Below are 144179 nucleotides of genomic sequence, written 5' to 3'. Positions count from 1 at the left end.
TGCTGAATCTGATTTCATCCCTGTGTATGTGCCTTCTTCTTACTTCACCGTTAATATTTGTTGGGGGCTTCTATATCTTTGGGGATTATTTCTCTGGAGGCAAGCGAGGTCTTTCTTTCTCTTTAGGGGTAGCTAGTTCCTCAGGCTGGCTCGAGACATCTAGGAATTTTTTAGGCACGTTCACCGGCTACCTCTAGTTGTGTTGGATAGGTTCAGATTTGCGATCAGTCCAGTTACCATCTCCCTAGAGCTTGTCCTAAGTTTATTCACTTGCTGGTCTATTCGTGATCCTCAGCCACTATGGATCATAACACCATACCTACTGTAAAGCATGGTGGTGGAAACATCATGCTTTGGGGCTGTTTCTCTGCAAAGGGGCCAGGACGACTGATCCGGGTACATGAAAGAATGAATGGGGCCATGTATCGTGAGATTTTGAGTGCAAACCTCCTTCCATCAGCAAGGGCATTGAAGATGAAATGTGGCTGGGTCTTTCAACATGACAATGATCCAAAGCACACCGCCAGGGCAACGAAGGAGTGGCTTCGTAAGAAGCATTTCAAGGTCCTGGAGTGGCCTAGCCAGTCTCCAGATCTCAACCCAATAGAAAACCTTTGGAGGGAGTTGAAAGTCCGTGTTGCCAAGCGAAAAGCCAAAAACATCACTGCTCTAGAGGAGATCTGCATGGAGGAATGGGCCAACATACCAACAACAGTGTGTGGCAACCTTGTGAAGACTTACAGAAAACGTTTGACCTCGGTCATTGCCAACAAAGGATATATTACAAAGTATTGAGATGAAATTTTGTTTCTGACCAAATACTTATTTTCCACCATAATATGCAAATAAAATGATAAAAAAACAGACAATGTGATTTTCTGGATTTTTTTGTCTCAGTTTGTCTCCCATAGTTGAGGTCTACCTATGATGTAAATTACAGACGCCTCTCATCTTTTTAAGTGGTGGAACTTGCACTATTGCTGACTGACTAAATACTTTTTCGCCCCACTGTATATACACTCACCGGCCACTTTATTAGGTACACCTGTCCAACTTCTTGTTAACACTTAATTTCTAATCAGCCAATCACATGGCGGCAACTCAGTGCATTTAGGCATGTAGACATGGTCAAGACAATCTCCTGCAGTTCAAACCGAGCATCAGTATGGGGAAGAAAGGTGATTTGAGTGCCTTTGAACGTGGCATGGTTGTTGGTGCCAGAAGGGCTGGTCTGAGTATTTCAGAAACTGCTGATCTACTGGGATTTTCACGCACAACCATCTCTAGGGTTTACAGAGAATGGTCCGAAAAAGAAAAAAAATCCAGTGAGCGGCAGTTCTGTGGGCGGAAATGCCTTGTTGATACCAGAGGTCAGAGGAGAATGGGCAGACTGGTTCAAGCTGATAGAAAGGCAACAGTGACTCAAATCGCCACCCGTTACAACCAAGGTAGGCCTAAGAGCATCTCTGAACGCACAGTGCGTCGAACTTTGAGGCAGATGGGCTACAGCAGCAGAAGACCACACCGGGTACCACTCCTTTCAGCTAAGAACAGGAAACTGAGGCTACAATTTGTACAAGCTCATCGAAATTGGACAGTAGAAGATTGGAAAAACGTTGCTTGGTCTGATGAGTCTCGATTTCTGCTGCGACATTCGGATGGTAGGGTCAGAATTTGGCGTAAACAACATGAAAGCATGGATCCATCCTGCCTTGTATGGAGCATCTTTGGGATGTGCAGCCGACAAATCTGCGGCAACTGTGTGATGCCATCATGTCAATATGGACCAAAATCTCTGAGGAATGCTTCCAGCACCTTGTTGAATCTATGCCACGAAGAATTGAGGCAGTTCTGAAGGCAAAAGGGGGTCCAACCCGTTACTAGCATGGTGTACCTAATAAAGTGGCCGGTGAGTGTACAGTACAGACCAAAAGTTTGGACACACCTTTGGACACACCTTCTCATTTAAAGATTTTTCTGTATTTTCATGACTATGAAAATTGTAAATTTAAAACTATGAATTAACACATGTGGAATTATATACTTAACAAAAAAGTATGAAACAACTGAAAATATGTCTTATATTCTAGGTCAGTCATGGCGAACCTATGACATGCGTGTCAGTGCTGACACGCGTAGTCATTTTCAGTGACACGCCGACCGCCGGCCGCGGCCCCATAGAAATTGCATCTTTACATTGCATGGCATCTGATCCGATTTTTTATCGGATCGGATGCCATGCAGGAGGTCTGTGGGTCCAAACAACAGAGCTCCGGCACAGAGCGTCTAGGCCTGGGACTTCCGGTAGACCCAGCGCAGCTCCCGGAAGTCCCAGGCCTCCGCGCGGGTCGGATGCCATGCAGGAGGTCTGTGGGCCCAAACAACAGAGCTCCGGTGCAGAGCGTCTAGGCCTGGGACTTCCGGTAGGCCCGGCGCAGCTCCCGGAAGTCCCAGGCCTCTGCATCGGAGCTGTGTTGTTTGGGCGGCATTGCGCTGCTCCCTGCTTCACCGGCCGGAAAGATCGGACCTACCGGTCCCATGCCTAGAGTCCGCTCTGCGCCCTAGCTCTGTTATTTGGGTGGCATTGCGCTGCTCCCTGCTGCGCCGGCCAGAAGTCCCAGGCTGCACTTCTGAGGCCTGAGGAGATCCCTGTCTGGAGGCCCTGTGATTGCTGTCTGCAGGCCCTGTGATTGCTGTCTGCAGGCCCTGTGACTACTACAGCAACCGTCATCCAGTGAACTGTGGGGTGTCATTGGCCATTACTGAGATAAGTGAGGGGGAGGCTGGAAGAGGCCTGTGCTATGGGTGCCGTTTCCCGCCATTAGGAACGCCATCTTGCAGCATAGTACAGACTCCATTTCACCACCATTACTGTTTGTGGTGCATCCTTATTAACCCCTATTTCTGCTAATTGCCTGCAGGGCTAACTATAAATCTTCTCTCATGGAGAAGTCACAAAATAAAAAACCAAAGTTAAGTAAAGGGAGTGGTAGTAGTAGCAGTAGCCGACCCTTTCAAGAGACATGGACTGAGATGTATGGCATTATAGAAAAAAATGGCAGATCATTTTGCGTTCTATGTAGTGAAACGGTAGTAAGCAGAACGTGGAATGTAAATAGACATTTTGAAACTAATCATTCCCAGCTCTTGAAAAAAAGTGAGGATGAAAGGAAGGAATACATTTCCAGGCAGCTACACCTTCATAAGAGCCAATCTAATTCCATCCTTAAATTTGTAAAAAGCTCTACAAATTTAACATCTGCAAGTCTGAGCATTGCTCACTCCATAGCTCAGCATGGAAAAGCACTCAGTGAGGGAGAATTTATTAAAGATAGTCTCTTAAGATGTGCACCAGTTCTATTTCATGATATGCAGAATAAAGATGCAATTATTAAGAGAATATCTGAGTTACCACCGCAACAGCTGGAGTGCCACAGGTTCGCCATCACAAGAATTCCCCCTCCCCCTCACTTATCTTAGTTCACGGCACCCCACACAAGTTAAATAATAGCAAGACCAACAAAAGAAACCAACTGACAGATGAACAAAGAAGTCACTAAGCAGGTAAGTTAAATAATTATAATTATACATATTTGTTATTTAAACTATACATGTCGCAAAATTATGGTTTTTTTATCAAGGTGACACACCACCCAAGTTATGTTCGTTTTTTTGGCGAATTTTGACACACCGAGCTCAAAAGGTTGCCCATGACTGTTCTAGGTTCTTCAAAGTAGCCACCTTTTGCTTTGATGACTGCTTTGCACACTCTTGGTATTCTCTTGATGAGCTTCAAGAGGTAGTCACCGGAAATGGTTTTCACTTCACAGGTGTGCCCTGTCAGGTTTAATAAGTGGGATTTCTTGCCTTATAAATGGGGTTGGGACCATCAGTTGTGTTGAGCAGAAGTCTGGTGGATACACAGCTGATAGTCCTACTGAATAGACTGTTAGAATTTGTATTATGGCAGGAAAAAAGCAGCTAAGTAAAGAAAAATGAGTGGCCATCATTACTTTAAGAAATGAAGGTCAGTCAGTCCAAAAAATTGGGAAAACTTTGAGAGTGTCCCCAAGTGCAGTTGCAAAAACCATCAAGAGCTACAAAGAAACTGGCTCACATGAGGACCTCCCCAGGAAAGGAAGACCAAGAGTCACTTCTGCTTCTGAGGATAAGTTTATCCGAGTCACCAGCCTCAGAAATCCCAGGTTAACAGCAGCTCAGATTAGAGACCAGGTCAATGCCACACAGAGTTCTAGCAGCAGACACATCTCTGAAACAACTGTTAAGAGGAGACTTTATGCAGCAGGCCTTCATGGTAAAATAGCTGCTAGGAAACCACTTCTAAGGACAGGCAACAAGCAGAAGAGACTTGTTTGGGCTAATGAACACAAGGAATGGACATTAGACTAGTGGAAATCTGTGCTTTGGTCTGATGACTCCAAATTTGAGATCTTTGGTTCCAAACACCGTGTCTTTGTACGACGCAGAAAAGGTGAACGGATTGACTCTACATGTCTGGTCTCCCACCGTAAAGCATGGAGGAGGAGGTGAGATGGTGTGGGGGTGCTTTGCTGGTGACACTGTTGGGGATTTATTCAAAATTGAAGGCACACTGAACCAGCATGGCTACCACAGCATCTTGCAGCGGCATGCTATTCCATCCGGTTTGCATTTAGTTGGACCATCATTTATTTTACAACAGGACAATGACTCCAAACACACCTCCAGGCTGTGTAAGGGCTATTTGACCAAGAAGTAGCGTGATAGGGTGCTACGCCAGATGACCTGGCCTCCACAGTCACCAGACCTGAACCCAATCGAGATGGTTTGGGGTGAGCTGGACCGCAGAGTGAAGGTAAAAGGGCCAACAAGTGCTAAGCATCTCTGGGAACTCCTTCAAGATTGTTGGAAGACTATTTCCGGTGACTACCTCTTGAAGCTCATCAAGAGAATGCGAAGAGTGTGCAAAGCATTCATCAAAGCAAAAGGTGGCTACTTTAAAGAACCTAGAATATAAGACATATTTTCAGTTGTTTCACACTTTTTTGCTAAGTATATAATTCCACATTTCTTAATTCATAGTTTTGATGCCTTCAGTGTGAATGTTCAATTACCATAGTCATGAAAATACAGAAAAATCTTCAAATGAGAAGGTGTGTCCAAACTTTTGGTCTGTACTGTATATATATATATATATATATATATATATATATATATATGTATATATATATATATATCATTTATATACTACAGCAGTTATGGAGTGGAGCCAGTAGATAGTGGCGTTGTCTGAGTGCATGCAGAGTTCGCAGAGCTGGGCTACATTGCAATGTGCAGGATCTGTGAGGCAGCAGTGTGGACAGCGACAGGTGGTGAAATCTTTGCCTGCATTGTAAGCAGAGCTGCTAGGACACATATACAGCCCCGACTGTACACTGGCATTGTCATGTGTGGCCATTATACAGTATTGAGCATCATGTGGGGTCATTATACAGTATGGAGCACTGTGTGGCCATTATACAGTATTGAGCATCATGTGGGGCCATTATACAGTATTGAGCATCATGTGGGGCCATTATACAGTATGCAGCACTGTGTGGCCATTATACAGTATGGAGCACTTGCAGCGCCCCAGAGTCCTGGTCATTGCAGTACTGTGGCTCCGCCACTAAGGGGAGCCATGGTGCGTTCGATGGCACTGAAGGAGTTCCTCCAATCAGGTATCACAGACACCAATATGTTTCACAGCTGGGCCTCCGGGGGGAGCTAAGGGTGCTATTCATTAGGCCACTCCCCACCATAGTGGGTAAACTGGGGGTCAGGCAGGAAGTTAGTAGAGAAAGCTGACTGGATCGAACGAAGCAACACCTAGTGAGAGAGGGTGTTGTGGAGGAAGAGACAGTAGGGTCTCTGCCAGGGGTGGGATCCTGGCAGAGGCTTGGCATTGAAAGAACGTAACGGGACCGTGCCTGCTCAGAATAGCGGCGGTGCCCTAAGAAAGGATTAGAAGCGAGATAGATTGTGCTGAGTGAGAAACGAAATCAAGCAGAAGGAGAATACCAGCAGGGGTTTTGTTGAAAGAGGCAGCACCTTGCTGAGGCGCATTACCGGTGGCCGGAACGCCGAGGGAGTGGAATAATATACAGCTTTAAGCCATACTCCAAACAGCGGCAGGACAGTCAGTCTCAGGCGGGCTGTCTACCACATATCACCTATGAAGTCTTGGGGGGCAATTGCGGGAGAGGGGCGTCTCTAGGGTCCCGGAAGAACTCCAGGCCTACCTGACAAACGGGTGCCGTTCTTACTGTAACATCAGGAAGGGACGGAAGATTAGCAGAAGATCAGTTAATCGAGTTGTGAGGGAACTTAAGAAACAGACACAACAGTTGTGGGGTACTTTCCGTAAGCACAGCAGGGAAGGACTACAACACAAAGCGCTAAGAAGGAAGGCACTGATTTCCACCTGTGAGGAGAACTCTGGAGGTGCCATTGGACCGGCCGGACTTGCGCAGCCTGGTGGACCGGATTCCGGACTGAGGACCGAGAGATCTCCAGTAAAGAGGTAAAGAGACTGCAACCTGGTGTCCTCGTTATTTACCGCGACCTGCACCCCACAACTGCACCGCTACACCACCGTTAACAGCACCTATTTGCAACGGACGTCCCCCACTGACAGACAGGGCCACGGACCGGGTCTAGCCACCGTGACAACCCCAGGACTGAGATCCCAGAGGCCCGGCTCCGGGTACCCCTCGGCCCTGCGGCGGTGTGGGGGCGCTCCGCACACTGTGTGGCCATTATAGGGTATGGAGCATCATGTGGGGCCATTATACAGTATTGAGCATTATGTGGGGCCATTATACAGTATGGAGCACTGTGTGGCCATTATACAGTATGGAGCATCATGTGGGCTATTATACAGTATGGAGCGCTGTGTGGCCATTATACAGTATTGAGCATCATGTGTGACCATTATACGGTTTGGAGCACTGTGTGGCCATTATACAGTATGGAGCACTGTGTGGCCATTATACAGTATTGAGCATGTGTGGCCATTATACAGTATGGAGCACTGGGTGGCCATTATACAGTATTGAGCATCATCTGTGGCCATTATACGGTATGGGCACTGTGTGGCCATTATACAGTATTGAGCATCAAGTGTGGCCATTATACAGGGTAGGCCATTTATATGGATACATCTAAATAAAATGGGAATGGTTGGTGATATCGACTTCCTGTTTGTGGCACATTAGTATATGGGAGGGGGAAAACCTTTCAAGAAGGGTGGTGACCATGGTGGCCATTTTGAAGTCGGCCATTTTGGATTCAACTTTATTTTTTTCAATGGGAAGAGGGGCATGTGACACATCAAACTTATTGATAATTTCCCAAGAAAAACAATGGTGTGCTTGGTTTTAACGTAACTTTATTCTTTCATGAGTTATTTACAAGTTTATCACCACTTATAAAATGTGTTCAAAGTGCTGCCCATTGTGTTGGATTGTCAATGCAACCCTCTTCTCCCACTCTTGACACACTGATTGTAACACCGCATAACACCGCAGAAGAAATGCTAGCACAGGCTTCCATTATCCATTGTTTCAGATGCTGCACATCTCGTATTTTCACAGCATAGACAATTGCCTTCAGATGACCCCAAAGATAAAAGTCTAAGGGGGTCAGATCAGGAGACCTTGGTGGCCATTCAACTTGCCCATGACAACCAATCCACTTTCTTGGAAACTGTTCATGTAGGAATGCTCGGACCTGACACCAATAATGTTGCGGCGCACCATCTTAGGTGTCAGGTCCGAGCATTCCTCCATGAACAGTTTCATGGAAAGTGGATTGGTCATCGTGGGCCCATCATACTGTGTATAGAGGAGCTACAGACCCATCATACTGTGCATAGAGGAGCTGTGGGCCCATTATACTGTGTATAGAGGAGCTATTGACCCATCATACTATGTGTATAGAGGCGCTATTGACCCATCATACTATGTGTATAGAGGAGCTATTGACCCATCATACTGTGTGTAGAGGAACTGTGTGCCCATTATACTGTGTGTAGAGGAACTGTGGGCCCATCATACTGTGTATAGAGGGGCTGTGGGCCCATCATTCTGTGTATAGAGCTATTGACCCATCTTACTGTATATAGCGTACACTGTGGCCTTGATGCTGTGGTGGCCGAGGACGACCATCATTAAGTAGGGGAGGAGTTGAGCCTTGGGAGTGTGTGACCAGAAGTTGCTGGAGAGAACGTCTTTGCTTGTAGCTGAGGAAGAGGACCCACAGCCTGGTAAGGATTGGACTCGTGAAATTGGACATATTCTTTGGGTGTAGCAAAGGTGGCTGTCCTGTGCTAGTTTGAGGAGACACGAAGATACAGAGAAAGGGATTTACAGTTTCCAGGAGCACCTCCAGGACCCAGAAGCAAGGAGAAGACCACGTTTCACGGAGCTGGCAGAGAGCTGTGCGCACCACCGTACTAGACTGTTGGGGGCCCCCGGGACTGGATCTGAGTCACCAACATCACCGTGAGTTTGTTCCTGTTTTGTGCACGTCAGGGCCTAGTGTAGGCTTCAATAGACAGAAGAAACCAGCCACCAGAGCTAGACCCAATTCCAAGAATAAAGTGGCACGGACATACGTATTTATCAAAATATTACTTTATTTTATTTGTAATGGTAACAACATATCATATGTGCACATGTTTGGAAAACTAAAAAATATAATACATAAAATCACCAGTATATGTAAAAACCTAAATAGATATAAGATACGCCATAAAAGGAAGGGTTAATATCAGGAATCCTTTTAAAAACCAATAAAAAGTAAAAGAATATGTGCCACAAGTGCCGAAAACATATATATATAAGGTATAAAAAATGTATCTATATATAGTAGAGGTGTATGGGGTAAAAATCTATGAAGTAAAAATATATATATGGCCCACAATATTAGCAATTATTCTAATCATACATCATAGAAAGTGCAAGGTGCAATGTGCAATAAGGTGGCAAAAAAAGGGCCCAAAGTGCCAAATCTACAACAAGCTGTATATGAACACAAGGTAATAGTGGGAGGAAAATAACTAGGAATTCCTGTACCTTTACCGGCGATACCAAATCCAAACAATGCGCACGGCAGCTGTGTGGCCTGCTTAGTAAAGGCCAGGGAGGCTATACGTAGAGTAGCATCATTCTTTGTTTATTGTTTGCATTTGCTTGTGTGACGTATATTGAGTCTGTCATAGTTGGAGCACCGTGCTATTTGACGGCCCAGCTAAAGAATACAACTCTTGTATATTATCTTTTGCCATTGCATACCCCTGTTTGCACCTTCCTCATCCACTTCATTCCTTGCCTTCCAATAAAATTACCCTTTGTTGTTTGCACCTCATCTTGTGTACAGTAGTCTCCCTGCACTGTGGTGGTTCCCCGGCCATCGCTTCAGGCCCATCATATTGTGTATAAGGGAGCTGTGGTCCCATCATACTGTGTATAGAGGAGCTGTGGTCCCATCATACTGTGTATAGAGGAGCAGTGGGCCCCTCATACTGTGTATAGAGGAGCCATGGGCCCATTATACTGTGTATAGAGGAGCGTTGGGGACACCATACAGTGTATAATGGAGCTGTGGGCCCATCATACTGTATACAGGGGAAAGGTACATGAGGGGGCATTATTAAATGTTAATGAGCACTTAAAAAGCATTATTGTTAAAGGTGCAGTCAGGGTATTATGACTGTCAAACATACTACTTTCTAGGGGGCGAATCGTGGGCACTGTTTTCTAGGTCACTTGCACATGGCATTAATATTTTTTTGAAGGCACTTTTATCATCTAGACACAAAACAAGCATTTTACTTTGTAAAGGACACAGTGGTGGGCATATTATGTTGGGCTCTAAGAGAAGCACTGTTTTTATACTACTCAGTAGGTGCAGTAATAGGGACACATACTGCAGCAGTGGCTCAGTAATGGGGTATTAGCAGGATGAGGAGTTTGTGTAGGTTGGGAATAGTCCCATTGGGGACGGGGCTGGTAATATGAGAAGTTAAATATGTCTGTGTTGTAAACTCTGCAGAAGATAACTGGTTAGAAAAAGTTGTCTTGACTGTCTGGGCCAGATGGAAAAAACGGGAAAAGTCCAACGGCTCAATCAGAAATAATTTTTTAAACCCCTGTTGCTATATTTACCAGTTTTTTAAAAAAGAGGTTGTACGAGCACATTTTTATCAAATAACGCAAGCGCATGTGCCACAGCACAAGGATTTCCCTGGTAGCTGCCAAGTTATCACTCTGAATGCGCCTCAAGAGCAGAAGCCTAAAATAAATCCATTTTTATTTGTGTAGTTTTATTCAATAGAAGCCTGTAGAATTAAATCATCGCATTATGCTGCCAAATTTGCCTGTAGAGAAAAGATGATTCCATGTATTGTGTGTCCTACAATAAGTATTTTACATCTGATCATATTTTATAGGTGTGTGCTGTGGGAACTTGTTTAGACACATATTATTTTTTAAGCATTTTATAGGCATTGGGTAATTTATAGAAGCTCGCGAGAGAAAAATGGAAACAACTTCTACAGTAAATCTGGGTATAGATTTGCTCTGATAAGCAATGCTGGGTCTGAACATGTCGTCTTAAATTTCAATTGTGGTAAAACCCGATCCTGCAGTGAGTAGGGGTATCAGGGTGTTCCTTGAATAATCGGGGCATCATTGCATCTTTTCCTACAGGCTATTGACATAGCAGCTCACACATATTAAAATCCCTGCTACTCAGGGTTAGTTTTGTATAGCACAGAAAATGGTTTCTAGTGCTTAACTATTGACAAATTGCAAAAAAATAGCCAAAATTATTTCCCCCCCCCAAAAAAAAAAAATAGTCTATGGATCTTCATAATTTCGACACTGAGTACTTTGGCAGCATGCAATACCGTGAGCTATAATTTCTCTTCTGATATAATAGTACACTGTTGGTTAAACCACACTATGAATACTTGCAAATGATATGGGGGTGATCCGAGTTTCAGCTTTTTGGGTTCTATATTTAGCCATTGGTAAATGCACCAGGCGAGATGAATGATGTTGTAACACAAGATTATATACTGCACTGGATGTACGAGGCAGACACAGCTATGTAGCCTTGTATATTATCATGCATTAAGAATGTGGTTGTGTTAGAAGAAAGAAAAAGAACTTCTAAGTAAAGCAGGCTTGATAAAGAAAACAGAACAACCCCCCTCCCCCCATAAACATTAGACTAACGCTGGATATTGACATTTTTTCAGCCAGCCGTGGAGAGATGTTGATCGCCCATGTCTGATTTCAGACTGCTGATCTCATTCTCCCGGCGATAAGCCACCGGCCGATGTGTCCTTTGGTGGATTTCTCACTAGGAACAAAGGGTGCTCTGCTGAACAAGGGCTCCTGTGTATGCGAGAGTTGGCTGAGATAGCTGCTGGGTGAATAATACGTATGGCCAGAATAAAGGTAGCCATATACATTAGATGTCTACTGGCCGATCGCTTGGTGGCAGCCATCTGTCCAATACACAAGCACTCATTCAGCCGAGCGATCTTGTGTTCTGTATGAGATAGTCATCGCCAGACAACTCTGGCATCAGCTTATGTCTCGAAAATCAAAGCAATCGGCAGTCTTAAATCAGAAATGCCCAATCGAGATCAGCCCCGACATTTAACTGCTTGGTATCCAATACACATTAGACTATTTGCGGAATACGTCGATATCAGAGGATTCAGCCGACAGTTATCTAATGTGTATTGGGCACTTAGTGTTACAGTGTTGGTCTTTATGTATTCTGTGGTAGATCCACTCACTCGGCTGCACATAGAAGTCGTCACGGGAACAAGCGTCTTTAAGCATGCACTTTGCTTATTGGATACAGCATAAACCAAGGTTTAAGCACAAAATAAACATGGCCCTCTGGGCAAAACAAAATAAAATGGTAGCACCAAGTGCAGTCCTTGCATTAGTGAGGGTCAGCCCACTCAGGGTTAGCAATGTCTTTTAACAGGCACAAACACTTTCCTGGAGTCTTCCTCTCCAGGCACTCAACAACCCAGACTGCTCCTGGAGTTCAAACAAAAAAGGTAGCACCATGTGGCACCATAGCATGCAAATATGAAATATGAAAATTGAGTTGCATTACTGCACTAGAAATATGAAAAATTGAGAAAGATTAGCGCATAAATTGGCAAATTCATGTGTACCTGGAAGCCACGTTAAGGCGTTTCTCGTTTCCAGGACCTAGCAATGCCATTCCTCTGTTAGAATAAAGTCTTCATCTGTATGGGAACCTAATATGAGTCCTCTCTTAGACTGAAATCTCTCTGTGGAGGGGAAGTGGTCCTGTTGTGATTAAAAACACCTTTGGTAAAAGGTGGAGTGCTCAGTCAGAAGGCTAATGAATGCAAATTTCAAAAAACTGACCGTCACAATTTATGAGCTAAGCTTTCTCAATTTTTCATATTTCTAGTGCAAGTAATGCAATTAAAATTTCATATTTCATATTTGCATGCTATGGCGCTACAGAGTGCTGCCTTTTTTGTTTGAGTGTATATGAGTTGGTGACTCTAGGTTCAACACCCGTTCACACTTAGTTTATGTTTGGATGTGACAGTCGGTTTTTTTAAATTTGCTCCTGGAGTTCAGCTATTTAAGCCCAGACCATGTGACTCCTCACCCATGTCACTGATCACATGACTGTGACCGTCTCTGCAGGTGGAGATAAGGTGTTCATCCTCCCACCTGCTCTATGAATGTCCACATAAAACCAGCCAATTTATGCAACTGTAGTTTAAGCCTCACAACACTTTCGTGTGCTGGTGGAAAATACCCTGGCTTTGTCACTGACGCCACTAGGCATAGTGAAACATATCTCCCCTCCAGCACTTTACTAGGGACTTTGTCACAATTGCTATTTGTTCTTAGTTTTTCATTACCCACCTTTCCAGAGCCAGAACTTTAATATTTTTCCGTTAGAGTTTAGCAAATAAACGTTCATGCTGCCCTGGTCCGGCATCCAGCTCAATACTCCGTGGCAGCCAGACGAGGGCATTGTTCGCTTCTGAGGCCTGTCTTTGGCCCGTCATCCTGGGGGCAGATGCCGCTGAGGATTAGACATGCTTTCTTCATTCTGGGAGTTTGTATGATTAGAGTGATACTACATTTAGATTGTTGTTTTTTTTAATGTTTTACTACTTTTTCACTATAAAAAGTCTTTGCAAAAAAACATTTTTTTGTAGAGAGCAATATTTTTTTTCTGTATAAGGTTTGGTTTTTGTTGGAAGAGCTATAGTTTTCATTAGTACCATTTTGGAGTATGTTGAATTTTTTCAGGGAAGTTAAAAAAAAGATCCCGGAGTTGTCCTGAGTAGAGTTGAGCGACTTTCATTTTTTTAAGATCGAGTCGGGTTTTGTGAAACCCGATTTTGTCCAGAGTCGAGTCGAGTGCAGTCGGCCGATTATCGCTAAAAGTCGGGGATCGACCGAAACACGAAACCCAATGCAAGTCAATGGGGAAGCATAGTCGGCAGTGAGTGGAGGCCAGGAAAACACCTACAGTGCCCATTTTAATGCCAAAAACATCCATTCTTGTTTCTGAAGCTTGTCAATCTTAATTAACTTTATAATAATAGTTGGGCATAGGGAATTGGGGGTCATTTGGCAAAAGTTGTGGGGGGAGTAGGGCCGGCTCAAGTTTTTCGTGGGCCCAGGAAATGCGGACTACGTCACGGCGGTGTTGCAGGGAAAGGTAAGTATTTCAACGTTGCAAGTGCTGTGATCCTGAGCAAGCAGGGGGGGCACACTCGTTCGCATTGGCACTGGCACAGGGCCCCTCAAAGTACAGCGATGTGTGTTTGCATGGCGGGGGCGCCTCCCACCAGCAGCGACACTTTTGCGTACTCTGAGGGGCCCTGTGCCAGTGACGTCGCCAACGAGTATGCCCCCCCACCTGATGAAGGAACCTGCACTTTCATCTGCACCTTCCTCTCTGTCCCTGTGTAAGGTGGTATAACATGTGGGAAGGGGAACCTTACTTTCAGCAGGGTCAGATTCTGGCTGTGTAGAGTATAAGGGGAATGTAGTGGTCTAGGTCAATGTACCAGCAGACTCATCTAGCAGTGGCTGGGCAATGGGCAGGATGAGGAGGAAACAGATATAGGGCCAAAGAATAAAGTAGGCTAAATGCAGTTCAAAATTGGTAACAGGACTAAACAGGCGGCATTGCTTTGTTCAGTGGAGTAGCAAACCCAAGAGCAGCAGACACTGTTTCAAGGGCCTAACCACACTAGTAGGCCAAATGCAGTTTAATATCTGATAGTATAGGGCGAAAGCCAGAATGTGGAAGCTCAGCTTTGTTCAGTTGAGGACAACACCAGGCAGGGGCAGACAGACACCTTTAGTAGGCCGGAACAGCCAATTTTTTTAAAAAACAGCAGTTAGTAAGAGGCAGAAGGTAGAAGCTCAGCTTTATTCAGTTGAGGACAACACCAGGCAGGGGCAGACAGACACCTTTAGTAGGCCGGAACAGCCAATGGCATTTTTAAAAATGGTAATTTGGAACAGAAGGTAGAAGCTCAGCTTTATTCAGTTGAGGACAACACCAGGCAGGGGCAGACAGACACCTTTAGTAGGCCGGAACAGCCAATTGCATTTTTAAAAATGGTAATTTGGAACTGAAGGTTGAAGCTCAGCTTTATTCAGTTGAGGACAACACCAGGCAGGGGCAGACAGACACCTTTAGTAGGCCGGAACAGCCAATTTTATAAAAAAAAAGCAGTTAATAAGAGGCAGAAGGTAGAAGCTCAGCTTTATTCAGTTGCAGCTTCTTGGCAATAATATAAAGAAGACGCGACAGGACAACACTCGGTGGATGCCATATCTGTGTTTTCAATGGAAAAAAACCTTTCAGTTAACTACTTGCAGGAGCAAGTTTTTGTAGCTGGTGGACAATTTTTTTAAAAAAAAGCAGTTAATAAGAGGCAGAAGGTAGAAGCTCAGCTTTATTCAGTTGCAGCTTCTTGGCAATAATATAAAGAAGACGCGACAGGACAACACTCGGTGGATGCCATATCTGTGTTTTCAATGGAAAAAAACCTTTCAGTTAACTACTTGCAGGAGAAAGTTTTTGTAGCTGGTGGACAATTTTTTTTAAAAAAAGCAGTTAATAAGAGGCAGAAGGTAGAAGCTCAGCTTTATTCAGTTGCAGCTTCTTGGCAATAATATAAAGAAGACGCGACAGGACAACACTCGGTGGATGCCATATCTGTGTTTTCAATGGAAAAAAACCTTTCAGTTAACTACTTGCAGGAGAAAGTTTTTGTAGCTGGTGGCCAATTTTTGTACTGTACCAGTTTTTTGTTGTATGTGTTTTTGTTTTTAATGTTAAAATGTCTGCATTTGATATCTCTCCAGTATTTTCTTTTTTATAAGCAAAATACTGCAGTTTTACATCGGTTACATGGATACACAGGCAGCTTGGTGGTGAGTGGAGGAGTATTTAAAGTAGGGACCGCAGACAGGCTATCAAAGGCCTAAAATAACAAACAATAGGCTCATGGCAGTTTTACAGCGGTTACATGGATACACGGGCAGGCAGCTGGTGGTCAGTGGAGGAGTATTTAAAGTAGGGACCGCAGACAGGCTATCAAAGGCCTAAAATAACAAACAATAGGCTCATGGCAGCTTTACAGCGGTTACATGGATACACAGGCAGCTTGGTGGTGAGTGGAGGAGTATTTAAAGTAGGGACCGCAGACAGGCTATCAAAGGCCTAAAATAACAAACAATAGGCTCATGGCAGCTTTACAGCGGTTACATGGATACACGGGCAGGCAGCTGGTGATGAGTGGAGGAGTATTTAAAGTAGGGACCGCAGACAGGCTATCAAAGGCCTAAAATAACAAACAATAGGCTCATGGCAGCTTTACAGCGGTTACATGGATACACAGGCAGCTTGGTGGTCAGTGGAGGAGTATTTAAAGTAGGGACCGCAGACAGGCTATCAAAGGCCTAAAATAACAAACAATAGGCTCATGGCAGCTTTACAGCGGTTACATGGATACACAGGCAGCTTGGTGGTCAGTGGAGGAGTATTTAAAGTAGGGACCGCAGACAGGCTATCAAAGGCCTAAAATAACAAACAATAGGCTCATGGCAGTTTTACAGCGGTTACATGGATACACGGGCAGGCAGCTTGGTGGTCAGTGGAGGAGTATTTAAAGTAGGGACCGCAGACAGGCTATCAAAGGCCTAAAATAACAAACAATAGGCTCATGGCAGCTTTACAGCGGTTACATGGATACACAGGCAGCTTGGTGGTCAGTGGAGGAGTATTTAAAGTAGGGACCGCAGACAGGCTATCAAAGGCCTAAAATAGCAAACAATAGGCTCATGGCAGCTTTACAGCGGTTACATGGATACACAGGCAGCTTGGTGGTGAGTGGAGGAGTATTTAAAGTAGGGACCGCAGACAGGCTATCAAAGGCCTAAAATAACAAACAATAGGCTTATGGCAGTTTTACAGCGGTTACATGGATACACGGGCAGGCAGCTTGGTGGTCAGTGGAGGAGTATTTAAAGTAGGGACCGCAGACAGGCTATCAAAGGCCTAAAATAACAAACAATAGGCTCATGGCAGCTTTACAGCGGTTACATGGATACACGGGCAGGCAGCTGGTGATGAGTGGAGGAGTATTTAAAGTAGGGACCGCAGACAGGCTATCAAAGGCCTAAAATAACAAACAATAGGCTCATGGCAGCTTTACAGCGGTTACATGGATACACAGGCAGCTTGGTGGTGAGTGGAGGAGTATTTAAAGTAGGGACCGCAGACAGGCTATCAAAGGCCTAAAATAACAAACAATAGGCTCATGGCAGTTTTACAGCGGTTACATGGATACACGGGCAGGCAGCTTGGTGGTCAGTGGAGGAGTATTTAAAGTAGGGACCGCAGACAGGCTATCAAAGGCCTAAAATAACAAACAATAGGCTCATGGCAGTTTTACAGCGGTTACATGGATACACGGGCAGGCAGCTTGGTGGTCAGTGGAGGAGTATTTAAAGTAGGGACCGCAGACAGGCTATCAAAGGCCTAAAATAACAAACAATAGGCTCATGGCAGCTTTACAGCAGTTACATGGATACACAGGCAGCTTGGTGGTGAGTGGAGGAGTATTTAAAGTAGGGACCGCAGACAGGCTATCAAAGGCCTAAAATAACAAACAATAGGCTCATGGCAGCTTTACAGCGGTTACATGGATACACGGGCAGGCAGCTGGTGATGAGTGGAGGAGTATTTAAAGTAGGGACCGCAGACAGGCTATCAAAGGCCTAAAATAACAAACAATAGGCTCATGGCAGCTTTACAGCGGTTACATGGATACACAGGCAGCTTGGTGGTGAGTGGAGGAGTAGTGCAAGGAGTGTCTGTCCCAGTACTCCCAAAATATAAATAGATGTTAATGTCTCGCAAAACAACCAAAACAAAAAAAAAGGTGGCATACTTAGGTACAGGGGTGGGCTCATCTACTGAGTTTCTGACATAGTAATTTGGCAGTAACTATTTAATGGTGCCAATATAGGACACAGACACAGACTACTTTAAGTTGCATCATAGATGTCTACAAATTTGTATTGTCAGTGCCAGACATTGAATGATGTCAGCGAATAGACTAAAGATTGGTGGAGCTGTGCGACATAATTTTGCACGTGGTAGAGCACATTTTGAGCTGGGGTAGGGGGGAACTCTCTTGAGGCCGGCGGGACCGCCCCAGGGCCCCTCATGTTACAACGGTGTGTCTGACGTTGGGTGCGCACCACCACCGCCAGAGACACTACATTGTACTATGAGGGACCCAGTAGCAATGCCGTCAACCAAAAGCGAGCACACCCACCTCTTCAGACAAACAGCAGTCTCACGGGTGCTTGCGCCAAGTCGCGACACCACGGCCCCGTGTGGGGAGTTTTGCCATTTAGGGAGGTGTAAACATGTCGTATGCTGTACAATCAGCTGCAGCAAATTAGACATTAGAAAAGTAATTCACAGGCAAGAGCTTTTCATAGGAAAGCTAGGTGTCGGCCGGGCAAGGTGGGGCAAAAGATTTCGAAATCCAGTTGTGGTTCATTTTAATGAATGTTAGATCGTCAACATTTTGGGTAGCCAGACGAGTCCTTTTTTCGGTTAATATTGAACCTGCAGCACTGAATACTCTTTCTGATAGGACACTTGCTGCCGGGCAAGCAAGCTCCTGCAATGCATATTCTGCCAATTCTGGCCAGGTGTCTAATTTGGAGGCCCAGTAATCAAATGGGAATGACGGTTGAGGGAGAACATCGATAAGGGATGAAAAATAGTTAGTAACCATACTGGACAAATGTTGTCTCCTGTCACTTTCAATTGATGCAGCAGTACCTGTCCTGTCTGCGGTCATAGCAAAATCACTCCACAACCTGGTCAGAAAACCCCTCTGTCCAACGCCACTTCTGATGTGTGCACCCCTAACACTCCTAGTCTGCTGCCCCCTGGAGCTCGTGTGAGAACGATCACGTGCGCTGTGTGCTGGGAATGCCTGAAGCAAACGGTCAACAAGAGTTGATTGTTTGGTTGCTAATATTAGTTCCAAGTTCTCATGTGGCATAATATTTTGCAATTTGCCTTTATAGCGTGGATCAAGGAGGCAGGCCAACCAGTAATCGTCATCGTTCATCATTTTCGTAATGCGTGTGTCCCTTTTTAGGATACGTAAGGCATAATCCGCCATGTGGGCCAAAGTTCCAGTTGTCAAATCTCCGGTTGTGATTGGTTGAGGGGCAGTTGCAGGCAAATCTACGTCACTTGTGTCCCTCAAAAAACCAGAACCCGGCCGTGACACGCAACCAATTTCCTGTGCCCCCGGGAAAGGTTCGGCATTAAAAATATACTCATCCCCATCATCCTCCTCGTCCTCCACCTCCTCTTCGCCCGCTACCTCGTCCTGTACACTGCCCTGACCAGACAATAAATAAATAACACAACCTCAGGGGCATCATATCAATGCCACACATGTCACTCAACAAGGATATGACAGGAGCCACACAAGGAAACCCGCTCAGTAAGAACTATTGTAACTCCGGAGGAATAAAGAGCAAACAGGTATAGAAAACGAAAACACTTTATTATTAAATAAATGAATAAACATACAAAATGCAAAGAAGTGAATAAAAAGTAGCAGGGGAAGGCCCAGAAGGGAACCACAGGACTCCAAAAACAAAATGACCAGACGTTTAGACACACAGCACAGGTGCAATTCACAGCCTGGCATAAAGTGCATAGTGCATAGTGCATAGTATAATGGTAATACCGTGTCTAAGTAGCATAGCCACCTGTTACCCCATACGTAACCGCATAGTGCTACAAAAAGTATAATGACGGGTAACCCCTGAAGGTGGGATGCTTACCGGGCATAAAGTTAACAGGAGTCCAGGGCCGGGTGTGCGTCTCCCGACGCGCGTTTCGCGGGTAACAGGCCCCGCTTTCTCAAGGGAATATCGTAATGGCAAAAAACCAGAACCCGGCCGTGACACGCAACCAATTTCCTGTGCCCCGGGGAAAGGTTCGGCATTAAAAATATACTCATCCCCATCATCCTCCTCATCCTCCACCTCCTCTTCGCCCGCTACCTCGTCCTGTACACTGCCCTGACCAGACAATGGCTGACTGTCATCAAGGCTTTCCTCTTCCTCTGGTGCAGACGCCTGCTCCTTTATGTGCGTCAAACTTTGCATCAGCAGACGCATTAGGGGGATGCTCATGCTTATTACGGCGTTGTCTGCACTAACCAGCCGTGTGCATTCCTCAAAACACTGAAGGACTTGACACATGTCTTGTATCTTAGACCACTGCACACCTGACAACTCCATGTCTGCCATCCTACTGCCTGCCCGTGTATCCTCCCACAAATAAATAACAGCACGCCTCTGTTCGCACAGTCTCTGAAGCATGTGCAGTGTTGAGTTCCACCTTGTTGCAATGTCTATGATTAGGCGATGCTGGGGAAGGTTCAAAGACCGCTGATAGGTCTGCATACGGCTGGCGTGTACAGGCGAACGTCGGATATGTGAGCAAAGTGCACGCACTTTGAGGAGCAGGTCGGAGAACCCAGGATAAGTTTTCAATAAGCACTGCACCACCAGGTTTAAGGTGTGAGCCAGGCAAGGAATGTGTTTCAGTTGGGAAAGGGAGATGGCAGCCATGAAATTCCTTCCGTTATCACTCACTACCTTGCCTGCCTCAAGATCTACTGTGCCCAGCCACGACTGCGTTTCTTGTTGCAAGAACTCGGATAGAACTTCCGCGGTGTGTCTGTTGTCGCCCAAACACTTCATAGCCAATACAGCCTGCTGACGCTTGGCAGTAGCTGGCCCATAATGGGACAACTGGTGTGCAACAGTGTCATCTGCCGATGGAGTGGTTGGCAGACTGCGTTCTGTGGAAGAGCTGTAGCTTCTGCAGGAGGACGAGGAGGAGGAGGAGGAGGGGGTGCGAACGCCTACAGCCAACTGTTTCCTAGACCGTGGGCTAGGCACAACTGTCCCTAAATTGATGTCGCCTGTGGACCCTGCATCCACCACATTCACCCAGTGTGCCGTGATGGACACATAACGTCCCTGGCCATGCCTACTGGTCCATGCATCTGTAGTCAGGTGCACCTTTGTACTCACAGATTGCCTGAGTGCATGGACGATGCGCTGTTTAACATGCTGGTGCAGGGTTGGGATGGCTTTTCTGGAAAAAAAAGTGTCGACTGGGTAGCTCGTATCGTGGTTCAGCGTACTCCATCAGGGCTTTGAAAGCTTCGCTTTCAACTAACCGGTAGGGCATCATCTCTAACGAGATTAGTCTAGCTATGTGGGCGTTAAAACCCTGTGTACGCGGATGCGAGGATAAGTACTTCCTTTTTCTAACCAGAGTCTCATGTAGGGTGAGCTGGACTGGAGAGCTGGAGATCGTGGAACTTTCGGGTGTGCCGGTGTACATGGCAGACTGAGAGACGGTTGGAGACGGTATTGTTTCCGCCGGTGCCCTAGATGCAATATTTCCTCCTACAAAACTGGTGGTTCCCTGACCCTGACTGCTTTAGGCTGGCAAAGAAACCTGCACAGATACTGCCGGTGGTGCGGAAAATGGTGGCCTTACAGTGACGGAAGGGATGTTGCGTTGCTGACTAGCTTCATTGGCCGAGGGTGCTACAACCTTAAGGGACGTTTGGTAGTTAGTCCAGGCTTGAAAATGCATGGTGGTTAAGTGTCTATGCATGCAACTAGTATTTAGACTTTTCAGATTCTGACCTCTGCTTAAGCTAGTTGAACATTTTTGACAGATGACTTTGCGCTGATTAGTTGGATGTTGTTTAAAAAAATGCCAGACTGCACTCTTCCTAGACTCGGATCCCTTTTCAGGGATTGCAGACTGAGCTTTAACCGGATGGCCACGCTGTCCTCCAACAGGTTTTGGCTTTGACACGCGTTTTGGGCCAGATACGGGCCCGGCAGATGGAACCTGTTGCGATGTTGATGCCTGCTGCGGCCCCTCCTCCACCTCCGCTTCTGAACTACTGCCGCCTGCACCCTGTTCCCCCAATGGCTGCCAATCGGGGTCAATAACTGGGTCATCTATTACCTCCTCTTCGAGCTCGTGTGCAACTTCGTCTGTGTCACTGTGTCGGTCGGTGGTATAGCGTTCGTGGCGGGGCAACATAGTCTCATCAGGGTCTGATTGTGGATCTGTACCCTGAGAGGGCAATGTGGTGGTCTGAGTCAAAGGAGCAGCATAGTACTCTGGCTGTGGCTGTGCATCAGTGCACTCCATGTCAGAATCTACTTGTAATGGGCATGGCCTGTTAAATGTTTCACTTTCTAAGCCAGGGACGGTATGTGTAAAGAGCTCCATGGAGTGACCCGTTGTGTCGCCTGCTGCATCCTTCTCTCTTGTTGTAGTTTTTGCTGAGGAGGACAAGGAAGCGACTTGTCCCTGACCGTGAACATCCACAAGCGACGCGCTGCTTTTACATTTACCAGTTTCGGAAGAGGAGGCAAAAGAGCTAGAGGCTGAGTCTGCAATGTAAGCCAAAACTTGCTGTTGCTGCTCCGCCTTTAAAAGCGGTTTTCCTACTCCCAGAAAAGAGAGCGTTCGAGGCCTTGTGTAGCCTGACGACGAAACTGGCTCCACAGCTCCAGACTTAGGTGGAATATTTTTATCCCCACGACCACCTGATGCTCCACTACCACTACCATCATTACCAGCTGACAATGAACGCCCACGACGACCTCTTGCACCAGACTTCCTCATTGTTTTAAAATCTTAACCAAAGTAACTTTATTTGTTGCTGTCAAACAACTTACACGGTGAGCTATAACTTCAGTATGATTTCAATATCCCTTAACAGGTTGGTGAGACCACAAGGAAAATCAGGCACAATGTTACACACTCTGTTTTCTGTGGCACAAAATCACAGAGATGACACACACGCAGGACTGTCACTCAAGCACTAATGTCAATATTAATCTCCCACCTAATTTATTTATTTTTTTTTCTCAGGGAGACTTTAGAAACCAAATAATATTTAAAAAAAAACAAAAAAAAAAAGGCTTTCTATGGCCCACAATTAGAGAGAGAGAGGTGGCACACCCAGGAGTCAAGACTGGCGCACAAGCTGAAAGGGCAATATTACTCTCCCACTGTTTTTTTAAGTTTTTTTTCTTTTATTTTCAGGGAGACTTTAGAAACCAAATAATATTAAAAAAACCAAAAAAATAAATAGGCTTTCTATGGCCCACTGAATGAGAGAGAGAGGTGGCACACCCAGGAGTCAAGACTGGCACACAAGCTGAAAGGGCAATATTACTCTCCCACTGTTTTTTTATGTATTTTTTGTTTTTTAAGGGAGACTTTAGAAACCAAATAATATTAAAAAAACCAAAAAAATAAATAGCCTTTCTATGGCCCACTGAATGAGAGAGAGGTGGCACACCCAGGAGTCAAGACTGGCGCACAAGCTGAAAGGGCAATATTACTCTCCCACTGTTTTTTTAAGTTTTTTTTCTTTTATTTTCAGGGAGACTTTAGAAACCAAATATTATTAAAAAAACCAAAAAAATAAATAGCCTTTCTATGGCCCACTGAATGAGAGAGAGGTGGCACACCCAGGAGTCAAGACTGGCACACAAGCTGAAAGGGCAATATTACTCTCCCACTGTTTTTTTATGTTTTTTTTTTTTCAGGGAGACTTTAGAAACCAAATAATAAGAAAAAAAATAAATAAATAAATAGGCTTTCTATAGCCCACTGAATGAGAGATAGCACACACAGCAGTGGCACACAAGCCCTGACTGAGGCCAATATTTTTCTCCCACTGATTGATGTAGTGTTTTTGTGTTGAGGTAGATTTTAGAACACAAATCAAGGAAAAAAAAAAAATGCTTTCTATGGCCCACTGAATGAGAGAGAGAGGTGGCACACCCAGGAGTCAAGACTGGCACACAAGCTGAAAGGGCAATATTACTCTCCCACTGTTTTTTTATGTATTTTTTGTTTTTTAAGGGAGACTTTAGAAACCCAATAATATTTTTTTAAAAAAATAAATAGGCTTTCTATGGCCCACTGAATGAGAGGGAGAGAGGTGGCACACCCAGGAGTCAAGACTGGCACACAAGCTGAAAGGGCAATATTACTCTCCCACTGTTTTTTTATGTTTTTTTTTTTTTCAGGGAGACTTTAGAAACCAAATAATATTAAAAAAACCAAAAAAATAAATAGGCTTTCTATGGCCCACTGAATGAGAGAGAGAGGTGGCACACCCAGGAGTCAAGACTGGCACACAAGCTGAAAGGGCAATATTACTCTCCCACTGTTTTTTTATGTTTTTTTTGTTTTTTAAGGGAGACTTTAGAAACCAAATAATATTAAAAAAACCAAAAAAATAAATAGCCTTTCTATGGCCCACTGAATGAGAGAGAGAGGTGGCACACCCAGGAGTCAAGACTGGCACACAAGCTGAAAGGGCAATATTACTCTCCCACTGTTTTTTTTATGTATTTTTTGTTTTTTAAGGGAGACTTTAGAAACCCAATAATATTTTTTTAAAAAAAATAAATAGGCTTTCTATGGCCCACTGAATGAGAGAGGTGGCACACCCAGGAGTCAAGACTGGCACACAAGCTGAAAGGGCAATATTACTCTCCCACTGTTTTTTTATGTTTTTTTTTTTTTCAGGGAGACTTTAGAAACCAAATAATATTAAAAAAACCAAAAAAATAAATAGGCTTTCTATGGCCCACTGAATGAGAGAGAGAGGTGGCACACCCAGGAGTCAAGACTGGCACACAAGCTGAAAGGGCAATATTACTCTCCCACTGTTTTTTTATGTATTTTTTGTTTTTTAAGGGAGACTTTAGAAACCAAATAATATTAAAAAAACCAAAAAAATAAATAGCCTTTCTATGGCCCACTGAATGAGAGAGAGAGGTGGCACACCCAGGAGTCAAGACTGGCACACAAGCTGAAAGGGCAATATTACTCTCCCACTGTTTTTTTATGTATTTTTTGTTTTTTAAGGGAGACTTTAGAAACCCAATAATATTTAAAAAAAAAAATAAATAGGCTTTCTATGGCCCACTGAATGAGAGAGGTGGCACACCCAGGAGTCAAGACTGGCACACAAGCTGAAAGGGCAATATTACTCTCCCACTGTTTTTTTATGTTTTTTTTTTTTTCAGGGAGACTTTAGAAACCAAATAATATTAAAAAAACCAAAAAAATAAATAGGCTTTCTATGGCCCACTGAATGAGAGAGAGAGGTGGCACACCCAGGAGTCAAGACTGGCACACAAGCTGAAAGGGCAATATTACTCTCCCACTGTTTTTTTATGTATTTTTTGTTTTTTAAGGGAGACTTTAGAAACCAAATAATATTAAAAAAACCAAAAAAATAAATAGCCTTTCTATGGCCCACTGAATGAGAGAGAGAGGTGGCACACCCAGGAGTCAAGACTGGCACACAAGCTGAAAGGGCAATATTACTCTCCCACTGTTTTTTTATGTTTTTTTTTTTTCAGGGAGACTTTAGAAACCAAATAATATTAAAAAAACCAAAAAAATAAATAGGCTTTCTATGGCCCACTGAATGAGAGAGAGAGGTGGCACACCCAGGAGTCAAGACTGGCACACAAGCTGAAAGGGCAATATTACTCTCCCACTGTTTTTTTATGTATTTTTTGTTTTTTAAGGGAGACTTTAGAAACCAAATAATATTAAAAAAACCAAAAAAATAAATAGCCTTTCTATGGCCCACTGAATGAGAGAGAGAGGTGGCACACCCAGGAGTCAAGACTGGCACACAAGCTGAAAGGGCAATATTACTCTCCCACTGTTTTTTTATGTATTTTTTGTTTTTTTAAGGGAGACTTTAGAAACCCAATAATATTTAAAAAAAAAAATAAATAGGCTTTCTATGGCCCACTGAATGAGAGAGGTGGCACACCCAGGAGTCAAGACTGGCACACAAGCTGAAAGGGCAATATTACTCTCCCACTGTTTTTTTATGTATTTTTTGTTTTTTAAGGGAGACTTTAGAAACCAAATAATATTAAAAAAACCAAAAAAATAAATAGCCTTTCTATGGCCCACTGAATGAGAGAGAGAGGTGGCACACCCAGGAGTCAAGACTGGCACACAAGCTGAAAGGGCAATATTACTCTCCCACTGTTTTTTTATGTTTTTTTTTTTTCAGGGAGACTTTAGAAACCAAATAATATTAAAAAAACCAAAAAAATAAATAGGCTTTCTATGGCCCACTGAATGAGAGAGAGAGGTGGCACACCCAGGAGTCAAGACTGGCACACAAGCTGAAAGGGCAATATTACTCTCCCACTGTTTTTTTATGTTTTTTTTGTTTTTTAAGGGAGACTTTAGAAACCAAATAATATTAAAAAAACCAAAAAAATAAATAGCCTTTCTATGGCCCACTGAATGAGAGAGAGAGGTGGCACACCCAGGAGTCAAGACTGGCACACAAGCTGAAAGGGCAATATTACTCTCCCACTGTTTTTTTATGTATTTTTTGTTTTTTAAGGGAGACTTTAGAAACCCAATAATATTTAAAAAAAAAAATAAATAGGCTTTCTATGGCCCACTGAATGAGAGAGGTGGCACACCCAGGAGTCAAGACTGGCACACAAGCTGAAAGGGCAATATTACTCTCCCACTGTTTTTTTATGTTTTTTTTTTTTTTCAGGGAGACTTTAGAAACCAAATAATATTAAAAAAACCAAAAAAATAAATAGGCTTTCTATGGCCCACTGAATGAGAGAGAGAGGTGGCACACCCAGGAGTCAAGACTGGCACACAAGCTGAAAGGGCAATATTACTCTCCCACTGTTTTTTTTTTTTTTTTTTTTCAGGGAGACTTTAGAAACCAAATAATAAGAAAAAAAAATAAATAAATAAATAGGCTTTCTATAGCCCACTGAATGAGAGATAGCACACACAGCAGTGGCACACAAGCCCTGACTGAGGCCAATATTTTTCTCCCACTGATTGATGTAGTGTTTTTGTGTTGAGGTAGATTTTAGAACACAAATCAAGGAAAAAAAAAAATGCTTTCTATGGCCCACTGAATGAGAGAGAGAGGTGGCACACCCAGGAGTCAAGACTGGCACACAAGCTGAAAGGGCAATATTACTCTCCCACTGTTTTTTTATGTATTTTTTGTTTTTTAAGGGAGACTTTAGAAACCAAATAATATTAAAAAAAAAAAAAAAAAGGCTTTCTATGGCCCACAATTAGAGAGAGAGAGGTGGCACACCCAGGAGTCAAGACTGGCGCACAAGCTGAAAGGGCAATATTACTCTCCCACTGTTTTTTTAAGTTTTTTTTCTTTTATTTTCAGGGAGACTTTAGAAACCAAATATTATTAAAAAAACCAAAAAAATAAATAGCCTTTCTATGGCCCACTGAATGAGAGAGAGGTGGCACACCCAGGAGTCAAGACTGGCACACAAGCTGAAAGGGCAATATTACTCTCCCACTGTTTTTTTATGTTTTTTTTTTTTCAGGGAGACTTTAGAAACCAAATAATAAGAAAAAAAATAAATAAATAAATAGGCTTTCTATAGCCCACTGAATGAGAGATAGCACACACAGCAGTGGCACACAAGCCCTGACTGAGGCCAATATTTTTCTCCCACTGATTGATGTAGTGTTTTTGTGTTGAGGTAGATTTTAGAACACAAATCAAGGAAAAAAAAAAAATGCTTTCTATGGCCCACTGAATGAGAGAGAGAGGTGGCACACCCAGGAGTCAAGACTGGCACACAAGCTGAAAGGGCAATATTACTCTCCCACTGTTTTTTTATGTATTTTTTGTTTTTTAAGGGAGACTTTAGAAACCCAATAATATTTTTTTAAAAAAATAAATAGGCTTTCTATGGCCCACTGAATGAGAGGGAGAGAGGTGGCACACCCAGGAGTCAAGACTGGCACACAAGCTGAAAGGGCAATATTACTCTCCCACTGTTTTTTTATGTTTTTTTTTTTTTCAGGGAGACTTTAGAAACCAAATAATATTAAAAAAACCAAAAAAATAAATAGGCTTTCTATGGCCCACTGAATGAGAGAGAGAGGTGGCACACCCAGGAGTCAAGACTGGCACACAAGCTGAAAGGGCAATATTACTCTCCCACTGTTTTTTTATGTTTTTTTTGTTTTTTAAGGGAGACTTTAGAAACCAAATAATATTAAAAAAACCAAAAAAATAAATAGCCTTTCTATGGCCCACTGAATGAGAGAGAGAGGTGGCACACCCAGGAGTCAAGACTGGCACACAAGCTGAAAGGGCAATATTACTCTCCCACTGTTTTTTTTATGTATTTTTTGTTTTTTAAGGGAGACTTTAGAAACCCAATAATATTTTTTTAAAAAAAATAAATAGGCTTTCTATGGCCCACTGAATGAGAGAGGTGGCACACCCAGGAGTCAAGACTGGCACACAAGCTGAAAGGGCAATATTACTCTCCCACTGTTTTTTTATGTTTTTTTTTTTTTCAGGGAGACTTTAGAAACCAAATAATATTAAAAAAACCAAAAAAATAAATAGGCTTTCTATGGCCCACTGAATGAGAGAGAGAGGTGGCACACCCAGGAGTCAAGACTGGCACACAAGCTGAAAGGGCAATATTACTCTCCCACTGTTTTTTTATGTATTTTTTGTTTTTTAAGGGAGACTTTAGAAACCAAATAATATTAAAAAAACCAAAAAAATAAATAGCCTTTCTATGGCCCACTGAATGAGAGAGAGAGGTGGCACACCCAGGAGTCAAGACTGGCACACAAGCTGAAAGGGCAATATTACTCTCCCACTGTTTTTTTATGTATTTTTTGTTTTTTAAGGGAGACTTTAGAAACCCAATAATATTTAAAAAAAAAAATAAATAGGCTTTCTATGGCCCACTGAATGAGAGAGGTGGCACACCCAGGAGTCAAGACTGGCACACAAGCTGAAAGGGCAATATTACTCTCCCACTGTTTTTTTATGTTTTTTTTTTTTTCAGGGAGACTTTAGAAACCAAATAATATTAAAAAAACCAAAAAAATAAATAGGCTTTCTATGGCCCACTGAATGAGAGAGAGAGGTGGCACACCCAGGAGTCAAGACTGGCACACAAGCTGAAAGGGCAATATTACTCTCCCACTGTTTTTTTATGTATTTTTTGTTTTTTAAGGGAGACTTTAGAAACCAAATAATATTAAAAAAACCAAAAAAATAAATAGCCTTTCTATGGCCCACTGAATGAGAGAGAGAGGTGGCACACCCAGGAGTCAAGACTGGCACACAAGCTGAAAGGGCAATATTACTCTCCCACTGTTTTTTTATGTTTTTTTTTTTTCAGGGAGACTTTAGAAACCAAATAATATTAAAAAAACCAAAAAAATAAATAGGCTTTCTATGGCCCACTGAATGAGAGAGAGAGGTGGCACACCCAGGAGTCAAGACTGGCACACAAGCTGAAAGGGCAATATTACTCTCCCACTGTTTTTTTATGTATTTTTTGTTTTTTAAGGGAGACTTTAGAAACCAAATAATATTAAAAAAACCAAAAAAATAAATAGCCTTTCTATGGCCCACTGAATGAGAGAGAGAGGTGGCACACCCAGGAGTCAAGACTGGCACACAAGCTGAAAGGGCAATATTACTCTCCCACTGTTTTTTTATGTATTTTTTGTTTTTTTAAGGGAGACTTTAGAAACCCAATAATATTTAAAAAAAAAAATAAATAGGCTTTCTATGGCCCACTGAATGAGAGAGGTGGCACACCCAGGAGTCAAGACTGGCACACAAGCTGAAAGGGCAATATTACTCTCCCACTGTTTTTTTATGTATTTTTTGTTTTTTAAGGGAGACTTTAGAAACCAAATAATATTAAAAAAACCAAAAAAATAAATAGCCTTTCTATGGCCCACTGAATGAGAGAGAGAGGTGGCACACCCAGGAGTCAAGACTGGCACACAAGCTGAAAGGGCAATATTACTCTCCCACTGTTTTTTTATGTTTTTTTTTTTTCAGGGAGACTTTAGAAACCAAATAATATTAAAAAAACCAAAAAAATAAATAGGCTTTCTATGGCCCACTGAATGAGAGAGAGAGGTGGCACACCCAGGAGTCAAGACTGGCACACAAGCTGAAAGGGCAATATTACTCTCCCACTGTTTTTTTATGTTTTTTTTGTTTTTTAAGGGAGACTTTAGAAACCAAATAATATTAAAAAAACCAAAAAAATAAATAGCCTTTCTATGGCCCACTGAATGAGAGAGAGAGGTGGCACACCCAGGAGTCAAGACTGGCACACAAGCTGAAAGGGCAATATTACTCTCCCACTGTTTTTTTATGTATTTTTTGTTTTTTAAGGGAGACTTTAGAAACCCAATAATATTTAAAAAAAAAAATAAATAGGCTTTCTATGGCCCACTGAATGAGAGAGGTGGCACACCCAGGAGTCAAGACTGGCACACAAGCTGAAAGGGCAATATTACTCTCCCACTGTTTTTTTATGTTTTTTTTTTTTTTCAGGGAGACTTTAGAAACCAAATAATATTAAAAAAACCAAAAAAATAAATAGGCTTTCTATGGCCCACTGAATGAGAGAGAGAGGTGGCACACCCAGGAGTCAAGACTGGCACACAAGCTGAAAGGGCAATATTACTCTCCCACTGTTTTTTTTTTTTTTTTTTTTCAGGGAGACTTTAGAAACCAAATAATAAGAAAAAAAAATAAATAAATAAATAGGCTTTCTATAGCCCACTGAATGAGAGATAGCACACACAGCAGTGGCACACAAGCCCTGACTGAGGCCAATATTTTTCTCCCACTGATTGATGTAGTGTTTTTGTGTTGAGGTAGATTTTAGAACACAAATCAAGGAAAAAAAAAAATGCTTTCTATGGCCCACTGAATGAGAGAGAGAGGTGGCACACCCAGGAGTCAAGACTGGCACACAAGCTGAAAGGGCAATATTACTCTCCCACTGTTTTTTTATGTATTTTTTGTTTTTTAAGGGAGACTTTAGAAACCCAATAATATTTAAAAAAATAAATAAATAGACTTTCTATGGCCCACTGAATGAGAGGGAGAGAGGTGGCACACCCAGGAGTCAAGACTGGCACACAAGCTGAAAGGGCAATATTACTCTCCCACTGTTTTTTTATGTTTTTTTTTTTTTCAGGGAGACTTTAGAAACCAAATAATATTAAAAAAAACAAAAAAATAAATAGGCTTTCTATGGCCCACTGAATGAGAGAGAGAGGTGGCACACCCAGGAGTCAAGACTGGCACACAAGCTGAAAGGGCAATATTACTCTCCCACTGTTTTTTTATGTATTTTTTGTTTTTTAAGGGAGACTTTAGAAACCAAATAATATTAAAAAAAAAAAAAAAAAGGCTTTCTATGGCCCACAATTAGAGAGAGAGAGGTGGCACACCCAGGAGTCAAGACTGGCGCACAAGCTGAAAGGGCAATATTACTCTCCCACTGTTTTTTTAAGTTTTTTTTCTTTTATTTTCAGGGAGACTTTAGAAACCAAATAATATTAAAAAAACCAAAAAAATAAATAGCCTTTCTATGGCCCACTGAATGAGAGAGAGGTGGCACACCCAGGAGTCAAGACTGGCACACAAGCTGAAAGGGCAATATTACTCTCCCACTGTTTTTTTATTTTTTTATTTTTTTCAGGGAGACTTTAGAAACCAAATAATAAGAAAAAAAAATAAATAAATAAATAGGCTTTCTATAGCCCACTGAATGAGAGATAGCACACACAGCAGTGGCACACAAGCCCTGACTGAGGCCAATATTTTTCTACCACTGATTGATGTAGTGTTTTTGTGTTGAGGTAGAATTTAGAACACAAATCACGGAAAAAATAAATAGGCTTTCTATGGCCCACTCAGTGAGAGATGGCACACACAGGGATGGCACTGTAGCAGAAATGCCAATCTTAATCTCCCACAAAAAACAAACAAAAAAAAAAAAAACAGGGACTGTCCTACAATTACTATCTCCCTGCAGTAATCTAAGCCAGGTATGGCAGGCAGCAATAGGAGTGGACTGATGCACAAATTAAATAAAAAGTGTGGACAAACAAAAAAGATAGCTGTGCAGAAAGGAACAAGAGGATATGTGCTTTGAAAAAAGCAGTTGGTTTCCACAGTGGCGTACACACAGCAATACAGCTATCACGGAGCCTTCTAGGGCAGCCCAATGAGCTACAGCGCTGAGGGGAAAAAAAAAAAAATAGCTTCCACTGTTCCTGCACACCGAAGGTGGTGTTGGACAGTGGAAATCGCTGCAGCACAAGCGGTTTGGTGGTTAGTGGACCCTGCCTAACGCTCTCCCTGCTTCTGACGAAGCGGCAGCAACCTCTCCCTAAGCTCAGATCAGCAGCAGTGAGATGGCGGTCGGCGGGAACGCCCCTTTATAGCCCCTGTGACGCCGCAGACAGCAAGCCAATCACTGCAATGCCCTTCTCTAAGATGGTGGGGACCAGGATCTATGTCATCACGCTGCCCACACTCTGCGTTCACCTTCATTGGCTGAGAAATGGCGCTTTTCGCGTCATTGAAACGCGACTTTGGCGCGAAAGTCGCGTACCGCATGGCCGACAAGCACAGGGGTCGGATCGGGTTTCATGAGACGCCGACTTAGCCAAAAGTCGGCGACTTTTGAAAATGATCGACCCGTTTCGCTCAACCCTAGTCCTGAGCGTGACTTGTTTTTTTGGAGGAATAACCATTTAAAGGGAACTTGACACCTGATACATGCTGCGGAATCCCTAGGCAGCATGTATTAGGCACTGGCTGTGCTATCTCACCCAGGTATGTTTGACTGTGAAACACTGCAGCATTTCAGAGAAAAATATACTATAAATAACTGCTTGGGACCGAGCCACACTGTGCACTAGTCATACAGGTTTAGCATTGGAAAACTGGGTTATACATTATTGCCGCAAAATTCCTGGCTACAATGGCAACGACGTAAATCACACAAACCACGCTGGCAGAAGATGAGAGAGGCAACTATACTCCCTCTGTGATTGTAAAAAGGGGTTTGTAGCCTGGTGCCATCCCAAAAAAATTCTTACTTTGGTTTCTCTGCCAGAACATGGTGATGATTACTCAAGTATTACGTCCCTACATCTATAAACCCATTGCTGATTGCTGTTATATTACATTAATTAAAGAATGGGGATGTAAGAAAGAGCCGCAGAAATCGTTTACAAGTTGACGTCGCATGCTTGTGATTCAGCCCTAGTAAATTGTGATTGACAGTCGTTGTTCCGCCTGCCCATAGGTGCGGCATACAGTAAGCCGTAGACCTGGGTGCTTCATACATGTCCTATCACCTGCACAGTTACCTCCTTGACCTCGCACAGTAGTCTTTCTCGCAGTCCATCTCGGGAAGATATTACATTCATTTGTGCGCTGATTATTCATTTTTGCTTTAACATGAAACTCTAAATATTTAATACCTTTCCATTACTGGTGGCTCAACTGTAAAACATGGCAGGCCCCTGAAGAATACTTAATTGCTCCTTTAGATTTGGCTGGTGAAGATGTGACTTTTCTAAGCAATGGTTGCTTACCAACATTGGTCTGCTGAGAAGGAGGAGGACAATCACAAGGAAATGAAACTATTAAGTAGGAGTGGAAGCTGTCTGTGCATCAAAGACTGAGGTTAGCACTTAATCTTGAGGTTAAAGACATAAAGCCGGTTGATGCTAGTAAATTAGTAGATTAGCTCAGCAAATAATACAGCGGAGTGTGAAACAGCAATCAATAGAAGACAGGAAGAACTGATAGTCCTCGCTACTGTCCGGGCAAAATATCATCCAAGTGTCGGAACGGAACACAAATCTTAAAAATGAAAGATAGTAGATAAACTTGTGCTTGTCCATCTCTAGGATTCGTATGTTCTGTAGGGTCTATTTGTCGGCAAAAGAGCATTCATAAAGGGACTCATGACAATTAGCCGTCAATCGGCCAACGAATGAACGGTCATTAAAGGGTTTGTCCATTACTTAAATTCTGTATTTTCCTTGAAGAAAAATGAGATAAAGTAAAATAATAAATAATTGTTTTGGATACATTAAACAAGTATTCTCATGTGGTAGAAAAATCTGCCCCGTTTTTGGGTCTAAGTACAATCTTAGGCTAGTTTCACACTAGCGTTAACTGCATTACGTCGCAAATCCGTTTTTTACCGAAAAAACGGATGCGTAAAAAAAAGTGAAAAACGTATGCAACGCATACAGCATTTCGACGGATCCGTCGCAAATCCGCTAAACGTTTCCGTCGAAATACTGGATGCGTTGCATACGTTGCATCCGTTTTTACCATCCGTTGCATCCGTTTTTACGACGGATCCGTTTTTAAAATGGGAGGCTCCCAAATTTGATTGGCTACTGGAAAATATGGAAAACTATATAGTTACTGTTTTTACAGCCCATCTTTGAGGGTTTTAGTTTTGTGGCAGCGATGGAAGGTGTTCTTGTGAGGATTGCTAGCTTGGTTACCGACGTTATCTTTGAGACAAATCGCCTGGATATCATAGTGCGGGAGAAGGAGGCGGCAGCGGAAAGACGTAGGATGCTTCTGCAGCAACGGAGACGGAGGCGACTCTGGATACATCAGATTAATGAACTACGGATGATGATAAAGGGATCCAAACCCTAACCCTACCCCTAACCTCACACCTAACCGTTTAATGAACATTTTCTGACAGTCATAGTGCCACGTATTTCAGTGCCACGTATTTAAGTGACACGTACTATAAATACTATAACTACGTGGTTATACGTGGCACTGAAATATCGTGGCACGTAAATACGTGGCACTTAAATGCGTGGCACTGAAATACATGGCACTGAAATATTGTGGCATTTACGTGAAATACGTGGCACTTATGTACGTGGCACTTATATACGTGGCACCTATGTACGTGGCACCTATATACGTGGCACCTATATACGTGGCACTTATATACGTGGCACTTATATACGTGGCACTTATATACGTGGCACCTATATAGGTGGCACGTATATAGGTGCCACGTATATAGGTGCCACGTATATATAGGTGCCACGTATATATAGGTGCCACGTATATAGGTGCCACGTGTATAAGTGCCACGTATATATAGGTGCCACGTATATAGGTGCCACGTACATAGGTGCCACGTACAGAAGTGCCACGTACAGAAGTGCCACGTACAGAAGTGCCACGTACTTCACGTAAATGCCACGATATTTCAGTGCCACGCATTTAAGTGCCACGTATTTACGTGCCACGATATTTCAGTGCCATGTATAACCACGTGGTTATAGTATTTATAGTACGTGGCACTTAAATACGTGGCACTGAAATACGTGGCACCTATATACGTGGCACTTATATACATGGCACTTAAGTACGTGGCCATATATGTGGGGTTGAAGGCCCAGGCCAGGTTTATATAGATTTGGGGGTGTCTGGCCAATTGGCAACAAAATCCAGCTTCTGAGCATGCTCAGTGTAAAAAAACGTATTGCAGCGCTGCATTGCGTCGTACGACGTGTCCCGACGCATCCGTCGCTCATAGGCTTCCATTGTAGCCAATGACGCATGCCGCAGGATGCGTCGCGACACGTTTTTTAGGCGGAGACAAAAAACGCTACAAGCAACGTTTTTTGCCGACGACGTGTCGCCAAATTTCGACGCATCCGTCGTACGACGCACACGACGTATGCCAATCCGTCGCAATACGTCGCCAATACAAGTCTATGGGGAAAAAACGCATCCAGCAAAAACTTTTGCTGGATGCGTTTTTTCTGAAAAAAGACGTTTTGAGACGTAATGCAGTTAACGCTAGTGTGAAAGTAGCCTTAGTTGTAGATTCTCTAAGAAACCTGGTAATCTTACAATTTTTTCTTTCTCTATTTTGCTGTCTAAATAATAAAGTAATGCTTGAGAAATGCGTCATATGTATCTGTGGGAAAAAAAAGTCAATTTTTTTCACTGATTTCAAGCGGAGTGTTACTTCGAATCCATTTTTTCCACATTTGGAGGCTTCTTGGCTGGTTACTTGAGGACATATTGCACTCACAACATTAGGACTGTGCTGCTATTTTTCCTTCTAGTTATAATAAATGAATCGCTTCCCTAGGGTATTTGTCAATTCATTTACAGTAATGTATTACTTTCATTCATAATGTATTATAATGTAAAGTTCTGCAGAATATGTTGGCGCTATATACTGACAATAAAAATTATTATTATTATTCATTTTCTTTTTTTTTTTTTTTTAACAGGAAAATCCCTTAGAGTCGACCTATCACCTGTCTTGACATGTCCATTTTTATAAATTCTTAAATACCCAGAAGTAACAAACGTGAAACACCTTTCTGCAAGCTCTTATATATCTTTGCCCTATTATTACTCAGATAATGTATGGACACAAATAATTGATAAGCATGGTAAAGCCTATTTGTTAATGTATTAATACATTTTCGAAGGAGTAACAAGAGGAACAGCATGCTGAAAATATTAAAGAAAATCATTATTTTGTGAGAAATGAATTTACTATATGGCCGGGGTCACAACAGAACATTTTATGACATCTGAGAAAATCGGTCCGATTATGCTAACTACACTGTGATCACAGTGATCAACCTCTAATCAGAGTGTGATCTGATTTTCTTGGATTAGGAGAAGATGGGAAAAAAAAAAATTCTCCATCTCCTCCATTCTGTCACTCCATGAAAACTGGACTGCACTCAGACGTCATCTGAGTGCAGTCCAGTTTTTTCCACTGACTCATTGACTTGCATGGCAGAGTGTGATCTGAATATTGGATGCAAATTGTGCATGCTGTGGTTCTGTCCAAGGAGAAAAACCGGACATAGAATAATATTGGTCCAATGTTTTGTCGGATCGTACTCGAACTGAAAATACTTTTTTTCTGCATGCGCCCTTCAGGAAAGCTTATAGATTGGTTAAAGGACTTTTCCAGCCTTACTTTTTTTAAACTTTCAGCATAAATCCCTGCCATTCCAGCACTGTCTGTACACTACACCGCGACTTTAGGGACATGACTGCAGCGGTGACATCACAACCAAAGTGACCACTGCAGCCAATCAAGGGGATCAGTGATCTTGTGCCAGCACGGTGGCTTAGTGGTTAGCACTGCAGCCTTGCAGCGCTGGAGTCCTGGGTTCAAATCCCACCATGGACAACAGCTGCAAAGAGCTTGTCTGGGTTTCCTCCAGGTACTCCAGTTTCCTCCCACATTCCAAAGACATACTGATAGGGAATTTAGATTGTGAGCCCCATTGGGGACAGTGATGCTTGTAAAGCGCTGTGGAATATGTTAGCGCTATATAAAGATAATTATTATAATTGCAAGTCTGTATACTAAAATGAATTAAAGCTGGAATATCCCTTTAAGTGCTCCTGCATTATCTGCAATGGTTGTACTGCTCTGCAACAAAACCCATAGAGCGAGTAATAGACAACAGACAACACTGAAAAGCAAATGTTATGAAAAGGCGCATGGAGCCCAGTACGGGGCTGCTGGGGGAGAATACAGGACTCTATCAGGTGGCTCATAACTAGAAGAACAGATGTTTTCTGAGGTTTTCCTCCGCAGGCTTCAGTGAGCGGCAGAGCACCGAGCAGAGGAAGCTGCTATTTCCTACCGGCCCAGAGTGAACCGCGGCTTTTGTTTTTGTGCTAATGGTATGATGAAATAACTGCTGATGAAATACACATTCTGTCACCTCTGAATGAGCTGAAATACCCAGGACCGAATGCACAAAATGACACCTGGAACTGCGAAACAATAACAGAATATTTGCTGCATAGTAAAGATCTATTTGCCATAATAGAACTCATTCTTTAGGATCTTTTCTCGGAGTTCCGCTCTTCCGTTACTCCTTCTGAAGAAACTGACAACTAGGTGTTGTCAGCCGGAGGGGTGTGTCTACACAGACTGGCGTTGTCCAATCGTTGCGAAGAGCGCCAGACGATGTAGAGACACGCCCTCTTGACATGGGAAATGGTAACGCCCAGTTGACAATTTATCCATACATTTCTAGAAAAAATAACACAGGACCTAACTACACAACACAGAGGTGTAAGGAATGCTCCAGCGCTGTCGGGATGTATGGAAAGATTGAAGCGAGCAGTTTTATGGCTGAGCGTTATTTCATTCAGTAGTCTGCTATAGAATAAATCTCTGGAGAAGCTTAGGCAAGATGGCTGACCCCATAATCCTATAAAAAAAGGAGTAAAAAATATATGGTTAATACATTTCATAAAATGTGAAAAAATAACCCTTAAAACTTTGTTTTATCAAAGCAAAGATTATCACGATGTGTGAGCTGAGCTCACGGAAAGGATGAGATCTGGAGAGTAGAAGCACAGAAGCTTCTCCTCTCCGGATCTCATCCTTCTGTGAGCGCAGCCCACACATCAGGGTAATATTCTCTTTGTCAAACTATTATGTGGATGATATTCTCCTCCTCCTGCAGCTACTCACATCAGGCTTTGACAGGTGTTGTTTCCTTACACAACCTTTACAGGCGAGCGCCACATCACCCTAACCCCTATCTTGTTCCTTACGGCACTGCCCTATCTGCACGCATTTGTCCCATCCAGATCTTCCCAAAACTTGGTCATATAAGTTCAATTGGAAAACAAAAATGAGATGTCACGTTCCTCCAAAGTCTTCATATTTGACCCTGTAAAATGCTTTTGGATGCAGGTAGATCCTTGTGCCGTGCAGCACTGAATCTGCTGGAGCACAATCTGCTGGCTGGTAATTCACCATGCGGTATTTTTATCCAAACGTACCCAAAAGACCTGAAAAGAAATGGCAGCTTATCCTGCTCCATCAGCATTCCTAATTGTTATACTGCTGCACCACATACACTCAGCAAAGTGTGCCCAGGAGGGAGAATCTGGGATACAATACTTCTGCACTGTAGAAAACATTTATTACAATATTATTCTATGTATTTATTTATTTATAAAAGTGGCACAACATATTTATTTTACTTATTTATTCAACACCATTATATTCCGCAGTGCTTTATCATCACTGTCCACACAATCAATTCATCAATTTTTCTCTGCAGTCTACGTCCAGGGAGATCATCTGCAGAGCCATGGCTTGTAAACTTATTATGTTGCATACCGTGGACAAAGAAACATCAAGATCTCTAGAGATGGACTTGTAACCTTGAGATTCTTGATATTTTTCAACAATTTTCATTCTCTTGTCCTCAGTTTTCTCTTGCTGTTCTCCTTGCCAGTTCTCAGACAGTTCTCTTCTCCTCTTGCTGTTCTCCATGCTTAGTGTGGCGCATACAGACACACAATGCAAAGATTGAGTCAACTTCTCCTTTTTATCTGGTTTCAGGTGTGATTTTCATATTGCCCACACCTGTTACTTGCCATGGGTAAGTTTTAGCAAGCATCACATGCTTGACACAAAGTTGCTTTACCACAGTTTTGGAATGGTGTCAACAATTTCATTCTGCCCATTTTGGGGGTTTTGTGTGAAATGTCCAATTTGCCTTTTTTTTTCTCTGTATTGTTTTCTCTGTATTGCCAATTTTTTTGTTATTCCAGTATGCAGCGCCCCAGAGTCCTGGTCGTTGCAGTAATGTCGTTCTTCCACTAGGGAGAGTGATACTACGTCTGGAGGCAATAAAGGGGATCTTCTTTCCAGGTATCACATACCACACAATACACTTCACACTCCAGTCCGCCAGGGGGAGCCTTGCTCCTATCCACTAGGGCACTCCTCACATATAGGTAAAATTGGTGGGTTGGACAGGAAGTTAGGCAGAAGCGAGCTGGGCTTCACCCAGTGAGCTGCTATCTGAGCTCCTCTCAGGTAGTGGGTCCCTGACAGGGGTGGAATCCTGTCAGAGGCTTAGACAGAAGGCCACGGAGCTGCGCCTGCCCCACATGCGGTAGCATCCTAAGAAAGAGACATCAGAAGGGAATTGTCTTGTAGTGAGTGAGAAACAAAGTCGTAGCCCAAGGAGAGGAATCCAGAAGGAGTTCTGCCCTGCAAAAGGCTGCCTCCTTCTGAGGCGCAAAATCCGGTATCCAGAACACCGAGGGAGTAAGGATCTCTACGCTTTACTTCAGATACTGGCAGGACAGTTAATTCCATGTTAGCTGCCCGACCTTATACCCAGGAGGCACGGTGGCAACTTGTGGGGGCTGGGGCATGCTAGAGTTCCTGTAAAAAGCCTCAGGCCATCAGTCATACGGGTTTTGTCAAATCCTATCCATCAGGGGGACAGAGAGAGAAAGACTTAACATCTTCAGCAGTTGTGAGGACCTTACCGAGACGCTCAGCAGGGAGGTACTACAACACCCAGGCGCTAGAGGAAGGCTACTGATTTCCACCTGGATAAGGGAACTCTGGATTTGCCTTCAGACCGCCCGGACTATGCCTACCCTGTGGTCGGTACCCTGGACTGTGGATGCTGATGCCTTCAGTAAAGGTAAAGAGACTGCAACCTTGTGTCCTCGTTATTCACTGCGCCTTACATCATCCACCACTCTGGGAAGCCCTGGGGATACACTTCACCTGTGGGAAGGTATACCATCTTGCTGCCATCACATCACCCCAGCGGACCCCTAAGCAGCGTCGGTCATCCTGACCGAATACCACAGGTGGCGTCACGAGCATTATCCCTTTAAAGACCTTCCCCCCCATTTGTCTACGGACGTCTCCCTAGGGCCACGGACCGGGTCAGCCACCGTGACATTCCCGCCGAGAACCGAAGGGCCCGGCTTCGAGTACCCCATTGCCCTACTGGGGGCGCTCCAACTTCACACAAAGGAAATGAACATGTGAAATTGCAATAATTTCCAGGGAGAAATACTTCATTTTCTGGAACAATTTAAAGGGTGCCAACGCTTTCGGTCATCACTGTATATACTGGAGGCAGTAGCGTAGCTACCGGGGGGGCAGAGGGTGTGGGCGCCCCGGGCCCGGTGCTCTGAGGGGGCCCACCCGGAGCTACGATACAGTTACCTTCTGTGGCAGAGCAGAGAGAATTGATCTCCCTGCTCTGCCGCCGGCCGCTATGGGGCCCCTGAGCAGGCGGGGGGCCCAGTGCCAGCAGTGGGCGCCCCGCCGTCATCGGAAGATCAGCTGTACCGGCATTTAGCCGATACAGCTGATCGCAATGATGGGAGGAGCGCAGCGCTCCTTTCCCCATCATCCCCCTGTCAGTGTCAGCATCTGACGTCACCGACACTGACAGCGGGCGCAATGACGTCACTGCCCGGCACCCGCTGTCAGGAGATCAGCGGGAGCAGCGCAGGAACCAGGAAGAAGAGGTATTTATTTATTTTTTAATGGGTACTGCCGCCTTATTACAGGGTCTGCCTATAGGGGTGCTGCCTCATTACAGGGTCTGACTATGGTGGTGCTGCCTTATTACAAGGTCTGACTATGGGGGCTGCCTTATTGCAGGGTCTGACTATGGGGGTGCTGCCTTATTAAAGGGTCTGACTATAGGGGTGCTGCCTTATTAAAGGGTCTGACTATAGGGGTGCTGCCTTATTACAGGGTCTGACTATAGGGGTGCTGCCTCATTACAGGGTCTGACTATGGGGGTGCTGCCTTATTACAGGGTCTGACTATGGGGGCTGCCTTATTACAGGGTCTGACTATAGGGGTGCTGCCTCATTACAGGGTCTGACTATGGGGCTGCCTTATTACAGGGTCTGACTATGGGGGTGCTGCCTTATTACAGGGTCTGACTATGGGGGGTGCTGCCTTATTTCAGGGTCTGACTATGGGGGTGCTGCCTTATTACAGGGTCTGACTATGGGGGTGCTGCCTTATTTCAGGGTCTGACTATGGGGGTGCTGCCTTATTACAGGGTCTGACTATGGGTGCTGCTGCCTTATTACAGGGTCTGACTATGGGGGTGCTGCCTTATTACAGGGTCTGACTATGGGGGTGCTGCCTTATTACAGGGTCTGACTATGGGGGCTGCCTTATTACAGAGTCTGACTATAGGGGTACTGCCTTATTACAGGGTCTGACTATGGGTGCTGCCTTATTACAGGGTCTGACTATGGGTGCTGCTGCCTTATTACAGGGTCTGAGTATGGGGGCTGCCTTATTATAGGGTCTGACTATGGGGGTGCTGCCTTATTACAGGGCCTGACTATGGGGGGGCTGCTTTATTACAGGGTCTGACTATGGGGGCTGCCTTATTGCAGGGTCTGACTATGGGGGTGCTGCCTTATTACAGGGTCTGACTATGGGGGTGCTGCCTTATTACAGGGTCTGACTATGGGGGTGCTGCCTTATTACAAGGTCTGACTATGGGGATGCTGCCTTATTACAGGGTCTGACTATGGGGGTAATGCCTTATTACAAGGTCTGACTATGGGGGCTGTCTTATTACAGGGTCTGACTGTGGGGGCTGCCTTATTACAGGGTCTGACTACAGGGGTGCTGCCTTATTACAGGGTCTGACTATGGGGGTGCTGCCTTATTACAGGGTCTGACTATGGGGGTGCTGCCTTATTACAGGGTCTGACTAAGGGGGCTGCCTTACTACAGGGTCTGACTATGGGGGCTGCTGTTATGATCCGGTGACCTTGGAGCCGCATGAAACTTTCTCTGGAGTAGGTGGAACCTGTACTGACCGCAAACCCTAAACTGACACCGCAACTAGAAGTAGCCGTGGAGTGTACCTAACACATCCTAGACACCTCGACACAGCCGGAGAACTAAATACCCCTATAGATGGAAATGGGAAATCTATCTTGCCTCATAGCAGAACCCCAAAGGATAGGTAGCCCCCCAAAAATATTGACTGTATTAGAGGAAAGACACACGCAGGCAGAAAACAGGATTTAGCAAAAGGGGCCACTCTAGCTAAATAGAAAAGGATAGGATAGAATTATAAGCGGTCAGTATTAAAACCCTAAAAATATCCACAGCAGATAATACAAAAATTCCACATCTAACTAAAGACATGGAATGTAAATCTGCATCTCCTGAGAATCCAACATGACTGAAAAAATCCAAACACAGTCTAAGCTGAACAAGAAAAAACAATGAATAGTACTGAATAGTAAAGCACACAGCATGTGTGCTGCAGAAACAAAACCCAGACACTTATCTTGGCTGATTTGGCAGCAGGGCAGGAGGAACCAGACAGAGATGTAAGACCTCCAAGAACAATGGACAACTGGCAAGGGCTAATGGATCCTGCAAACCTAAATACCCAGAGAGAGCTGCAATCAGCAGGGACACCTGCTCAGGATTGCAACCCAGGGACAACTGTATTACCGCCAACAACCACCGGAGGGAACCCAAGAGCAGAATTCACAACAGTACCCCCCCCTTGAGGAGGGGTCACCGAACCCTCACCAGAGCCCCCAGGCCGATCAGGACGAGCCAGATGAAAGGCACGGACCAGATCAGCAGCATGGACATCAGAGGCAAAAACCCAAGAATTATCCTCCAGGCCATAACCCTTCCATTTGACAAGGTACTGAAGCTTCCGCCTAGAAAAGCGAGAATCCAAAATCTTCTCAACCACATACTCCAACTCCCCATCAACCAACACAGGGGCCGGAGGATCAACAGAGGGAACCACGGGCACCACATATTTCCGCAATAAAGATCTATGGAAGACATTATGGATAGCAAAAGAGGCCGGAAGGGCCAATCGAAAAGACACCGGATTAATAATCTCAGAAATCCTATAAGGACCAATAAACCGAGGCTTAAACTTAGGGGAAGAAACCTTCATAGGAACATGACGGGAAGACAACCAGACCAGATCCCCAACCCGAAGCCGGGAACCAACACACCGACGACGGTTAGCAAAACGTTGAGCCTCCTCCTGAAACAACACCAAATTGTCCACCACATGAGCCCAAATCTGCTGCAACCTGTCAACCACAGAATCCACACCAGGACAGTCAGAAGGCTCAACCTGCCCCGAAGAAAAACAAGGATGAAAACCAAAATTACAAAAGAAGGGCGAAACCAAGGTAGCCGAACTAGCCCGATTATTAAGGGCAAACTCGGCCAATGGCAAGAAAGCCACCCAATCATCCTGATCAGCAGACACAAAGCATCTCAAATAAGTTTCCAAAGTCTGATTAGTTCGCTCGGTCTGGCCATTTGTCTGAGGATGAAATGCGGAAGAAAAAGACAAATCAATGCCCAGCCTAGCACAGAAGGCCCGTCAAAACCTAGAAACAAACTGGGAACCTCTGTCGGACACAATATTCTCCGGAATACCATGCAAACGAACCACATGCTGAAAAAACAACGGAACCAAATCAGAAGAGGAAGGCAATTTAGGCAAAGGCATCAAATGAACCATCTTAGAGAACCGGTCACAAACAACCCAGATAACCGACATCCTCTGGGAAACCGGAAGATCAGAAATAAAATCCAAAGAAATATGCATCCAGGGCCTCTCAGGGACCGGCAAAGGCAAAAGCAACCCACTAGCACGGGAACAACAGGGCTTGGCCCGCGCACAAGTCCCACAGGACTGCACAAAAGAACGCACATCACGTGACAAAGAAGGCCACCAAAAGGACCTACCAACCAAATCTCTGGTACCAAAAATACCAGGATGGCCAGCCAACACAGAACAATGAACCTCAGAAATCACTCTACTAGTCCATCTATCAGGAACAAACAGTTTCCCCACTGGACAGCGGTCAGGTCTATCAGCCTGAAATTCCTGAAGAACCCGCCGTAAATCAGGGGAAATGGCAGAAAGGACCACCCCTTCTTTCAGAATGCCGACCGGTTCAAGGACCTCAGGAGAATCAGGCAAAAAACTCCTAGAGAGGGCATCAGCCTTAATATTCTTAGAACCCGGAAGATACGAGACCACGAAATCAAAACGGGAAAAAAACAAGGACCATCGAGCCTGTCTAGGATTCAGCCGTCTGGCAGACTCGAGGTAAATCAGATTTTTATGATCGGTCAAGACCACAATACGGTGCTTAGCTCCCTCAAGCCAATGTCGCCACTCCTCAAACGCCCACTTCATAGCCAACAACTCCCGATTGCCGACATCATAATTGCGTTCAGCAGGCGAAAACTTACGGGAAAAGAAGGCACACGGTTTCATCAAGGAACCAACAGGATCCCTCTGAGACAAAACGGCCCCTGCCCCAATCTTAGAAGCGTCAACCTCAACCTGAAACGGAAGAGAAACATCCGGTTGACGCAACACCGGGGCAGAAGTAAATCGGCGTTTAAGCTCCTGAAAGGCAGAGACAGCCGCAGAGGACCAATTCGTCACATCAGCGCCTTTTTTCGTCAAATCGGTCAAGGGTTTAACCACACTGGAGAAGTTAGCAATGAAACGGCGCTAAAAATTAGCAAAGCCCAAAAATTTCTGAAGGCTCTTCATGGATGTGGGTTGAATCCAATCATGAATGGCCTGAACCTTAACCGGATCCATCTCCATAGATGAGGGAGAAAAAATGAAGCCCAAAAAAGAAACCTTCTGCACTCCAAAGAGACACTTAGACCCCTTCACAAACAAAGCATTATCACGAAGGATCTGAAATACCATCCTGACCTGTTCCACATGAGACTCCCAATCATCGGAAAAAATTAAAATGTCATCCAAATATACAATCATGAATTTATCAAGATAAGTCCGGAAGATATCGTGCATGAAGGACTGAAAAACAGATGGAGCATTAGAGAGCCCGAATGGCATCACAAGGTATTCAAAATGGCCTTCGGGCGTATTAAACGCAGTTTTCCATTCATCACCCTGCTTAATACGAACAAGATTATATGCCCCCCGAAGGTCAATGTTCGTAAACCAACTAGCCCCCTTAATCCTAGCAAACAAATCGGAAAGCAGAGGTAAAGGGTATTGAAACTTGACCGTGATCTTATTCAAGAGGCGATAATCAATACAGGGTCTCAAGGAGCCATCCTTCTTAGCAACAAAAAAACATCCCGCTCCCAACGGTGAAGAAGATGGCCGAATATGCCCTTTCTCCAAAGACTCCTTAACATAATTCCGCATGGCGGTATGTTCAGGCACAGACAGGTTGAAAAGTCGGCCCTTAGGAAACTTACAGCCTGGAATCAAGTCAATCGCACAATCACAGTCCCTATGCGGTGGAAGGGAACTGGACTTGGGCTCATCGAATACATCCTGAAAATCAGACAAAAACTCTGGAACTACAGAAGAGGAAGAAGAGGAGATTGACATCAAAGGAACGTCATTATAAACCCCCTGACAACCCCAGATAGTCACAGACATAGACTTCCAATCCAACACAGGATTATGTACCTGCAACCACGGAAAACCCAGCACGATAGCATCATGCAAATTATGCAACACCAGAAAATGACAATCTTCCTGATGGGCTGGCTCCATGCACATGGTCACCTGTGTCCAAAACTGGGGCTTATTTTTAGCCAAAGGTGTAGCATCAATGCCCCTTAAAAGAATAGGGTTCTGCAAAGACTGCAAGGGGAAACCACAACGCCTGGCAAACTCAAAGTCCATTAAGTTCAGGGCGGCGCCTGAATCCACAAACGCCATGACAGAAAATGATGACAATGAGCAAATCAAGGACACAGATAACAGAAATTTAGGTTGTACAGTACTGATGGTAAATGAACTAGCGATCCTCTTTGTACGCTTAGGGCAGACTGAAATGACATGAGAAGCATCGCCACAATAAAAACACAACCTATTCTGACGTCTGAATCCTTGTTGTTCCGTTCTAGACAGAATCCTATCACACTGCATTGGCTCAGGCATCTGCTCTGAGGACAACGCCACAGCGCGCACAGTTCTGCGCTCCCGCAAGCGCCGATCAATCTGAATGGCCAGAGACATAGAATCACTCAGACCGAAAGGCATGGGAAACCCCACCATAACATCTTTAACGGATTCAGAAAGACCCTTTCTGAAAATTGCCGCCAAAGCATCATCATTCCATTTAGTCAACACAGACCATTTTCTAAATTTCTGACAATACAATTCTGCCGCTTCTTGACCCTGAGACAGGGCCAACAAGGTCTTCTCCGCTTGATCCACAGAATTTGGTTCATCATATAATAATCCTAAAGCCTGAAAAAAGGCGTCTACATTAAGCAAGGCCGGATTCCCAGATTCCAGGGAAAATGCCCAATCCTGAGGATCGCCACGCAGCAGGGAGATGACAATTTTAACCTGCTGAATGGAATCACCAGAGGATCGAGGTTTCAGAGAAAAAAACAGTTTACAGTTGTTTTTAAAACTCAAAAATTTGGACCTGTCCCCAAAAAACAAATCAGGAGTAGGAATCTTAGGCTCTAAAACTGGAGTCTGAACAATATAATCAGAAATATCCTGTACCCTAGCAGCAAGCTGGTCTACACGAGAAGCTAATCCCTGAACATCCATGCTAGCACAAGACTCCTCAGCCACCCAGAGAAAAAGAGGGAAGGAAAGACAAAACAGGCTACAGAAAAAAAAATGGCTCAACACCTTTCTTCCCTTCTTCTGAGATGCATTTAACTCATTATTAGCCAGTTGTACTGTTATGATCCGGTGACCTTGGAGCCGCATGAGACTTTCTCTGGAGTAGGTGGAACCTGTACTGACCGCAAACCCTAAACTGACACCGCAACTAGAAGTAGCCGTGGGGTGTACCTAACACATCCTAGACACCTCGACACAGCCGGAGAACTAAATACCCCTATAGATGGAAATGGGAATTCTATCTTGCCTCAGAGCAGAACCCCAAAGGATAGGTAGCCCCCCACAAATATTGACTGTGAGTATTAGAGGAAAGACACACGCAGGCAGAAAACAGGATTTAGCAAAAGAGGCCACTCTAGCTAAATAGAAAAGGATAGGATAGAATACTAAGCGGTCAGTATTAAAACCCTAAAAATATCCACAGCAGATAATACAAAAATTCCACATCTAACTAAAGACATGGAATGTATATCTGCATCTCCTGAGAATCCAACATGACTGAAAAATCCAAACACAGTCTAAGCTGGACAAGAAAAAACAATGAATAGTACTGAATAGTAAAGCACACAGCATGTGTGCTGCAGAAACAAAACCCAGACACTTATCTTGGCTGATTTGGCAGCAGGGCAGGAGGAACCAGACAGAGATGTAAAACCTCCAAGAACAATGGACAACTGGCAAGGGCTAATGGATCCTGCAAACCTAAATACCCAGAGAGAGCTGCAATCAGCAGGGACACCTGCTCAGGATTGCAACCCAGAGACAACTGTAATACCGCCAACAACCACCGGAGGGAACCCAAGAGCAGAATTCACAACAGGCTGCTTCATTACAGGGTCTGACTATGGGGGCTGCCTTATTACAGGGTCTGACTATGGAGGGGCTGCCTTATTACAGGGTCTATCGGGGCTGCCTTATTACACGGTCTGACTATAGGGGTTCTGCCTCATTACAGGGTCTGACTATGGGGGCTGCCTATAGGGGTGCTGCCTCATTACAGGGTCTGACTATGGGGGCTGCCTTATTACAGGGTCTGATGTTGTGGATTCTGTTTGTGGGCTCCCTCTGGTGGTTACTGCTGGTACTGGGTGACTTTGGTGGGTTGCGGCCTTTGGTTTCCACCTGTCCATCAGAGGCTGGGTGTTTCCTATTTTACCTGGCCTTTCTGTCATTCCCTTGCCGGCTATCAATGTATTCAGATGTGCTCTGTTTGGTTCCTGCCTACCTGCTCCCAGATCTTTCAGGATAAGCTAAGTGCTGATTTTCAGTTGTTTGTTTTTTTGTCCAGCTTGCTTATTATGTCTCTATGCTAGCTGGTAGCTCTAGTGGACTGAGGTTCTCCCCATGTGCCATGAGTTGGCACATGGGTTCTTGTAATCTCAGGATGGTTTTTTTGATTAGGGTTTTTTGCTGACCGCTCAGTCCCCTTTTGTATCGTTCTGCTTTCTAGTTTACAGCGGGCCTCTATTTGCTAAAACTATATATATCATCTCTATGTGTGTGCCTTCCTCTCATTTCACCGTCAATACATGTGAGGGGGCAACTATATCTTTTGGGGTTCATTCCTCTGGAGGCAAGTGAGGTCTTTATTTTCTCTGCAGTACTAGTTAGCTCTTAGGCTGGTGCGTGGTGTCTAGAACCAACGTAGGCACGCTCCCTGGCTATCTCTAGTTGCGTTTGTCAGACGTAGGGCAGCGGTCAGCCCAGGTTCCATCACCCTAGAGCTCGTCCGTTATCTATTTGTACTTTGCTTGTCCTGTGCTATCCCTAGCCATTGGGGATTCATGACAGTATAGCCGGCCCACAAAGTGTTAATTGTTTGGGCTGAAGCAGGAGAAAAAGAAGTGTTTAAGGGAATTTTTTTTTTTTTTTTTTCCCTTCAGAGTTTTGCTGCCTAGCCCTTAATTGCTGTCTAGCTGCTTCTTACCTCCTCTTAACCCTTGAATGGCTCTGATCTTAGCTGTTTAACATGGATGTCCAGAGTTTGGCTTCCAGCCTGAGTAATCTCGCGGCAAAAGTTCAAAACATACAGGATTTTGTTGTTCACACTCCCATGTCTGAACCTAGAATTCCTATTCCAGAGTTCTTTTCTGGAGATAGATCTACCTTCCTGAATTTCAGGAACAATTGTAAATTGTTTCTTTCTTTAAAATCTCGCTCCTCTGGAGACCCTGCTCAACAGGTCAAGATTGTAATATCTTTCCTACGGGGCGACCCTCAGAATTGGGCATTTGCATTGGCACCAGGGGATCCTGCATTGCTCAGTGTGGATGCGTTTTTTCTGGCATTGGGATTGCTCTATGAGGAACCTAACCTAGAGATTCAGGCTGAAAAGGCTTTATTAGCCCTCTCTCAGGGGCTTGATGAAGCGGAAATATATTGTCAAAAATTTCGGAAATGGTCGGTGCTTACTCAGTGGAATGAGTGCGCCCTGGCTGCAAACTTCAGAAATGGTCTTTCTGAGGCCATTAAGGATATTATGGTGGGGTTCCCTACGCCTACAGGTCTGAATGAGTCTATGGCTATGGCCATTCAGATTGATCGGCGTTTACGGGAGCGCAAACCCGTGCACCAGTTGGCGGTGTCTTCTGAACAGGCACCTGAGACTATGCAATGTGATAGAATTCAGTCCAGAAGTGAACGGCAAAATTATAGGCGGAAAAATGGATTGTGTTTTTATTGTGGTGATTCAGCTCATGTTATATCAGCATGCTCTAAACGCACAAAAAGGGTTGATAAATCTTTTGCCATTGGTACTCTGCAGCCTAAGTTCATTTTGTCTGTGACTCTGATTTTTTCACTGTCTTCCATTTCCGTCGATGCCTATGTGGATTCGGGCGCTGCCCTGAGTCTTATGGATTGGTCATTTGCTAAACGCTGCAGTTTTAGTCTGGAGCCTCTGGAAGTTCCTATTCCTCTGAAGGGAATTGACTCTACACCATTGGCTATGAATAAACCGCAGTATTGGACACAAGTGACCATGCGCATGACTCCCGTTCATCAGGAGGTGATTCGCTTCCTTGTACTGTATAATTTACATGATGTACTAGTGCTTGGTCTGCCATGGTTACAAACTCATAATCCTGTCCTGGACTGGAAAACAATGTCTGTGTTAAGCTGGGGATGTCAGGGGGTTCATGATGATGCACCTCCGATTTCAATCGCTTCATCTACTCCTTCTGAGATCCCTGCGTTTTTGTCTGACTATAGGGATGTTTTTGAGGAGCCTAAGCTCAATTCGCTCCCTCCTCATAGAGAGTGTGACTGTGCTATAGAATTGATTCCTGGCAGTAAGTTCCCTAAGGGTCGTTTATTTAATCTGTCACTGCCAGAGCATACTGCTATGCGGAATTATATTAAGGAGTCCTTGGAAAAGGGACATATTCGTCCATCTTCGTCCCCTCTGGGAGCAGGTTTCTTTTTCGTGGCCAAAAAAGATGGTTCCCTGAGGCCTTGTATAGATTATCGCCTTCTGAATAAGATTACAGTCAAATACCAGTATCCATTGCCATTATTAACTGATTTGTTTGCTCGCATTAAGGGGGCTAGGTGGTTCACTAAGATAGATCTTCGCGGTGCGTATAATCTGGTGCGGATAAAACAGGGTGATGAGTGGAAAACCGCATTTAATACGCCTGAGGGCCATTTTGAGTATTTGGTAATGCCTTTTGGACTCTCCAATGCTCCGTCAGTCTTTCAGTCCTTTATGCACAATATTTTCCGTGAATATCTGGATAAGTTTATGATTGTGTATTAGGATGATATTTTGGTGTTTTCTGATGACTGGGAGTCTCATGTTCTACAGGTCAGGAGGGTGTTTCAGGTTCTGCGGGCCAATTCTCTGTTTGTGAAGGGTTCAAAGTGTCTCTTCGGAGTCCAGAAGATTTTTTTGGGGGGTACATTTTTTCTCCTTCTACTATTGAGATGGATCCCGTCAAGGTTCAGGCTATTTGTGACTGGACACAACCTACATCTGTTAAGAGCCTTCAGAAGTTCTTGGGGTTTGCTAATTTTTATCGTCGGTTCATTGCTAATTTTTCCAGTATTGTCAAACCTTTGACTGATTTGACTAAAAAGGGTGCTGATGTTGCTGATTGGTCTCCTGCGGCCGTGGAGGCCTTTCAGGAACTTAAGCGCCGGTTTTCTTCTGCTCCTGTGTTGTGTCAACCAGATGTTTCACTTCCTTTTCAGGTTGAGGTTGATGCTTCCGAGATTGGAGCGGGGGCGGTTTTGTCACAGAGAAGTTCTAATGGCTCGGTGATGAAGCCATGTGCATTCTTCTCTAGAAAATTCTCGCCCGCCGAGCGCAATTATGATGTGGGTAATCGGGAGCTTTTGGCCATGAAGTGGGCATTTGAGGAGTGGCGTCATTGGCTTGAGGGTGCTAAACATCGTGTGGTGGTCTTGACTGATCACAAGAATCTCATTTACCTTGAGTCTGCCAGGCGTTTGAATCCTAGACAGGCTCGTTGGTCGTTGTTTTTTTCTCGTTTCAATTTCGTGGTTTCATACCTGCCAGGTTCAAAGAATGTGAAGGCAGATGCTCTTTCCAGGAGTTTTGTGCCTGACTCTCCTGGAGACTCTGGGCCTACTGGTATCCTTAGGGATGGGGTAATATTGTCCGCCGTATCCCCAGACTTGCGACGTGCATTGCAGGAGTTTCAGGTGGATAAACCAGATCGTTGTCCACCAGAAAGACTGTTTGTTCCGGATGATTGGACCAGTAGAGTCATCTCCGAGGTCCATTCTTCTGTGTTGGCTGGTCATCCTGGAATATTTGGTACTAGAGACTTGGTGGCCAGGTCTTTTTGGTGGCCTTCCTTGTCTAGGGATGTGCGTACCTTTGTGCAGTCTTGTGAAGTGTGTGCTCGAGCTAAGCCTTGCTGTTCTCAGGCCAGTGGGTTGTTGTTATCCTTGCCCATCCCGAAGAGGCCTTGGACGCACATTTCCATGGATTTTATTTCTGATCTTCCGGTTTCACAGAAAATGTCCGTTATCTGGGTTGTGTGTGACCGCTTTTCTAAGATGGTTCATTTGGTGCCCTTGCCTAAGTTGCCCTCCTCCTCTGAGTTGGTCCCTTTATTTTTTCAGAACGTGGTCCGTTTGCATGGGATTCCGGAGAATATCGTTTCTGACAGGGGATCCCAGTTTGTGTCTAGATTTTGGCGGACGTTTTGTGCCAAGATGGGCATTGATTTGTCTTTCTCGTCTGCATTCCATCCTCAGACGAATGGCCAGACGGAGCGAACTAATCAGACCTTGGAAACTTATTTGAGGTGTTTTGTTTCTGCTGATCAAGATGACTGGGTTGCTTTTTTGCCACTGGCCGAATTTGCTCTTAATAATCGGGCTAGTTCTGCCACGTTGGTCTCTCCTTTTTTTTGTAATTCGGGGTTTCATCCTCGTTTTTCCTCTGGTCAGGTGGAGTCTTCGGATTGTCCTGGAGTGGACATGTTGGTGGACAGGCTACATCAGATTTGGAATCAGGTGGTGGACAATTTGAAGTTATCTCAGGAGAAGACTCAGCAGTTTGCTAATCGCCGTCGCCGCGTGGGTCCCCGACTTCTTGTTGGGGATTTGGTGTGGTTGTCTTCTCGTTTTGTCCCTATGAAGGTCTCTTCTCCTAAGTTCAAGCCTCGGTTCATCGGTCCTTATAGGATCTCGGAGATTCTTAACCCTGTATCTTTTCGTTTGGATCTCCCAGCATCGTTTGCTATTCATAATGTGTTCCATCGGTCATTGTTGCGGAGGTATGAGGTGCCCGTTGTTCCTTCGGTTGAGCCTCCTGCTCCGGTGCTGGTGGAGGGAGAATTGGAGTATGTTGTTGAGAAGATCTTGGATTCTCGTGTTTCCAGATGCAAACTCCAGTATTTGGTTAAGTGGAAGGGTTATGGTCAGGAGGATAATTCCTGGGTGGTCGCCTCCGATGTTCATGCGACTGATTTGGTCCGCGCCTTCCATAGAGCTCACCCTGATCGCCCTGGGGGTTCTCGTGAGGGTTCGGTGACCCCTCCTCAAGGGGGGGGTACTGTTGTGGATTCTGTTTGTGGGCTCCCTCTGGTGGTTACTGCTGGTACTGGGTGACTTTGGTGGGTTGCGGCCTTTGGTTTCCACCTGTCCATCAGAGGCTGGGTGTTTCCTATTTTACCTGGCCTTTCTGTCATTCCCTTGCCGGCTATCAATGTATTCAGATGTGCTCTGTTTGGTTCCTGCCTACCTGCTCCCAGATCTTTCAGGATAAGCTAAGTGCTGATTTTCAGTTGTTTGGTTTTTTGTCCAGCTTGCTTATTATGTCTCTATGCTAGCTGGTAGCTCTAGTGGACTGAGGTTCTCCCCATGTGCCATGAGTTGGCACATGGGTTCTTGTAATCTCAGGATGGTTTTTTTGATTAGGGTTTTTTGCTGACCGCTCAGTCCCCTTTTGTATCGTTCTGCTTTCTAGTTTACAGCGGGCCTCTATTTGCTAAAACTATATATATCATCTCTATGTGTGTGCCTTCCTCTCATTTCACCGTCAATACATGTGAGGGGGCAACTATATCTTTTGGGGTTCATTCCTCTGGAGGCAAGTGAGGTCTTTATTTTCTCTGCAGTACTAGTTAGCTCTTAGGCTGGTGCGTGGCGTCTAGAACCAACGTAGGCACGCTCCCTGGCTATCTCTAGTTGCGTTTGTCAGGCGTAGGGCAGCGGTCAGCCCAGGTTCCATCACCCTAGAGCTCGTCCGTTATCTATTTGTACTTTGCTTGTCCTGTGCTATCCCTAGCCATTGGGGATTCATGACAGTCTGACTATGGGGGTGCTGCCTTATTACAGGGTCTGACTATGGGGGTGCTGCCTTATTACAGGGTCTGACTATGGGGGTGCTGCCTCATTACAGGGTCTGACTGGGGGTGCTGCATCATGCTGTGTATAGGGAAGCTGTACAGGGGGGAGACTCGGGACTTTATTAAATGTAAAGTGGGCACTTTTTGTTATAGGGGAACTCAGGTTACTGTGGCTATCAAAGGGGCACACAGGGCATTATTACTTTCTAGGGACAAAGTATGGGCACTGTTTTCTAGGGCACTTGCACCCGGCATTACCATATTGTAGAAAGTTGCTTTAGAATTTAGAGGGCACAGAGAACCACACAGCAGGGGCAGTAATAGGGTCACATACGGCAGCAGCAGCTCAGTATTGGGGTATCAGGTACAGTAATAGGCACACATATGGCAGCAGCAGCTCATTATTGGGGTATCAGGGGCAGTAATAGGGACACATATGGCAGCAGCGGCTCAGTATTGGGGTATCAGGGGCAGTAATAGGGACACATACGGCAGCAGCGGCTCAGTATTGGGGTATCAGGGGCAGTAATGGGGACACATACGGCAGCAGCGGCTCAGTATTGGGGTATCAGGGGCAGTAATAGGGACACATACGGCAGCAGCAGCTCAGTATTGGGGTATCAAGGGCAGTAATAGGGACACATATGGCAGCAGCGGTTCAGTATTGGGGTATCAGGGGCAGTAATAGGGACACACATGGCAGCAGCGGCTCAATATTGGGGTATCAGGTGCAGTAATAGGCACACATACGGCACCAGCGGTTCAGTATTGGGGTATCAGGGGTAGTAATAGGGACACACATGGCAGCAGCGGCTCAGTATTGGGGTATCAGGTGCAGTAATAGGCACACATACGGCACCAGCGGTTCAGTATTGGGGTATCAGGTGCAGTAAAAGGGTCACATACGGCAGCAGCGGCTCAGTATTGGGGTATCAGGTGGAGTAATAGGGACACATACGGCAGCAGCGGCTCAGAATTGGGGTACCAGGTGCAGTAATAGGGACACATACGGCAGCAGCGGTTCAGTATTGGGGTATCAGGGGCAGTAATAGGGACACATATGGCAGCAGCGGCTCTGTATTGGGGTATCAGGGGCAGTAATAGGGACACATACGGCAGCAGCGGCTCAGAATTGGGGTACCAGGTGCAGTAATAGGGACACATACGGCAGCAGCGGCTCAGTATTGGGGTATCAGGTGCAGTAATAGGTACACATACGGCAGCAGCGGCTCAGTATTGGGGTATCAGGGGCAGTAATAGGGACACATACGGCAGCAGCGGCTCAGTATTGGGGTATCAGCAGGATGAGGAGTTTGTGCAGGTTGGGAATAGATGGTGATGGGGCTGGAATGTGAGAAGTGAAATGTGTCTTTGTTGTTTTCTCTGCAGGTGAGTCGTTGCTGGAAGAAGTTGTCATGTCGGTCTGGGCCAGATGGAAAAGACGAGAAAAGTGAACGATTCCATCAGAAAGAACGTCAGTGGTAAGTCATTATCTGTAACTGTGCAGTGATCTGTTACATGTTCTGTAGGGCTGGTATCTACCACTGACCATATGGCGGTAATATCAATATTGGTCTTTATATAGAGATTATCTTCAGTAATAGTGCGGTCATCTGCTGAGGTTCTCCTCCAGTATTAGGGTGCGTCACAGAGTTGTAATCAAGGTTACCTGGTTAGGGGCACACTCAGAAGCTTCGCCCCCCCCGAACCAAAACCCTAGCTATGCCTCTGACTGGGGGGGTGGCATGATCCTCATGAATGACAGTTTAGGGTGAAGGCTAGTCCAAACTGTATGAGGCTTTGCCTCTGCTGCATAGGAGGAGCTAAAGGGCTCTGAAACTGTCCGGATCCAGCGATCTGACCAATGTCAGAGCAGTGACTACAGACCTATAGACAACAGCTTGTAAGGGCAGAGCTCTTTGCCTAGCAGACCAGAGAGGATTTTTACTAAAAAATAAATTGCAATGTTTCTTGTTTTTACAATCGCTTTGGAATTTGAACTATTGATAACGTTGGGAATAACCTTTTAAGGGCCAATCAATTTTTGTTATAATGGACAATGGACGGTAAAATAATCATCTGTTCACTGCTAGGAACCCCAGGAACCAGCTTGTAAATGTGGAAGAACCCAGCAGAAAGTGTTACCAGCAGCGCCACCACAAGAACAAATTAAGTATTACAGTTACTAATGATATAGATTTGTAGCTATGTAGTTAACTAGAGCAGGGGACACCCTTGTTAAAGAGCATATCCAGAACTATGGGTCTAAGAGCTAACAGGCAGGTAGTTGCTACCTAGCTGCCTGTTGCCAACCTCTGCCATCACAGTGTAGTCACAGACTGCTCCAGCTGACAATATAGCTGCTTCCGCTAATGTCACATTGATCGACCAGCATCTTCTCTTTCAATCTGCTCTGTTGACGGGACGTGACTGACAACATCATGCTGATTAACAGCTGGCTCACTGCAGTGAGGAAGCAGGGAGCCAGCTGTCAATCAGCATGACATATGCAGCCCCCATCAATCAGATATACAGCTGAATCGCCAGCAGGGGAAGTTAATGTGCGCTCTGTTCCGCATAGAACAGGCAGGTAGCTATCGACCCTTTAATGAGCCTTGTGACATTACTTAAGATAAAAGCCAAACCAGAATCTTAACTGGCAGACACGGTGTTCCGGGGTATTGCCCCCTGTCAGTGCAAAGTATGAGATCTGATTTGGCTGTATGAGAGGCTTCAGACTGGGATCTACTGGGTAACAGTTCTCCTTGTGGAGAGTGACAAGCTTGGTAAAGGGTCGATATTGACTTTTAGGATTGCTACGTACAGTAGGTGGCAGTAGAGTTCTAGTCTTCTTCATCTCTGAAGAGGCAATTTGCATATTTATTTCCCAGAGGAGCATTGCAAGGCCTATAAGCCTCCTCACTCTGACATGCTAGACCTGGCATGTCCCCCTCTATGTGGAGTAACGTTCCCCCTTGGATCCCATTTAAAAATAACAATCACTCTTTTAAAAATGATGGCCTTATATTTTTTGCTACATTTTTTTCAATGAGTTTTAAAAACCCTGGGTTTTGCTTTTTTTTTTTTGTTAACGTTATAAATAAAATAAGCAATGATTTATTTTTTATTTTTTTCGTGTGGTTCCAAGTTGCAATATAAAAAAATGCAACCTAAAATGAAACTACAATGCTCATTATCATATACAATAAAAATAAATGATAGTGCAGCACCAAAGTCAGTATAGCACAGAACACGAGCAGTGAAGTCGGTAAAGCACAGTGCATGAGCAGTGAAGTCGGTAAAGCACAGCGCACAAGCAGTGAAGTCTGTAAAGCATAGCGCACGAGCAGTGAAGTCGGTAAAGCACAGCGCACGAGCAGTGAAGTCGGTACAGCACAGCGCACGAGCAGTGAAGTCGGTAAAGCACAGCACACGAGCAGTGAAGTCAGTAAAGCACAGCACACGAGCAGTGAAGTCAGTAAAGCACAGCACAGGAGCGGTGAAGTCGGTAAAGCACAGCACAGGAGCAGTGAAGTCAGTAAAGTACAGCACACGAGCAGTGAAGTCAGTAAAGCACAGCACACGAGTAGTGAAGTCAGTAAAGCACAGCACACGAGCAGTTAAGTCAGTAAAGCACAGCACAGGAGCGGTGAAGTCGGTAAAGCACAGCACAGGAGCAGTGAAGTCGGTAAAGCACAGCACAGGAGCAGTGAAGTCGGTAAAGCACAGCGCACGAGCAGTGAAGTCGGTAAAGCACAGCACACGAGCAGTGAAGTTAGTAAAGCAAAGCACAGGAGTGTTGTGGATTCTGTTTGCGGGCTCCCTCTGGTGGTTACTGCTGGTACTGGGTGACTTTGGTGGGTTGCGGCCTTTGGTTTCCATCTGTCCATCAGAGGCTGGGTGTTTCCTATTTTACCTGGCCTTTCTGTCATTTCCCTTGCCGGCTATCAATGTGTTCAGATGTGCTCTGTTTGGTTCCTGCCTACCTGCTCCCAGATCTTTCAGGATAAGCTAAGTGCTGATTTTCAGTTGTTTGGTTTTTTGTCCAGCTTGCTTAGAATGTCTCTTTGTTAGCTGGTTGCTCTAGTGGACTGAGGTTCTCCCCATGTGCCATGAGTTGGCACATGGGTTCTTGTAATCTCAGGATGGGTTTTTTTGATTAGGGTTTTTTGCTGACCGCTCAGTCCCCTTTTGTGTCATTCTGCTTTCTAGTTTTCAGCGGGCCTCTATTTGCTAAAGCTATATACATCATCTCTATGTGTGTGCCTTCCTCTCATTTCACCGTCAATACATGTGGGGGGCAACTATACCTTTGGGGTTAATTCCTCTGGAGGCAAGTGAGGTCTTTGTTTTCTCTGCAGTACTAGTTAGCTCTTAGGCTGGTGCGTGGCGTCTAGAACCAACGTAGGCACGCTCCCTGGCTATCTCTAGTTGCGTTTGTCAGGCGTAGGGCAGCGGTCAGCCCAGGTTCCATCACCCTAGAGCTCGTCCGATATTTATTATACTTTGCTTATCCTGTGCTATCCCTAGCCATTGGGGATTCATGACACAGGAGCAGTGAAGTCAGTAAAGCACAGCACACGAGCAGTGAAGTCAGTAAAGCACAGCACAGGATAGGTGAAGGCGGTAAAGCACAGCACAGGAGCAGTGAAGTCAGTAAAGTACAGCACACGAGCAGTGAAGTCAGTAAAGCACAGCACACGAGCAGTGAAGTCAGTAAAGCACAGCACACGAGCAGTGAAGTCAGTAAAGCACAGCACACGAGCAGTTAAGTCAGTAAAGCACAGCACAGGAGCGGTGAAGTCGGTAAAGCACAGCACAGGAGCAGTGAAGTCAGTAAAGCACAGCACACGAGCAGTGAAGTCAGTAAAGCACAGCACACATGAGTAGTGAAGTCAGTAAAGCACAGCACACAAGCAGTCAAGTCAGTAAAGCACAGCACACAAGCAGTGAAGTCAGTAAAGCACAGCACATGAGCAGTTAAGTCAGTAAAGCACAGCACACAAGCAGTGAAGTCAGTAAAGCACAGCACACGAGCAGTGAAGTCAGTAAAGCACAGCACACGAGCAGTGAAGTCAGTAAAGCACAGCACACGAGCAGTGAAGACAGTAAAGCACAGCACACGAGCAGTGAAGTCATTAAAGCACAGCACACGAGCAGTGAAGTCCGTTAAGTACAGCACACGAGCAGTGAAGTCCGTAAAGCACAGCACACAAGCAGTGAAGTCAGTAAAGCACAGCACACAAGCAATGAAGTCAGTAAAGCACAGCACACCAGCAGTGAAGTCAGTAAAGCACAGCACACCAGCAGTGAAGTCAGTAAAGCACAGCACACCAGCAGTGAAGTCAGTAAAGCACAGCACAGCACACCAGCAGTGAAGTCAGTAAAGCACAGCACACCAGCAGTGAAGTCAGTAAAGCACAGCACACCAGCAGTGAAGTCAGTAAAGCACAGCACAGGAGCAGTGAAGTCAATAAATAAACCAAAGGAGCGCTCACAGTAGATGTGGTGGGAAAGTGATAAAAGAATATAATAATATACTATAATTTTCCGCGTGGTATAAGATACTAGTGAGCCGGACCAACGTAAAAGAAGTGGACAGTCGGAGAATACAATACTAAAAGCGAAAGAGAACCACAAAACCGACCATAAGTCCAGTATAAAATAATTTTTATTTGTATAAAATTTTAGGTAAAAACAACAATTTATAGAGAAAAAGAAACCAGTGCAAATATAGCTTGTAGGTCACAGTGCCTTAATCTACATGGTATAAAAATATTGTATTCATAGGACAACGGGAACGTACTGTATATCCAGGAGGCAAGTATTGTATATATAATTAAATAAACCACAGAATTGTGAGAAAATATTAAGGGTATGTGCACACGTTGCGGATTCTCTGCGGATCCGCAGCGTTTTTTGCAGTGCAGAAACGCTGCAGATCCGCAATTGATTTACAGTACAATGTAAATCAATGAGAAAAAAAATGCTGTGCACGCTTTGCGGAAAATCCGCTGCAGAAACGCTGCGGTTTAAAAGAGGTAGCATGTCACTTCTTTTTTGTGAATCTGCAGCGTTTTTGTACCCACTCCATTATAGAAATCCGCAGGGGTAAAAATCGCAGCAAATCCGCAAGAAAACCGCAGCAAAAACGCACAAAAAAACGCTGCGGAACCGCACAAAAAACCGCAGGTGCGTTTTCTGCCAGGAGAGGCAGAATCCGCACCAGAAATTCCTAAGCCTAATCCGCAACGTGTGCACATAGCCTAAGGGCTCACACTCAGTAATGTGGGTGAACAATAAGGCCATGTGCAGACGTTGCGGATTTCTTGCAGAAATTTCCTGAAGAAAACCGGAAATTTTCTGCAAGAAATCCGCATTTTTTTTTTTGCGTTTTTTTTCCGTTTTTTTCGCGTTTTTTTAGCATTCTGCAAGCGTAATTAGCTTGCAGAATGCTAAAGTTTTCCAAGCGATCTGTAGCATCGCTTGGAAAACTGACTGACAAGTTGGTCACACTTGTCAAACATACTGTTTGACAAGTGTGACCAACTTTTTACTATAGATGCTGCTTATGCAGCATCTATAGTAAAAGATAGAATGTTTAAAAATAATAAAAATAATAAAAAAATGCTTATACTCACCCAGACATCTCATAAGCGGCGTCCGTTCGTCTTCCAATAGCTGGTCTGTGCGCACAGGGCCTTCCGTGACGTCACGGTCACGTGAGCGGTCACATGACCGCTCACGACCAATCACAGGACAGTGACGTCATCGGCAAGGTCCTTCGCCGCACACCAGCTACAGGAACCGAACGGCAGCGTGCAGCGGTGAGGCGGGAACACTGCGCGGGACATCGAGGGTGAGTATAGGACTATTTTTTATTTTATTTCTTATTTTTTGACCATATGGTGCCCAGTGCGTGGAGGAGAGTCTCCTCTCCTCCACCCTGGGTACCAACCGCACATAATCTGCTTACTTCCCGCATGGTGTGCACAGCCCCGTGCGGGAAGTAAGCAGATCAATGGACTCCTAGGTGTGCGGAATCCCTGCAATTCCGCATTTTTAATGAACATGTTGCTTTTTTTTCCGCTATGCGATTTTTTCGCGGAAAAAATCGCAACATTTGCACAAAAAATGCGGAATACCTTGTAAATAATAGGAGGCATATGTTAGCGTTTTTTTCGCGTTTTTATCACGTTTTTATAGCGAAAAAACGCGAAAAAAACGCTAAAAATCCTGAACGTGTGCACATGGCCTAAGATATCAGACCATTATGTCTCACTGATAACCAATCAATTATAAAACAACATAAATAAAGTGAGTATAAACCTCCAAAAACGTAAAAACTATGTGAAATAACCAATATCTGTCAGAATCATAAAACCACCATTAATCAACACATACAAAACATTTAGGTGTGAAACCTGATCACAAAGTGACAAAAAATAATAGTACTGTAGTGAAGACAATAGGAGATAATAGTGAAGGAGGAAGGATTGGATACCAGTATAAATGTTCACTCACAATCGGTCTATGGGTGGGGGGTGGCGTCATTAGGGCCAGAAGGAGTATAAATATAGAAGGCGGCCAATAGAAAAACCATTTATACACACCCTTCTTTTTCTATTGGCCGCCTTCTATATTTATACTCCTTCTGGCCCTAATGATGACACCCCCGGACGAAGGCAAAAGAGCCGAAACGCGCATTGGGGAGGACGCCATCCAAGAGCCCGGGATCCATAGACCGATTGTGAGTGAACATTTATACTGGTATCCAATCCTTTCTCCTTCACTATTATCTCCTATTGTCTTCACTACAGTACTATTATTTTTTGTCACTTTGTGATCAGGTATCACACCTAAATGTTTTGTATGTGTTGATTAATGGTGGTTTTATGATTCTGACAGACATTGGTTATTTCACATAGTTTTTACGTTTTTGGAGGTTGCCTCCTGGATATACGTCCCCGTTGTCTTATGAATACAATATTTTTATACCATGTAGATTAAGGCACTGTGACCTACAAGCTATATATGCACTGGTTTCTTTTTCCCTATAAATTGTTGTTTTTACCTGAAATTTTATATAAATAAAAATTATTTTATACTGGACTTATGGTCAGTTTTGTGGTTCTCTTTCGCTTTTTGAACAATGAAGTCAGTAAAGCACAGCACAGGAGCAGTGAAGTCAGTGCAGCACTCCCAGGTAACCGGTTGTTGTAGAGATGTTGCCTTCCCTTCGGGGAGGGTGATGTCATGCTTGGAGGCAAGGGGGATCCTATCTATCAGGTAAGGCACTCGCATTCAACACAATCTGAATCTAGGCCAGGAGGGGGAGCTCAGGACCTGGATTCAGGGGAGCTCCCTTACACTTTATGTATCCTGGTCTGGAGGAGGAGCCAGTTAGTCTCAGGGAGTCTGAGAGAGACAGTGGAGGGAGACAGCTGGTCTCCAGTAGCTGAAGGATGTCTGGAGCAGACGTGGGGCCCGAGCAGCCACGAGGGAGCTGCTACCCCTGGAGAAGCAGGAGAGTTGAATTGTGGAGGAGCTTAGAGGAAAGAAGCATAGAGGAGGAAAGGGCTCAGGAGGGGAACAGCGGAAGGACACCCTCAGAGTCAGAGCGCACAAGCTGGGTACCGGGAGCCCGAAGTCGTGTTGTTCTCCAGGACGCGCGACAGAACCGGAGGACAAAGCACTATATGTCAATTGCCTGTAACAAGTCTGAGGTGAAGCAGTGACCGTGAGAGCCGGGTCATCTAAGAGATCCGATAAACAGGCTCAAACTGCCTATCGTACAGACATCTGTCTTAGGACAGGAGAGAGGGGACTTGCAGTGAGCTTCAAGCAGCAGGGACCTAATTAACTAAACGGTGCTAGCAGGAAAGGCTTACGGACCTCACCTGGTAATGGGATCTCTTATTGCCTCCAAACCGGCCCGACCACAGCTACCCTGTACTTGGTACCCTGGACTGAGGACTACTACTACCATCAGTAAACTAGTTAGTATCAGCTAGAAGAGTGTAACCTGTTATGGACCTGTTGGTTAGGTGCACCTGGAATCACCTGATGGTTAAACTAAAAAAACAGGACAAGCTCTGGGAAGTGGGAACTCTGCTGACCGCAATCCTAATCCTATAACACACACGCTAGAAATAGCTGTGGAGCGTACCTAACTCTCCCTAGACGCCTCTTCACAGCCTAAGAGCTAACTACCCCTAAAGATAGGAAAATAAGCCTTTCCTTGCCTCAGAGAAAATTCCCCAAAGGTAAAGGAAGCCCCCCATATATATTAACTGTGAGTTAAGAGGAAAGTCACAAACACAGGGATGAAACAGGTTTCAGCAAAGGAGGCCAGACTTACTAAATAGACTGAGGATAGGAAAGGGATCTATGCGGTCAGCACAAAAATCTACAAAAAGCCACGCAGAGTGTGCAAAAAGACCCCCGCACCAACTCACGGTGCGGAGGTGCCACTCTGCAACCCAGAGCTTCCAGCTAGCAAGGCAATATCATGTTAGCAAGCTGGACTAGAACTTAGCAAGTACTAAGAAATATATATTCAGTACACAATGAACAACAAATGAACTAGCAGGGACTTAGCTTCTGCTGGAGTAGACAGGTCATCAGAAAGATCCGAGAGAGATCTGAACCAGTGCAGATACATTGACAGCTGGCATGGAGTAAGGATCTGAGTGGAGTTAAATAGAGAAACCAGCCTAGCCGCAAACGAAGGCAGCTGAGGAAGGAACCTCAGAACCAGCAGTTCCACTCACAGCCACCAGAGGGAGTCCACGGACAGAACTCGCCAAAGTACCATTCATGACCACAGGAGGGAGTTCGAGAACGGAATTCACAACAGTACCCCCCCTTGAGGAGGGGTCACCGAACCCTCACCAGAGCCCCCGGGCCGATCAGGACGAGCCAAATGAAAGGCACGAACCAACTCGGCCGCATGGACATCGGAGGCAAAAACCCAGGAATTATCCTCCTGACCATAGCCCTTCCATTTGACCAGGTACTGAAGTTTCCGTCTCGAAATACGAGAATCCAAAATCTTCTCCACCACATACTCCAACTCCCCCTCGACCAACACTGGAGCAGGAGGGTCAACGGAGGGAACCATAGGCGCCACATATCTCCGCAACAACGACCTATGGAACACATTATGGATGGCAAAAGAAGCTGGAAGGGCCAAACGAAACGACACAGGATTGAGAATTTCAGAAATCTTATAAGGACCAATGAAACGAGGCTTAAACTTAGGAGAAGAAACCTTCATAGGGACATGACGAGACGACAACCAAACCAAATCCCCAACACGAAGTCGGGGACCAACACAGCGACGGCGGTTGGCGAAACGTTGAGCCTTCTCCTGGGACAATGTCAAATTGTCCACTACATGAGTCCAAATTTGCTGTAACCTGTCCACCACAGAATCCACACCAGGACAGTCCGAAGGCTCAACCTGCCCTGAAGAAAAACGAGGATGAAAACCAGAATTACAAAAAAAAAGGCGAAACCAAAGTAGCCGAACTGGCCCGATTATTAAGGGCGAACTCAGCCAATGGCAAGAAGGTCACCCAATCATCCTGATCAGCAGAAACAAAGCATCTCAGATAGGTCTCCAAAGTCTGATTAGTTCGTTCGGTTTGGCCATTTGTCTGAGGATGGAAAGCCGAAGAGAAAGACAAATCAATGCCCATCTTAGCACAAGAGGACCGCCAAAACCTTGAAACAAACTGGGAACCTCTGTCCGACACGATGTTCTCCGGAATGCCATGCAAACGAACCACATGCTGGAAAAATATTGGAACCAAATCAGAGGAGGAAGGCAATTTAGGCAAGGGTACCAAATGGACCATCTTAGAGAAGCGATCACAAACCACCCAGATGACCGACATCCTTTGAGAGACAGGGAGATCTGAAATAAAATCCATGGAAACATGCGTCCAAGGCCTTTTCGGGACTGGCAAGGGCAAAAGTAATCCACTGGCACGAGAACAGCAGGGCTTGGCCCGAGCACAAGTCCCACAGGACTGCACAAAAGAACGCACATCCCGTGACAAGGAAGGCCACCAAAAGGACCTAGCCACCAAATCTCTGGTACCAAAAATCCCAGGATGACCAGCCAACACCGAACAATGAATCTCAGAGATAACTCTACTAGTCCATCTATCAGGGACAAACAGTTTCTCTGCTGGACAACGGATAGGTCTATCAGCCTGAAACTCCTGCAGCACCCGCCGCAAATCAGGTGAGATGGCAGACAGAATTACCCCCTCTTTGAGAATACCAGCCGGCTCAGGAACTCCCGGGGAATCAGGCACAAAACTCCTTGAAAGGGCATCGGCCTTCACATTCTTAGAACCCGGAAGGTATGAAACCACAAAATTGAAACGGGAGAAAAACAGCGACCATCGAGCCTGTCTAGGATTCAACCGCTTAGCAGACTTGAGATAAGTCAGATTCTTGTGATCCGTTAAGACCACTACGCGATGCTTGGCTCCCTCAAGCCAATGTCGCCACTCCTCGAACGCCCACTTCATAGCCAACAACTCCCGATTGCCAACATCATAATTACGCTCAGCAGGCGAAAACTTTCTAGAAAAGAAAGCACATGGCTTCATCACAGAGCCATCAGAACATCTTTGAGACAAAACAGCCCCTGCTCCAATCTCAGAAGCATCAACCTCGACCTGAAAAGGGAGCGAAACATCTGGCTGACACAACACAGGGGCCGAAGAGAAACGACGTTTCAACTCCCGAAAAGCCTCAACGGCCGCAGAGGACCAATTCACCACATCAGCACCTTTCTTGGTCAAATCAGTCAACGGTTTAACAACACTAGAAAAATTAGCGATGAAGCGACGGTAAAAATTAGCAAAGCCCAGGAATTTCTGAAGGCTCTTCACAGATGTAGGCTGAGTCCAATCATAAATGGCCTGAACTTTAACAGGATCCATCTCGATAGTAGAAGGGGAAAAAATGAAGCCCAAAAAGGAAACCTTCTGAACTCCGAAGAGACATTTAGACCCCTTCACAAACAAAGAATTAGCACGAAGGACCTGGAACACCATTCTGACCTGCTTCACATGAGACTCCCAATCATCCGAAAAGACCAAAATATCATCCAAATATTCAATAATGAATCTATCCAAATACTTTCGGAAGATGTCATGCATAAAGGACTGAAACACAGATGGAGCATTAGAAAGCCCGAATGGCATCACCAGGTACTCAAAATGGCCCTCGGGCGTATTAAATGCTGTTTTCCATTCATCGCCCTGTTTAATACGCACAAGATTATACGCCCCTCGAAGATCTATCTTGGTGAACCAACTAGCCCCCTTAATCCGAGCAAACAAATCAGACAGTAGAGGCAAAGGGTACTGAAATTTGACCGTGATTTTATTGAGAAGGCGGTAATCAATACAAGGTCTCAGAGAACCATCCTTCTTGGCCACAAAAAAGAACCCTGCTCCCAACGGTGACGACGACGGGCGAATATGCCCTTTCTCCAAGGACTCCTTTATATAACTCCGCATAGCGGCGTGTTCCGACACAGATAAATTGAAAAGCCGTCCCTTAGGAAATTTACTACCAGGAATCAAATTAATAGCACAATCACAATCCCTATGAGGAGGTAGGGCACTGGATTTGGGCTCATCAAATACATCTCGGTAATCCGACAAAAACTCAGGGACTTCAGAAGGAGTAGAAGGAGAAATTGACAGCAACGGAACGTCACCATGTACCCCTTGACAACCCCAACTGGACACAGACATCGATTTCCAATTCAATACTGGATTATGGACCTGTAGCCATGGCAAACCCAACACGACCACATCATGCAAATTATGCAACACCAAAAAGCGAATATCTTCCTGATGTGCAGGAGCCATGCACATGGTCAACTGAGTCCAGTACTGAGGTTTATTCTTGGCCAAAGGCGTAGCATCAATTCCCCTTAATGGAATAGGATACTGCAAGGGCTCCAAGAAAAAACCACAGCGCCTGGCAAACTCCAAGTCCATCAAATTCAGGGCAGCGCCTGAGTCCACAAATGCCATAACAGAGTAGGAAGACAAAGAGCAAATCAGAGTAACGGACAAAAGAAATTTAGGCTGTACAGTACCAATGGTGACAGACCTAGCGAACCGCTTAGTGCGCTTAGGACAATCAGAGATAGCATGAGTGGAGTCACCACAGTAAAAACACAGCCCATTCTGACGTCTGTGTTCTTGCCGTTCAGCTCTGGTCAAAGTCCTATCACATTGCATAGGCTCAGGCCTCTGCTCAGAGGATACCGCCAAATGGCGCACAACCTTGCGTTCACGCAAGCGCCGATCGATCTGAATGGCCAAGGACATTGATTCATTCAGACCAGCAGGCGTGGGAAACCCCACCATAACATCCTTAAGGGCTTCAGAAAGACCTTTTCTGAAAATTGCTGCAAGGGCACACTCATTCCATTGAGTAAGCACAGACCACTTTCTAAACTTCTGGCAATATACCTCCGCTTCATCCTGACCCTGACACAAAGCCAGCAAGATTTTCTCAGCCTGATCCACAGAGTTAGGTTCGTCATAAAGCAATCCAAGCGCCACAAAAAACGCATCTATATTAAGCAATGCAGGATCTCCTGGCGCAAGGGAGAATGCCCAGTCTTGAGGGTCGCCACGTAACAAAGAAATAACGATTTTTACTTGCTGAATGGGGTCACCAGAGGAGCGGGGTTTCAAAGCAAGAAACAGTCTACAATTATTTTTGAAATTCAGAAATTTAGATCTATCCCCAGAAAACAAATCAGGAATTGGAATTCTAGGCTCTAACATAGGATTCTGAACTACATAATCTTGAATGTTTTGTACCCTTGCAGTGAGTTGATCAACACAAGAGGACAGACCTTGAATGTCCATATCTACACCTGAGTCCTGAACCACCCAGAGGTTAAGGGGAAAAGAAAGACAAAACACACTGCAAAGAAAAAAAAATGGTCTCAGAACTTCTCTTATCCCTCTATTGAGATGCATTAACACTTTGTTGGCCAGCTGTACTGTTATGGACCTGGTGGTTAGGTGCACCTGGAATGACCTGATGGTTAAACTAAAAAACAGGACAAGCTCTGGGAAGTGGGAACTCTGCTGACCGCAATCCTAATCCTATAACACACACACTAGAAATAGCTGTGGAGCGTACCTAACTCTCCCTAGACGCCTCTTCACAGCCTAAGAGCTAACTACCCCTAAAGATAGGAAAATAAGCCTTTCCTTGCCTCAGAGAAAATTCCCCAAAGGTAAAGGAAGCCCCCCATATATATTAACTGTGAGTTAAGAGGAAAGTCACAAACACAGGGATGAAACAGGTTTCAGCAAAGGAGGCCAGACTTACTAAATAGACTGAGGATAGGAAAGGGATCTATGCGGTCAGCACAAAAATCTACAAAAAGCCACGCAGAGTGTGCAAAAAGACCCCCGCACCGACTCACGGTGCGGAGGTGCCACTCTGCAACCCAGAGCTTCCAGCTAGCAAGGCAATATCATGTTAGCAAGCTGGACTAGAACTTAGCAAGTACTAAGAAATATATATTCAGTACACAATGAACAACAAATGAACTAGCAGGGACTTTGCTTCTGCTGGAGTAGACAGGTCATCAGAAAGATCCGAGAGAGATCTGAACCAGTGCAGATACATTGACAGCTGGCATGGAGTAACGATCTGAGTGGAGTTAAATAGAGAAACCAGCCTAGCCGCAAACGAAGGCAGCTGAGGAAGGAAACTCAGAACCAGCAGTTCCACTCACAGCCACCAGAGGGAGTCCACGAACAGAACTCGCCGAAGTACCATTCATGACCACAGGAGGGAGTTCGAGAACGGAATTCACAACAGTAACCCATATATTAAAACATAACTTTTACTCATAATATTAAAATAGGACAAACAATTCAAAACACATAAGTGCTCACGCCGAAATCCGTGCAGAAGATAAAAAACTGGTTGAGTCTCACCAATTGCAGACTGGGGGTACCCACATAGATGAATGGGGGTCCCAGGGAGGGTCCAGATAAAGTAGAGCAATATGTAAAGGGGATGGGGACCTATATGCTACTCCCCTGTCGTGCCCCGGCAGTGACTCCTGTCCTTACAAGGACAGGCCCAGATGAGCCCTACACTGGACACCCCCCACCAGATGTGTTGTAATAAGCGCCTCCCAACGCGTTTCTTCCCCGATCATGGAGATTCATCAGGGGAGTTCCAGAAGTCCATGAGCTAGATTCTGCTCAAGTAGACAAAGATGAGGATATCAGCAGTGGCTGTATATCATATGGTGATGAGGATATTTCTGTGTGGCCGTCTGCCACAACCGGTTGACTCACCGGTTGTGGCAGACGGCCACACAGAAATATCCTCATCACCATATGATATACAGCCACTGCTGATATCCTCATCTTTGTCTACTTGAGCAGAATCTAGCTCATGGACTTCTGGAACTCCCCTGATGAATCTCCATGATCGGGGAAGAAACGCGTTGGAAGGCGCTTATTACAACACATCTGGTGGGGGGTGTCCAGTGTAGGGCTCATCTGGGCCTGTCCTTATAAGGACAGGAGTCACTGCCGGGGCACGACAGGGGAGTAGCATATAGGTCCCCATCCCCTTTACATATTGCTCTACTTTATCTGGACCCTCCCTGGGACCCCCATTCATCTATGTGGGTACCCCCAGTCTGCAATTGGTGAGACTCAACCAGTTTTTTATCTTCTGCACGGATTTCGGCGTGAGCACTTATGTGTTTTGAATTGTTTGTCCTATTTTAATATTATGAGTAAAAGTTATGTTTTAACCCCTTCACCCCCAAGGGTGGTTTGCACGTTAATGACCGGGCCAATTTTTACAATTCTGACCACTGTCCCTTTAGGAGGTTATAACTCTGGAACGCTTCAACGGATCTTGGCGATTCTGACATTGTTTTCTTGTGACATATTGTACTTCATGATAGTGGTAAAATTTCTTCGATATAACTTGCGTTTATTTGTGAAAAAAACGGAAATTTGGCGAAAATTTTGAAAATTTTGCAATTTTCCAACTTTGAATTTTTATGCCCTTAAATCACAGACATATGTCACGCAAAATACTTAATAAGTAACATTTCCCACATGTCTACTTTACATCAGCACAATTTTGGAACCAAAATTTTTTTTTGTTAGGGAGTTATAAGGGTTAAAAGTTGACCAGAAATTTCTCATTTTTACAACACCATTTTTTTTTAGGGACCACATCTCATTTGAAGTCATTTTGAGGGGTCTGTATGATAGAAAATACCCAAGTGTGACACCATTCTAAAAACTGCACCCCTCAAGGTGCTCAAAACCACACTCAAGAAGTTTATTAACCCTTCAGGTGTTTCACAGGAATTTTTGGAATGTTTAAATAAAAATGAACATTTAATTTTTTTTCACACAAAATTTATTTCAGCTCCAATTTGTTTTATTTTACCAAGGGTAACAGGAGAAAATAGACTGCAAAAGTTGTTGTACAATTTGTCCTGAGTACGCTGATACCCCATATGTGGGTGTAAACCATTGTTTGGGCGCATGGCAGAGCTTGGAAGGGAAGGAGCGCCATTTGACTTTTCAATGCAAAATTGACTGGAATTGAGATGGGACGCCATGTTGCGTTTGGAGAGCCCCTGATGTGCCTAAACATTGAAACCCCCTACAAGTGACACCATTTTGGAAAGTAGACCCCCTAAGGAACTTATCTAGATGTGTGGTGAGCACTTTGACCCACCAAGTGCTTCACAGAAGTTTATAATGCAGAGCCGTAAAAATAAAAAATCATATTTTTTCACAAAAATGATCTTTTCGCCCCCAATTTTTTATTTTCCCAAGGGTAAGAGAAGAAATTGGTCCCCAAAAAATGTTGTGCAATTTGTCCTGAGTACGCAGATACCCCATATGTTGGGGTAAACCACTGTTTGGGCGCATGGCAGAGCTCGGAAGTGAAGGAGCGCCATTTGACTTTTCAATGCAAAATTGACTGGAATTGAGATGGGACGCCATGTTGCGTTTGGAGAGCCCCTGATGTGCCTAAACATTGAAACCTCCTACAAGTGACACCATTTTGGAAAGTAGACCCCCTAAGGAACTTATCTAGATGTGTGGTGAGCACTTTGACCCACCAAGTGCTTCACAGAAGTTTATAATGCAGAGCCGTAAAAATAAAAAATCATATTTTTTCACAAAAATGATCTTTTCGCCCCCAATTTTTTATTTTCCCAAGGGTAAGAGAAGAAATTGGTCCCCAAAAAACGTTGTGCAATTTGTCCTGAGTACGCAGATACCCCATATGTGGGTGTAAACCATTGTTTGGGCGCATGGCAGAGCTTGGAAGGGAAGGAGCGCCATTTGACTTTTCAATGCAAAATTGACTGGAATTGAGATGGGACGCCATGTTGCGTTTGGAGAGCCCCTGATGTGCCTAAACATTGAAACCCCCCACAAATGACACCATTTTGGAAATTAGACCCCCTAAGGAACTTATCTAGATGTGTTTTGAGAGCTTTGCACCCCCAAGTGTTTCACTACAGATTATAACGCAGAGCCGTGAAAATAAAAATTCTTTTTTTTTTTTCACAAAAATGATTTTTTAGCCCCCAGCTTTTGTATTTTTACAAGAGTAACAGAATAAACTGGACCCCAAAAGTTGTTGTCCAATTTGTCCTGAGTACGCTGATACCCCATATATGGAGGGTAACCACTGTTTGGGCGCATGACAGAGCTCGGAAGGGAAGGAGCGCCATTTGGAATGCAGACTTAAATGGATTGGTCTGCAGGCGTCACGTTGCATTTGCAGAGCCCCTGATGTACCCAAACAGTACAAACCCCCCACAAGTGACCCCATATTGGAAACTAGACCTCCCAAGGAACTTATCTAGATGTGTTGTGAGAACTTTGAACCCCCAAGTGTTTCACTACAGTTTACAACGCAGAGCCGTGAAAATAAAACATATTTTTTTCCCACAAAAATGATTTTTAGCCCCCCAAATTTTTATTTTCCCAAGGATAACAAGAGAACTTGGACCCCAGAAGTTGTTGTTCAATTTGTCCCGAGTACGCTGATAACCCATATGTTGGGATAAACCCCTTTTTGGACGCACGGGAGAGCTCGGAAGGGAAGGAGCACTGTTTTACTTTTTCAACGCAGAATTGGCTGGAATTGAGATCGGACGCCATGTCGCGTTTGGAGAGCCCCTGATGTGCCTGAACAGTGGAAACTCCCCAATTCTACCTGAAACCCTAACCCAAACACACCCCTAACCCTAATCCCAACGGTAACCCTAACCCTACCCCTAACCTCACCTCTAACCGTTTAATGAACATTTTCTGACAGTCATAAGTGCCACGTATTTAAGTGCCACGTATTTAAGTGCCACATATTTAAGTGCCACATATTTAAGTGCCACGTGTTTCAGTGCCACGTGTTTCAGTGCCACGTGTTTCAGTGCCACGATATTTCAGTGCCACATATTTCAGTGCCACGTACTATAAATACTATAACTATGTGGTTATACGTGGCACTGAAATATCGTGGCACGTAAATACGTGGCACTTAAGTACGTGGCACTTAAATACGTGGCACGTAAATACGTGGCACGTAAATACGTGGCACGTAAATACGTGGCACTTAAGTACGTGGCACTTAAGTACGTGGCACTTATATACGTGGCACTTATATACGTGGCACTTATATACGTGGCCACTGAAATATCGTGGCACTTATATACGTATATAAACGTATATTTTAGTGCCACGTATTTCAGGTTAGGGGTAGGGTTAGGGGTAGGGTTTTTTTTTTTTGTTTGTTTTCTTGTGTTTTTCTATAAAAACGCATGCGTCTAAAAACGCATGCGTTTTACCACGTTTACATGCGTTTTTTCACACATGCGTTTTTTTAAAAAACGCATGCAGATAAAAACGCAAGTGTGAAACCAGCCTAAAAGACGCTTTTTATAGCAAAAAAGTTTTTGCGTCTCCACATTTTGAGACCTATAATTTTTCCACATTTTGGTCCACAGAGTCATGTGAGGTCTTGTTTTTTGTGGGACGAGTTGACGTTTTTATTGGTAACATTTTCGGACACGTGACCATTTTTGATCACTTTTTATTCCGATTTTTGTGAGGCAGAAGGACCAAAAACCAGCTATTCATGAATTTCTTTTGGGAGAGGCGTTTATACCGTTCCGCGTTTGGTAAAATTGATAAAGCAGTTTTATTCGTCGGGTCAGTACGATTACAGCGATATCTCATTTATATAATTTTTTTATGTTTTGGCGCTTTTATACGATAAAAACTATTTTATAGAAAAAATAATTATTTTGGTATCGCTTTATTCTCAGGACTATAACTTTTTTATTTTTTTGCTGATGATGCTGTATGGCGGCTCGTTTTTTGCGGGACAAGATGACGTTTTCAGCGGTACCATGGTTATTTATATCCGTCTTTTTGATCGCGTGTTATTCCACTTTTTGTTCGGCGGTATGGTAATAAAGCGTTGTTTTTTGCCTCGTTTTTTTTTTTTTTTTCTTACGGTGTTTACTGAAGGGGTTAACTAGTGGGGCAGTTTTATAGGTTGGGTCGTTACGGACGCGGCGATACTAAATATGTGTACTTTTATTGTTTTTTTTATTTTATTTAGATAAAGAAATGTATTTATGGGAATAATATTTTTTTTTTTTTTTCATTATTTTGGAATATTTTTTTTTTTTTTTTTTACACATTTGGAAATTTTTTTTTTTAACTTTTTTACTTTGCCCCAGGGGGGGACAATACAGATCGGTGATCTGCCAGTTTGCATAGCACTCTGACAGATCACCGATCTGAGGAAAGTGCAGGCTGCTTCACAGTGCCTGCTCTGAGCAGGCGTCTGTGAAGCCACCTCCCTCCCTGCAGGACCCGGATCCGCGGCCATCTTGGATCCGGGTCTGGGAGCTGCAGGGAGGGAGGTAAGACCCTCGCAGCAACGCGATCACATCGCGTTGCTGCGGGGGGCTCAGGGAAGCCCGCAGGGAGCCCCCTCCCTGCGCGATGCTTCCCTGCACCGCCGGCACATCGCGATCATGTTTGATCGCGGTGTGCCGGGGGTTAATGTGCCGGGGGCGGTCCGTGACCGCTCCTGGCACATAGTGCCGGATGTCAGCTGTGATAATCAGCTGACACCCGGCCGCGATCGGCGGCGCTCCCCCCGTGAGCGCCGCTGATCGCGTATGACGTACTATCCCGTCGGCGGTCATACGGGCCCACCCCACCTCGACGGGATAGTACGTCAGATGTCAGGAAGGGGTTAATATATGGGTTACACTCTTCTAGCTGATACTAACTGTTTTCCCTAAGAGTTGTGCAACAGTTTGGTTATTCCAAGCTGCAGCTGTATATCTACCATCAGTAAACTAGGTAAAGACTTGCAAACCTGTGTCCTCATTCTTTGTGCATTTATCGGCTTACACCATCTTGCCATACACCTGGGAAGCCCTGGGGACCCAGCTTTACCTGTGGGAAGCGTTACCATCTTGCTGCAACAACATCACCCAAGAGGACCCCTTTAAGCAGCGTCGGTCCCTACTGACCAAACACCACAGGAGGGGTCACGAACATAGACATTTCAAATCTCCTTAAAGACCTTTCCCTTTAATTGGACGCCCAGGGCCACGGACCAGGTCGCAGCCACCGTGACATCCCCTTTAAGACCGGACCCGGTATCGAGTACCCCGCTGCCCCGGTGGGGCACTCCATCAGGAAAGCACAGCACACAAGCAGTGAAGTCAGTAAAGTACAGCACGGAGAAGTGAAGTCAGTAAAGTACAGCACATGAGCAGTGTAGTCAGTAAAGCACAGCACACGAGTAGTGAAGTCAGTAAAGTACAGCACACGAGCAGTGAAGTCAGTAAAGTACAGCACACAAGCAGTGAAGTCAGTAAAGTACAGCACGGAGAAGTGAAGTCAGTAAAGTACAGCAAACGAGCAGTGAAGTCAGTAAAGCACAGCACACGGGCACTGCAACCAGTGATCGGCAGCACAGGTACACAACCTGCGCTGAAGTCTGGGGCTCCATTGACTTCTAAGGGGCTCGGGCTCAGGTAGTCTGGTACCCAATCTGACCTTTGGACTAAAGTTTGGTAGAACCTGATGACCCCGAACATCCACGGTTGCCTCATCCCTAGTTGACTTTTTTTTTATGGACCCATAGACTTCCATGGGTAATTTTGATGAGTGACTGCAGAAAACTGACCCCCCCCCTCCCTAATCAGAGGACAATAAAACATTCCTTATCTAAGAACTGGCCCAACATTTATGGACATAACTGTTTATCTCTCATGGTAATTCTGCTTCATGCCACCTGTCTTATCCATGGTTTTTTTGTTTTTTTCTGTGCTATGTTGTGCATAAATATGTGATTCTTCAGAATTTGTATTAGGCCGGGATCACACATACGCGAGATACGGCCGAGTCTCGCAGGTGAAAACCCAGCTCTGGTGCCGGCACTCGGGAGTGGAGCGTGCAGCAGCACAGCAATACATGGAGCCGCCTGCTCCGCTCCGTACTGCCGGCGCCAGAGCTGGGTTTTCACCTGCGAGACTCGGCCAGATCTCGCGTATGTGTGATCCCGGCCTTAGTCCGTGCCTGATGAAGAGACCTGTGTAGTCTCGAAAGCTTGCAATTTGTTACCATCTTTTCAGTTAGCCATTAAAAAGGTATTAACTACTGAGGACTCTCAATTCTAAACATCTTGCAGAAACCTGGACAGGTCTCGGTGATTTTGTGCTGATCACTCAGTCCACAGAAATACACGGACACGTAACAGCTGTACAGGCTAGAACAGGTACCGGGAAAAACTGATGTCTGAATGAGGCCTAATAAATGGCACACCTGAATCCATATCCTGTTGCTCAGACGGAAGTCGTCAGACCTCTGCTGAAACCTGCCAGTACTTCTATTATACTGACCGACCCGGTAACTACCAATCCGCCATGTGTACTACTAAACGGGTCCGTGCGTTTTTTGTGTGCGGAGACGGACGGTGACATGCTGGTGTGAACGTATGCAGTGTGGGTGAGTGCGGAGCGTGCACGGCCGGCCCCGGACCACTGCACCTGCCCGGACACGGCCGCCGCCTCCCGGCGCTGTCACCTTTACCTCCAATGCTGGAGGACAACGTACAACGGGAAGGGCGGGGCGTCAGTGACGTCACCGGCGCATCACGTGACCGGCTTTAGTCGTCGGGCTCCACCCTGCGCACAAGAAACTGCTGCAGCCTCCCGTCCTCTCCCAATATGGCGCCGCTCGCCTGCTGAGCTCTCCCAGTTCCTCCCGTCCCCGCCGGTCACCGAGACATGCTCACAGCCGGATAGCGGCAGCAGCTAGCAGCGCAGCGGTTTCTCGGAAGCAGCGCGGGCCCGGAGCCCCCGGAGACTGCCCTCCTCTCGGCTGTAGACGGAGCAGGAGGCCTCAACGCCGCCATGGCTCATTCCCCGGTAGCCGTGCAAGTGCCTGGGATGCAGGTGAGAGGCCGGCTAGAGACGTGCGTGTATCGCAGGGGCGGGCAGGACTCCGTGCACACAGCCCCGCCCGCGGTATCCCCACCACTGCTGTACTACTGCTCCCAGCTGGCTCTGGACACATACTCTGGCTCTAATATTGGCAGACATGTCCTTACAGGGGAGTTCCACTCTACCAGCATTCTTCTGGCTTGTCATGGGTACATGTCATGGGATGTGACCCCGACAGATGAGCCTCATAGCGGAGGGTCCGGTGTCATGGCCCCAACCTGGTCCTGCTGGTGGCCATGGGGCGCAAGGCTCCGCTCTGGTCTCGTCTGATCTGTCAGACTTCTGCGCGGGGGGCTTCACTTATGGAACCTGTCGCATTATTTTACTCACAAAAGCATTGCCCCCTATTATAATCCTTTCGGAGCAGACTGGCGCCTTTATATCGGTGTCACCGCGTTCCTCCTCCTGGTTCCTGCCGCTTTCTTCCTCCTTCCCAGCTGTGTGGTGCACATTGGACTTGTGCCGGTCAGGGCCAGTCCAGGTCCATGCAGAACCTCACTCCTCACTGACGTCCTCATTGATTTATTTATTTTTCTTGATTTGTGTTGTGTTCTTTGATTTGTGTTATACGGCCTCTGGTGCCGGCCGTATAACACAGGCAGCACCTCTGTGGCATGGAGCGGCCCCAGCTCCTGAGCCCGCTCCATACGCCCAGTGCACCAGTTCTGTGTATATGAATGGCGGCTGTTGCCAATTGAAACCTGGGTGAAGGGGGCACCGGGCACGGCGGAGGCCAATGCTTTCTTGGGCGTGCCGGGTGCTGGCCTTGCTGCTGCTATACACCTTCACTTGGCGCATGCTCAGTGTTTTTCATGGGTAGATGGAGGCACAATACTATAAATGGAGGCGAGGTGCAATGTTACAATTACTTTACATGGCTCATAGACACCTTTTTTTTTTTTTTCTGTTTTGCCCCAGGCCGTGCTCTGATCATTTTCTTTGTCCGTGGACAGAACCTGGTGTAAAATAATATCTAGAGAAGTGGAAATGATCAGACTGACATCAATGACTGGGGAGCAACAACAACAAAAAAAAGTTTCAAAGCTTCAGTGCTGGAGTTTCTGTGTTGAAGTTTCTATGCTCTGGCTCATATTTCCATTGTTAGGAAGTATTATTTTGTTGCCATAGGGCCACTGAAGATCTGTTCCATTGCTGGAAATGTGTCATCATGGTATATGAACGCACGGACGTGTCACTGAAGGCCGTAAATCCCTCCGGAGTTCACCTGTAGTCTAATGACCTCACTTGTTTGTATATACATAATGGCTTCTGACTGGTTCCTCAGTGTCCAGTTTTTGTGTTGTCCAAGCCTGGATTGTGTCCTCGTGTGCACACTTCTCCTGCCGGGGGCCGTGCCTCTCTGATCACTCATTCCTGGTCACACACGCCTTATCAGGATCTGTGTGTTTATGGGGCTTGTTATATTTAGCGTTTTTGCTTCGTCATTGTTTGAGGTTTGTGTCTTGAAATATTTTGCATGGAGTCCTTTTGGAGCTGTGTTTATTTAATACCATTTGTGTCCCTATGTACGGTATATTACAATGGATCTGTCATCTCCTGTATGACGGCATGCGTAATATTTTCTCCAGTATAAGGTAAATGCTTGTCCCCTGGAGCCATGTCACCATATTATACTACTTGCTTTCACACCACTTACCCTTAGTGTAACTATATCCCCTTTTCAAATGTTTCTTTGACATCGGTTTTTTTCGTTCTTTGATAGTGTAAATGCACTTATACTTCCATAATACTGTGAAAATAGTAGTGCTACCATACTGTGCCCACAAAATACTGCCAATTAGCGCTTACCTGATCAGATCTAGAGTTCGGTAAGGGTTTTTTCTCATCTCCTGATGACTGATCGTTCAGACCAGTGACATGGTTGTGCACTCCTAGCTCATGTTGACAGAACCACTTTTTCTCTTCCACTTTCCTCTATCAATGGGGCGTCACTGCTATCGTTATGCCGATTGACCGCAAGCTCCCTGCAGTGAGGCATCAGGGAGCAGGCTGTCAATCTGCATGACATTGGCAGTGACAACCCATTGACAGAAGAGTGGAAGAGAAGCTGCCGCTCTGTAGACGCGATGCCATTGGAAGCCGGAGAATCTCTGGTCAGAGTGGTCCATGACCGCTCTGAGCCAGCAGAGATTGTGGCCAGGTAGTTCACCACTACCATTTGGTTTAATTCTTGTCCCCAAACTATAAAATAAGCAAAGTCCCGGATAACCCCTTATAACCTTATGACCATCATTTCAAGGCTATTTTCACACTTCCACTGAAGCTTTCATTAGGAGGCTATGTTGCAAGTTCCGCTACTTTTTCCTGGGAAAAAAAGAACCGTGTTAAAGCAGGGACACATTGTGGTCAATTAGTCATTCTAATCTGTTGGACCCAGTTGCCGAGGTTAATTTTTTTTTTTTTTTACTCCTATAACCAAGTTTTAACCACTAGTAAAAATAAAATCCAACTACCGCAACACCACGTGCACAGATCAGTCTGCGTGCAGCATATGAGAAAAGACTAAACCGATCCAGCTGCCGCTATACAATCTGATTTTAATATAGTCTTTATTTAAATAAATCATAAAAAAACAGGTAAGGCACAAAAGCCAGAAATGCAACACGTTTTGGATCGCTTATGACTCAATGGATTTCTAGCTTCAGCCACTGTTTTGGATGTAATCCAGCTTCAAGGACACTGAGCACTGACAGGTTCCCCTACAGATTAGTTGATCTCCAGGAGTCCCAGGACACTTTACTGCTTTTCGACAGTAGATTCTTCTTAGAAGAAGTAAACTCCTTTATGGGGGTTGTCCACTTTATGGGCAAACTTCAGCAAATGCATTTGTCTTACCTTTCTGCAAAAGACTGAAGTGCCTGGATTTCGCACCTTTGCTTTCCCAATAGAGGCTCTTGACTGCCCGTCTTTCTGCTGTGTATGCAATGAACATGGATCTTTTCACATCCATACGATGCACATGGCGATTGTCGCGTGATACTTTGTGCTCTAAGCATGTCTTTTCTACTGTCTACATCTGTGCAAACAAGTGCCTGTGCATGGGGATGTATTGGCAAGTGGGGGTGCAATATGGCGGTCTTTGTGCTTTTTATCCCATACAAGATCTTAGTTTAAAGCATTTGCCAGATTTTTGTCTTGGGTAGACAATCCCTTTAAGTCTCATATTGTAAATGATTGCTGACTTCATAAGAATCTGTCAAGGAGTAAATTTAAGTGTTTAATCGCATTATGAAGCAGTCAGTCTTGCCAAGCCATATTGCATGTATTGATTATTGCTGTTGCTCCATTACACGTCTGTCAAGTAGCACTAATAAGTTTAGAACCACAAAAATAAAATTTCATGAAAACTAAGGATTTTTTTTCTAACGGTTTGAGAACTTTTCTGCTTTTCCTGACAGCCTTTCAAAAGGAGGACTGACATCCAGCTTTCCTGAATGGCCTGTATTAACTAGTCACATTTTCTTACTGCTGCGCTTGTGGTTTATGCACATGCTAAGTGTTTGCGGACATTTCTGCACCAAAAATGTCGACAGGCAAAACGCAGCATAAAATATACACGCTTTTGTACTTTTTTTTTTTTTTTTCCATGCTTTGGAATGGTTGAAAAACGCTGCAAAAATACGGAACGAATTGACACGCTGCAGACTTGAAACTGCGTTAAATCTGCAAATTAAAAATAAGCAACGTGTGCATGAGACTTCTGGAATGTCATTCACTTTGCTGGCACTAGGAAATGCTTCCGTTTTTGTGACACCTGCTTCAGGAAAGATGCAAAGAATATATGTGTGCACATATCCTAAGGCTATGTGCACACGTTGCTGATTTTGCTGAGGATCCGCCGCTGCGGGTCCGCAGGCGCTTTCCATGCGTTTACAGTACAATCAATGTAAACCTATGGAAAACGCAATCCGCAGTGCACATGCTGCTGAAAAAAACGCACGGAAGCGCTGCCGCAGGTAAAACACAGTGCCTTTTACCTGCGGATTTATGAAATCCACAGCGGAAAAATCCGCAGAGCTCAAAAATACGTGTCCACATACCCTTACAAGTGTCACAGCAGTTCTTGGAACTCTTTAGATATTGCATTCTACTTGTGAACCAGAGAGCCCAGGATGAGCTTTGAGTAATGCACCTGTAAGTGATGATTATTGGTCAGCAGTGCAGTGTCTTTTCCTGCAGGTTCAGCTTGCAAGTAGAGGTGATGGCAAAGACTATGGCGTATTAGTGAAACTGCTTAGACATAGGAAAATGTTGAGCCGTATTGGATTACCTGATATATTTCCTCAATTCTTTGTTTTTTCTTTCAAGGTCACAATTCTGAAATGACATATACCGTAAGAGCAATATCAGCTAGTTGGCTTGGTCATCTTCCAACTCAGATAAACTCAAATTCATCAGTTCTGTGGGTGTTTTTTTTTTTTTTGCATTTTAGTCAGTTGTTTTTTTTTGTTTTTTTTTATGGTGGATTTTTTTTTTTGTCACCTGAAGCACTAAGCAAGTGACTGAAGTTGCACTTATTGATTATTATTATTTTTTTTTGTACAAGTTCAGAATTCATGAGCTGTCAAAAGTCTAATGAAGTCAGCAAAATGTCAGCTTCCCTCTGCTGCTGTGGGGAGATGCAGAAGTGCCTACTGTACATGTTATTTCTTAGTAATTAAACATAATTATTTTCCTTATGAGGACGCTATCATGACTGTGCGAGCATTGTACAATTCCCCAAAGCTTGCTTCGTGTCCTCATAACTTGGCAAATTCCTAGCACTGCAGCATTACAGTTCTGCATAACAGCGGTTTATCTTCACATTTAATGGTTCAGCTAGCCCTGGTAAATCTTTGTCCGCAACTGTCTTACTGCTTCATACATTGTCGCCTTGTATATTGCAATCAGACATCAGAATGAAGATTCTAGGAGAAGAGCAAGAGCTGCATTAAAGTGGTATTCTTTAAACTGATGGTGTTTACCTTATGATCGGGCCAGTGGGGGTCTTTCCCCTGGGATACCTATTGACCCTGAGAATCGAAGAGGTTGCAGTGCTGATTCAGACCACTTCAGTGTTTTCCTACATAAAGGGGGTCCCCAAACTTCAAGTTCTTGAAGCCCTTTCATTGTTTTTGTCCCTTTTCCCTCAGAATCGATGGATCGGGTGCTAATGGTTGGAATACGGCTGATCATAAAATTGACATGTCCTAGTAAAATGCCATCACTTCTAGAGTTGAGCATAAAGACCTATGAACTGATCTAATCCATGGCCACTAGACCAGTGCCATGAGAACTGTCTCCCACCTGCCGCAATCCCCTGGGACTCTTCTGATTAGGAGGGGAGGAGGTGTACTCTTGTGACGATATGCTGTCATGGCTGCTGAACCAGGGTCTTGCAAATCTTTTCACTCAACTCCAGTCAGTTCATATGGTGGAAAACCACTTTTAATGGAGCTATCCTTACCACCTGGCCATTGGTTGACTACAGCAATTCCTGTTTCAATGGCACGGTGGCAATCCGGTAGCTGTGGCTGCCTACATTTTGCCGCAGGAAAAATGAAATATCCTGGTGGTATAAATAGTTGAAAATATAGCACTTTGATATGCCGGATCCTCATGAGCAAGAACTGCTACTCAATAGGAGCTATCGACTATGGCTAAGAACCCCTCACCCACCGATGCCCTTTAATGTGTCAACGTCTGACTTGTAATGCTTGGTATTTATTTTAAAAGGCTTTTGATTGTTTTCCACTTTCGGAAAGTGTATTTTTTTTTTTTTTTTTTATATATATATATAATATCTGATCTGTTCTACTGCCATTAAACAGTCTTGTATTTTGTTCTTGTGATAAAATGGTCAGGTGAAGGAAATGCGATTATCTGCTGGATGTTCTGGCTTCAGGCGAGGCTATCGTGAGAAAATGTTTTGGGCCTTCATTGCCACTTCTGTTAATTTCTGTTCCTTGTGAAAAGTATGAACCCTTGATGGGACCCTAACATTCCCGTATAAGTCGGCAGTGTCCTTGGCGTGCTGTCCGGATCCTCTCTACTCTGAGTTCAGCACAACTTCATGTCCTCCATTGTAAACCTAACGATGGGATCGGCCTGCAACAGGTCACATGGCTTCTCTTGGGAATTTGCTTCACTTTGTCATTGATGTCCCATATCCTGTATTGGCTTTAACACATTGTGTAAAATATTCCCGTTAAATGGTATGCACACAGAAAACTGCCTCCTTCTCCATAGACGAGTCCTCTCCTTCCACTTGGGGCCATAGACTTTAATGATACCTGGTGAGCGAACGTGCGCTCTGCCGTGCCTCCTTTTTAGGCGTTTACGCCTACTGGATCCGGACACAGACGTAGTGGACTGCATCTGAGTGTCTGCCAGTACTAGGCATATATGCCCCGAAATAATGCACAGCTGCATAGAAATACATGAAGCTGTCACGTTGGGTCTGGAGAGCCGCCTACCAGTCCGTACACTGCGGTCAATTTATACAGCTGTTCGATTCTGCCCTAATACTATGCTATTCCAGTATGTGTGATCGGCAAATTGCAAGTTCTATTTCCCTAAAAGAAGTACAAAAATTGTTTATAAAAAGAAAAAAATTAAGAAAATGAAAATGTAACCCTCTCTCCTTTTTCACTACTAAAAATAAAGTAACAAAAATTGAAAAAATTGCAAATGTTTGGAATCTGCCTCTGTAAAAGTCTGATATATAAAATTAGCCTAATCGGTAAAAAAGGAGGAAAAAGCAGCTAGAATTGTATTTAGTTACTCTGTAATGGTTACTTGCCCTACAGGTTCTGAAAACGTATGTTATTCACCGGTGTCTGAATGTGCCCTAATTGTCATTGTCTCCACATGTAAATCTTCTCACATGGCCACAGCGGATCTAAATGGGAGATCTTGGCTATCAAAGCTGTAGGATTTTTTTTCTACATAGTTTTAAGTAACTTTTTTTTCTCTTTTCTGTCCCTTATTAACTTTTCTGCATGCTCATAGGTGACTCTAGTTTATAGTAAATAGGAGCCCGTTCCTTGGTGTCGCTGCTCATAATTCCCTTATCTCCAGCATTCCTGTCGGCCTAGGATGTGTCTTGCCATGACGACACGGAGGACATAGCCAAAGTCCACAGAGCCACACATGTAACTGGGAGCAAACACGCAGGTCACGGCCTGCTGCTGCACGGCATCTAACAATATAGAGAACTTCAGGAAGGTCTGGCCGTCTCCTGTGGCCACTGGACCCTCTCCTGGCCGTCTCCTGTGGCCACTGGACCCTCTCCTGGCCGTCTCCTGTGGCCACTGGACCCTCTCCTGGCCGTCTCCTGTGGCCACTGGACCCTCTCCTGGCCGTCTCCTGTGGCCACTGGACCCTCTCCTGGCCGTCTCCTGTGGCCACTGGACCCTCTCCTGGCCGTCTCCTGTGGCCACTGGACCCTCTCCTGGCCGTCTCCTGTGGCCACTGGACCCTCTCCTGGCCGTCTCCTGTGGCCACTGGACCCTCTCCTGGCCGTCTCCTGTGGCCACTGGACCCTCTCCTGGCCGTCTCCTGTGGCCACTGGACCCTCTCCTGGCCGTCTCCTGTGGCCACTGGACCCTCTCCTGGCCGTCTCCTGTGGCCACTGGACCCTCTCCTGGCCGTCTCCTGTGGCCACTGGACCCTCTCCTGGCCGTCTCCTGTGGCCACTGGACCCTCTCCTGGCCGTCTCCTGTGGCCACTGGACCCTCTCCTGGCTGTCTCCTGTGGCCACTGGACCCTCTCCTGGCCGTCTCCTGTGGCCACTGGACCCTCTCCTGGCCGTCTCCTGTGGCCACGGGACCCTCTCCTGGCCGTCTCCTGTGGCCACGGGACCCTCTCCTGGCCGTTTATAAGAGCATTGCTTCTGACTTCCTGGAGTCCTGACATGTTCTCTTAACTGTGCCGTTGAAACTGCTAAGGGGAATCTGTCACCAGGTGTTTGCTACACCAGAGACCCCGATTCCAGCGATATGTCACCTTCTGTGCTATTTCTTGCTGTGGTTTTGATAAAATCACTGTTTTATCGGCTGTGGATCAACCAGTACTATGTGGACCTTTATATAAACCCTCCAGCCTCTTGCACCACTGATTTTCAGCTTTCCATGTACTCTGTGCATAGGTAGAAAGTGGACAATTGTTGCTGGCAACAAAGTGGACTACCTAGCAGCAAAATTACTAGTCCTCTAGTAGTAATCTGTTGATAAAAGTGATTTTATCAAAATGTCAAGCAGCTCAGTAAGTGACATAACACTTGAATCAGAGTCTGTCTCTACATTAAGCTGCTCTGAGATTAGGTGGCTAAAACCTGATGACAGATTCTCTTTAAAGCCACCGGTCATAAAGACTATGCTGCCCTCTGTACAGTAACATGGGCACTGCCCCCATTCTTTTAGTTTAACGGTAGAAATAATATTGTGCCATTTGGCTAATGGGAGCGATTCAAGATTAGAGTGGATGAATGGAGTGTATACATTAGAGCGCTTCCATTCCCTCATCGGGAATTGATGGCCACTGTGTATGCAGGTCCACTGAAGCCGGCTGTCGCTTATCTCTACAAGGGGCAGGTGGAACATTAGGCCAGATGACAGTGTGTTCTCTCATCCAAGAGAAATGGGCAAATTATGCAAATAACACTCTGATCAGAGTGATCAGTGAGCTCCAAGATGGAGAAAAAAAATGTCGTCATTCTGTGATGCTGCGGAAATCTGACAGCAGTCAGATGGCATCACTCATGAACTCACTTGGCTTGGTGCGATCTGAATATTGGATCAAACTCTGGTATCCAGTGATTTCCCCGATTCTCCTTCTAGAGACTCTTGTTCTGGGGGTAAAACATCAGTCGTGTGCACGTCCCCTTAGGCTAACAGTGGTCCGAGTGCGATTTGATGTCTTGTCAGAACTCTTGCGGAGCAATAATAGGGTCATCTGCACCTGCCCTTAGTCTCATAAATGCACCAGATGTGCGTTCAGGTTTGCCTATTTAGCTTCTAAGTTTGAGTCGAGAGACTTGCGATTGTTGAGGTCATTGCAGTTTATTCTCGAACCATGACTGTCTGATACGTGATATTTACCACATTTCATTCACATGCTGTTTAAAACAAATAAAGGCATAAATTGGCCTGCTGTGCAGTTCTTAAATCTGCATCATGTCACTTTATGCTGTGAATTTTCCTTCACTAAATTCTCAATTTTCAGTGCACATGGTAATGTGACAGATCCATCATCAATTTATGCAGACTTTTTTTTTTTTTTTTGCAATATGTATGCCCTAACTGTATGCACATTCATCTGGTTAAAGGGGTTCATCAATCTGGGAGTAGATCTCTGGGTCCACTGGCAATCAGACCCCAAAATACAAGTAGCAGACATGAGGGCAGTATGTCCTTTCATAAAATTTAGAAAAATGTTTATTCCATGAACAACGTTTCGGCTCTTCTCACAATGAGAGACTCCGTGTTAGTCAAAACGTTGCGTACCTTGGTCATGGAATAAATATTGTAGTTTTTATTGAAGGTCTCCTTTTTTGAGAGCAGATATATTGCAAGGCAAAAGTGACAGTAACGTAACCGCCCCATGCTGTTGCTCTTTTTATTTCTCTTTAAATGTTGGGCAAGGTATTTTCTTTTTTTTTCTTTTTTTGCTCTTCCTGAGTGGATAGGAACTACACATTTCCAGTTACTTTTCGTTCTATTTACTTTTCTATTCCAGATTTATAAATATAAAGCTCTTCAGAGCAGATTTTGTTCTGCACCTCGGTGTGAGTATTACATTATGAAGCTGCATAGAAGGCTTGTCTGTTTCTGCGGCTTTGACATAACCCATGACGCGCGTCCCAGCGAGACCGCCTGCTTGGCCTGCCGTGTAGTACAACTCAATGGTTTTCTTTGACTTTTCATGATGGCAGGAACATCAGTGCACTTTAGTGAATGAGGAAGTGCTATTAGGGTAAGGTGGATCTATTCATAGCACAGGCGCGGGGCTGTTATACAAATCTAGTCCAAGCTTTTTCCATTTCTGTAATTACCATAGGCCTCTTCTTGCCTGATGGCTGGGCTGATGCTGTAGCTGAAAACTAAACTCGCTTTTTTTCTTTAAATGTGACTTATTTTTAGTAGCCAAATAGTAACTGGCAACAGATGCATTGTATCTAAAGTCACCATCATGAGTCAGGAAGAAGATGCAGAAAATCCCATTTATTTCAATAAGCACTGATCCTCCGTCCCCCTCCTCCCTTTAACCTCAGTTATGACAGGTTTGGGAGAGCGTCAACCTTTTCTGAGCAGTCACGTCTGCAGCTGCGTGCACTCTCCCAACATCACGACATTGCTGGAGCAACTTGCCATAAAACGGGCACTGCCTCATTTGTAGTACAGCGATTATTTTTATTTATTTATTTTTTTAAAGTTTGGGAAAACTGCTTTTTTGCATTAGCTAGTTGAGTAACATTGGTCAGTGTTCAAACTATTGCTCACACAGTACAGTGACTGAAAGCTTGGTTGTCTGAACACGGGTTTACACTTCAGTCTAACTTATGTTCCTTGAGTTTCAGGATAACCCGCTTTGACTTCCGGTTGTCTTTCATGAAATCCTCGCAAATGATTTGTCTGGTAAAGGCGAGCGATCCACAGTGACATTTCATAATCCCAAAACGGTAATGTTTCTCCTTGTTGGAGATTGACAATCCAAGCTTGGCATGTCAGAGTGAGGAGACTTTTATAGGCCACGCATGCTTCTCTGGGAAATTAAATATGCAAATTCCCTCTTCAAAGAGGAAGAGGTCTAGAACTATAGCGCCACCTATTGGAAGCAGAAATCCTAAAAGTCAATATTAACCCTTTAACTAGCCGTGTCTCAAGACTTAAGATAAAAGCCAAACCAGAATCTCAATTTGCAGATACTGTGTTTCAGGGTATTGCCCCTCGTCAGTGCAAAGTATGAGATCTCATTTGGCTATGTGAGAGGCTTAAGACTGGGACTTAAGGGGGTAACGTTTCTCCTTGTGGATAGTGACAAGCCAGGTCTGGCATGTCATAGTAAGGAGACTTGTGTGCCATGCATTCCCCTCTGGCTTTGGCTTTTATTCTAAATCGTGACAAGGATCCATATTGACTTAAGATTGCCACTTCCAATAGGTGGCGCTAGAATTAGTCATCTTCCTCTCTGAAGAGGCAGTTTGCATATTTATTCCCAAAAGTGTTAGTAAAATCCTGTAACTGCGACTTGTGCAGCCTGTGCCCAGTACTCTGACCTGATCTGAGTTCTTACAGTAGTGTTAGAGGGTTCTTCCGACCTACTATGTTGAAGATAATTCTTTAGCATAGATCCCATTGTCAGATCGGTGACAAATTGTGCCTCTAATAGGAGCAAATAAAGGACATGGTGGATTCTGCCGTCATAGGATGCTGGGAGTTACAGATTCACAACAGCTGGTGAGCTAAAGGGATCCAAGCCCGCTGCCTTTGTGTGTGAATGAGTAGTATTTTCCCACCTCCAGAAGCGTTCTCCCACTATTAGCTGTTCTGTGCTGTTCGCAGATTGTTTGCCTGTGAAGTGGTTTATTCTATTCTTTTAGTCATGATTCCTAACCAAAACAATATGCGGCTTCTGGAGCTGTCTTTTGTAAGAGCTATTAGCTTGTCTCTGCATTAGCGTGAGAAGCTGTTGTTCCTCAGGGATATACCACGCTGACAAATTGTCTTGGTTTCTGCAGAATTGGTTTGTGTTCTGGATTTATCATTTCAGCCAGGTGTGTTTTACTCTCCATCAAACCGGGAGAAAGATGAACGTTAAAGACTGGACACTATCAAGAGAGAAATTGGACTGGATCTGGGGTCTTCAGCTCAGACGAGTACACAGTTTTTCTCGGGAAACAAGTAGAACCTGAGTTATGATCCCATGGTGCGTACAGAGCCCCCCAGTAGATCAATGACTGGGGCACCAGAAGGAAACCTCTGAATCATCCAAGTCTGTGCATCGCCCTCTCCCAGAGGAAGCTGTCTGTCTACACCTGGACTTACCCAAATGGACTGCCAATAGGACTACGTCCTCTGCCAAACATCAAAGCACCTGACATTGATGGTTTCCCTGTAGAGCTGCTCAAACTAGTCCCAAGAGCCGAACTGACAGCTGGAGAAGACTTCTACGTATCCCCTGGACAGCTGGCATCACCAACAAAGATGGTGATCGTATAAACCCAAAGTTGTTCCGTGAACGCAAGGTCACCAGACAGAACCTGACTTATTTTGGACATGTGATGAGGGCAAATTTACTAGAAAAAAAAATGCTACTCAGACGAAAGGCCCAGTGGCTGGATACCATAAAGAATAAGTGACATGGGAATGAACCAACATCAAGCAATTCAAAAAGCTGAGGAAAACCCTAAAGCATGGTGAGAAATGGCCTATCTGGTAACGGGAACGAGTGAATCTCTAGAATCAGAAAAATTGCATTATTTCTTAGAAGCACGTACTGTACATTTACCGGCCCGACAGAGGCCATGCCACACTGACTAGTCCAAATAGCTGGTCCTCAGTGGCTTTTGCCCACTTCGCTCCCAGTGAGTGACAGGTCTCTTGTGTCTGTGTATGGGGAATGATCGGTCACTTAAAAGGAGAAGCCACCAGAGGCCGGCTTTTTGGGCTAGCAGTTTGTGCAGCGTGGTCCCTAGCCAGCTTTTAAATGTATGTATTTCTCAGAAATGTGCAAAGATGCCAGACAAATGTGACAATCTGCATCTGTTACATGCAGCCAAACCATATACAGCATGTATCAGGTGTAAGTTCTTGTAGATTGTTGGTGTATATGGTTATCAGACGAGACCTATTCACGGCCTCCTACTGGGCCGTTTCAACTGCTTTTCAATTGCTTGCATTTCTGAAAACCGCTTGCAGTAGGTTTATTTAATAAGATATATATTCCTACTCTTATTAGTGATACCCCTGTTCCCATTCTGTTTGCTGGCTCTGGTGTTCTAAATACTTTGGTTGCAGCAATCTGGATGTTAAATGCAAAGGTCCCTGGCAGGGGGAGAAGTGGAGCAGCTGGGTCAGTTGAAAAGGGGGGATGATAAATGCAGGGACAAGACTTCCTGTTTATACATAGAGCAGAGAAAAAAAAGAATTGGCTGGGTAGAAAGGTAAATGAGCAATTGTAAGTACACAGTGTTATATAATGACTGAAATATATTACAAGGAAAAAAACTGTTAGGAGTGATGCTTTATATTTAACATATATGTAATTTTTTTGTGTTTTCGTACAGAGTTGCCCACAGGGCTGTGGAGTCTGTAAGCCAAACCTCCGACTCTGACTCCGACTCTACAATTTCCCTGACTCCATGACTCTGACTCCACAGCACTGGTCACTACTGAGCATGTACATAAAGTGCAGCACAAATTCATCTCCACTAAAAGCCGAGAACCTTAGATCAGGTACAGAACAGACATTTATAGGACATTTCATAACCTTCCCAAATTCCTATGAAAAACATTTCCTGCATTTTCTGCTTTGCAGTACTGTACCCAATTTTTTTTTTATATATTTTAGTTGTTCCATTTTATACCGACTACAGCCCTGGTTGCCAAGAATTTTATGCTTTTCATTAGTAGTCTTAGTCAAATTTTTGCTGCCACCATTGGTCTCTTTGACTGTCAAATACAATAGTTACAGGTGCTTCTCACAAAATTAGAATATCATCAAAAAGTTAATTTATTTCAGTTCTTCAATGCAAAAAGTGAAACTCATTATATAGATTCATTACAAACAGAGTGATCTATTCCAAGTGTTTATTTCTGTCACTGTTGATGATTATGGCTTACAGCCAGTGAAAACCCAAAAGTCATTTTCTCAGTAAATTAGAATAATTAACAAAAAACCCTGCAAAGGCTTTCTAATAATTTAAAAAGGTCCCTTAGTTGGAGTGGAAGGAAAAAGTGTGGTAGAAAAAGGTGCACAAGCAACCGGGATAACCGCAGCCTTGAAAGGATTGTCAAGACCAGATTCACAAGGAGTGGACTGCTGCTGGAGTCATTGCTTCAAAAGCCACCACACACAGACGTATCCAGGACAATGGGCTACAAGTGTCACATTCCTTGTGTCAAGCCACTCACGACCAATAGACAACACCAGAATAGTCTTACCTGGGCCAAGGAGAAAAATAACTGGACTGTTGCTCAGTGGTCCAAGGTGTTGTTTTCAGATGAAAGTAAATTTTGCATTTCATTTGGAAATCCAGGACCCAGAGTCTGGAGGAAGAGTGGAGAGGCCACAACCCAAGCTGCTTGAGGTCTAGTGTGAAGTTTCCACAATCGGTGATGGTTTGGGGAGCCATGTCATCTGCTGGTGTAGGCCCACTGTGTTTTATCAAGACCAAAGTCAGCGCAGCCGTCTACCAGGAAATGTTAGAGCACTTCATGCTTCCCTCTGCCGACAAGCTTTTTGGAGATGGAAATGTCACTCTAAAGCAGGACTTGGCTCCTGTCCACACTGCCAAAAGTACCAATACCTGGTTTAAAAACAACAGTATCACTGTGCTTGATTGGCCAGAAAACTCTCCTGACCGTAACCCTATAGAGAATCTATGGAGTATTGTAAACTGGAAGATGAGACACCAGACCCAACAATGCAGACGAGCTGAAGGCTGCTATCAAAGCAACCTGGGCTTCCATAACACCTCAGCAGTGCCACAGGCTGATCGCCTCCATGCCACGCCGCATTGATGCAGTAATTGATGCAAAATATTGAGTGCATTTACTGAACATACATTTCAGTAGGCATACATTTTGGATTTTAAGATCATTTTTCAAGCTGGTGTTATAAAGTATTCTATTTTACTGTGATAATGACTTCTGGGTTTTCTTTGGCTGTTATCCATAATCATCAACATTAACAGAAATAAACAATTGAAATAGATCACTCTGTTTGTAATGATGCTATATAATGAGTTTCACTTTTTGTATTAAAGAACTGATATTAACTTATTGATATTGTGATTGTGAGAAGCACCTGTAAAAAATTCCATGTAGCGTATGGAGAGACAGATGTGTCTTCCTGTTTACAGCGAGTTTGTGATGCAAGAATTGACCTTTTCTGAATTCTCAGTCTTGTGTTTTCTTAAAGGTATGTGCACAATTCAAGTATTTGCAGCAGACAATTTCTGCACTATTTCTGTATCTCTTGGCAGGAAAAGCACTGTGTAAAATAAACGCACTTTTATGCCTTGGCGTCAGTGCACATGATTTGGTTGTCGCATTTTCTCCTGCACAGGTTTGTCACAAAACCTGAAGTATTTCCTAGTGAATGGGAATTCTGAAGTCTCATTGACACAGCGCCTATTTTTCATGTAGCAGATGTAAATCTGCAACATGGCAATTCATTCAGTGTTTTTACTGCAGATTTCACCCATAGTAATGAATAGGGAAAAATCTGCAACAAAATGCTTGTTAAAAAAACAAAAAGTCACGAATGCGCTTATTTTGCACAGTATTTCCTGCCAAGAGATACAGAAATGGCGATGGAATTTCTGCAGCAAATACGTAACGTGTGCCCTTAGGTTGCTTTTAGATGGATCAAGAATTCTTGTTCCTGACTATAAACCCATACAAACATATCGACAACCACCCAACAGACGAGCCAAACGTTTGTTCTTGGGAGATCAGATCCTCTATGGCCACATAAAAGTAATCACCATCGGGACGTGTAAATGTTTAATCCCCATACAACATGTTTTAACGATCGTTCGGTTTCTATAAGTTTACGTGCCAGTAAATCTATCGTAGATAGACTTTTATAATGTATAATTTATGTATCACTCCTAGAACGACTCGTTTGCTCTGCTCGTGGGCATATTGTAGACACCAGGGTCATATCACGCAGATATTACCTACATAATGTAAATAAAGAATAAGACGTGAGCTCTGTGCGGCTGTTAAGGCAAGCACGTAACGAGATTATGACTCTGCTCTCTCGTATTATTGGATTAGTTTTGTAGTGAAGTAGTGGCTGGAGAGGTGTCTTGTTGAATCGTGTGGGAGCCGTCCCAATTTACATTTCCCAGGCGGTTTTGCAGTATTTATTGCCAACATGAACTTTGTGTTATTTGGCTATTTTGTGTTGGAAATCTTAATCCTCCCCAAACATAAAAAATAAGCCAGAGGTTCTCCAGTGAAATATTAGACTGTGGAGCGGTCCACCTGTACGTAGGATGTGCACTTACGGCTTTTAGGGCTCCAAGGACATGAGCCGAGTGGTCTTCTGATGGCCACACTGATGGCATTCACAAAACTGGCAGCAATTTTATGTCTTGTTCTGAAACCTGAAATTCACTTACAATCGTGGAGTTGGGCCAGTTCTCTGACTAGACATGTCTGCTGACTTTGGCAAAATAGAGGACTTGTACATACACGCCATGTGATTAAAGAAAAAAAAAAACTCATGAAGCCGACTGGTACGCAAGTAATGCTATGTAAGACAAAGGATTCGGTACGCTGGGTGCAGGCAGATACATTCTAGGCGACTCACTGCTGCAGAGCTGGAGGTGCTCTGTGCCGCCATATGGTGCACGGTGAGCTTTGTGTATTCCCTCCTACGGTAGAAGCCAGTCTGACAAGCAAAAGGCAGTGATCGAAGAGTCCGTAAGTAGCATTGCTTTGGACGCAGCTCATGTTCGCTGTGTCCAAAGTGCTGCTGTTTATTGGACACGGGTGAATCCGCATGTGTTCACTGAATCGTGCAGATTTTCTATTGATGTAATTTCTTTTGTGGAGACTCGCGTCTCTGCAAGAGAAATTGACATTCTGCAGTCTGGAAAGATGCGCCGTATGTAAGTCTCCGCTGATGATCCACAGGCGTCTGTGTACCAATAGTGGGCATGGGATTTCCTGGCGTTCCATCCACTATGCTGTAACATCTGGTCACTGTGGGTTTGACGCTGCATGAATACGCAACGTCAAAACCCACAGCAGCTCCTGATCGATCATAGGCACATACCCCAATTGGTTTGGGTTTGTTTGCACTTGGCATGGTTGGGCAAATGCCAGGGCACATGGCTACTGTTCCCCGAGTCCTGTAAATTCTCATGCACAGGAGTTGAGGTAGTGACACTTTGCAACTATGCTTACGGGTATGAGGATTTGACTTTATATATTTAAAGGGGATGTCCATCTTGGGGATTTTGTTTTACGTTAATGTGCATGTATTTGAGACTTACCATTAATTATGGTATTTCTATTTATTTGGTTTCTTTAAGAGTTTCGCTGTTGGGCTTTTTTCCTGCACATTCATCTTTGACGTGATCATGAATCAGGTGATGGGAACTAAAACAAAACCTAAAGTAAACTGTCCCATTGGACTGTCAGAATGAGTTTAGTGACAGATTCTCAGTAAACTCATTCAGCAGTAGACTGCACCACGGAGGCTACTGAAGGCGCAAGTGTTAATGAAATCCAGTTTTAAAAACCTCATGCCTTCAAATAAGAAGAGAAAAAAAATGTCCACAAAGGTGGAAAGGTCTATGATGGGTTGCACCTTGTATGATGGATTAATAATGTCAGCGAAAAATGTCAGCCCATATTGTAACCCCTATGTCTCTAATTTTATATGGATGGGAGAAAGTGCTTTTTTTTTTTTCTTTAAACTACACATTTAATAAAAAAAATTTTTTATAACACCAACATATTCCACAGCCATTTACAGACAATATCAGACATTACAGGGTAGCACACAATTCTGCACATACCAGAGAACTGATGCAGCATGAGAGAAGTCCTAGAGATGGGAGTGTGAGGTTTGGATTATTGAAGATGTTAGTCTTTGGTAATAAGCGGAAGGGAAGGCACAGGTAGGGTGAAGGAGATCAGTGATGAGATGTAGGATGGTGCCAAACTGTGGAGAGCTTTGTGTGTAAGAGTGATATGGTTATATTCTATATGGGTAACCATTGCAATGGCTGGCACATGGCCGAAGCATCGGTGTAGCGGTTGGACAGGAATATGATCCTGGCTGACACTTTCAAATTGGATTGAGAGGGGAGAGTTTAGAAAGAGGGAGACTGATCACTAGAGAGTTGGAATAAATAGTCCAGACGACCATAAATAAGAGCTATATTAAGTCAAAGGTAAGAAAATGTTGAATTCTAGAGATAGTTTTCAATGTGTAGGTGGATGTGGGGAGTGGTGGATAGATCTGAGTCAAATATGACTTCAAGACGGCTAGCATACTACTTTGGAATTATGGTAAAACCACACATGGAAATGGCAATTTCAGGGTTAGGCTGCAAGGATGGCCCTGATCCAAGTCTGTGCTTATTTAATTACAATGGTGATTTTCTATAGAAGTATTGCATTTTTTGGGGGGAGCATAAGGTACCATACCGAAGCCTCACACATCAGCAATTTAATATAGAGGCATAAGGATTGTTGCTGTCCTATGGTTACACTGATGTGCCACCATAACCGTGCTTTCTTTGCACAAGGATACAGATAGTAAATGGGGACAGAAGTGGACCCCCCTTACATATTACACCCTTATTCCCTTAGTTTGGTGGTGAGCACGGTGTATCTGGGGGTTACAGCGGATCGCAGTGCAGCAGGAGATAGCGAGGCTTGGCAATAAGTGGTGTGCGCCGCTCGCTGCGGCCTGACCTGTGCTATTTGTGGACTGCAAATCTGTTTCCTTTTATGGTTCCATTGGCATTCTTTAGGGAACTGTCATGACAAGGCCGGGCCTCATATCTCCTGCTCGGTAACACAGTAATTGTAACTCTACTCGCTCTCTGTTAATAAGTAAATGGAAAACCACTTTAAGAGAACGCCTTATCTCGATTCTGCAGCCAAGGTGTATGCTTCCTAGAGCCCAGCCATAGTCTGCCCCGGCTGTATTCACTCATTACTGCTCCCTCTGTGCAACCAAACCAAAGGGATCCTATGTCAAGCCAGCGCTGAACCAGAATGGAGTCTGACAAGGAGCCCTCAGTTCTCCAGCTTGTGATCTTCATTTATTCCAGACGAGCCTTGCATGTGTGCAGCTGTAGGGAAAGTCCTAGCTGAATGTGTGATCCGGCATTGTGTAGACAGACCCCCGGTGTACTTACGGCTTCTGTGTGATATGGATCAGACCTAAGCAGGTTTCACATTGAACTTTCTGGTGGCGGATTAATATGACGCTGGTAGTACAACAAAAACCTCATATTATGAGCAGCTTATAGATGACTGCCGACAGAATCCTTTAATAGCACGTCAATAAGGGCATGTTCGCACTTGTCTTATTAAATAAGGGTCTCGGCACAGCTCCCGTTGCCCATGTTAACAGCAAATCTGCTAATAATTTGCCATCAGTGCCAGCGCTGTATCCAGCAGCAGGTTTATTTTATTTAAATTTTTGTCCACTTATAGAAAATCACATTTGCTAGAGAAATTACCACATTCATTTTTTGTGTGAATTCAATGTGAAAAAACAGATTAGCTAGTGTTCGTTTGCATCCACTGGCACATCCATGGCAGCAATCAAATGGTGAATTTAGGCCAGTGCATAATCGGGAAACATGCGTATGTAGGAACGTTCATTCCAGATTACCGGCCCGTGTAAACATGACCGATTACCGTATGTACCAGTAAAACACTTATTTGGTGGACGATTGGAATGCATGCTATGCCAGCAAAAAGAAATGTACGGTATGTATGCACATGCAAAAAAATGTATGTATGCATAAATGTGTGTGATAGATCTCTCTATCTCTATCACATCACTGCCCCCATTGGGCAGTGATGTTAATATATGATGTTAATCTTCTGTGTGTGGGCTGAAACCTACGCCAACACAGGGAGAATAGAAAGGTCGGTGATCCTGTTATATTGTATGGGTAATATTGGTAATCATTCTATCCCCATTACTGTCCTTCAGGTTGTGTAAACGAGCCCGCTGGTCGTGTATATAGTCTTTGATCTCTTTAACGGTGCGTTGAAATTGACCAGTCGAAATGCATCTTGCGTCAGCGTTGTTTTCACATGTGGAGCCTCATGACACAAAAGTGAATATTCATAAGTGTTAATAAATGTGTCATTAGCGGGTTCTCCTGCTGCGTTGTCCTCAGGTTACAGAATTAGTAGAGAGGGTGGTACATGCCCATAGTCGTATGGATGGACTCGTTTATGGAGGGCAATTTGCTTTCTATCTTGATTGGGAATTTCCACCATAAGCATTTCACAAAACACGTCTTCCCTTAATAGGACCCTTAGTCAGCGAGCAGTTTATGATGTGACGCACTTCGCACATGACCTTGTAGAGACTTGCATTACAGACAGATGATCGGTTTAACTGTGTCGTAAATATTGGTGGCTATCCAGAAGCTCTGCAGATTGTCTTTACTCTCCGCCATCACCGGCACGGATGTGTCAGTAACTTGTAAGAAGGGATGTGTTCCTGATCGACCTTACTGACGTCCGGGTTACTGTAATGTGTTTGGGTGTGAGGATTTCTGCTTTTTGTGTGTAGCCTGTAAACCTTATTCTTCTGCTAGTGGTGCCTATCACGCGATAATGTCAGCCCCTATAATCTGTACCTGTTACAGTGCTCCTGCCTTGCGACCAATGCTGCCCCGACCACAAGCAGCGTGAGTGATGGCATTTCAGAGTAAGATATACCTGGCTGCAGTCGGATGCATGCTTCCTGTGGTTCTGGCAGGATAAAATGCCTTTCAAATTCCCTTTTTAAAATTTTTTTAAAATGTAAAATAAGAGCTTGTCTGCCACAAAGTTGTGTCATCCATTCATACAGCACAGTCAGTCTTTGTCCCAATAGTTTTCTAAAATTGATCTTGGTGGATTTGCTCCAGATTTTCTCTTTATGGATTTTGCCCCCAAAATAAGGGTATGTGCACACTGAGTATTTGCAGCAGATTGTTCTGCAGTAAAAACGGCCTAAAATAAGCACATATTTTCCATTCATTTGGGTGAAAAACACTGCAAAAATGCTGATAGAATTTGACTTTGTTGCAGATTTACGCATGTAGATAAATCAGGCAATAGCCTCCCAGTCTTGTGCTGGCTTTGTGCTTTATGACCCCCTCAAAAATCTGTGATTTGAGCCCAGGGTGTCTCTCTAAACAGAGCCTTTCCTTTTATTGTACTGCTGCACGGCCTCGCAGTTGGTCGCCACTAGGAAGTCTCTGCTGCCTGTGATTAAAGGACAGGTGACACAATAGAAGGGAATGCCGTCTATCCAGTTGCGGTGCACTAATCCTGGTTGCCCTTTGACATGACCACACCTGTGCCGGTTGCCTTACTGGGAGGCTTACCGCAACTGATACACATTGCTGCTATATTACCTATCAACATTATTATGTGTTTGGTAATTCACAGACTTCTCATTGCACAACAGTGGCCGAATGTTACATGTAGTGAGTATGGTGCACTGCTAATGTAGGAGCCACTGAAAATCACATGAATCTCGTTGCATAGTCTTGGCTGGCTGTGCTGATACTGGCCATCGGTGATACCTCCTAACCTGGCAGTGTTTTGGAGATTTTGTATTGATCTCCTTCTTTATTAAAGGGAACTTAAATTACACTTTCTGCCTCAACAGTCCCCACACACGATATCAATAAGGTGCCACTATGTGAAATCTCCGTTACAGTATAAAGCCGGCTGCGCTGTATGTAAATTACCACTAAGAGTCATCTGGGCAGTACCAGTCTCCCGAAATGATGTAGGGTTGGTCCGGATCTGACTACTTGATACCTCAAGCTATTCCCAGAAATGGGGTGCTGCTTTGTTTCTACATGGCAGTGAACAGCGCATTTCCAAGCTATCCAAAAGGAAGCTTTTCTACAGTTTTGTCCTATAGAGATAGAAAAGGCTGCTGTGTAGCGAAAAACTGTAAAGGGGCCAACCAGTTAATTCTCAAGGTCAGTGGAGGGATGGCATTTCCTACAGAGATTTCTTACTGTGATGAAACCAACCCTTTAAGGCTCATAAAGTTCTTACTAGACATCACAATGCAAACTTGATACATTACTAAATAGGTCTTTAAAACCCGAATACCTTGGTGTAATTACCGTACTTTGATAATTGCTGTACAATTCTTTTTTAAAGTTTCACATAGTCTCTGCCTACCTAGCCTGATTAATAACACCTCAGTGTCCCTGCTGCCGAGAGCTCACACAGCTCAGTACAAGCTGCCGCTGTCAGGCTGGATATGCGTAGACATTGCCTCCTATAGCTGTACCCAACATGCTCCTCTATATATCTGGCTTATACTGTCTTTCTAATTAATATTTTCCAAGTAAATACACCAGTTTCTTCAGGTGCACAAACTATTTTTTTTTTAATATATGCAGTTTGAGATCTGACGGGTCATGAATATCTAATACGGTAATATAAGTTTGCTACAATCTGTCAAATAATGGTGTTGTGTTTAAAATCAGCCTCCAATAAGTGTGACGTGAGTAAGATTATTTCACAAAGAGACGAGCATCATCGCCTATGAAGCTGTTGCCGGCATAAATGGCGCTCTGCAGTGAATTTCTAACTTTTGTCAATTTTTTTTTTTTTTTTTTTTTGTGGACCCAGCCATTGTCGCTTAGCAAATGCTCAGATATTACCTCAGAATACTAATCCACTGAAATTGTACAATACCTTGTGCAGACGCACCCTTAGCAAGGTGAGGCTGCCTCATCAGTAGTTTTGGTATGTATATTGTTAAAAGGGCAAGTGAATGAAATATATAGCCATATACACTGCCACTTGGGCTCCATATTGTCAGATACTGTGCAACTAGACACGAGCTACAACCCCAACCACTGCACCCCTTAAGCCTGCTCCAACACTGTGGGACTTGGAGGGTCTCTGGAGATTGGGACATGTCCTAAAGACAAAAATGTATCCTGTAACCACTTAAAAAGAAATAAACTTTTATATACCGTATATTATAGTGGTCCTCATGAGTGATAGACCAGTGACCTGTCTTCCCAGATGTAATGTCTTGCATTAGTGTTTGGTGTACACAGTCATGGAAACAAGTTTTTTTTTTTTTTTTGTTTTGGTTTTTTTTCTCTCCATGTATACATGTGCGTAAGGGTATGTGCCCACAATCCGGAAGTTATAGCGGTTTGGACGCAGCACATGTTCGCTGCTTCCAAAGCGCTGCCGTCTATTGAACGCTGGTGATTCCACATGTGTTCACTGATCCGTGCGGATTCACTGCGTCCAATACATTAGACATTAGACGTCTGGAGAGACGCGTCGCATGTCCGTCTCTGCAGGTGAGCTGCTGGCGTCTGTGCACACTTGAGTGGACTTGGGATTTCTTGCAAACCCATCCACTATGCTGTAACATCTGGACGCTGTCCTCACATGTTGGATCTGGATTTCACCATTGATTTTTGTCTGAAATCTAAGGAAAATCCTCATCAATTCCAGGTGAGTGTGGTTTCCACAGCTGAGTGCAGCAGAAATGATAATGAGTGGATTCATGGTGCTGCTGCACATCCGCCTGTGTTTATATCACTGGAACAGCAATGTGCCATATGCTCGGTCTCCCTCCATATAAACATAGACTGACGGAGGATAACTGGATCATCAGTGCTCAAACTGTGCGATTTAAAAAATTTTTTTGTATATTAACAACTTTCCTTTTTTTTTTTTTGTTTGCTTTATATATGGAAAACTTGTGTGCAATCTGTCTAGATTTGTGCATGATATTTGTGAATGGAAGCTGCCTCTCTTGTATACATGTATGTGATTTCTTCTCATATGTTTATCCTGTACCACAATTATAACAATAGGAGCCTTCCCATTTCACCCACTCAGCAGCTTGCATGACTAATATGTGATTTCACTGACGCCATTGTCTGATCCTGCTACCTTCCATTAAAGTAATAAGCGCATCTAGTCCAAGCTCCTTATAGTAAAGTATGTGCTTCATCACCGCTGCCGTATGTTACGGCCGCTCCCAGGACATTTGGCTTATAGATTTTGCTCACCACTAAACCCTGCGTCATTTCGTGTTTGGTCTGTGAACGTTCTCATTTGCAGGCATACACGGTGTCCTCTGCAAAAAGAATGTCATTTTTTTCTTCTCTCATTGGACTGATGTGTGAATGCAAGGGTAAAAAGAGAAATTCCTGCATACAATTTGTTGTGCAATTTCTCCTGAGTACGCCGATACCCCATATGTGGGGGAACACTACTGTTTGGGCACACGGCAGGGCCTCTGAAGGGAAGGAACGCAATTTGACATTGAGTGTAAAATTTGCTGGCGTACAGTCATGGCCAAAAGTATTGACACCCCTGCGATTGTCAGATAATACTCAGTTTCTTCCTGAAAATGATTGCAAACACAAATTCTTTGGTATTATCTTCATTTAATTTGTCTTAAATGAAAAAACACAAAAAGAATTGTTCTAAAGCCAAATTGGATATAATTCCACACCAAACATAAAAAAGGGTGGACAAAAGTATTGGCACTGTTCGAAAAATCATGTGATGCTTCTCTAATTTGTGTAATTAACAGCACCTGTAACTTACCTGTGGCACCTAACAGGTGTTGGCAATAACTAAATCACACTTGCAGCCAGTTGACATGGATTAAAGTTGACTCAACCTCTGTCCTGTGTCCTTGTGTGTACCACATTGAGCATGGAGAAAAGAAAGACCAAAGAACTGTCTGAGGACTTGAGAAACCAAATTGTGAGGAAGCATGAGCAATCTCAAGGCTACAAGTCCATCTCCAAAGACCTGAATGTTCCTGTGTCTACCGTGCGCAGTGTCATCAAGAAGTTTAAAGCCCATGGAACTGTGGCTAACCTCCCTAGATGTGAACGGAAAAGAAAAATTGACTAGAGATTTCAACGCAAGATTGTGCGGATGTTGGATAAAGAACCTCGACTAACATCCAAACAAGTTCAAGATACCCTGCAGTCCAAGGGTACAACAGTGTCAACCCGTACTATCCGTCGGCGTCTGAATGAAAAGGGACTGTATGGTAGGAGACCCAGGAAGACCCTACTTCTTACCCCGAGACATAAAAAAGCCAGGCTGGAGTTTGCCAAAACTTACCTGAAAAAGCCTAAAACGTTTTGGAAGAAAGTTCTCTGGTCAGAAGAGACAAAAGTAGAGCTTTTTGGGCAAAGGCATCAACCTGGAGTTTACATAAGAAAAAAAGAGGCATTCAAAGAAAAGAACACTGTCCCTACAGTCAAATATGGTGGAGGTTCCCTGATGTTTTGGGGTTGCTTTGCTGCCTCTGGCACTGGACTGCTTGACCGTGTGCATGGCATTGTGAAGTCTGAAGACTACCAACAAATTTTGCAGCATAATGTAGGGCCCAGTGTGAGAAAGCTGGGTCTCCCTCAGAGGTCATGGGTCTTCCAGCAGGACAATGACCCAAAACACACTTCAAAAAGCACTAGAAAATGGTTTGAGAGAAAGCACTGGAGACTTCTAAGGTGGCCAGCAATGAGTCCAGACCTGAATCCCATAGAACACCTGTGGAGAGATCTAAAAATGGCAGTTTGGAGAAGGCACCCTTCAAATATCAGGGACCTGGAGCAGTTTGCCAAAGAAGAATGGTCTAAAATTCCAGCAGAGCATTGTAAGAAACTGATGGTTACCGGAAGCGGTTGGTTGCAGTTATTTTGGCTAAAGGTTGTGCACCCAAGTATTAGGCTGAGGGTGCCAATACTTTTGTCTGGTCCATTTTCAGAGTTTTGTGTGAAATGATCAATGTTTTGCTTTTTGCTTCATTCTCTTTTGTGTTTTTTCATTTAAGACAAATTAAATGAAGATAATACCAAAGAATTTGTGTTTGCAATCATTTTCAGGAAGAAACTGAGTATTATCTGACAGAATTGCAGGGGTGTCAATACTTTTGGCCATGACTGTAATTAGCAGGCGCCATATCATTGTTTGGAGAGCCCCTGATGTGCCTAACCAGTGGAAACCCCCCACAAGTGACACCATTTTGGAAACTAGACCCCTAAGGCCTCTTTCACACTTCCGTTGTTGGCGGTGCGTCATAGTGCAGTGAAATGACACATCGACGGACGTTGTGAAAAAAGAGGAAACCGTGTGTGTGACACATCCAGTATTATGAAGGAATGCGTCGACATAGTTCCTGGCCGAGTTTTATAATATAAGAGAGAGAGACTTTTCCCCAGGGGGCGCAGGATCCAGTATCCATAGACTCCCATTGTGTGGAACGACGTATGCCGCAGGAGCCGTTTTCTCAAAAAACTACTTATCTAGACGGGACTACAAAGACGGAAGTGTGAAAGAGGCCTTAGGGTGCTTATCTAGATGTGTAATGAGCACCTTAAACCCACAGGTGCTTCACAGAAGCTTATAACGTTAAGGCTAGGTTCACATTGCGTTAGGGCAATCCGTTTAGCGCTAGCGCTAGCGGATTGCGCTAACGCAATGTATTTTTATGGATCGCGTTTGGGGGTCGCGTTAACGTCCCCGCTCTCGCAGATCCCCGATCTGCGAGAGCGGGGAACGGACCTCGGGCGCGCCGCGGACGCTGCAAGCAGCGTCCGAGGCGCGTCACAGAAGAACGGCACATCACTAGCGCGAGCCGAAAAAGGCACGCGCTAGTGATGCGCTGCTGGCGAAATTAACATTGCTGTCAATGGGTGCGCTAACGGACCCGTTGCACGGCGTTAATTGCGACATTTTCGCCGTGCAACGCTGTCCGTTAGCGATCACCCATTAACGCAATGTGAATCTAGCCTAAGATGTGAAAATTAAAATCTTAAACTCCAAATTTTGTATTTTCACAAATGTAACAGAAGAAAATGGACCCTAGAAATTGTTGTGCAGTTTCTCCTGAGTTCACCAATGCCCCATATGTGGTCGAAAACTACGGTCCTTTTGGGGCACAGTGCAAAGCTTAGAAGGAAAGTAGTGATATTACAGTGCAGATTTTGCTGCACTGATTTGAGGGGGCCATGTCAAATTGGCAGGGCCCCTGAGGTGCCAGAAGAGCAAAAGTCTCCCCCCCCCCCCCCCCCCCAACTAATAAGTGACCCCATGTTACAAACTACTCCTCAGTGCATTAATCTGGAGGTGCAGTGATTATATTGACACCTCGGGTGTCGCTGAATTTTATACCATTGTTAGCCCCAAATTTCACATTTTCATACTGGGAAAACTGTAAAAATGGCCCCAAAATTTGTCTTACAGTCTCTGCTGAATATAGAAATGCCCCATATGTGGCTGTACAATGCTGCTTAGCCATATGGAGAGACTCAGGAGGGGCGATTGTGCTATTTGCATCCTGGAGCGCAGATTTTCCTAGAATAGTTTGCGGACTCCAAATACAGAGCCCCTAAGTGCTGGAAAAGCAGAATCCCCCCCCTCAAGTGACCCCATTTTGGAAATTATACCCCTTTGGGAATTTATCTACAGGTGTAGCTACGATTTTGACTCCATGGGTGTCTTCCAGAAACAAGCAGCAGTGGATGTTGCTGAGTGAAAATTGCAAACTGCCGTTGTAGTGACCAGTACGTTGTAGTGACCAGTACGTTATGCCCAGCTCATGCTTCTGGAGACACCCACTTGTAAATCAAGTGGGCTCTCATCACTACAGAAATCCCACATATATGGGCACTAAATGTGGTTTAGGCACACTGGGGCCCAGAAGGGAGGGGTGCATTTGTATTTGGGAGTGGAGAATTTGCTGAATTTCTTTTGGGGGACGTGGAGCCATTTCACTTTACCAGAGCCTTTCTTCTAGCAGTAACGTGGAAGCCCCCTATATTTCCGTTAACAGATGACGGACCTGAGTGAGGACTTGCTTTTTTGTGGATTGAGTTGAAGCTTTTATTGGGAGCATTTTACATAAAATTTATGCTCACATTGAGGGTATGTGCACACGTCAGGATTTCTTGCAGAAATTTTCCTGACAAAAAACGGACATTTCTGCCAGAAATTTCGCGTTTTTCATGCATTTTTGACGCGTTTTTTTTTTTTGCTTTTTCTTTCCAAATGCTTAGAATAGCGGGGAAAACGCGGAAAATCTGCAAAATTAATGAACATGCTGCTTTTTTTTTTTTTTTACCGCGATGCGTTTTTTCGCGGAAAAAAACGCATCATGTGCACAAAACATGCAGAATGTATGCGTTTTTAATGAGTTTTTATCGCGAAAAAATGCAAAAAAAAATGTGAAAAAACCTGAACGTGTGCATATACCCTCATCCGCTTCTCTACCCTGAGCATTTACAGTGCCTACAAGTAGTATTCAAGCCCCTGCAGATTTAGCAGGTTTACACATTTGGAATTAACTTGGCATTGTGACATTTGGACTGTAGATCAGCCTGGAAGTGTGAAGTGCACTGCAGCAAAAAAGAATGTTATTTCTTTGTTTATTTTTTTTTTAAATTGGGAAAAGTCTTTTCAGAGGGTCATTTATTATTCATCCCCTCAACCCACCAGAATTAGAATTCTGTTTGGTTCCCCTAAAGTATTAAGAAGTAGTTCAGGCACAAAGAACAATGAGCTTCACATGTTTGGATTAATTATCTTTTTCCAGCCTTTTCTGACTATTTAAGACCCTCCCCAAACTTGTGAACAGCACTCAAACATGGTCAACATGGGAAAGACAAAGGAGCATTCCAAGGCCATCAGAGACAAGATCGTGGAGGGTCACAAGGCTGGCAAGGGGTACAAAACCCTTTCCAAGGAGTTGGGCCTACCTGTCTCCACTGTTGGGAGCATCATCCGGAAGTGGAAGGCTTATGGAACTACTGTTAGCCTTCCACGGCCTGGACAGCCTTTGAAAGTTTCCTCCCGTGCCGAGGCCAGGCTTGTCCGAAGAGTCAAGGCTAACCCAAGGACAACAAGGAAGGAGCTCCGGGAAGATCTCATGGCAATGGGGACATTGGTTTCGGTCAGTACCATAAGTAACGTACTCCACCGCAATGGTCTCCGTTCCAGACGAGCCCGTAAGGTACCTTTACTTTCAAAGTGTCATGTCAAGGCTCGTCTACAGTTTGCTCATGATCACTTGGAGGACTCTGAGACTGACTGGTTCAAGGTTCTCTGGTCTGATGAGACCAAGATCGAGATCTTTGGTGCCAACCACACACGTGACGTTTGGAGACTGGATGGCACTGCATACGACCCCAAGAATACCATCCCTACAGTCAAGCATGGTGGTGGCAGCATCATGCTGTGGGGCTGTTTCTCCGCCAAGGGGCCTGGCCATCTGGTCCGCATCCATGGGAAGATGGATAGCACGGCCTACCTGGAGATTTTGGCAAAGAACCTCCGCTCCTCCATCAAGGATCTTAAGATGGGTCGTCATTTCATCTTCCAACAAGACAACGACCCAAAGCACACAGCCAAGAAAACCAAGGCCTGGTTCAAGAGGCAAAAAATCAAGGTGTTGCAGTGGCCTAGTCAGTCTCCTGACCTTAACCCAATTGAAAACTTGTGTAAGGAGCTCAAGATTAAAGTCCACATGAGACACCCAAAGAACCTAGATAACTTGGAGAAGATCTGCATGGAGGAGTGGGCCAAGATAACTCCAGAGACCTGTGCCGGCCTGATCAGGTCTTATAAAAGACGATTATTAGCTGTAATTGCAAACAAAGGTTATTCCACAAAATATTAAACCTAGGGGTTGAATAATAATTGACCCACACTTTTATGTTTAAAATTTATAAAAATTTAACTGAGCAACAAAACTTTTTGGTTTGTAAGATTTATGCATCTGTTAATAAATCCTGCTCTTGTTTGAAGTTTGAAGGCTCTAACTTATTTGCATCTTATTAAACCTGCTAAATCTTCAGGAGGTTGAATACTACTTTTAGGCACTGTACATGGGGGAATTTCATTTAAATCTCCAAGTTACGTGACCGATGAAACCCTCTATGAATCCATTCACTATAATGAGGCAGCAGAATTACTCTGGACTCCGTCTGGCCTCTGGTCAGCAGTGTCCTTTTCAGAAGTGCACAAAACTGGCCAACGGCACTTTTATGCAATCCTCAAAAGATGGACACCTCCGGATCACAGGTCCTCTGGTGTCCAGTGCCTTCATCTCCCTCATTATAGGGAATCTTCTGCCAGAGGTTCTGCCTGAATCACAAGTTTCAGATATTTACATGGAAGCCCCGGTATAAGCGCTCAACATGCCTTTGGGAGGCAGAATTAAAAAATCAACAGCATGTGAAGAATTGGTTTTATTTTTTACGCCGTTCCTGTTGCGGTGTAAGTGATTATGCAACTTTATTCTTCAGGTTGGTGTGATTACAACGATACCAGATTTATATTGGCTTTTTATTTTTGGCTTCTGTCCACACTAAAAGACACTTTTTATTGCGAAAAATAGTTTTTGTAACACCACATTTTTAAATGCTATAATCTTTTTTTTTTTTTTTTTTTTTTCTTAAATTTTAATGAGTCATGATATGGCTTTTTTTTTTTTTTTTTGCGGGACAAGCTGAAATTTTTATTGATACCATTTTCGGGCACATGACATTTTTTTTATATCGTTCCGCGTGTAGTAAAATTGGCAAGGCATTCTTCAGGTCAGTACGATTACAGCGATACCCAATTTATATTGTTAGTTTTTATTGTGCAAAAGCTCAAAAACAATTTTATAGAAATATCTTTGCGTCGCCTTATTCTGAGAGCTATAACTATATTTTTCTGCTGATAGAGCTGTATAACTGCTTTCTTTTTGCAGGACAAGATGATGTTTTCAGCGTCACCATTTTTATTTACATTAGTCTTTTTTTATCGCATTGTATTGCACTTTTTTGTTCGGCGGTATGATGATAATGCATTGTTTTGCCTCGTGTTTTTTTTTTTTTTACGGGGTTCACTCGAGGGGTTAACTGGTGGGACATTTTTATAGAGCGGGTCATTACGGACTCGGCGATGCCAAATATGTGTACTTTTGTTTTGTTTTTTTACATGGAAAAAATCTTTTTTTTTTTTTATTTGGGATTTTTTTTAATTTTTTTTTACTCTCTTTAATAATTTTTTTTAACTTTTTTACATTGTCACATCCTGGGACGACATTGTATGGTGTCAGATCGCTGATCTGATACTCTGCACTGCAGAGAGTCACATCAGCATCTGACAGGTAGGGAAGGAAGCATGTCAGCGCCTGCTGTCAGCAGGTGCTCACAAGCCAATCGCATTGCCTGATGGAGGCTCGGTAGGAACTTATTCCATGCACGATGCTCCTCTATGCCGCTGTCAGTACTGACAGCGGTATCAGATGAGTTAAATGCCCGCAGTTGGTGCTAGCACAGATTGTGGGCATTGTTGCGGGGTGTCAACTCTCACACAGAGCTGACACCCGCACCCAATCGCTGTGGTGCTCAGCGTGAGGCCGCACGATAGATGCGCCGTACATGTACAGCGCATGCCGGGAAGGGTTTACCGAAGCACTTCCATCAGAGATTTTATCGTCTTAATATATTGTGCAGTCACCATATTTATTCAGGACTGTGTACTTACAATTGCTAATTTTGCCTTTCTATCCAGCTAATTCTTTTCTTGTCCATTGACATCATGTACGGTAATAACTGACTAGCTGAATCCTTCTACGCTCAATGTAAAAAACAGGAGGTCAATTTTGCCTGTGAGTCATGCTTCACTGCAAAAGTCCCTGCTAGGGGGAGGAGGGAGCAGCTGGGTCAGGAGTTGAAGAGGGGAATTATTTGTGCAGGGACAAGAGACTTCCTGTTTCTACATAGAGCAGAGAAAAACGTACTGGGTAGAAAGGCAATATGAGCAATTGTAAGTACACAGTGCTATATAATATGATTGCGATATATTAAAAGAATAAAAACGCATTGGTAGGAGGAGTGCTTCTTTAATGGATGGTATGAATTAGTATAGGGTGCTAAATCCTTTGGAGCCAACCACTAAGCTCCTGTAGATCAGTAGTGAATGAAAAAACATAATGTTTTGTTAAATTGCCTTCATCAGAAGTGTCTGTTGTGGTAAATACTCTCAAAATCGGAAAGGGCAAACGAGGAAACACTTGGTCCCAGTTTGCTTTTTTCCTGTGTGGAAGCCCACCCCAAACCTTGGACCTTTCTAGTTTTGAGAGCATTTGTCACAGCAAACACATCTGATGAAGGTTATTTACCTGAAATATTATGTTTTTGGTATACTGACGGCGGTGTGATCAGTGGATGAGATATTATGTGTAAATCCTAATTAAGCCTCCTCTCCGTGTGCCTTGTGGTGTGCAGTCCCTTCATCCCATTGACTATGGAGCACAATGAGCCGGTCATGTTAACTTCCCAAAGTTCTGCACTCAGCTTTTTTTCATGGTTATAAACTATTAGTACTGTGTTTACATGCTCAAACTGTGCTTTATATTTCTGTTGGTGGTGTTTTTTTTGCCAAATTTTTGAAAGCTACTCCAACTGGGGTTTTGTAACCCGTGTCCAAGTGTGCCGTGGAAGCCTGCTACTACGTCTGAAATTGTCTGGGGTATGGCGGATCATATTCCTGTTGCCAACTCACCTTCTGCTTTTAATTCCTCTTTATCGTGGAGGTGCACTGAGGCAACCATGTGTATGGCGTACCGTCCTCTTTAGACCCCCGTGGATTGCCAGATGCAGGCCAGAGTCAGTCACTCAGAAAAGGACTGCTATATGCCAGCTTGGCAAAAGCTGTGATGTCAATAGTTATAAACCTATTAACCGTGTATTGTACTTTTATATTAAGTTTTTTAATAGACTGCAGTTTTTTACTTATAAGAACGCAAACTATTTCCAAGAAAGTTTGCATGTCCCAAAACCTCGCTTTAGCATGTGCATTTGTCTTTAAGACGACTGCTATTTCAGCGCACCGTGCAGTCCGGTTCTTACAGCTTCGGATTGGCAGTAGGCCTGGATTTTGTGTTGCTGCAGTTAATGTTGGGTGGGACATGGCGGAGATGTTTGCAGTGAGGAGATAACAGCTGGTTTTACCTTATCTCAGCCAACATAAATACTTGCTCACGTTTTCAAATATAATTTTACTCTGAGCTTTCTCCAGTTGCTACTTTACATTGGTTTGGTGTAACATTGAGATTTTTGAGAGCCTTTGCCTGTGATGGTATCTGTTAAGGATGCACAATTTTCCTTAATTTACAGTTGAAACCAGAAGTTTACAAACACTATATAAAAAGACACATCTCCATGTTTTTCTCAATATCTGACATGAAATCAGAATAAACCTTTCTCGTTTTAGGTCAATTAGGATTACCATAATTATTAATATTTGCTGAATGTCAGAATGAGAGAGTTTTCAGGCATTTTTATTACTGCAACATCAAAAGTTTTAATTCTCTGATTACTATGCCTTTAAACAATTCTGGACTGCCCATATGATGATGTCATGTGTTTGGAAGCTTCTGATAGGTATTTTTGGCAACATCTAATTTAATTAAAGAAACAACTGTGGATTTATTTTAATGCACACCTGACACATACTGCTTCTTTGTGTATCATCATGGGAAAGTCACAAGAAATCAGCCAAGATATCAGGAAGAAAATTGTGGACTTGCACAAGTCTGGCTCATCATTGGGTACAATTTCAAGATACCTGTAGGTGCCACGTTATCTTTACGAACAATTATATGCAAGTACAAACAAGATGGCAATGTCCAGTCATCATACCGCTCAGGAAGGAGACAGATTCTGTGTCCCAGAGATGATTGTGCTTTGGTCTGACATGTGCATGTCACCCAAGGACAAAAGCAAAACACCTTCTGAAGATAACGGAAGCTGGTAGGATTGTGTCACAATACTCTCGATTTCAATTCTCTCAATTTCACTGTGGATATTACCAGCATAGGCTGAAAGGCCACTCTGCCAGGAAGAAGCCACTACTCTAAAAGAAACATAAAAAAACAAGACTAATGTTTGCAAATGCACACAGGAACAAAGACCTTAATTTTTGGAGACATGTTCTGTGGTCTGATGAAGCTAAAATTGAACTTTTTGGGCATAGTGACTATCATTGCGTTTGGAGGAAAAAGGGAGAAGCTTGGAAACCTAAGAGCACCATCCCAACTGTGAAACACGGGGGTGGCAGCATCATGTTGTGGGGTTGTTTTGCTGCTGGTGAATCATGATAAAAGAAAATTGTGGCAATACTGAAGCAACATCTCAAGACATCAGCCAGGGAGTTAGTTTGGGCAGGATTGGGTCTTCCAAATGGACAATGCCTCGAAGCATACTGCCAAAATGGTAACAAAGTGGCTTAAGGATAACAAAGTCAATGTTTTGGAGAGGAGAGGCCATCAAAAAGCCTTGATCTCAATCCTATTGAAAATGTATGGGCAAAGCTGAAAAGTCAGGTGCGATCAAGGCGACCTACAAACCTGGATCAGTTATACCAGCTATGTCAGCAGGAATTGGCCCAAATTCCAACCAACTATTGTGAGAAGCTTGTGGAAGGAGATCCCAAACGTTTTCTTTTGAAACAGTCATTGTCATGTAACAAAAAAAATAGAATAGCGCTCCTTGTGTGATGAACAGGGTGAGGGTGGATGGCAATTCTGAATGGTTAAACTCATGCGGGAGTGTTGTGCGCGGAGTGTTGTGCGGGGAGTGTTCTCCCTCCCTACGGCTGCAGTTCTGTCCGCAAAGACTGTCAAATGCCAGGACTTGGAAGGCACAGAGATGAAGATAAAAAAAATACGGTCTTGATGAGGGCTGCCAGAATGGAGGAGACCAAGGATGAGTAAGGACTCTTTATTCAGATTTTGCGTTTCAGTTCCGATCTGGCTGATTTACCAGGTTACTAATGAAGGAGCCAGACCGGCCCTGAAACGCAAAGTCTGAATAAAGAGTCCTTACTCATCCTTGGTCTCCTCCATTCCGGCAGCCCTCATCAAGACCATGTTTTTTATCTTCATCTCTGACATTTGTTTGACACCCTGGTCCTGTAACTGCCCCATTATCCAGATGTGCTGCAGTTCTGACCCCAGTGCCACCTGCTAAGTCATTGTATCTTCGGGATCTGTGACTATTTGTTTTTTACATGTAGAAATTTGCTTTGAGCCTCTAGATGGAACTGGCCAGTCCACCTGTATTTACATGGTCCTGCTTCTTAATGTTGCCTTTATTAATGGCTTCAGAGCTGATGGCTTTCTGCTTTTCATTCTGATGAATTATTTTTAGTAATCGTTACATAGTCAGGAGGAGCCTCGCCTCTCCACAAGAGAAGTGGACATGCTTCGGTCTTGATAGACGAGCCACATAAAATCAGTTTACTCAGATTATCCGCAGGTGCACATACATGCAAAGTGGACATCAGATCTCTGGAAATCCCATCCACTATGCGCTTAACATCTGTCCTCTGCCGGTTTGACGCTGCATAAATACGCAGCCGCAAAACCGCAGATTCCTGACGGAGTGTCTCCGCAAGATAGACATGCTGCGGTCTGGAAAGACGTGCCGCATGTCCGGTTACGCAGGGCCACTGGATGCGGCCCTGCACGCATAGTAGAGACTGGATTTCATAAAATCCCCTCCACTATGCTGTAACATTTGGGCGCTGTGGCTGTACACCGTATCCAATCCGCAGCAAATCCTGAACGTTACCTGACCGTGGAAACATAGCCCAATAGGACAGGACTGCTTCCAGAGATTTAACCTCTTTGACAACCGTGGGAAGCGTTTTGCTCTGGGGAAAGATGTCATTAGGGAAGTAGATATGTCATATGTCATGGTGGATAATCTGAGCAACCACAGCAATAACGGTGGATATGTTGGTTGTCTGCTAGATTTTCCAAGAACAGATAGTGGTTTCTCTACACTAGAGATTCCCCTCCCTGTGGGTAGAAATGATCTTCTGAATACACAAAGCTGCTGATGGCGACATGTCTATGGCTTCAATTTATAGAACAGGTCCCTTTTTTTTTTTCTTTTTTCTTTTTTTTTTTCCTTTTTTGACATTTCGCTAAACCTTTTTCTGAGCCTTTTAAAAGGCAGTCATTAGTTGCTGGACCCACTTCCATCCGAGCGCCTTTACTTCTGACCTCTCTCGACCTGCTGCAGCTTTAAAACCGCTTTTTCTCTGCGTCTGACTACGGGGGCAGCGGCTCCGTACGGGCAAGCGCTTTTGTAGCGGTGCGCATGGCACTGATTCACGAGACTACTAGCACTTGAGTACATTTTTTTTTCTTTAATATCTTTTTATTATTATTATTATTATTATTATTATTATTATTATTATTATTATTATTATTCCCTGGCATTTGATAGTTCTATAAGTGGGCCGTGTTTCAGGGCTTCTCGTGTGCAGTCGCTTTAACATAGAGTTGCTAAGGATTATGGGATTTGGCTGTTTGCGTATATGGAATGTGGGCTTTTTTTTTTTCTCACCGTTCAGCAAAGCGGACATAAATGCTTAATATTTAACATGCTAACTCATCAGAATGTGATGTGCGCCTTTAATGGAATTACGGTAGACACAATTCCTGCATTTTCAGCACTGCTTATCACATCTCATGCTATAGGAAAGTCTTGTCAAAAAATGAAAGGGTTAAGTGTGCTGTTTTATGCAGACAGCAAATAGTTAGTAGTACTAGTGTAGAAGCCATATGCAAATCAGGCTGTGGGCGTGTCAGTTAAAAGTCCTGCAAGTGCTTTGACACGCCCCAGTGCATTTTCAGCCTCATTTGCGTATCGCTTTTACACTAGATCCCTCATGACTGACACATCAGATCTCTACAAAAAGGAATCCTTTATGTAGATGGACAAAACCTATGTACCCCATTCCACTACTTCCATATGTAAGGCCATGCTAACGTATCCTTCTTTTACTTAGTGTTCTTCTTGGTTATTATGCTCAAATAATGACTTTGAATAAAGCCTCCAAGCTATTATTCTGTAGTATTACGTACTCCAGCCCATCTCATTTATCAGGTTTTGTTGGTATCTGTGTAGTTTTTTTTTGTTGTTGTTTTGTTTTATAATGTATTTCCCAGGAGGTGTAAATGCTCAGATTAGTTCATTATGGCAGTGAGATCTGATACGTCAGCAGAACGTACACTTTTCAGCTTTTCCTATGTGTAGGTCCACCCTTGTAATTGGACTAGTTTCACAGCTTTGTGCAGATTAATTTCTTGATTGTCTTTTGTAGTGGGAACATTGTTTCTTTTAAGCCATGATCACACGTTGAGTATTTGTATGGCATAACCAGGAGTGGGTGATAAATACAGAAGTGGTGATGTGTTTCTATTATATGTTTACTCTTATTGTTTCACTGCTGATTTTGGCTTATAAATACTGATGTACAATACTGAATGTGTCTTTAAGTGTTTTGCTGAAGAATGAAGGGAGCATGGAGGTGATGTAGTACCGTTTTGCCCTGCACCCTGGCCCCCAGCCACCCACTGATGCTGGGAACCGCACAGTGACCCCATTCAAGTGAAGAGCTGGCTGCAGGGCCATAGGTAGGAAGATAAGTAGTACCACCTTACCTAGGATTGGTGGGGAGTGGGTGCCCCAAGAATCCAAAAACTAGTGGCATTTGTAGAATGTTTAAGCTGTCTACTTTGTTAAATCTGTCCCTTAGTGATTCACTTAAATACGTTTTTGCCTGTAGTCAGATCAGTGGAGGTCCAGGTCTCAAGATCCCCACTGATCGCTCAAAAGACCACAGAAGTGTGTTGCTCGAGAGCCTTGATCACACAGCTCCTGCCTGAGCGAACACAGAGGAGTGCAGAATCAGTAGAAATAGAATTTTTATTGCATCCAGGCGAGAGCAATGCGCTCCGGCCTCCTGAGCAGCACACTTCTCACTGGCCATTTGAGACCCTCTTATTTTTCAGACACAAAATTTTTACCTAATCAAAGTACTCCAGGAGCACCTACCACTAAATCAAAAGGTGGCCAGTTTTTATTTTTGCTTCTCCTTTAAGCATACAGTGTGTTTCTCTTTTTTTCTTTTGGTGAAATGGGGTCTGCTGATTTCCAGGTCACTGCACTCTCCATACAGGTTGGCTGTTGCCTCTCCCTTGAAGTCTATGCAAGTTACTGACAGAAATAAAAGCGGCCACCTCTACATTGACGTAAATTGGAATTGTAGGGGTTTATGTTCATGGTTAGAGGTCCAGCAAGGAGTGCAAAAGTTTCCCAAAATGTGCTTTTACTCAGATTCTTATTAAAGGCATCCCTTTTTCCCAGTGCGATCACCATGTGATGGGCTGATGTTCCCGGCATCCCTTCGGCTGAGAGAAGCTGCCGTCAGCCGAGTGTTTCACCTGCAGCCGCCAAAAGAAATAGACTGAGTTTGTACGTCTTTCTTTCCCTGACTTCTTAGAGTAAAGTGGTCACAGTTTCCAGAAATGTAAGGGATCCTATAAAGCTGCCTCTTAAGCCTAAGGAGACTAAATAGAGACAGGAGGGCAGGAGTTCATGTCTGTACGGGAGACATCGGCTAGTTTTCACTCACTAGTTCAGAGAGAACTGAAAATTGGAGTCAGCAGAGGGGAATGCTGGTGAGATACAGGATATGTCATACTGAGCAGTGTTATTCCCCCTGTACACACAGGCCGGCTATTCTGCACAGTCTTCTGTAGTTGCAGAAGTGTCGGAATGAATGGCCCTTAATACTAGGGGCATGTGCTACACTGCCTATGTGCTGTCTGCATCAGACAAAATCATTACTTATTGTATGAAGAGCATTGACCGTTTTTTTTTTTTTTCCTTAGAACCACCGGGCTGATCCAGAAGAACTATTCACAAAACTAGAACGTATTGGAAAGGGCTCCTTCGGAGAAGTTTTTAAAGGCATTGATAACCGGACTCAACATGTGGTTGCTATTAAAATCATTGACCTGGAAGAAGCAGAGGATGAAATAGAAGATATACAGCAAGAAATAACAGTCCTCAGCCAGTGCGACAGCCCCTATGTGACAAAGTACTATGGATCTTATTTGAAGGTAACCTTGTTTTTTAATGACTTTTTGTGTAAGAAGTTGATTTGTACGAGATTGGCCTGTGAGACGCCGTGCAAGGATGCGCTGCTGTGCTGGTGTGTTGTGGAGCACAAACGGTACAGTTCATCTTAGATTGTGTAATCCAGGCATCAGAATTTCCATCTGGTACCATTTAGTTCATGAGGCCCACTATCCCAGAGCTGATAGCAGGGGTCTCGGGTTAACTGGTCTCCCGTGCTCTGAGTGCTTGCACACTCTTATATTGCCATCAGCTGTTTTGGCCACTTATGTTAGTTAAAGGGATATTCAGTAAATGGTCTTTTATTAGGATCCAGACTAAACTGCAGAATTAGATTACACCCCCAACTCTGACTTTAAATCGTTTTGTCCCTCTTATTTAATATATGGTTTAAAAAGACAAACAAATTGCATATACTCCTCTATACCATTGACTGGGTCCCCTACCACTTTCCTTCTCCACAGCCTTGTCTTTGTGACCACTGCAGCCAGTCACTGATTGGCTGCAGTGTAGCGGTTCCACACTGACATTTATTCCATACTAAAAATATGTAGGATTGGAAAAGCTCTTACCCAATTCACATCTGAGACCACTCACCTTTTTTTCTTTTTTTCCCCCCTTTTATTGTGTGAACTGTGGCAGGAGGAAGCATGGCATTTCCCACCACTTATTACCTGAATTTCTCCCAATCCTTTTGGGTGTACAGTCTCACTCCGGCAGCCATAATGCAGGCACATCTGTATTATGGCCACATGTTCTGGTTTCTAAAATGTGCTCATTGAATCTCTGGGGTCTGTAGACTCCTAAACAGATGGGTCTTGTGACCGTAGTACAGACGCTACAATGCCCCCACAATACAGCTGTCTGGCCTCCTGCCTTACTAGCAGAGCTAGAGGAGCCACTTCCTGTGAGCAGCCACTTTGTTACATGATACTGATTTTTCTGATTCTTTATCACTTGATTGTAACACTACGTAAACTTCTCTGTCCACAATAACGATCACAGATCACTTTTGGCCATCAGACTGTCATCTCTGTGTTGAAATATTACATATTTGGTTTTATGCTAAAATATTATCCTGTTACTTACAAAACCCGTCTCTATTTTCTTAAAATATGAAAGTGAAGGGTGAGATACCGGAGATCCCCTTTTCCTTCCTGTAGACGGCTTGTGTTCTCGCTCCCAGTATTGGTCTTTTTATGATATGTAATTACTTTTCTATGTATTAAACACATTCTATTCTATAGACTATAGTAACACGGTCTTGGCATTAATTTATACATCCGCGTTTCGGTCTATATACGGACCGCAGTATCCAAACCGATCACCGGTCTCCTGACCTAGGAGACTGAGAGTTCGGGTCAGGAGAAGACTGTTCTCACTAACTTAGAATATCATCAAAAAGTTAATTTCAGTTTTTCAATATAAAAAGTGAAACTCGTATATAGTCATTACAAAAGGAGTGATCTATTTCAAGTGTTTATTTCTGTTAATGTTGATGATTATGGCTTACAGCCAATGAAAACCCAAAAGTCATTATCTCAGTAAATTAGAATAACAAAAAACTGGAGAAAAAGAACTGGACTGTTGCTTAGTGGTCCAAGGTGTTGTTTTCAGATGAAAGTAAATTTAGCATTTCATTTGGAAATCCAGGTCCCAGAGTCTGGAAGAAGAGTGGAGAGGCAACAATCCAAGCTGCTTGAGGTCTAGTGTGAAGTTTCCACAATCCGTGATGGTTTGGGGAGCCATGTCATATGCTGCTGTAGGTCCACTGTGTTTTTTCAAGACCAAAGTCAGCGCAGCCGTCTACCGGGAAATGTTAGAGCTCTTCATGCTTCCCTCTGCAGACAAGCCTTTTGGAGATGGAAACTTAATTCCCCAGCAGGACTTGGTACTTTTGGCAGTGTGCACAGGTGCCAATACCTGGTTTACAAACAAAAGCATCACTGTGCTTGATTGGCCGGGATCACACATATGCGAGATACGGCCGAGTCTCGCAGGTGGAAACCCAGCTCTGGCGCCGGCACTCCGGAGCGTGCAGCCGCACAGCAATACATGGAGCTGCACGCTCCGCTCTGGAGTGCCGGCGCCAGAGCTGGGTTTTCACCTGCGAGACTCGGCCGTATGTCGCGTATGTGTGATCCCGGCCTAACCCCATAGAGAATCTATGGGGTATTGTCAAGAGTAAGATGACACCAGACCCAACAATGCAGACGAGCTGTAGGCTGCTATCAAAGCATCCTGGGCTTCCATAACACCTCAGCAGTGCCACAGGCTGATCGCCTCCATGCCACTCCGCATTGATGCAGTAATTGATGCAAAAGAAGCCTTGACCAAGTATTGAGTGCATTTAGTGAACATACATTTCAGTAGGGCAACATTTCGGATTTTAAAATCATTTTTCAAACTGGTGCTATAAAGTATTCTAATTTACTGAGATAATAACTTTTGGGTTTTCATTGGCTGTAAACCATAATCATCAACATTAACAGAAATAAACACTTGAAATAGATCACTCTGTTTGTAATGACTCTATATAATGAGTTTCACTTTTTGTATTGAACTGAAATAAATTAACTTTTTGATATTCTAATTTAGTCTGAACCACTTGTATTCTCCCATCTGATTCTCCATAGACCTGGGGCTCAGGCAGCGCCCCACGGAGATGTAGGCTGCTGTGTGCCGAAAGTGTCCATTTTTGGTACAATTTTTTTTTCTTCCATCTGACACACACTTCCAGAAAAAGGTAATTTGTACTCCATTCATGTTAAAGCCATTTATAAAGGCTTGCTAGATGTATTTCTTTTCTCAAGAAGTGTTTCTTTTTTTCATCTCTAAGTTTGCTGCTTTCTGAATGTCATGTTGGCACTTTAGTATGTGTAAATGTAATGAAACCTGTTGAGCTCGTGGTGCCATATGTTGTGACCTCGGTTCAGAAATTCTAAAATTATCCTTGGCAATATTATGGTTTCTGTTAATGTGATGGATACAAAATAAAAAATCACATCCTGATTCACACTAAATATGCTGCCCAAAATTCAGATGTTACCAGGTCTTGCTCCCTGGAGTCACTTAGTTGACACACAAGGATTTGAGATGATGCAGAATATTAAGAAGTTACTAAATATCATATAAGGCACGTCGTGCGTCGGTTTGGGAGGAGAAGAGCATAGAATATTTGCACGGTGTTCGACGATCCGGTAAATTTTTCAGATCTAAAACAGGAAAATGTCTTTACAGACTTGTAGTGGCCAATTCCAATAAAAAATGGTTTGGGGTTAGACAAGAAAAACGTACTTGTTATCCACCTTTTTAGATACTCAGTGAGGTGGTGCCAAGCGTTTGGAGCTCCTAAATCAAAGTGAGCTTGACACTTTGCAACCTCTGGTCCTGTGGTTTGGGTGCTAGTGGCGATATACCGTGACCAGGAAAGTGTGGGGTCCCAGCATTCAGATTTCTACACGTATTTTAAGTGCAGTATCGTATGGGTGTTCACAAAGGATACTGGCGAGCTGGAGCCGATTCTGTAGTTTAGAAAATATGCTGCAAGCAAAATACCTAGTTTTTCATAAAAACAGCTAAACTAATAAAGCCCCTCATGATCTGACTGATTTGCCGTCTGTGATGAAGCTGCCCTGTTTGCACATGTCTTGGTTAATTAAAGGGAATCTGTCACCTAATTTTGGGCTTATAAACTGCGGCCACCGCCATCAGGGGCTTATCTACAGCATTCTGTAATGCTGTAGATAAGCCCCCGATGTAACCTGAAGGATAAGGAAAACAAGTTAGATTTATACCCAGGGGCGGTCCCGGTGCGGTCCAGTCCTATGGGCGTTGCAGGTCCGGGTCTGGCACCTCCCATCTTCATACGATGACGTCCTCTTCTTTGCTTCCTGCCCCGACTCCTGCGCAAGCGTACTTTATCTGCCCTGTTGAGGGCAGAGCAAAGTACTGCAGTGCGCAGGCGCCAGGAAAGGTCAGAGAGGCAAAGCGCATGCGCACTGCAGTACTTTACGCTGCCCTCAACAGGGCAGAGAATTACGCCTGCGCAGGAGCCGGCTACAGGAAGCAAAGATGACGTCATCGTATGAAGATGGGAGGTGCCAGACCCAGACCTGCGACGCCCATCGGACCGGACCGCAGCGGGACCCGGCCCCTGGGTGACTATAATCTAACTTGTTTTTCTTATCTTTCAGGTTACGTTGGGGTCTTATCTACAGCATTACAGAATGCTGTAGATAAGCCCCTGATGGCGGTGGCCCCAGTTTATAGGCCCAAAATTTGGTGACAGATTCCCTTTAATGAAAGGAGTCAGCAAGTCCCTGTCTTACACATTATTGATCATTGCTTCTATATGAGGATGCTTTCCCCATCAGAACTAAGTGGACTTGCCAAATCTCAGAAAAGTTGTGCACAAACATTTGCGTTACTTGTCTGTGACTTGCTGTCTATAGCAAGTACCGTAGATCACGTGTCATTTTCATCTAGCAACAGAAAGTCCAACTCATTTTGAAACCTTTGTGTCACAACACAACATAGCAAATCATTACATCCAATGCGAGTCTGTGATTTCAGTATCGCAAGACACTTCGCTGTGTGGTCTGAGCGTAATACGCATAGTGGGGCAGTTGGCTTGCACTTTACAGATTTTACATATTACAACAAAGGTTCTAGAAGCTCGAAAACTTCAAATATTCCATGAAGTGTATGTATGCGACTGCTTATGGTATGTATGTATGTATGTATGTATGCAACTGCTTATGGTATGTATGTATGTATGTATGCGACTGCGTATGGTACACTGTTGGACTGGAGCACCTTGGGCCCACCAGAGAAAATCATTCTTGGGGGCCCACTATGTAGCCACATAGAAATAAATACAAGACCACCAACTGTGCGATAAAACACTAATATTAGGGTATAATATAGGGTAGTACACATCTTAATTATGTAGCAGGGGTTGGGGTAGCCCCCTCATAGAATATACAGTAGCCCCTTCATAGAATATAATGTAGCCTTCCTCATAGAATGAAACAGCCCCTGATAGAATAAAATGCAGCCCCCCTTGTAGAATATAATGCAGCCCCCCTTGTAGAATATAATGCAGCCCCCCCTCGTAGAATATAATGATTCCCCCTTTCATAGGGTATAATTCAGCACCCCACAAAATACAATGCAGCCCCCCCCCCCATAGAATATAATGTAGCACCCTCATGGGGTATAATGCAGCCCCCCTCATATTGTATAATGCAGCTCCCTCATAAGGTATAATGCTGCCCCCTCATAGTATGATGTAGCCCCCCCAGAATATAATGTAGTCCCCTGAGAGAATGCAGCCCCCCACAGAATATCATGTAGCCCCCTCAAAGTATAATGCAGCCCCATTCATAGGGTATAATGCAGCTTCCCTCCACCCTCATTATTGCCTTTTCACCCACCACCCCCATCATTGCCCATTCCACCACCTCAATCATTGCCTCCTCCCCACCACCACTGTCCTTTCCAGCACAACCATCATTGCTTTCTCCCCCACCACCCCATCATTGCCCATTTCAACACCTCCATCATTGCCTCCCCCACCACCCCAACGTCCTTTCCACCACCACTGCCTTCTCCCCCATCACTGCTCTCTCCATCACCCACATCATTGCCAATCTCCAATACACACATCTCCAATACACGCACCGCACACAGCTCCGCACCACTGTGACACACACAGCACCATTCGCCTCTCCGCACGTTCCCTACAGCCGCAACGCATCCTGGAAGCATCTTCCTCGCCGGCAGCTTCCTGTTTGAAACAGCTGCGCACTGAATGATAACGTCATCCAGTCGCGCTGTGTCAGACAGGAAGTGCCGGGCAGGACACCATCGGATCCCTGTAGCTCCGCTCTCCTGCCAAGCTGCAGGGATCTCTCCCTGCTTGCTGATTGCCCTCAGGGTTAGCTGCCCTGCAGGGGCCCAATGCAGCCGCACCGGCTTTACATGCGAGTAGTGACCAAACCGCTGCATGACCAGCTCTATTCTCACCCATCCCTTGTAGATTGTGAGCCTTCGCGGGCAGGGTCCTCACTCCTCCTGTACCAGTTATGACTTGTATTGTTTAAGATTATTGTACTTGTTTTTATTATGTATACCCCTCCTCACATGTAAAGCGCCATGGAATAAATGGCGCTATAACAATAAATAATAATAATAACCTCAGCCCGCAGTTAACAATGCCCGCTATTAAAGTGAAATGAATGTTCACTCCTCTCCATGCCCATGTGGGCGTGGGGAAGCGTGAATATTTGTTTCTCTTTAGCTTTGGAGAAAGGCTCCTGTCTCCAGTTGCTGCTCCGCTGGCACTGGGCGGGTCCCCTTGGCTCAGGGGCCCCATAACTGCTGGGTGTGCTGCAATTAGCGACACTCCACTGGCTGGGGGGCCCCTGGAGCAGTGCGGGCCCTAGGCAGCTGCTGGCCAGTATCCCAGCAGGTGTCTGTACCTGGGCCCACCGGAGAATCCTCCGGTGGGCCAGTCCGACCCTGGTATGGTATGTGACTGCACATGATGTGTGTATGCGACTGTGTATGGTATGTTTGTATGCGACTGTGTATGGTGTGTGTGTGTGTATGCGACTGTGTATGGTGTGTGTGTATGTGACTGTATGGTTTGTATGTGTGTATGCGACTGTTTATGGTTTGTATGTGTATGCGACTGTATGGTTTGGATGTGTGTATGGTGTGTGTGTATGCGACTGTGTATGGTGTGTGTGTATGCGACTGTGTATGGTTTGTATGTGTATGCGACTGTATGGTTTGGATGTGTGTATGCGACTGTGTATGGTGTGTGTGTGTGTGTGTGTGTGTGTGTATGCGACTGTAACTGTGTATGGTGTGTGTGTGTGTGTGTATGCGACTGTTTATGGTTTGGATGTGTATGCGACTGTATGGTTTGTATGTGTGTATGCGACTGTGTATGGTGTGTGTATGCGATTGAATGGTATGTACTGTAGGTGCGCGACTATTTTCAACCTTTTCTGGATTTGCATATGCAAAAAAACTCATACTCCTATGTCTACTCGTACATTGCAGTTTAAAGGAATTGCATTAATATTTTGCTGGCAGGTAATTGGTATAGATGCTGTACAGTGTACATAGTTCACTTTATTAATTTTTCTCTCCAGGGCACAAAACTATGGATCATTATGGAATACCTAGGAGGAGGCTCAGCGTTGGACTTGGTGAGTTGCAGGAAAGGCGTTTAACTTTGTCGAAATAATTATCTGTTTTAATTTCTTTGAGGGTATTTGGGACTGCAGTTATAAAATGGGAGGGAGAGGGGGCTTTAAAGAGGACCGGTCTAAAGTGGTCAGTTTTTGCTCTGATTTTATTCCAGCTGCTGTAGGGCACCTGCAGGAATAAAGCCAAATACAAATGGTGTTTGCTAGAAGCAAATGCTAGCTTATAGAAGACCAAAGGAAAGAAATCTCACTGGTAATATACACTCACCGGCCACTTTATTAGGTACACCTGTCCAACTTCTTGTTAACACTTAATTTCTAATCAGCCAATCACATGGCGGCAACTCAGTGCATTTAGGCATGTAGACATGGTCAAGACAATCTCCTGCAGTTCAAACCGAGCATCAGTATGGGGAAGAAAGGTGATTTGAGTGCCTTTGAACGTGGCATGGTTGTTGGTGCCAGAAGGGCTGGTCTGAGTATTTCAGAAACTGCTGATCTACTGGGATTTTCACGCACAACCATCTCTAGGGTTTACAGAGAATGGTCCGAAAAAGAAAAAAAATCCAGTGAGCGGCAGTTCTGTGGGCGGAAATGCCTTGTTGATGCCAGAGGTCAGAGGAGAATGGGCAGACTGGTTCGAGCTGATAGAAAGGCAACAGTGACTCAAATCGCCACCCGTTACAACCAAGGTAGGCCTAAGAGCATCTCTGAACGCACAGTGCGTCAAACTTTGAGGCAGATGGGCTACAGCAGCAGAAGACCACACCGGGTACCACTCCTTTCAGCTAAGAACAGGAAACTGAGGCTACAATTTGTACAAGCTCATCGAAATTGGACAGTAGAAGATTGGAAAAACGTTGCTTGGTCTGATGAGTCTCGATTTCTGCTGCGACATTCGGATGGTAGGGTCAGAATTTGGCGTAAACAACATGAAAGCATGGATCCATCCTGCCTTGTATGGAGCATCTTTGGGATGTGCAGCCGACAAATCTGCGGCAACTGTGTGATGCCATCATGTCAATATGGACCAAAATCTCTGAGGAATGCTTCCAGCACCTTGTTGAATCTATGCCACGAAGAATTGAGGCAGTTCTGAAGGCAAAAGGGGGTCCAACCCGTTACTAGCATGGTGTACCTAATAAAGTGGCCGGTGAGTGTATATTTGCAATGCTTCACTGGAAACATGGTCTCACTGACCACTTTAGTCGGATTCGGTAGTGTATGGATCAGCTTGGAACAGCAGTTCTTCATTGCTGATACGCAGTGAAATAAATGGAGACGCCTGTCATCAGCTGCTGGCGTGCGGTGCTGCCGGAGCTGTAGGGAGCGAGCCGCTCATTTTCTGCTGTGTAATTTTCTTCATGGCTCCTTCATAGATGGTGGAGCACAAGTACAGCTCATTTATTGACCGTTTGTCGTATGTTAAATGCTATAATTTGTTCACATTTTGTGTAGCCCTGGTTTGCATATACAAATACTGGAATATGAGTCATAAATGGAGCTTTGTGGTTATAGAAAAAACATTTGCATGTACCCCATTAGGGAATTCTGTGATGATTGGGGATGTGAGGTGGGTGGTCCACAGTTAAAGATCCTTATCTCTTGGTCAGAGACGTTTCAAATATTGCAGACTTATTTTACCCACTTATATAGTACCATTAATTCCACAACCCTTTACAGACATTATCACTGTCCCCATTGGGGCTCACAATCTAAATTTCTTATCAGTGTGGATTGAAACCCACGCAAACATGGAAGAACATACAAACTCCTTGGCGAAGTTGTCCTTGGTGGGATTTGAACCCAGGACCCCCAGCGCTGCAGGCTGCATGCATATGACGCTTTTCAGTCCTAAATGCTGCCTCAAAATCCGAACCTAGCCAGCTATGATCATGGCAAGCAAATCGATGGCAGTGAAATGTCGACCTCTAAAATAAAATGGATGACCATTTAATGTGTGAATAGACCAGGTACTTCAGAGTCCGAGTAGCTTTTACTAATCTCCAGCCAAGGAAGCCGTCCTCATTGGCATCCCTGTGCCATAATTGAACATATAAAGCTAGATGGCAAGCAGCGTGGTCTCCCTAATAGTTCTCCTAATAATCACTCAGCTTTTTAGACTACTGAATGGTAAAAATGTCCTCTTTTTTTTTTTTTTTTTTGCATCAATATAGAGATACAGCAGAAGACAGAACTGAATGAAAATTCTCCTGTGTAGTAGTTTCCAACACATACTTTAGAGGGAGCCTGTCACCGCCCCCCCAAAAAATGTTTATCTGCAGATAGGTGCAATCAAATACGATTTACATCATGTCCTGGCAGGCTGACTGAAAGCGCGGCTGCAGGGAGAAAATTAGGTTTTAGTTTCCCTGCAGCCGCTTCGTCTTTCCAGTTAGTGCGCTGCGACCCCTTGACAGCCTATTCTGCAGTGTGTGTGTAACCAGCTGTCAATCAATGCTCTAAAGTGAGCAGTGACTGTAACCGCTCTCTGCCCCGATGACTACTAGCGGGCTGCTAAAAGGAGGATATAATCTAATTTCTCTCTGTAAACCTGTCAGGCATATGATGCAAATGGTACTTGCTTGCAGATTACCTCTATATCTGCAAGCAGGTAGCATTTTTTGAGGGGACAGGTTACCATTAAACTAAGTGACCTGTGTGTTACATACGTAAGGCGTCCTCCTATATTTATAGTGCACGTCTTTATACCAGAGCCCTGACTAACACAGCCAGCACTTATGTGAACATGTGTATTCTTGTGATGCCAAAATACATAGCACTGATTGGACAGTGTTGGGCTGGTTCGGGGCGAGTTTCCTTCCAGTCTGGGGCAGCACTCTGATCTCTTCTGCATAGGAAACACTGAGAACATGGAAGATGACACAAAGCAGCCTTTCATCGGCCTGTGATTTCCATACCTAGAGACCTTCCAGGCACTGAACACAAGTGGACTTGTTTGGCGTGAGGCAGTGGAGGTTGCCTTACACCGTTCTTCCATCCAGATCTTGCCAATTGCTCTTTTTTTTTTTTTTCTTAAGACTGGAAAGGAAACAAAACTAGGTTTATAGTTTTGTTTACTGGGCGCTTATTTCCATGTGCCCGGCTCACCGTACCTGAAGAAATAGACTCTTTCACGCTATGACTGATGTCTCCAATGGGTGCTTCTGCGTTTCTCTCATTTCTTTTTCCTACGGGCTAGGATGCAATTTCCTGCGTTACACAGAAATCATTGGTTTTGGTTTTACTCCGTGTCTGAGCACAAACTCCCTTTATACATGTGCCCAACATTTAGTGAGACCTGTTAAAACCAAGTATCGTGCCTGGCAACTAAATCCGAGCACTGGCAAGCTTGTAGGACCTGGCTCTGATCTTGGGGGACACGGGTATTGAACCCTTGGTTTAAAAAAAAAAAAAAATTAAAAATCACTTGGATGACCCAACTTCCATGCCATTACTCCATTAAGACCGCTCCCATGGTGCATGATTGTTTTGCTGTTCCGCTCCTCCTAGAAAGAAAGTATTTAAATGGTTTCGATTTTGTTTTTTTATTGTCGGAGAGGACTACTTACGTGTTGCCTCATAAAACAGCCCTGCGAGTATATAAAGATCGAAGTAAAGTCCAAGACGCTGTGTATTGATTAACCCCGCTCTTCATTTCCAAACCTATGATGTATTTCTGGGCACATCGTTTCCTGCTTAACCCATTGGACCTGACAGCGGCTGAATTTTACTGTAATACGGGGTAATATGAAGAAAGAATGACTAAATTCCGCTAAGAAATGGCACATTTTTTTTTTTTTAGAGGACCGGACTTCTCTATAGAACAATATAAAACTCAAGCACCAAGTGCCAATCCTATATCTGGCTGCTGGCGTTTGTAATTGGCTTTTTTCTGTATAATCCAGCCCAGTTCATCTAGTAAACTATTAAAGCAGGCTGGAAATAAGTAAAAAAAAAAATAAAAAAAAAAAAATTCTTCTTGTCGCACAGATTTCATTGTATATTTTTGTTGCTGATTTAGCCATATATTTCACATGTTGCAATTTATAAAATCCATTGAAGAAATCCTAGCATCTGTTAAAGGTCCTGTAACGGCCACATGCACATAGTCTTTTTGCTGCGGGTTATTTTTGTTAGAGGAAACTGAGCAAAACCTCCCAAGTATTTGAGGAGTTTTTCATGAGGATTTGAAGGGTTTCTATCCTTTGATTCCCCCCATCAATAAATCACTGATCAACTGCAGCGTTTACATTTTAAACCTACTCCATTTCGGACTAACATGTAATCCTAGCTGAATGAAGAGAACCATAAATGTAAAAAAGATATTAGATAAAATTAAAGTAAACACTAAATACATGTAGTAACAGAGGGGCCCAGTAGGATGGAGGGTGCTACTGATAGTGTATCCATACCTCAGGACCTATGTGTATCTCATGTATTTTTTAGTATCAAGGATCAAACAAATGAAATATATATTAAATAATCCAGATCTAATGACCTCACATAATGATGAACCAAAGCATATATAAGGTACAAAGGTTTTATCAAGAGCAGCATAAGATTAGCATTGTATATATGTATCACACAGGAGGATAGTGTTTTTAGTAAAGAACACAATGCAAAGTAAAGCTGCTAGGACGAAGAGACACACATTGCAAGCTGCCCAACACGATTAGTCAGAAAGGTTTTTCCATGTAAGTAGATTGCAGACAGCCAATATACTGAAAGTATTACTTTAGTTAGCAAATGGAGGTATACCATACAGAACGGCCCAGGCATCCCCCCTCACCCCGAGGCATGTTTCGCAATCGGCTCCTCCCCCCCCCCCCCCCCCCCAAAGCCCCCGGAAGAAGCGGATTGCGAAACGTGCGTCGGGGTGAGGGGGATTCTTGGTCCATCATGTATAATATACCTCTATTTGCTAGGTTAGTAATACTTTCAGTAACTTCGTTGTTTGCAATCTGTTTACATTAAAAATCCTTTGTCTATAATTATTTGAGTTGGGCAGCTTGCTAGGCTACAAAATACATGAGATATACTGTATCTTTACCTCAGGACCTGTCGGTTAACCCCCCTATTAGGCACCCTGTTACTACATGTATAAAGTGTTTTTTAGTTTGGTTTTATCTAATACTTAATAAAGATTGTTTTTTTACATTTATGGTTCTCTTCATTCGGCTATGATTTACGTTCCTCCGAAATTGAGTGAAGTGCCATTAGCTGTATATCATGGACAGTATTGGAAAAATTGAAAGCAATTACATTTTGTCTGAGCGAAAGAAAGCATTGGCCGAACCCAGTGCTGCTTTTTTTGGTATAGCCTATGCTAATTTGCTATAAATTATTATTCTGTATAAAATTGGACGTATTGTAGCTGGGAACGTCTGGCTTAACTTAAGAAAAGAAAAAAGTTTAAGTTTTGTTTTACTTTCTTTTTAGCTACGAGTGGGACCTTTTGATGAGTTCCAGATTGCGACCATGTTGAAAGAAATCTTGAAAGGTCTTGATTATCTGCACTCGGAGAATAAAATTCACAGGGACATCAAAGGTAGGCCCAAGACAGGTTTTTGTGAAGTTTACCCCCAGACTACAGCTGGGCTGACTGCCATCCATCTCACGTTGTCTTATGTCTCACAGCTGCCAATGTCCTGCTCTCAGAACAAGGCGATGTCAAACTTGCTGACTTTGGTGTGGCCGGACAGCTGACGGATACACAGATTAAGAGAAATACGTTTGTAGGGACTCCTTTCTGGATGGCGCCTGAAGTCATACAGCAGTCGGCGTATGACTCAAAGGTAAGAAAGCAAATTTTCATCTGATCTCTGTGAACGTCTGTGGGTATGTAGGAAAAAAGGGTCAATTCAAGTATCATACACCGGTCAGCGGACTGTGAAGACTTATATTCTGAGCTCCTAATTGATCCTATTTTGAGTTAGACAGTTTAAACTTTTCCTGGAATTTCCTATTTTAAGTCCCGCAGGTTTTTTGTTTTTTTTTTCCTTCTGCACTGCACATAGCCTTTGGCCACCTTAACATCTGACTGTCGTGCACATCAGATGGTCGACTGGTCCACTGCCACGGAAATTGGGTGTATGTAAAGGAACTGATTGGGGATAACTGTAGGTGGCGAGAGGCGCTTGTACTTCGTTTTAGGACAGCTTTTGTGTATATAATCCTCTGGAACCAGTAATAATAATAATTTTTATTTATATAGCGCCAACATATTCCGCAGCACTTCACATTATAATACCAGTAGTCGCAGTTTTGCCATCACCTATACACAGATCCAGGTCAGTTCGTATCTGAACTCTCGCCTGACTACTTGATTCCACGAGCTTCTCTGATACATATATTGTTATGTAGCAAAAAAGGAAAGACAATGTGGAGACATACAGTGTTTCCTTTAGCAGGAGACTTGGTAAATTTGCTCCAGGCACTTTTAAAATAGTCTTTGTTTTCCCTTTGGGCGCTGGTAGTGATACACTGAGCATTATAGTAATTGCTGAGTAGCGTCCCCACTTGTTTTGATCCTTGCTGTGCCGTGTCCCTATGTGCTATCATTGTAATCCAGGCCGGGGTGATTGCAAGCACATACAGTAACTGGTAAATAATTGTCAGACATTGTGTCTGCTTACTGTGCATAACTCCTAGACATGGGATCATGTAATTCTCTTGTGTATAAATGTCTATGAACATGATTACCGCTGGCATGCCGTCTAATGGGGACACGACTTAATAAAAAGCTTTAAAGAAAACCCTTATTTTGTTTCTACAGCTCCTATAGAGAAAGTAACAAGGTGTAGTGGGCAAATAGATGACTTGGTCACTTTTTTTTGGTAGAACTGAGGTCTCCATAGGAGACTTTAATAAACTCCCACCAATGTAATCCAGTTGGCAGGTTTAAGGGACTCTGCGAACTCGGCTTAAACACTTCCAGGGCTAAAGTAACCGTGAAGCACCTAGATATAGGTATTTCAGCTTTACGTTTTAAAAGGGACCTTACCCATGTAAACTCATGCTGGAGCCCCCTTATACACGTTCCTGTGTTTTTCCTGCTGGATATTGACCCCTTTGTATAGGGAGTGGTACCGTTCCGCTTGTCAGCGTTGTCCCCCCGCTGTAGTATTGTCAGCACTGATTGGACCGTGTAGGACACGCCTCCAACAGACCGCCGTGCATTTTCTAAGAGGAGTAACTGAGGAACGTCACCACCAATAAAGTATGTAGTAAACTAGATGTGACGGGAGAGGTGACGAGTATATTTTCTGAAACCCACTTTTTTTTTTTTTTTTTTTTTTTTTTTATACACAAAAGAATAGGTTACATTTCCTTTCATGCATTGATTTTACTGCCTAGCTTCCTGCTGAGCCTTTTCATGCAGGATTTATTTTTTTATGTGTATTCATTGTGTTGTAAGACCGTGTTCTGCTGTGCTGGCTGGATTTTAGATCTTTTATCTAGAGCGCAGCATTGTATTTTGTCCCAAGGCAATAAAGAGCTCAGCAGGTGATAAAAATGCAGAACAAAATAGCTTCAAAGCTAAATACAAGTATCTGGTGAAATAAAGGTATCAGAAAGCAATAGGGAGATAAAGCATTAAAGGGGCCTGTTACTAGTACATAACCAGCTGTGACATTACTACTCTCAGCATTCTGTGACCTGCCACGCTGGGAGTTGTAGTTCTGCAGCAGCACAGCTTGTCATTTAAAAGAAAACCCATTTGATGATGGTGGAAATTAAGAAAGTGCTGACTCTTGTAATGGACCGGTTGATCATATGAAGCTAATGGCGACTACATCTAATTGAGTATGGTGTGAAGTTTTGGATCAAAAACTTACTGTGCATTTACACTGCGCGATTATCAGGAAGGAGCAGGAACTTGTGTTTTCCCATAATCGTGCACTATGAACAGGCTGACAATCATCCGATCAACAAGCTAAATGTTCCCCATTGCTGAAGGTCCGATTTCTGGGGCACTCGTTGATCCCAAGAACCAGGCTCTGGAAAGTCGCGGCTGAATGGAGCAGAGGTGGATCATGTGCGCTGCCGCTCCTCCATTCATTCTTGGAGCTCTGGAGTTTGCCGAGCACTGTGTGCTTGGATGATGAGCAGCGCTCCCATTAGGATTAATAGACCTTTCATCTGTTCAGCCATGACTCTTCGGAGCCCTGGTTCTCTGGATTGGTGAGGGCCCCAATGATGGGGCCTCCAGCGATTCTGAAGTTATTCCCAATCCCCCAGGTGAAGAAATATTTTGCCTGATTGCATTTGGTTAATCATCTTCTCTTTGGGATGTATTGGTGATTTTTTTTTTTTCTTCTTGGACAATTTGACGAAAATAGATGAATCCGTTTTCCCATTTAAGGTACAGACTAACAAGCCGACAGTGACGAAACAGGCCAAAAACTGAGCAAAAGACTCCAGTTTGCCACTAAGATGTTGTAAAGAATCCACTCCCGCCTCACAGTTGGTACCACAGATTGAAGTGAATCTTGCCAGATTTTACGCTCCCTCTCATCTGATTTGCTACTGATATATATATTCAAGAAATGTCTTTATTCATTGTTACATTTACACCTGTTTTTGTTTTCGTTAGTGTTTTTCACCTGTTTTTCGTTTGCCCTTTAGGGGATGTGCACACGTTCAGTATTTGCAGCAGAAACTTTTGCAAATAAAGGAGTGTTGGCAGGAAAAACGCTGCTTAAAATGCTTTTGTTTTTGCATACATTTTTTTTTCCATCATTCATTTGAATAGGTGAAAAGTTTATAACTGCAAGGGGAAAAAAAACTGCGTGTGATTTCAGAAATCTTATTCACATTGCTGGTACAATAAAACGCATTGTTATTTAGAAGCAAAAATGCAGCCTGGAAATGTGCTTATTCTTCTTTTAATCTGTGACTATTTTTTACAGCCTTTGGGTGTTTCCTTTTTTTCCTGTTTTTTCGATGTTGTGGGTGGAGTTTAAAGTTTCCTGATGTTTTCGGCTGATTGATCAATTGCATTTTTTTAACAAGTTAAAGTGGTCACGTGTCCTCCAGTCCCCCCTTTTGGAGCTATTTGTATGCTAGATCTTGATGCTATTTTGCAGAATGTAAAACTTTTTTGCGTATTAAAAAGCCACATAAAAGTTAAACGAAAAATAAAAACTTTTGGTGATGTTGAACAAAATACATAAACTTTGTGCACCACTTTGAAGAATGTAATGTACGAAAAAAAAAACAAATTACTTAAATACTCGGTGAACTCGGGCCTGAAATTTTCATTTACTGATGGAAAGTCTCTTGACAATGTGAGCCGAGTGCTGCTGAGCTGGATCCCCAGTCTCCCATCATCTGATCACCAGATGGACTTCCTTCTGCAGAGTGGAGCTTTGGTTGGGACTGTGACTTTTTAAGAAGGTTAATGCTGAATCTTATTGGTGTAGCCCTTTTTATCATTGATGTTGTTTGTTTTGTTTTTTTTTTTGTGTTTTTTTAAGATATTATTCCTAACTTTCATTGCATTTTGGCTAAATTGGACGTGTTCCTGTTTGTATTTCAGGCTGACATCTGGTCTTTGGGAATCACTGCAATCGAATTAGCTAAAGGTGAACCACCCAACTCCGACATGCATCCGATGAGGGTCCTATTTCTCATTCCTAAAAATAACCCACCCACATTAACAGGGGACTTCGGTAAACCTTTCAAAGAGTTCATAGATGCCTGTTTAAACAAAGACCCCTCCTTTGTAAGTATTCTTAGGTGTAGGTGCCTGTTTGCATGTATGCCACAAGAACTTGTCAATCTAGTTTATTTACTTGATTATGCTTTATTAGATAAAATGTGTTTTTTTATTTTAGCCTTTTTTGGTTTTACTTAAAATCCAGATCACCTACACTTTTTGTTCACGCCTGTAACAAGTCTGTGGTAGCCAAACAGAAATGGAACTGTGGCGGGGGTGTACCGGAGACACTGCTCAGACCTGGATCATGGGTGGTCACTGTGCGGTTCCTCAACTGTGCGCAGAGATCTAAAATTTCTCTTGCACAAACAATGAGGGAAAAAAATACTGATCTTGGTAGCAGAGGAACCCCTGATCAACGCTCTGCCAGATACCGGCTGAGCATCGGTTATATAGAGAGGCTGATATGCCTAGGGTACCATGATGTAAGGCAGCCTTTTTAGCAGAAGTTGACATAGAAAAGGCAGTCCTATTTATTGTGACTCTTGAATTGGCTTCTCATAAAGATTTGCGTCATCAATACAATGACAAAAGGACATTTATGCACCACCACTTGTCTGGTTTGCAGAAAGGCCAAAACCGAGAAATACTACTTTCTAAAAGTAAATGACCTAACTAGTAATATTTGACTACTCTGACTTATGACCATTCACCGGGAGATCCACTGGCGTATGTACTTTGTATAAACAGTGACGGTGATGTACGACGTCTGTATTGTGTTGGTTGAGTCCCCGATCACCTCTTAAGCCTGCCGTTGTGTAATGCTATTAATCACATGCCTATGAGTTGCGAAAAGGTAAAATAAAACCTGTTGTGTTTCCTAGCGACCCACAGCCAAAGAACTTCTCAAGCACAAGTTTATTGTGAAAAATGCCAAGCGGACATCTTACCTAACAGAGTTGATCGACAGGTATAAACGATGGAAGGCAGAAGGGCACAGCGACTCCGAATCTGACGACTCCGACACGTAAGTACTCGCTCACTCTTTGGCTCTTATAGGCTGTTTCGCAGTAAATTTGCTGCTGCGCACGATCAGCTTACACATGTATGGTTATTTTAGTAAACCTAGGGAGCAACTAGACAGATACAGAAGTCTAAAAAGACCCCCAGACACCCCCAAGCTGAACGTTTTTGTACATGGAGTGAGGGCTGACCGCTGGTGGCCAAGAGCTCAGTACCAGTCAGCCATCATGTATGGCCGGCTTGAGGGTTACGGTCAAAATGTAAAGCAGAATAGTATGCAAGAAGCTGAACCTTATCTAATGTCCTCACTCACAGGGAGCCCAGCAATAAGGAGAACAATACACATCCCGAGTGGAATTTCACCACAGTTCGGAAGAAACCGGATGCAAAAAAATTGCAAAATGGAACAGTAAGTGCCCATAGGCGTCTGGTGTCAAACTTGGGCCCTATATTGTCACTATTTATTTATTTATTTTTTACCCTTTGGTTTTCTTTTTTTTTTTTCTTCTTCTAAAGGCTTTAGCTGTTTTTTTTTTTTTTTTTTTTTTTTTTTTTTTTTTCATTCAGCTGGCTAAGAAAAAAAAACAAAAAAACTTGTAGAGGATGTTAGAACATAAAAATATTTTAATGCAGTCTTTTCAGTGCCCGGTCATTGCTCCTCTGATGATCCTCTGGGCAGTGCCAGCACATAATCCAGCCATGTCAGAGCCCCAGTTCTTGTTACTTTTTTTTTTTTTTAGTTCCTATGGTTTGAAAACGCGTTTACCAGTACAAATTCCTCTGATTCCTTCACACTGTAGTTTGCATTCTGGTGCCTTACCTTTCTCCGGTCTGCGCTCATTACCAATGCCGGTGACAAACTTTGTACAGCGTTGTTTCTTTTTGTGTGTGTGTTCCCTCACATCTGTAATGTGCACATTCCTGTAAGCTTCTCAGTATATTCACAAGCCACATGTGTATACGTAGCGTTACTAACCAAATTGTGTGCTTTCTGTTACAGGATCAAGACCTTGTAAAAACGCTGAGCTCTATATCGGCAATAATAGCCCCCGTTTTTTCTGAGGTATGGTCTCCGTTATATACTATAGGCACCCTAGTTCTCATATTGTAGGTTTCGGGGACACCACTGTCACACCTTCTTTCTATAGTCTCTTGCAAGATGGGCAATGGTTTACACAGGCCTTCCACACTTCAGATGCGCACTATGCGATCGATAATAATGCATTCAGTACACGTAGGCTGCCATTGCTCTCGGCAGCACACGTCCTGTTTACACAGGACGATGCGCTGCCGAGAAACCAAGAATCAATCGAGTGATCAGCAGCCTGTTTATACTGCACAATTATCATGAAAAGACCATTCCTAGGAATGATGATCATGCTGGGGTGAATGCGCCTTTAGTCCTCTTCCCACTTTTTTTTTTTTTTTTTTAAGTTCAATTGAAAGAATGGAGGATTCAGATTGTGCAATTTTGACATCTGGATGCAAAAGATCAAAATATGGCAAATCGCTGTGATGTTTAATGGATACAGAGTGTCCAGCTGTGTATGCAGGAAACTTTATGACCCAGCTAATTAGATTTTATTAGACCAGAGTGTACATTTATCACTTCATATTGCATTTAATACATCTGTTTCACGCATAATTTGGGAATTTCTCGTTCCGCATAGATGGCCGAGGTAGACTTCTATATACCATACCGTCCTGTACATTCACCTTATATACTTGTGGGGTGTCAAGAGGAGGGCTCCTGTATGACTTCTTGTGTGTATTAATAGTTTGAAAAAAAAAATTGCATTAAACAACAATATACAAATTGTAGTTATGTGTGAAATATAAGGGAAAATAATTGTCCTATGATTAAATGCGAACTTGTGTGTACTGAATAATGGACAAAAAACTCCAGACTTCTACAGCATTATTGGGAACATGGAAACAAATTTGCGCCGTTGAGCTTCTGATTTCTTCCCCTCCTCAACAATCGCTGCCATTGTTCTGTTTTCATTATATAGGCAATATTGGCCAAGGCCTGCCCCAGTCACAATCTGTCCGCCTTACGGAAAGGTTATAAGCCTCTCCAGATGATGGTGGTGCCTCGTGTAGTGATGATGCATGGGGGGTTTAAAGAAGAAATATATAGTTTTTTCTTTTGTAAAATTCTTTGAAGCCTCTGAATGTATTTCTTTTTTGTAGCTTAAACAGCAAGACAGGAACAACACCGTAAGGAAAAATGCAATCGAAGAACTTGAAAAGAGTATGAACCTGGCAGAAGAGACTTATCCTGGAATTACTGACAAGATGGTAAAGAAGCTCATGGAAAAATTCCAAAAGTGAGTAGACTTATGAACATGGATGTCAGACTGATGTCACATCGACGGAGCAGAAGCTTCTGTTCAGGAACCCAGCTGTCAGCTTAATGTCAGCAGTTGCAACCCAGAAGAAGAGCTGCTCTGTTGATGCGGAGCAGCTGAATCGCCGGCAGGAGCGGTCAGTGACCCCTCTGAGCCGGATGGGCAGATAGTTGCGATCTAATACGCGCCTGCCTACCTGTTTTTTAGCTCCTAGTAAAAAAAATAAATAAAAATGGTTCTGGATAACCCCTTAAAATGGCTGTCTAAGACATAAAGGGGTATTCCCATATCTAAGATCCTATCCCAATATTTAGTAGGTGTTATAATAGCAAATACCTCCAAATAGAAATGTAGTAAAATTTTTCTGATTCGCGCTCTTTCCTCATGTGCAGGCATGGCAGGACCTTGGATATCCATGGTTACGACCACTAACTAGCAGCTAGCTGTCACTTTGGTGGTCGTAACCATGGATGCCTAAGGTCCTGCAATGCCTGCACATGAGGAAAGAGCCTGAGCGAATCAGAAAAACTATACATTTGCAATTGGAGGTATTTGCTAATAACATTACACCTACTACATACTGGGATAGGATCTTGGAGATGGAAATATCCCTTTTAACAATTTATGACCCATCCGCAGGATGATGGGGCATCAGTATGAGATCAGTGGGGGTCTGATACCCAGCACAGCAACCGATGTGATGACATCTTCTCAGACAGTGTCTACATATGGGCAGTGTACAGTCCAGAGCAGCTCCGTACATTGCTTAGTAGCTACTTTGGAGTACTGTGGCTCTGCTCTTACTCACTTTAAGGGGAGATACAGCACAATATTCGGCAGTGGACACAAAACAAGGCATGGAGCTGCTCTGGTTCTATCTGCCTGATCAGAGGGAGTGCTGTTCTAAGGCTAGGTAATCAATTAAGACAACCCTTTTAAAGTATAGGAAACAGGTGAGGACCTCACTGTATACTGTAGGTTTTTGTTTTGCTCCCTCTAGTGGAGGAATGTTGAATTGTTCAGATGCTTGATAAGTGATGATTTTATTTATATAGCGCCAACATATTCCGCAGCACTTTTCATGGCATTTATTTTGCATTTGTTAAAAATAATAGCCAGAAAAATTATGCCATGACCAGGTTCATACCTAAATACCAATAAACAGGTCAGTCATGCGGTCAAAATTGGCCGTCCCAATTGCAGACTGGTGCAGGAGCTGCTTTCTATTGCATCCACTATTCTGGCCTGTGTGACATATTGCTGGTGTTCACAGGCCCTTGGGTCTGCATGCTATGAGCACACAGATGTACTGTAGCCGGCGTGCCACAATTCTCCAAGTGGACTGTTAGTTCTCATGGAAAAAATAAAATCACATTGTGCACGGTCCGGGGCAAGGACCAGAATAATGCATGTAATGTAAGGGCATGAGCAGAGCGAGCCAGTCACGTCGAAAATATGCAGATGACCGGCCTGGACACTGCCATCTGCCCCCTGTAAGGAGAGACAAATGTGTAATTCCTGCCTTCCGTCACAAATACATTCTCCATTTTGATGCCAGCTAATTTCTAATATTACACCACTTCTTATGTGTTCCAGTCTCCCCAAATTTTGCCTTTTTTTTTTTTTTTTTTTTTAATATATAAAGTAATTTTTTATACATAATTCTTTGATTTGTTTTCCAGGTTTCCAGTCAGTGACTCCTAAGTATCATGTTATGACCATGACATGGCTGTAAAAAAACAAAACAATGAAAAATGGGGAAAAAAGAGGGACACCCACCAGAAGTACTTCATGCCTGGCCGTGCTTAGCATTTTCAGCTCCTTGTGCCTTTGGGTCTTTGCAAAAACACATCCATGACCATGATTGAAAGTTTGGAAGGAAAACAAAGAAACTTTTTTTCTCTATCTTTTTTTTTTTTTTTTTTTTTTCTCTTCCCTCTTCCCCTTTTTTGTTATATATATTTTTGTTTTGTGATGGTGTAAATGGTTTTTATATTTTCTGGAGATTATTTTGTAAAGACTGAAGACTTTTACTACTTTACTCCTTTGTTGAATTCTATACATGTTGATCCGCTGTTCTTGCTGTTGCTAAGTTAGTGACCCGTGCAAGTGACGACAGTATGTTTGTGGTGGTTGTGTTGCACTGTACACTGATGAAATCTACTGGTCCTTTTTTTTTTTTTTTTTCTCCTCGTATGATTTGACTTCTGCCATGTTTTGATAAGATACAGGATGAGAAGTTGCTACGTTATGTGAAATAGAACAATTGTGTTTAATGGAGGCACAATGGAGCTTCTGCGCAGCCAGCGTTTGCTAATGACAGCGCAGGTTCTGTGATTGAGCACTAGTTCATGAAAGAAAAGAAAAAAAGACCATCGGGTCTTGGAGGCCCCATAGAGAATCATGACGTGGTCCGTGCCGTCTGCATAACAGAAATGTCAGGACAAGTGGCACTTAGAGAATACTTCTAAAATCTTTAAAAGCCTTTTTTTTTTTTTGTTTTTTGTTTTTTTAAATAGTGCCGTCTTGGGTATGGACTAGAGACCTTGCCAATGAGTGCAATATTGCTGGTCTCTAATATATATTTAGGCTGTCTTTTCCATAGATTTTGGCTTTAGCTTTATAGTGAATCTCTACATGTCCTTTTTGTTTTATCCAACAGTCCTTTGATTAATATAGCTTGTAGAAGCTGGAGCTTTTTTTTTTTCTTATACAGAGCTACACTTTCCCTACAAAGACATACATTTTAAAGATTGGCTACTTTCTGCCACCACTAGAGGGAGCTTTAAAAGTTTACTGCGTACAGTGTTCTAGTTCATCAGTATGTAGTTTGCTCCTTAGCTCCCTCTAGTGGTTGCAGCGGAGTATGATGGCAGACATTTGGAGCTCTGTCAATAAAGAAATAACCTGCACTGAATTTTGAGCCTGTTGATTAAAAAAAAAAAAAAAAAAGGTGGATATTCACTGACTGGTTCCACTGGTTGCAGGTAATAAAATGGGAAAACATATCACCGCACTGCTGAAACGGAGCAACTTGGGTCGCTTGTACCTTTTTCTATACTTGCTGGAAAAGCTAAATAGGTGGATGTGAATCTGTTGCTCAATGTTCATCCACCTCCCTTTTAATACTCTTAAAGGGGTTGGTTACCCCCTACTGAGCCCTTAATGAACACTTAATCTGAATAGCAATGTGGCAGCCGTCTCGCAGACTTGACATAACGCTCTCCAATGTGTGTAGGGTCTTTTTTTATTTTCTTTAAGAAGAATTAAAGCAATATATATTTTTTCTTTTTTTTTGTCGAGGGTAGACAGAGGATGTCTAATGTATTGCATCTAGAATTTGCCTGCTTTGCATTGCAGCAATGTGATGTAGGTGTTTTTTTTTTTTTTTTATGATTTGTTTGATAAAAATAATGTAAATTAAATGCTACCGTGGGAAACACTGGGCATTTACATATCACGAGAAAAACTTAAAAGCCCGCTCCACCTGCACAGGCAGCGTACAGAGACAATGGTTTGCACCAGCATCCCCCCAAACATCAGATGTCCTATGTAATATATTCCACTTTGTTTTTTTCCAGACTTTTCATGCGGAACAGCACCATGATGTATTTATAGTCCTGTGAACGTGTATTTTAAACCTGTATTTACCATTTAATATACGAGTAACTAAGTTATAGAGATTCGCTCCAACACGACCAGGGGAAAGTCTTGATGGGTGGCAGTATAAAATATATATATAAAAAAAATAAACTTTCCAAACAACCGGCAGAACTGTAAATGGAAGATTATGGTACTGCTTGATGGGATGTCCTCTTCAAGACCTCCCATGTACATATATACATATATATATATTGCTTCCGCATGTACTTCGTTTCTGTTTCCTTGAAGGTGGTGTAATTATAATATTATAATATGTGGTTATATGGCTATATTATAATATTATGATCTGTTAGTGTGCGTTTTATGATTTGAGCCCAATTTTTTTTTTTTTTAAGTAAATGTTAAAGGGGTTCATGCCCACATGTGCCAGAGACGTTGGCCTGCACGATCCTCCTCTGTAGTGTATGGCCACCAGTCTCTCACGCACCATACAGACTATCTGCCAAATCTATAAAAATGTAACCGGTGCGTGACCGACACACATTTTACTCCAATTGCCATTGCAGTGTTTAGGTTTTTTTTTTTTTTTTGGATTTTATAATGATAATAGATGTTAAAGGGGATGTGACCGCCAGTATCTGATGCAAATGAGCATGCTGCAGTGTCAAGTAATTGTTTTATAGCAGCCCATAGAGATGATTCAGCTGGCAGCATACTGCTTTTTGCTGTGAAGAACTGGCAGCACAATGTCTTAATAGCCACTCGGAAAGCTTTTTTTTTTTTTGGGTTTGCCAATTATGCCACGCGGCCTTGTCCAGCATTTTCAACCATGTAGCGTAAGCCTTATACCGATCAGGTGCTGTGACCGTTGCCTTGTACATATGTATCGGGTTAGACTGCAATATGCAGCATTGATCCATAAACTTCTGGGTGCATATATGATAGTGCGCAAAGGAGCGATTGCTTGTTCTGTAGCAACCAGTGAGCTTTGTTCTGAGTCTGTGTTGTAAGACTCGCCCACAAAGAAAAAAAAAACATGGCTGGCTGCGAAGATTACAGCGCTGTGCTACTGGTGTATGTCTATCACAAACCCAGACGATTAGATGATCTTTGCAGAATTTAAAGCAGCAAAAATGTAATATACATAATATATAGAGTTAAATTGCTTTAAATTGCAGCATGCTTATTTCCACTGCAGGGTAGATCGATGTCCCAACCCTCCCCCTGACCCCCAATATAATTCCTGCTTTAAAGGGGACACTTGAAAACATATTACTGGCTAATGCCAAGGAATGAGCAACATTTTCAGTGGTGCCTACACAAATGAGTTCACTTTTTTTCTTTTTTGTGTGTGTTTTTGTTCTTGTTTTTAATTTTAAAGAACCATTTCTGTATTTTTTATTTTTTTTTTTGCTCTCTAACTCAACTCACTTCAAATTTATATCTTGAGAAAGTCTGAAAATAGTTTTTGAAAACAATGTTATCGTTAAAAAATAAAATATTTTTATAAATATATAAACATTAAAAGTTGTAAATATGGTCAATCAGAAAGCTTTATAAGAACTTCACAGATAGAAATAAAAAAAGAAAAAAATGAAGAAAAAAAAAGTGGTACCCATATATCCTTCGTAGTTATTACTCTTGTAAATCTGTTAATAGAGTAAGCTTATTTCAATATTTCAGGGGATTTTAAATGGTTTAAGAATAAATATTTAAATTCTGATCTTCGTGTCTTTTTTTTCTTTCTCTCAATTTCTAAAATGATTGAGTTACAGTCAGACCGAGCAGATGTTTCTTTGCGAGTTCCAAGTGCAAAGCATGTGGATTGGGTTTTCAAGCCCCCCATCTCACCTGAGGGTACACTATGGATTTTACTGCATGCCTAATGTCACACATTTTCATCTAAAACACTTGTTTTTGCCAGGATTGATTTTATTTTCAGCTCTTCAAAAGTTTTCATAGATTTACTTGATATATTTACACCTCCCTGCTCCTGCAATATGTTGACTTAAAGGGGTTGTCCAGGCTTTGGGGTTAAAGACTGCAGTCATTATAGGCTTGTGAATACGCACAATACGTGCAAATCGCATACTTGTTGTTACGCACCCGCCTGCTCCCAGCACCGCAGAATCTCGTGAGGATTTAAGTCTGCAGTCACATCGCACAGAAATGTTGCGGATTTTAGTTCTGAAGCCGGTCCACCCAAATAAGAAGAGTCGGGACTGTGGCTTTGGCTACACCCTACCAGTCAAGTTCAGCAAAAGTGCCGTTGTCTTATGCCAGAAATGCTACTCCAGTCCCTGCTCGCTACTGAGTGCTTATGGCCATGCTTCACCACTAATAAACGTACAGTTATGCACCGGATCCACAGCATATGCCGATAGTATATATTTTATTGTGGGGCTCAGATGAGGTCAAGGACTGGTATGGCTGTTGGCCTGGCCTAATACAGTTGTCGTCATCATTTTTCGCACTCCTGACAAGTAATCAGATCATGTACAATGTCTCTTGAAATAGAGTATTTAATGATGCTGTTTAAATATATAGACTTATATTTAATACAGAAAAGTGGCAATAACAAAATAAACTTGGCAGGATACAAAATTGGACGCCATGCCAGGATGTGATTAATGGCACACTTTATAACAAAGGACAAAATCGGACGAACCTGTGATTAATTTAGAAGTGCCAACTGAGCATAGAACAACCTTGGTCTGGATATTCCCCTGTCTGAGGCTGTGTCTACCACCTGTCCATTAAAGTTAGGGTTGAATTTGCAATGTTTGGCGAGTGTCCTGGATTTTTCTTTTGTGATGGAATTTAATTAATAGAATAATTTGCAGGCGACATTTGCGGAGCCTCATTGGTGCCAGAACAGCAGAAAACCCCCCAAAGTGACCCTATTGTAGAAACTGCACCTCTCGATGCATTCATCTACGGCTGCAGTGATTTTGTAAAATCCATGGCAGGCTTTGTTCTGGAGAATTGCAAATATGCCAGTTTAGTACCCATACATTGTAGCTCGGGGACCCCCCTTAGTTCCTGTGACCGATGACAGACCTTAGTGGGGGCTGGTTTTGTGCGGGATAAATTAGATTTTATTGGTAACATTTTGGAGTACATAATTTTCTATCGCTCGCAGAATAAGGCTGGGATCACATTCTTGTGTTCTACGTTGAGCACTTACCTCAGGAAGGTCCATATAAATCCCACAAAAATGCAATTCACATGAAACCCCTGAGGGAACCACCCATCGTAATGAGGCAGATGGAGACACTATGGAGTCTGCTTAACCCCTTCATGACCTTGGGATTTTTCGATTTTCTGTGTTCGTTTTTCACTCCCCTCCTTCCCAGAGCCATAACTTTTTTTATTTTTCCATCAATATGGCCATGCTCGGGCTTATTTTTTGTGGGACGAGTTGTACTTTTGAACGACATCATTGGTTTTACCATGTCGTGTACTAGAAAACGGGAAAAAAATTCCAAGTGCGGTGAAATTGCAAAAATAGTGCAATCCCACACTTTTTTTTTGCTTGGCTTTTTTGCTAGGTTCACTAAATGCTAAAACTGACCTGACATTACGATTCTCCAGGTCACTACTAGTTCATAGACACCTAACATGACTAGGTTATTTTTTACTTAAGTGGTGAAAAAAAATTCCAAACTTTGCTAAAAAAAAAAAAATTGCGCCATTTTCCGATGCTCGTAGCGTCTCCATTTTTCATGATCTGGGGTCGGTTGAGGGCTTATTTTTTGCGTGCCAAGCTGGCGTTTTTAATTATTCCAATTCGGTGCAGATATGTTCTTTTGATCGCCCGTTATTGCATTTTAATGCAATGTCGCGTCGACCAAAAAAATGTAATTCTGGCGTTTCGATTTTTTTTTCGTTACGCCGTTTAGCGATCAGGTTAATGCTTTTTTTTTTATTGATCAGGCGATTCTGAACGCGGCGATACCAAATATGTGTAGGTTCGATTTTTTTTTTTTTTTTTTTTATTGATCTATTTTGATTGGGGCGAAAGGGGGGTGATTTAAACTTTCATATATTTTTTTTATTTTTTTCACTTTTTTTTTTTACTTTTTTTTTTTCAACTTTTGCCATGCTTCAATAGCCTCCATGGGAGGCTAGAAGCAGGCACAGCACGATCGCCTCTGCTACATAGCAGCGATCTGTTCGCTGCTATGTAGTAGAAAATCAGGTGTGCTGTGAGCGCCAACCACAGGGTGGCGCTCACAGCTGCCGGGGATCAGTAACCATAGAGGTCTCAAGGACCTCTATGGTTACAATGGAGAAGCTTCGCCGACCTCCGATCATGTGACGGGGGTTGGCGATGCGCTCATATCTGGCCGCCCGCGGTAGTTAAATGCTGCGGTCTGTGTTTGACAGCGGCATTTAACTAGTTAATAGCGGCGGGTGAATCGCGATTTCACCTGCCACTATTGCGGGCACATGTCAGCTGTTCAAAACAGCTGACATGTCCTGGCTTTGATGCGGGCTCACCGCGGAGCCCTGCATCAAAGCAGGGGAGCTGACCTCGGACGTACTATCCCGTCCCGAGGTCAGTAAGGGGTTAACGTTTGCTTCAGTGATGTTAATCTTTTTAGGTGTGTGGTCACCCACACTTGTGATCTAAAAAGACACCTAAAATGATGGGACACCACAGAAACGTCTAAAGTGACTCCATTGGCCTCATAGGTGAGTGTTACAGGAGTCTCTCACTTGGATCCTCGGTGTCCCGATTCACAGGTCAGATCATGGCTAAGACGCAAATCAAAACCCTTTGATCTTTCCTAACAGTGTGTTAGTGCCCA

The 144179-nt window shown here is 43.8% G+C and overlaps 1 protein-coding gene across 3 annotated transcripts; it reads left to right on the top strand.

Moving 5' to 3' along the window:
• The first annotated feature begins 76132 nt into the window (after positions 1-76132).
• STK26 (serine/threonine kinase 26) lies at positions 76133-141088 on the top strand. 3 transcript variants are annotated; one of them, XM_077285352.1, is made up of 11 exons: positions 76133-76509; positions 115255-115485; positions 122668-122724; positions 128167-128275; positions 128365-128522; positions 132269-132454; positions 133273-133415; positions 133727-133820; positions 134412-134474; positions 135605-135741; positions 137445-141088. In XM_077285352.1, the coding sequence occupies exons 1-11, from the start codon at positions 76468-76470 to the stop codon at positions 137464-137466; spliced, it is 1242 nt and encodes a 413-aa protein (XP_077141467.1). In that variant the 5' UTR covers positions 76133-76467; the 3' UTR covers positions 137467-141088. The 3 variants fall into 3 exon arrangements, with proteins under 3 accessions (XP_077141467.1, XP_077141468.1, XP_077141469.1); XM_077285354.1 differs by lacking the exon at positions 76133-76509 and adding an exon at positions 88485-88975; XM_077285353.1 differs by lacking the exon at positions 137445-141088 and having other exon boundaries at positions 76213-76509; positions 135605-135745.
• Positions 141089-144179: the final 3091 nt, after the last annotated feature.

Source organism: Ranitomeya variabilis, chromosome 2 (assembly GCF_051348905.1).
Source record: "Ranitomeya variabilis isolate aRanVar5 chromosome 2, aRanVar5.hap1, whole genome shotgun sequence".
In the NCBI taxonomy this organism is placed as follows: Eukaryota; Metazoa; Chordata; class Amphibia; order Anura; family Dendrobatidae; genus Ranitomeya; species Ranitomeya variabilis.
Note: the sequence above shows the minus strand (reverse complement) of the source record. Positions and strands in the feature narration are given on the sequence as shown.

Excerpts from the sequence above, each read along its gene's own strand:
- STK26 (XM_077285352.1), top strand. The coding sequence starts at position 76,468 with ATGGCTCATTCCCCGGTAGCCGTGCAAGTGCCTGGGATGCAG. Across the intron at positions 134,475-135,604 it reads TAGCCCCCGTTTTTTCTGAG|CTTAAACAGCAAGACAGGAA; the intron begins GTATGGTCTCCG and ends TCTTTTTTGTAG. Across the intron at positions 135,742-137,444 it reads CTCATGGAAAAATTCCAAAA|GTTTCCAGTCAGTGACTCCT; the intron begins GTGAGTAGACTT and ends TTTGTTTTCCAG.